At 53.3% G+C, this 139,271-nt stretch overlaps 4 protein-coding genes across 7 annotated transcripts; 1 reads left to right on the top strand and 3 right to left on the bottom strand.

Moving 5' to 3' along the window:
- Nucleotides 1-19,121: 19,121 nt before the first annotated feature.
- On the top strand, nt 19,122-29,644 carry DRD2 (dopamine receptor D2). Of its 2 annotated transcripts, XM_048513488.1 has the most exons (5): nt 19,122-19,256; nt 20,599-20,795; nt 23,631-23,717; nt 25,379-25,715; nt 27,725-29,644. In XM_048513488.1, the coding sequence occupies exons 1-5, from the start codon at nt 19,136-19,138 to the stop codon at nt 27,916-27,918; spliced, it is 936 nt and encodes a 311-aa protein (XP_048369445.1). In that variant the 5' UTR covers nt 19,122-19,135; the 3' UTR covers nt 27,919-29,644. The 2 variants fall into 2 exon arrangements, with proteins under 2 accessions (XP_048369445.1, XP_048369446.1); XM_048513489.1 differs by lacking the exon at nt 23,631-23,717.
- Nucleotides 29,645-46,189: 16,545 nt separating this feature from the next.
- Nucleotides 46,190-57,033, bottom strand: ANKK1 (ankyrin repeat and kinase domain containing 1). The gene is made up of 8 exons (XM_048513064.1): nt 56,815-57,033; nt 55,360-55,654; nt 53,685-53,836; nt 52,465-52,514; nt 51,160-51,315; nt 50,002-50,120; nt 49,387-49,432; nt 46,190-48,236 (listed from the first exon to the last, which is right to left on the bottom strand). The coding sequence occupies exons 1-8, from the start codon at nt 56,979-56,981 to the stop codon at nt 46,945-46,947; spliced, it is 2,277 nt and encodes a 758-aa protein (XP_048369021.1). The 5' UTR covers nt 56,982-57,033; the 3' UTR covers nt 46,190-46,944.
- Nucleotides 57,034-60,863: 3,830 nt separating this feature from the next.
- LOC125441494 (mucin-17-like) lies at nt 60,864-80,339 on the bottom strand. The gene is made up of 6 exons (XM_048512105.1): nt 80,262-80,339; nt 70,754-76,268; nt 69,696-69,917; nt 67,977-68,133; nt 63,338-63,476; nt 60,864-62,108 (listed from the first exon to the last, which is right to left on the bottom strand). The coding sequence occupies exons 1-6, from the start codon at nt 80,317-80,319 to the stop codon at nt 61,957-61,959; spliced, it is 6,243 nt and encodes a 2,080-aa protein (XP_048368062.1). The 5' UTR covers nt 80,320-80,339; the 3' UTR covers nt 60,864-61,956.
- Nucleotides 80,340-85,780: 5,441 nt separating this feature from the next.
- On the bottom strand, nt 85,781-131,137 carry TTC12 (tetratricopeptide repeat domain 12). 3 transcript variants are annotated; one of them, XM_048511950.1, is made up of 22 exons: nt 131,003-131,137; nt 129,473-129,558; nt 120,960-121,117; nt 118,595-118,628; nt 117,440-117,517; nt 116,124-116,245; nt 113,339-113,398; nt 110,871-110,942; nt 110,252-110,312; nt 109,863-110,051; nt 108,991-109,060; nt 105,274-105,362; nt 103,341-103,509; nt 100,996-101,088; nt 99,826-99,889; nt 96,645-96,779; nt 95,012-95,116; nt 94,240-94,308; nt 92,236-92,337; nt 89,641-89,740; nt 88,322-88,547; nt 85,781-85,961 (listed from the first exon to the last, which is right to left on the bottom strand). In XM_048511950.1, exons 2-22 carry the CDS (start codon nt 129,531-129,533, stop codon nt 85,886-85,888), a joined length of 2,133 nt encoding a protein of 710 aa, XP_048367907.1. In that variant the 5' UTR covers nt 129,534-129,558; nt 131,003-131,137; the 3' UTR covers nt 85,781-85,885. The 3 variants fall into 3 exon arrangements, with proteins under 3 accessions (XP_048367907.1, XP_048367908.1, XP_048367909.1); XM_048511951.1 differs by lacking the exons at nt 88,322-88,547; nt 89,641-89,740; XM_048511952.1 differs by lacking the exons at nt 85,781-85,961; nt 89,641-89,740 and having other exon boundaries at nt 88,389-88,547.
- Nucleotides 131,138-139,271: the final 8,134 nt, after the last annotated feature.

Below are 139,271 nucleotides of genomic sequence, written 5' to 3'. Positions count from 1 at the left end.
GTGGGGGGGGGGGGGGGTGGGGGGGGGGGGGGGTGGGGGGGGGGGGGGGTGGGGGGGGGGGGGGGTGGGGGGGGGGGGGGGTGGGGGGGGGGGGGGGTGGGGGGGGGGGGGGGTGGGGGGGGGGGGGGGTGGGGGGGGGGGGGGGTGGGGGGGGGGGGGGGTGGGGGGGGGGGGGGGTGGGGGGGGGGGGGGGTGGGGGGGGGGGGGGGTGGGGGGGGGGGGGGGTGGGGGGGGGGGGGGGTGGGGGGGGGGGGGGGTGGGGGGGGGGGGGGGTGGGGGGGGGGGGGGGTGGGGGGGGGGGGGGGTGGGGGGGGGGGGGGGTGGGGGGGGGGGGGGGTGGGGGGGGGGGGGGGTGGGGGGGGGGGGGGGTGGGGGGGGGGGGGGGTGGGGGGGGGGGGGGGTGGGGGGGGGGGGGGGTGGGGGGGGGGGGGGGTGGGGGGGGGGGGGGGTGGGGGGGGGGGGGGGTGGGGGGGGGGGGGGGTGGGGGGGGGGGGGGGTGGGGGGGGGGGGGGGTGGGGGGGGGGGGGGGTGGGGGGGGGGGGGGGTGGGGGGGGGGGGGGGTGGGGGGGGGGGGGGGTGGGGGGGGGGGGGGGTGGGGGGGGGGGGGGGTGGGGGGGGGGGGGGGTGGGGGGGGGGGGGGGTGGGGGGGGGGGGGGGTGGGGGGGGGGGGGGGTGGGGGGGGGGGGGGGTGGGGGGGGGGGGGGGTGGGGGGGGGGGGGGGTGGGGGGGGGGGGGGGTGGGGGGGGGGGGGGGTGGGGGGGGGGGGGGGTGGGGGGGGGGGGGGGTGGGGGGGGGGGGGGGTGGGGGGGGGGGGGGGTGGGGGGGGGGGGGGGTGGGGGGGGGGGGGGGTGGGGGGGGGGGGGGGTGGGGGGGGGGGGGGGTGGGGGGGGGGGGGGGTGGGGGGGGGGGGGGGTGGGGGGGGGGGGGGGTGGGGGGGGGGGGGGGTGGGGGGGGGGGGGGGTGGGGGGGGGGGGGGGTGGGGGGGGGGGGGGGTGGGGGGGGGGGGGGGTGGGGGGGGGGGGGGGTGGGGGGGGGGGGGGGTGGGGGGGGGGGGGGGTGGGGGGGGGGGGGGGTGGGGGGGGGGGGGGGTGGGGGGGGGGGGGGGTGGGGGGGGGGGGGGGTGGGGGGGGGGGGGGGTGGGGGGGGGGGGGGGTGGGGGGGGGGGGGGGTGGGGGGGGGGGGGGGTGGGGGGGGGGGGGGGTGGGGGGGGGGGGGGGTGGGGGGGGGGGGGGGTGGGGGGGGGGGGGGGTGGGGGGGGGGGGGGGTGGGGGGGGGGGGGGGTGGGGGGGGGGGGGGGTGGGGGGGGGGGGGGGTGGGGGGGGGGGGGGGTGGGGGGGGGGGGGGGTGGGGGGGGGGGGGGGTGGGGGGGGGGGGGGGTGGGGGGGGGGGGGGGTGGGGGGGGGGGGGGGTGGGGGGGGGGGGGGGTGGGGGGGGGGGGGGGTGGGGGGGGGGGGGGGTGGGGGGGGGGGGGGGTGGGGGGGGGGGGGGGTGGGGGGGGGGGGGGGTGGGGGGGGGGGGGGGTGGGGGGGGGGGGGGGTGGGGGGGGGGGGGGGTGGGGGGGGGGGGGGGTGGGGGGGGGGGGGGGTGGGGGGGGGGGGGGGTGGGGGGGGGGGGGGGTGGGGGGGGGGGGGGGTGGGGGGGGGGGGGGGTGGGGGGGGGGGGGGGTGGGGGGGGGGGGGGGTGGGGGGGGGGGGGGGTGGGGGGGGGGGGGGGTGGGGGGGGGGGGGGGTGGGGGGGGGGGGGGGTGGGGGGGGGGGGGGGTGGGGGGGGGGGGGGGTGGGGGGGGGGGGGGGTGGGGGGGGGGGGGGGTGGGGGGGGGGGGGGGTGGGGGGGGGGGGGGGTGGGGGGGGGGGGGGGTGGGGGGGGGGGGGGGTGGGGGGGGGGGGGGGTGGGGGGGGGGGGGGGTGGGGGGGGGGGGGGGTGGGGGGGGGGGGGGGTGGGGGGGGGGGGGGGTGGGGGGGGGGGGGGGTGGGGGGGGGGGGGGGTGGGGGGGGGGGGGGGTGGGGGGGGGGGGGGGTGGGGGGGGGGGGGGGTGGGGGGGGGGGGGGGTGGGGGGGGGGGGGGGTGGGGGGGGGGGGGGGTGGGGGGGGGGGGGGGTGGGGGGGGGGGGGGGTGGGGGGGGGGGGGGGTGGGGGGGGGGGGGGGTGGGGGGGGGGGGGGGTGGGGGGGGGGGGGGGTGGGGGGGGGGGGGGGTGGGGGGGGGGGGGGGTGGGGGGGGGGGGGGGTGGGGGGGGGGGGGGGTGGGGGGGGGGGGGGGTGGGGGGGGGGGGGGGTGGGGGGGGGGGGGGGTGGGGGGGGGGGGGGGTGGGGGGGGGGGGGGGTGGGGGGGGGGGGGGGTGGGGGGGGGGGGGGGTGGGGGGGGGGGGGGGTGGGGGGGGGGGGGGGTGGGGGGGGGGGGGGGTGGGGGGGGGGGGGGGTGGGGGGGGGGGGGGGTGGGGGGGGGGGGGGGTGGGGGGGGGGGGGGGTGGGGGGGGGGGGGGGTGGGGGGGGGGGGGGGTGGGGGGGGGGGGGGGTGGGGGGGGGGGGGGGTGGGGGGGGGGGGGGGTGGGGGGGGGGGGGGGTGGGGGGGGGGGGGGGTGGGGGGGGGGGGGGGTGGGGGGGGGGGGGGGTGGGGGGGGGGGGGGGTGGGGGGGGGGGGGGGTGGGGGGGGGGGGGGGTGGGGGGGGGGGGGGGTGGGGGGGGGGGGGGGTGGGGGGGGGGGGGGGTGGGGGGGGGGGGGGGTGGGGGGGGGGGGGGGTGGGGGGGGGGGGGGGTGGGGGGGGGGGGGGGTGGGGGGGGGGGGGGGTGGGGGGGGGGGGGGGTGGGGGGGGGGGGGGGTGGGGGGGGGGGGGGGTGGGGGGGGGGGGGGGTGGGGGGGGGGGGGGGTGGGGGGGGGGGGGGGTGGGGGGGGGGGGGGGTGGGGGGGGGGGGGGGTGGGGGGGGGGGGGGGTGGGGGGGGGGGGGGGTGGGGGGGGGGGGGGGTGGGGGGGGGGGGGGGTGGGGGGGGGGGGGGGTGGGGGGGGGGGGGGGTGGGGGGGGGGGGGGGTGGGGGGGGGGGGGGGTGGGGGGGGGGGGGGGTGGGGGGGGGGGGGGGTGGGGGGGGGGGGGGGTGGGGGGGGGGGGGGGTGGGGGGGGGGGGGGGTGGGGGGGGGGGGGGGTGGGGGGGGGGGGGGGTGGGGGGGGGGGGGGGTGGGGGGGGGGGGGGGTGGGGGGGGGGGGGGGTGGGGGGGGGGGGGGGTGGGGGGGGGGGGGGGTGGGGGGGGGGGGGGGTGGGGGGGGGGGGGGGTGGGGGGGGGGGGGGGTGGGGGGGGGGGGGGGTGGGGGGGGGGGGGGGTGGGGGGGGGGGGGGGTGGGGGGGGGGGGGGGTGGGGGGGGGGGGGGGTGGGGGGGGGGGGGGGTGGGGGGGGGGGGGGGTGGGGGGGGGGGGGGGTGGGGGGGGGGGGGGGTGGGGGGGGGGGGGGGTGGGGGGGGGGGGGGGTGGGGGGGGGGGGGGGTGGGGGGGGGGGGGGGTGGGGGGGGGGGGGGGTGGGGGGGGGGGGGGGTGGGGGGGGGGGGGGGTGGGGGGGGGGGGGGGTGGGGGGGGGGGGGGGTGGGGGGGGGGGGGGGTGGGGGGGGGGGGGGGTGGGGGGGGGGGGGGGTGGGGGGGGGGGGGGGTGGGGGGGGGGGGGGGTGGGGGGGGGGGGGGGTGGGGGGGGGGGGGGGTGGGGGGGGGGGGGGGTGGGGGGGGGGGGGGGTGGGGGGGGGGGGGGGTGGGGGGGGGGGGGGGTGGGGGGGGGGGGGGGTGGGGGGGGGGGGGGGTGGGGGGGGGGGGGGGTGGGGGGGGGGGGGGGTGGGGGGGGGGGGGGGTGGGGGGGGGGGGGGGTGGGGGGGGGGGGGGGTGGGGGGGGGGGGGGGTGGGGGGGGGGGGGGGTGGGGGGGGGGGGGGGTGGGGGGGGGGGGGGGTGGGGGGGGGGGGGGGTGGGGGGGGGGGGGGGTGGGGGGGGGGGGGGGTGGGGGGGGGGGGGGGTGGGGGGGGGGGGGGGTGGGGGGGGGGGGGGGTGGGGGGGGGGGGGGGTGGGGGGGGGGGGGGGTGGGGGGGGGGGGGGGTGGGGGGGGGGGGGGGTGGGGGGGGGGGGGGGTGGGGGGGGGGGGGGGTGGGGGGGGGGGGGGGTGGGGGGGGGGGGGGGTGGGGGGGGGGGGGGGTGGGGGGGGGGGGGGGTGGGGGGGGGGGGGGGTGGGGGGGGGGGGGGGTGGGGGGGGGGGGGGGTGGGGGGGGGGGGGGGTGGGGGGGGGGGGGGGTGGGGGGGGGGGGGGGTGGGGGGGGGGGGGGGTGGGGGGGGGGGGGGGTGGGGGGGGGGGGGGGTGGGGGGGGGGGGGGGTGGGGGGGGGGGGGGGTGGGGGGGGGGGGGGGTGGGGGGGGGGGGGGGTGGGGGGGGGGGGGGGTGGGGGGGGGGGGGGGTGGGGGGGGGGGGGGGTGGGGGGGGGGGGGGGTGGGGGGGGGGGGGGGTGGGGGGGGGGGGGGGTGGGGGGGGGGGGGGGTGGGGGGGGGGGGGGGTGGGGGGGGGGGGGGGTGGGGGGGGGGGGGGGTGGGGGGGGGGGGGGGTGGGGGGGGGGGGGGGTGGGGGGGGGGGGGGGTGGGGGGGGGGGGGGGTGGGGGGGGGGGGGGGTGGGGGGGGGGGGGGGTGGGGGGGGGGGGGGGTGGGGGGGGGGGGGGGTGGGGGGGGGGGGGGGTGGGGGGGGGGGGGGGTGGGGGGGGGGGGGGGTGGGGGGGGGGGGGGGTGGGGGGGGGGGGGGGTGGGGGGGGGGGGGGGTGGGGGGGGGGGGGGGTGGGGGGGGGGGGGGGTGGGGGGGGGGGGGGGTGGGGGGGGGGGGGGGTGGGGGGGGGGGGGGGTGGGGGGGGGGGGGGGTGGGGGGGGGGGGGGGTGGGGGGGGGGGGGGGTGGGGGGGGGGGGGGGTGGGGGGGGGGGGGGGTGGGGGGGGGGGGGGGTGGGGGGGGGGGGGGGTGGGGGGGGGGGGGGGTGGGGGGGGGGGGGGGTGGGGGGGGGGGGGGGTGGGGGGGGGGGGGGGTGGGGGGGGGGGGGGGTGGGGGGGGGGGGGGGTGGGGGGGGGGGGGGGTGGGGGGGGGGGGGGGTGGGGGGGGGGGGGGGTGGGGGGGGGGGGGGGTGGGGGGGGGGGGGGGTGGGGGGGGGGGGGGGTGGGGGGGGGGGGGGGTGGGGGGGGGGGGGGGTGGGGGGGGGGGGGGGTGGGGGGGGGGGGGGGTGGGGGGGGGGGGGGGTGGGGGGGGGGGGGGGTGGGGGGGGGGGGGGGTGGGGGGGGGGGGGGGTGGGGGGGGGGGGGGGTGGGGGGGGGGGGGGGTGGGGGGGGGGGGGGGTGGGGGGGGGGGGGGGTGGGGGGGGGGGGGGGTGGGGGGGGGGGGGGGTGGGGGGGGGGGGGGGTGGGGGGGGGGGGGGGTGGGGGGGGGGGGGGGTGGGGGGGGGGGGGGGTGGGGGGGGGGGGGGGTGGGGGGGGGGGGGGGTGGGGGGGGGGGGGGGTGGGGGGGGGGGGGGGTGGGGGGGGGGGGGGGTGGGGGGGGGGGGGGGTGGGGGGGGGGGGGGGTGGGGGGGGGGGGGGGTGGGGGGGGGGGGGGGTGGGGGGGGGGGGGGGTGGGGGGGGGGGGGGGTGGGGGGGGGGGGGGGTGGGGGGGGGGGGGGGTGGGGGGGGGGGGGGGTGGGGGGGGGGGGGGGTGGGGGGGGGGGGGGGTGGGGGGGGGGGGGGGTGGGGGGGGGGGGGGGTGGGGGGGGGGGGGGGTGGGGGGGGGGGGGGGTGGGGGGGGGGGGGGGTGGGGGGGGGGGGGGGTGGGGGGGGGGGGGGGTGGGGGGGGGGGGGGGTGGGGGGGGGGGGGGGTGGGGGGGGGGGGGGGTGGGGGGGGGGGGGGGTGGGGGGGGGGGGGGGTGGGGGGGGGGGGGGGTGGGGGGGGGGGGGGGTGGGGGGGGGGGGGGGTGGGGGGGGGGGGGGGTGGGGGGGGGGGGGGGTGGGGGGGGGGGGGGGTGGGGGGGGGGGGGGGTGGGGGGGGGGGGGGGTGGGGGGGGGGGGGGGTGGGGGGGGGGGGGGGTGGGGGGGGGGGGGGGTGGGGGGGGGGGGGGGTGGGGGGGGGGGGGGGTGGGGGGGGGGGGGGGTGGGGGGGGGGGGGGGTGGGGGGGGGGGGGGGTGGGGGGGGGGGGGGGTGGGGGGGGGGGGGGGTGGGGGGGGGGGGGGGTGGGGGGGGGGGGGGGTGGGGGGGGGGGGGGGTGGGGGGGGGGGGGGGTGGGGGGGGGGGGGGGTGGGGGGGGGGGGGGGTGGGGGGGGGGGGGGGTGGGGGGGGGGGGGGGTGGGGGGGGGGGGGGGTGGGGGGGGGGGGGGGTGGGGGGGGGGGGGGGTGGGGGGGGGGGGGGGTGGGGGGGGGGGGGGGTGGGGGGGGGGGGGGGTGGGGGGGGGGGGGGGTGGGGGGGGGGGGGGGTGGGGGGGGGGGGGGGTGGGGGGGGGGGGGGGTGGGGGGGGGGGGGGGTGGGGGGGGGGGGGGGTGGGGGGGGGGGGGGGTGGGGGGGGGGGGGGGTGGGGGGGGGGGGGGGTGGGGGGGGGGGGGGGTGGGGGGGGGGGGGGGTGGGGGGGGGGGGGGGTGGGGGGGGGGGGGGGTGGGGGGGGGGGGGGGTGGGGGGGGGGGGGGGTGGGGGGGGGGGGGGGTGGGGGGGGGGGGGGGTGGGGGGGGGGGGGGGTGGGGGGGGGGGGGGGTGGGGGGGGGGGGGGGTGGGGGGGGGGGGGGGTGGGGGGGGGGGGGGGTGGGGGGGGGGGGGGGTGGGGGGGGGGGGGGGTGGGGGGGGGGGGGGGTGGGGGGGGGGGGGGGTGGGGGGGGGGGGGGGTGGGGGGGGGGGGGGGTGGGGGGGGGGGGGGGTGGGGGGGGGGGGGGGTGGGGGGGGGGGGGGGTGGGGGGGGGGGGGGGTGGGGGGGGGGGGGGGTGGGGGGGGGGGGGGGTGGGGGGGGGGGGGGGTGGGGGGGGGGGGGGGTGGGGGGGGGGGGGGGTGGGGGGGGGGGGGGGTGGGGGGGGGGGGGGGTGGGGGGGGGGGGGGGTGGGGGGGGGGGGGGGTGGGGGGGGGGGGGGGTGGGGGGGGGGGGGGGTGGGGGGGGGGGGGGGTGGGGGGGGGGGGGGGTGGGGGGGGGGGGGGGTGGGGGGGGGGGGGGGTGGGGGGGGGGGGGGGTGGGGGGGGGGGGGGGTGGGGGGGGGGGGGGGTGGGGGGGGGGGGGGGTGGGGGGGGGGGGGGGTGGGGGGGGGGGGGGGTGGGGGGGGGGGGGGGTGGGGGGGGGGGGGGGTGGGGGGGGGGGGGGGTGGGGGGGGGGGGGGGTGGGGGGGGGGGGGGGTGGGGGGGGGGGGGGGTGGGGGGGGGGGGGGGTGGGGGGGGGGGGGGGTGGGGGGGGGGGGGGGTGGGGGGGGGGGGGGGTGGGGGGGGGGGGGGGTGGGGGGGGGGGGGGGTGGGGGGGGGGGGGGGTGGGGGGGGGGGGGGGTGGGGGGGGGGGGGGGTGGGGGGGGGGGGGGGTGGGGGGGGGGGGGGGTGGGGGGGGGGGGGGGTGGGGGGGGGGGGGGGTGGGGGGGGGGGGGGGTGGGGGGGGGGGGGGGTGGGGGGGGGGGGGGGTGGGGGGGGGGGGGGGTGGGGGGGGGGGGGGGTGGGGGGGGGGGGGGGTGGGGGGGGGGGGGGGTGGGGGGGGGGGGGGGTGGGGGGGGGGGGGGGTGGGGGGGGGGGGGGGTGGGGGGGGGGGGGGGTGGGGGGGGGGGGGGGTGGGGGGGGGGGGGGGTGGGGGGGGGGGGGGGTGGGGGGGGGGGGGGGTGGGGGGGGGGGGGGGTGGGGGGGGGGGGGGGTGGGGGGGGGGGGGGGTGGGGGGGGGGGGGGGTGGGGGGGGGGGGGGGTGGGGGGGGGGGGGGGTGGGGGGGGGGGGGGGTGGGGGGGGGGGGGGGTGGGGGGGGGGGGGGGTGGGGGGGGGGGGGGGTGGGGGGGGGGGGGGGTGGGGGGGGGGGGGGGTGGGGGGGGGGGGGGGTGGGGGGGGGGGGGGGTGGGGGGGGGGGGGGGTGGGGGGGGGGGGGGGTGGGGGGGGGGGGGGGTGGGGGGGGGGGGGGGTGGGGGGGGGGGGGGGTGGGGGGGGGGGGGGGTGGGGGGGGGGGGGGGTGGGGGGGGGGGGGGGTGGGGGGGGGGGGGGGTGGGGGGGGGGGGGGGTGGGGGGGGGGGGGGGTGGGGGGGGGGGGGGGTGGGGGGGGGGGGGGGTGGGGGGGGGGGGGGGTGGGGGGGGGGGGGGGTGGGGGGGGGGGGGGGTGGGGGGGGGGGGGGGTGGGGGGGGGGGGGGGTGGGGGGGGGGGGGGGTGGGGGGGGGGGGGGGTGGGGGGGGGGGGGGGTGGGGGGGGGGGGGGGTGGGGGGGGGGGGGGGTGGGGGGGGGGGGGGGTGGGGGGGGGGGGGGGTGGGGGGGGGGGGGGGTGGGGGGGGGGGGGGGTGGGGGGGGGGGGGGGTGGGGGGGGGGGGGGGTGGGGGGGGGGGGGGGTGGGGGGGGGGGGGGGTGGGGGGGGGGGGGGGTGGGGGGGGGGGGGGGTGGGGGGGGGGGGGGGTGGGGGGGGGGGGGGGTGGGGGGGGGGGGGGGTGGGGGGGGGGGGGGGTGGGGGGGGGGGGGGGTGGGGGGGGGGGGGGGTGGGGGGGGGGGGGGGTGGGGGGGGGGGGGGGTGGGGGGGGGGGGGGGTGGGGGGGGGGGGGGGTGGGGGGGGGGGGGGGTGGGGGGGGGGGGGGGTGGGGGGGGGGGGGGGTGGGGGGGGGGGGGGGTGGGGGGGGGGGGGGGTGGGGGGGGGGGGGGGTGGGGGGGGGGGGGGGTGGGGGGGGGGGGGGGTGGGGGGGGGGGGGGGTGGGGGGGGGGGGGGGTGGGGGGGGGGGGGGGTGGGGGGGGGGGGGGGTGGGGGGGGGGGGGGGTGGGGGGGGGGGGGGGTGGGGGGGGGGGGGGGTGGGGGGGGGGGGGGGTGGGGGGGGGGGGGGGTGGGGGGGGGGGGGGGTGGGGGGGGGGGGGGGTGGGGGGGGGGGGGGGTGGGGGGGGGGGGGGGTGGGGGGGGGGGGGGGTGGGGGGGGGGGGGGGTGGGGGGGGGGGGGGGTGGGGGGGGGGGGGGGTGGGGGGGGGGGGGGGTGGGGGGGGGGGGGGGTGGGGGGGGGGGGGGGTGGGGGGGGGGGGGGGTGGGGGGGGGGGGGGGTGGGGGGGGGGGGGGGTGGGGGGGGGGGGGGGTGGGGGGGGGGGGGGGTGGGGGGGGGGGGGGGTGGGGGGGGGGGGGGGTGGGGGGGGGGGGGGGTGGGGGGGGGGGGGGGTGGGGGGGGGGGGGGGTGGGGGGGGGGGGGGGTGGGGGGGGGGGGGGGTGGGGGGGGGGGGGGGTGGGGGGGGGGGGGGGTGGGGGGGGGGGGGGGTGGGGGGGGGGGGGGGTGGGGGGGGGGGGGGGTGGGGGGGGGGGGGGGTGGGGGGGGGGGGGGGTGGGGGGGGGGGGGGGTGGGGGGGGGGGGGGGTGGGGGGGGGGGGGGGTGGGGGGGGGGGGGGGTGGGGGGGGGGGGGGGTGGGGGGGGGGGGGGGTGGGGGGGGGGGGGGGTGGGGGGGGGGGGGGGTGGGGGGGGGGGGGGGTGGGGGGGGGGGGGGGTGGGGGGGGGGGGGGGTGGGGGGGGGGGGGGGTGGGGGGGGGGGGGGGTGGGGGGGGGGGGGGGTGGGGGGGGGGGGGGGTGGGGGGGGGGGGGGGTGGGGGGGGGGGGGGGTGGGGGGGGGGGGGGGTGGGGGGGGGGGGGGGTGGGGGGGGGGGGGGGTGGGGGGGGGGGGGGGTGGGGGGGGGGGGGGGTGGGGGGGGGGGGGGGTGGGGGGGGGGGGGGGTGGGGGGGGGGGGGGGTGGGGGGGGGGGGGGGTGGGGGGGGGGGGGGGTGGGGGGGGGGGGGGGTGGGGGGGGGGGGGGGTGGGGGGGGGGGGGGGTGGGGGGGGGGGGGGGTGGGGGGGGGGGGGGGTGGGGGGGGGGGGGGGTGGGGGGGGGGGGGGGTGGGGGGGGGGGGGGGTGGGGGGGGGGGGGGGTGGGGGGGGGGGGGGGTGGGGGGGGGGGGGGGTGGGGGGGGGGGGGGGTGGGGGGGGGGGGGGGTGGGGGGGGGGGGGGGTGGGGGGGGGGGGGGGTGGGGGGGGGGGGGGGTGGGGGGGGGGGGGGGTGGGGGGGGGGGGGGGTGGGGGGGGGGGGGGGTGGGGGGGGGGGGGGGTGGGGGGGGGGGGGGGTGGGGGGGGGGGGGGGTGGGGGGGGGGGGGGGTGGGGGGGGGGGGGGGTGGGGGGGGGGGGGGGTGGGGGGGGGGGGGGGTGGGGGGGGGGGGGGGTGGGGGGGGGGGGGGGTGGGGGGGGGGGGGGGTGGGGGGGGGGGGGGGTGGGGGGGGGGGGGGGTGGGGGGGGGGGGGGGTGGGGGGGGGGGGGGGTGGGGGGGGGGGGGGGTGGGGGGGGGGGGGGGTGGGGGGGGGGGGGGGTGGGGGGGGGGGGGGGTGGGGGGGGGGGGGGGTGGGGGGGGGGGGGGGTGGGGGGGGGGGGGGGTGGGGGGGGGGGGGGGTGGGGGGGGGGGGGGGTGGGGGGGGGGGGGGGTGGGGGGGGGGGGGGGTGGGGGGGGGGGGGGGTGGGGGGGGGGGGGGGTGGGGGGGGGGGGGGGTGGGGGGGGGGGGGGGTGGGGGGGGGGGGGGGTGGGGGGGGGGGGGGGTGGGGGGGGGGGGGGGTGGGGGGGGGGGGGGGTGGGGGGGGGGGGGGGTGGGGGGGGGGGGGGGTGGGGGGGGGGGGGGGTGGGGGGGGGGGGGGGTGGGGGGGGGGGGGGGTGGGGGGGGGGGGGGGTGGGGGGGGGGGGGGGTGGGGGGGGGGGGGGGTGGGGGGGGGGGGGGGTGGGGGGGGGGGGGGGTGGGGGGGGGGGGGGGTGGGGGGGGGGGGGGGTGGGGGGGGGGGGGGGTGGGGGGGGGGGGGGGTGGGGGGGGGGGGGGGTGGGGGGGGGGGGGGGTGGGGGGGGGGGGGGGTGGGGGGGGGGGGGGGTGGGGGGGGGGGGGGGTGGGGGGGGGGGGGGGTGGGGGGGGGGGGGGGTGGGGGGGGGGGGGGGTGGGGGGGGGGGGGGGTGGGGGGGGGGGGGGGTGGGGGGGGGGGGGGGTGGGGGGGGGGGGGGGTGGGGGGGGGGGGGGGTGGGGGGGGGGGGGGGTGGGGGGGGGGGGGGGTGGGGGGGGGGGGGGGTGGGGGGGGGGGGGGGTGGGGGGGGGGGGGGGTGGGGGGGGGGGGGGGTGGGGGGGGGGGGGGGTGGGGGGGGGGGGGGGTGGGGGGGGGGGGGGGTGGGGGGGGGGGGGGGTGGGGGGGGGGGGGGGTGGGGGGGGGGGGGGGTGGGGGGGGGGGGGGGTGGGGGGGGGGGGGGGTGGGGGGGGGGGGGGGTGGGGGGGGGGGGGGGTGGGGGGGGGGGGGGGTGGGGGGGGGGGGGGGTGGGGGGGGGGGGGGGTGGGGGGGGGGGGGGGTGGGGGGGGGGGGGGGTGGGGGGGGGGGGGGGTGGGGGGGGGGGGGGGTGGGGGGGGGGGGGGGTGGGGGGGGGGGGGGGTGGGGGGGGGGGGGGGTGGGGGGGGGGGGGGGTGGGGGGGGGGGGGGGTGGGGGGGGGGGGGGGTGGGGGGGGGGGGGGGTGGGGGGGGGGGGGGGTGGGGGGGGGGGGGGGTGGGGGGGGGGGGGGGTGGGGGGGGGGGGGGGTGGGGGGGGGGGGGGGTGGGGGGGGGGGGGGGTGGGGGGGGGGGGGGGTGGGGGGGGGGGGGGGTGGGGGGGGGGGGGGGTGGGGGGGGGGGGGGGTGGGGGGGGGGGGGGGTGGGGGGGGGGGGGGGTGGGGGGGGGGGGGGGTGGGGGGGGGGGGGGGTGGGGGGGGGGGGGGGTGGGGGGGGGGGGGGGTGGGGGGGGGGGGGGGTGGGGGGGGGGGGGGGTGGGGGGGGGGGGGGGTGGGGGGGGGGGGGGGTGGGGGGGGGGGGGGGTGGGGGGGGGGGGGGGTGGGGGGGGGGGGGGGTGGGGGGGGGGGGGGGTGGGGGGGGGGGGGGGTGGGGGGGGGGGGGGGTGGGGGGGGGGGGGGGTGGGGGGGGGGGGGGGTGGGGGGGGGGGGGGGTGGGGGGGGGGGGGGGTGGGGGGGGGGGGGGGTGGGGGGGGGGGGGGGTGGGGGGGGGGGGGGGTGGGGGGGGGGGGGGGTGGGGGGGGGGGGGGGTGGGGGGGGGGGGGGGTGGGGGGGGGGGGGGGTGGGGGGGGGGGGGGGTGGGGGGGGGGGGGGGTGGGGGGGGGGGGGGGTGGGGGGGGGGGGGGGTGGGGGGGGGGGGGGGTGGGGGGGGGGGGGGGTGGGGGGGGGGGGGGGTGGGGGGGGGGGGGGGTGGGGGGGGGGGGGGGTGGGGGGGGGGGGGGGTGGGGGGGGGGGGGGGTGGGGGGGGGGGGGGGTGGGGGGGGGGGGGGGTGGGGGGGGGGGGGGGTGGGGGGGGGGGGGGGTGGGGGGGGGGGGGGGTGGGGGGGGGGGGGGGTGGGGGGGGGGGGGGGTGGGGGGGGGGGGGGGTGGGGGGGGGGGGGGGTGGGGGGGGGGGGGGGTGGGGGGGGGGGGGGGTGGGGGGGGGGGGGGGTGGGGGGGGGGGGGGGTGGGGGGGGGGGGGGGTGGGGGGGGGGGGGGGTGGGGGGGGGGGGGGGTGGGGGGGGGGGGGGGTGGGGGGGGGGGGGGGTGGGGGGGGGGGGGGGTGGGGGGGGGGGGGGGTGGGGGGGGGGGGGGGTGGGGGGGGGGGGGGGTGGGGGGGGGGGGGGGTGGGGGGGGGGGGGGGTGGGGGGGGGGGGGGGTGGGGGGGGGGGGGGGTGGGGGGGGGGGGGGGTGGGGGGGGGGGGGGGTGGGGGGGGGGGGGGGTGGGGGGGGGGGGGGGTGGGGGGGGGGGGGGGTGGGGGGGGGGGGGGGTGGGGGGGGGGGGGGGTGGGGGGGGGGGGGGGTGGGGGGGGGGGGGGGTGGGGGGGGGGGGGGGTGGGGGGGGGGGGGGGTGGGGGGGGGGGGGGGTGGGGGGGGGGGGGGGTGGGGGGGGGGGGGGGTGGGGGGGGGGGGGGGTGGGGGGGGGGGGGGGTGGGGGGGGGGGGGGGTGGGGGGGGGGGGGGGTGGGGGGGGGGGGGGGTGGGGGGGGGGGGGGGTGGGGGGGGGGGGGGGTGGGGGGGGGGGGGGGTGGGGGGGGGGGGGGGTGGGGGGGGGGGGGGGTGGGGGGGGGGGGGGGTGGGGGGGGGGGGGGGTGGGGGGGGGGGGGGGTGGGGGGGGGGGGGGGTGGGGGGGGGGGGGGGTGGGGGGGGGGGGGGGTGGGGGGGGGGGGGGGTGGGGGGGGGGGGGGGTGGGGGGGGGGGGGGGTGGGGGGGGGGGGGGGTGGGGGGGGGGGGGGGTGGGGGGGGGGGGGGGTGGGGGGGGGGGGGGGTGGGGGGGGGGGGGGGTGGGGGGGGGGGGGGGTGGGGGGGGGGGGGGGTGGGGGGGGGGGGGGGTGGGGGGGGGGGGGGGTGGGGGGGGGGGGGGGTGGGGGGGGGGGGGGGTGGGGGGGGGGGGGGGTGGGGGGGGGGGGGGGTGGGGGGGGGGGGGGGTGGGGGGGGGGGGGGGTGGGGGGGGGGGGGGGTGGGGGGGGGGGGGGGTGGGGGGGGGGGGGGGTGGGGGGGGGGGGGGGTGGGGGGGGGGGGGGGTGGGGGGGGGGGGGGGTGGGGGGGGGGGGGGGTGGGGGGGGGGGGGGGTGGGGGGGGGGGGGGGTGGGGGGGGGGGGGGGTGGGGGGGGGGGGGGGTGGGGGGGGGGGGGGGTGGGGGGGGGGGGGGGTGGGGGGGGGGGGGGGTGGGGGGGGGGGGGGGTGGGGGGGGGGGGGGGTGGGGGGGGGGGGGGGTGGGGGGGGGGGGGGGTGGGGGGGGGGGGGGGTGGGGGGGGGGGGGGGTGGGGGGGGGGGGGGGTGGGGGGGGGGGGGGGTGGGGGGGGGGGGGGGTGGGGGGGGGGGGGGGTGGGGGGGGGGGGGGGTGGGGGGGGGGGGGGGTGGGGGGGGGGGGGGGTGGGGGGGGGGGGGGGTGGGGGGGGGGGGGGGTGGGGGGGGGGGGGGGTGGGGGGGGGGGGGGGTGGGGGGGGGGGGGGGTGGGGGGGGGGGGGGGTGGGGGGGGGGGGGGGTGGGGGGGGGGGGGGGTGGGGGGGGGGGGGGGTGGGGGGGGGGGGGGGTGGGGGGGGGGGGGGGTGGGGGGGGGGGGGGGTGGGGGGGGGGGGGGGTGGGGGGGGGGGGGGGTGGGGGGGGGGGGGGGTGGGGGGGGGGGGGGGTGGGGGGGGGGGGGGGTGGGGGGGGGGGGGGGTGGGGGGGGGGGGGGGTGGGGGGGGGGGGGGGTGGGGGGGGGGGGGGGTGGGGGGGGGGGGGGGTGGGGGGGGGGGGGGGTGGGGGGGGGGGGGGGTGGGGGGGGGGGGGGGTGGGGGGGGGGGGGGGTGGGGGGGGGGGGGGGTGGGGGGGGGGGGGGGTGGGGGGGGGGGGGGGTGGGGGGGGGGGGGGGTGGGGGGGGGGGGGGGTGGGGGGGGGGGGGGGTGGGGGGGGGGGGGGGTGGGGGGGGGGGGGGGTGGGGGGGGGGGGGGGTGGGGGGGGGGGGGGGTGGGGGGGGGGGGGGGTGGGGGGGGGGGGGGGTGGGGGGGGGGGGGGGTGGGGGGGGGGGGGGGTGGGGGGGGGGGGGGGTGGGGGGGGGGGGGGGTGGGGGGGGGGGGGGGTGGGGGGGGGGGGGGGTGGGGGGGGGGGGGGGTGGGGGGGGGGGGGGGTGGGGGGGGGGGGGGGTGGGGGGGGGGGGGGGTGGGGGGGGGGGGGGGTGGGGGGGGGGGGGGGTGGGGGGGGGGGGGGGTGGGGGGGGGGGGGGGTGGGGGGGGGGGGGGGTGGGGGGGGGGGGGGGTGGGGGGGGGGGGGGGTGGGGGGGGGGGGGGGTGGGGGGGGGGGGGGGTGGGGGGGGGGGGGGGTGGGGGGGGGGGGGGGTGGGGGGGGGGGGGGGTGGGGGGGGGGGGGGGTGGGGGGGGGGGGGGGTGGGGGGGGGGGGGGGTGGGGGGGGGGGGGGGTGGGGGGGGGGGGGGGTGGGGGGGGGGGGGGGTGGGGGGGGGGGGGGGTGGGGGGGGGGGGGGGTGGGGGGGGGGGGGGGTGGGGGGGGGGGGGGGTGGGGGGGGGGGGGGGTGGGGGGGGGGGGGGGTGGGGGGGGGGGGGGGTGGGGGGGGGGGGGGGTGGGGGGGGGGGGGGGTGGGGGGGGGGGGGGGTGGGGGGGGGGGGGGGTGGGGGGGGGGGGGGGTGGGGGGGGGGGGGGGTGGGGGGGGGGGGGGGTGGGGGGGGGGGGGGGTGGGGGGGGGGGGGGGTGGGGGGGGGGGGGGGTGGGGGGGGGGGGGGGTGGGGGGGGGGGGGGGTGGGGGGGGGGGGGGGTGGGGGGGGGGGGGGGTGGGGGGGGGGGGGGGTGGGGGGGGGGGGGGGTGGGGGGGGGGGGGGGTGGGGGGGGGGGGGGGTGGGGGGGGGGGGGGGTGGGGGGGGGGGGGGGTGGGGGGGGGGGGGGGTGGGGGGGGGGGGGGGTGGGGGGGGGGGGGGGTGGGGGGGGGGGGGGGTGGGGGGGGGGGGGGGTGGGGGGGGGGGGGGGTGGGGGGGGGGGGGGGTGGGGGGGGGGGGGGGTGGGGGGGGGGGGGGGTGGGGGGGGGGGGGGGTGGGGGGGGGGGGGGGTGGGGGGGGGGGGGGGTGGGGGGGGGGGGGGGTGGGGGGGGGGGGGGGTGGGGGGGGGGGGGGGTGGGGGGGGGGGGGGGTGGGGGGGGGGGGGGGTGGGGGGGGGGGGGGGTGGGGGGGGGGGGGGGTGGGGGGGGGGGGGGGTGGGGGGGGGGGGGGGTGGGGGGGGGGGGGGGTGGGGGGGGGGGGGGGTGGGGGGGGGGGGGGGTGGGGGGGGGGGGGGGTGGGGGGGGGGGGGGGTGGGGGGGGGGGGGGGTGGGGGGGGGGGGGGGTGGGGGGGGGGGGGGGTGGGGGGGGGGGGGGGTGGGGGGGGGGGGGGGTGGGGGGGGGGGGGGGTGGGGGGGGGGGGGGGTGGGGGGGGGGGGGGGTGGGGGGGGGGGGGGGTGGGGGGGGGGGGGGGTGGGGGGGGGGGGGGGTGGGGGGGGGGGGGGGTGGGGGGGGGGGGGGGTGGGGGGGGGGGGGGGTGGGGGGGGGGGGGGGTGGGGGGGGGGGGGGGTGGGGGGGGGGGGGGGTGGGGGGGGGGGGGGGTGGGGGGGGGGGGGGGTGGGGGGGGGGGGGGGTGGGGGGGGGGGGGGGTGGGGGGGGGGGGGGGTGGGGGGGGGGGGGGGTGGGGGGGGGGGGGGGTGGGGGGGGGGGGGGGTGGGGGGGGGGGGGGGTGGGGGGGGGGGGGGGTGGGGGGGGGGGGGGGTGGGGGGGGGGGGGGGTGGGGGGGGGGGGGGGTGGGGGGGGGGGGGGGTGGGGGGGGGGGGGGGTGGGGGGGGGGGGGGGTGGGGGGGGGGGGGGGTGGGGGGGGGGGGGGGTGGGGGGGGGGGGGGGTGGGGGGGGGGGGGGGTGGGGGGGGGGGGGGGTGGGGGGGGGGGGGGGTGGGGGGGGGGGGGGGTGGGGGGGGGGGGGGGTGGGGGGGGGGGGGGGTGGGGGGGGGGGGGGGTGGGGGGGGGGGGGGGTGGGGGGGGGGGGGGGTGGGGGGGGGGGGGGGTGGGGGGGGGGGGGGGTGGGGGGGGGGGGGGGTGGGGGGGGGGGGGGGTGGGGGGGGGGGGGGGTGGGGGGGGGGGGGGGTGGGGGGGGGGGGGGGTGGGGGGGGGGGGGGGTGGGGGGGGGGGGGGGTGGGGGGGGGGGGGGGTGGGGGGGGGGGGGGGTGGGGGGGGGGGGGGGTGGGGGGGGGGGGGGGTGGGGGGGGGGGGGGGTGGGGGGGGGGGGGGGTGGGGGGGGGGGGGGGTGGGGGGGGGGGGGGGTGGGGGGGGGGGGGGGTGGGGGGGGGGGGGGGTGGGGGGGGGGGGGGGTGGGGGGGGGGGGGGGTGGGGGGGGGGGGGGGTGGGGGGGGGGGGGGGTGGGGGGGGGGGGGGGTGGGGGGGGGGGGGGGTGGGGGGGGGGGGGGGTGGGGGGGGGGGGGGGTGGGGGGGGGGGGGGGTGGGGGGGGGGGGGGGTGGGGGGGGGGGGGGGTGGGGGGGGGGGGGGGTGGGGGGGGGGGGGGGTGGGGGGGGGGGGGGGTGGGGGGGGGGGGGGGTGGGGGGGGGGGGGGGTGGGGGGGGGGGGGGGTGGGGGGGGGGGGGGGTGGGGGGGGGGGGGGGTGGGGGGGGGGGGGGGTGGGGGGGGGGGGGGGTGGGGGGGGGGGGGGGTGGGGGGGGGGGGGGGTGGGGGGGGGGGGGGGTGGGGGGGGGGGGGGGTGGGGGGGGGGGGGGGTGGGGGGGGGGGGGGGTGGGGGGGGGGGGGGGTGGGGGGGGGGGGGGGTGGGGGGGGGGGGGCGTGGGGGGGGGGGGGGGTGGGGCGGGGGGGGGGGGGGTGGGGGGTGGGGGGGTGGGGGGGGGGGGGGGGTGGGGGGGGGGGGGGTGGTGGGGGGGGGGGCGGGTGGGGGGGGGGGGGGGGGGGGGGGGGGGGGGGTGGGGGGGGGGGGGGGTGGGGGGGGGGGTGGGGGGGTGGGGGGGGGGTGGGGGTGGGTGTGGGGTGGGTGGGGGGGGGGGTGGGGGGGGGGGTGTGTGTGTGTGTGTGTGTGTGTGTGTGTGTGTGTGTGTATGTGTGTGATCATCCATTGGAGATTTGATTGGCTGTGCAGATTTGTAAAAATGTTGTTTTCACAGCAACTGCATCCACAGCACAAAGGTAAACACTGTGTGACTGCGGGGAAACTGTTGGCCCCATCCGGAGTGGAAGGGGGGGAGTCCACGGCTGCACCAGCAGATTTGCCCTCTTCTGGGCACTTGCTCTGGTGGAGGGGCAAACCTGCCAATAGGCAGCTCCTGTGGCCCTCTACAATGGTAGGGCATGGAGTTGAATGCCGCATCGGTTTCCCTGGGCCTCTACCATTGACGTAGCGGATGCCGTTCAGGGGTGTGGATGGAGGAGGAGCTGACACTAGTCACCTTCAACCCAACCAAGGCCCCTGTTGTGTTGGTGGGCAGGGCTTCAGACTTACTCTACATTTTCGGTGGCGTAAGACCATTAAGCCCAATGGGGGCTTTCCAGTGGTAGGGATGGTTTTTAGCTTCTCCACAGCACTGGAAAGCCTCCTTGGGAATGGCAGGCCGGAGCAGCTGTGGTTCTGTGGCCAAGCGCCTGGCCATTTGTATGGGGCTGCCCAGCAGCTATTTGTGGCAGCCATTATTGTGGCCACATCCACCATGCTCTGTGAGAAATCCAAAGGTTCCCACAGGCTGAAAAGGGTTGGGGACCCCTTGCCAACAAGAGGGAATCCAGCTGCCATCAGACCGCGTCCAAGCACCCAAAGCCGGATTCAGGGGCGCAAGGGGTGTGCCTTCCCTAGGCAGCACACAAAGGAGGGCAGCAGCAGATTGTGTAAATAAAAAATGCATATAATATATGGGGGGTGTCAATTTTTGCTTCAGTCATGCATGCATCCTGACAAAGCATTGCTGCCCTAGGGTGTTGTGGGTTTTCCAGGTTGTATGGCCGTGTTCCAGCAGCATTTTCTCCTGACATTTCACCTGTATCTGTGGCTGGCATCTTCAGAGGATCTGTTGGCAGTAAAGCAACTGGAGTATATATACCTGTGAAATGGAGAAAGACCATTTACAATGGTTAAAAGTGTTAAGGGTGCAATTTGCGAGTGTAATTTACATGTGTTAAGGTAGAATCCACCCATTTTAGCATACTTATGTAACACTGAAGTTGCATAATCAGTTAGTGAGGGCATCTGCATAGCAGTTGCCTGGCATTTTAATCCATTTCACTGCTTCCGGCAGAGAGACATCCTGTGTCTGGGTGGGGTTATATTTGGTCATTGACCGTAAATAAAGTATTCTATTCTTGTGTCTGGGTGGAGTTTACTAACCATAGTCTTGATTCTAGTGTTTTTAAGTACTGGTTGCCATTGCCGCCCTGCTGGGGTTCCACTGGTGCATATTCTGTCTTGCTTGGTTTTCACCTGCTCAGGTGAGCTGCAAAGCTGTACTGAAGAGTGCCTTTCTGTCTCCTGGCTCACAGGTACACAGCTGTGGCGATGCCCATGCTTTATAATACCCGCTACAGCTCTAAGCGCAGAGTCACCGTCATGATTGCGGTGGTTTGGGTCTTGTCATTCGCCGTCTCCTGCCCACTGCTTTTTGGGCTCAACAACCCAGGTGAGCACCACAGACTGGGTCGGTAGATAATGCGTTCTATGATGGATTAAAGTGTGCAGAAGCTGTACATGGAAGCTACACTTTCTCCATTCTTTATACTGTCCAAGTTTCTTTGCCCTAGTAAACACAGACACAGAAGTTGGTACTCTCCCTTCTCCTTGGGGCAATGGGACATTCAGTTGTCCCCCTGTATTTCTGTGGGTCACACTGGGCTTCTCATCTCCTGTAGGGGGTCACGGTCCCAGTTCCACAACTTACTGTCCTTCTCCCATAGATATGAACTGGCCTTCTCATCTCTGTTGGAGAATCATAGATGACCTTGGGCCAGTCACAGTTTTCTCAGAACTCTCTCAGCCCCACCTCCTTCACAAGGTGTCTGTTGTGGGGAGAGGGTAAGGGTTTTGTAAGATGCTTTGAGCCTCCTTATAGTTGCGAAAAGTGGGATATAAATCCAAACTTTTCTTCTTCCTCCTCATGAAGCTTGTTGGGTGACCTTGGGCTAGTCACAGTTCTCTCAGAACTCCCCCAGCCCCACCTACCTCACAAGGTGTCTGTTGTGGGGAGAGGAAGGGAAAGGAGCTTGTAAGATGCTTTGAGACACCTCATGGTTGAGAAAAGCAGGCTATAAGACTAAACCCTTCCTCTTCTTCTACAATGCAGCAGAGACGTTTCTAGGTTAAGGTGACCAGATGGTCACCTTTGTGAACCGGGACGGGCGGGCGGCCGCGCGTGCATGCGCGCGCAGCCGCAGGAGCGCACAGCCTTTTGGAGCGCTCCCGTTTCCTGCCCTGTGACAGGGCAGGAAACAGGAGCGCCCCAGAAGGCCGTGCTCCTGCGGCCACGTGCAGCAGGCTGCCGCACTGTCTTGCGCCCCAGAAGGCAGTGTAGCAGCCTTCAAAAAACCGGGACACTTGAAAAAACCCACGGGATGCAGGACAAATTGTTTTAAGGAGGGACTGTCCTGCCAAAAGCGGGACATCTGGTCAGCCTATTATAGGTCCCTGTACCTTTCAGCAGTCAGTTACTGTAGAACAACAAGGGAAGCAGCAAAATTGCCCCCACTGGGGTGAGTTGCATCTGAGGGATCCAATTTTACCTCCCCTTGGCTCTCGATACCGGGCTGTTGGGTGACCGGTGTGGAATTAGCTCTGCCATGGGACTTGCTGCTCCCAGGTCAAAGGCCTCATCCCTGGCTTGGAGTTAATTGGTTTGGACAGAGGCCAGTGAAAATCTTCCCATGCCCAAACTGTGGCCTCTTTGCTAGTAACACACATGCACACACAAGCTGGCAGTAGCTCCTAATGGCTAGGACGATGCTCCTGCAATCTCTTGTGTCTTCCAGAGAAGAATGAGTGTATCATTGCCAATCCTGCCTTTGTTGTGTATTCCTCTATCGTCTCCTTCTACGTTCCCTTCATTGTCACCCTGCTGGTGTACGTACAGATATACATAGTGCTGCGGAAACGCAGGAAGCGTGTCAACACCAAGCGCATCGCCACCCACGTGGGCCCGGACTCTGACACTCAGGCGCCACTGAAGGTAACAGCTTCCATGCTTCCTTCCTTGTTCCCCATCCCCTCTCCTCCTCTTTGGCCCTGAGGATTTTCCCCTTCCCCCTTTGCCTTCCCAGATCTGTGCAGCTTAGCATGAGTGAATCTGCAAATTACAGAGATGGCTGTTTACTTCTCCAACCCTTGCTCCCAGGTGTAAAGTTTCTCCAAGATGTTTCAGTTGTGGGGTCCTTTGATTACAGCAGAGGTCTTCAAATGTTCTGAGCTTGTGGACATTTTTAAGACAACCTAGCGGGTGCAGCCACAAAATGGCTGCCACAAAATGGCTGCAGCAGGAGGTGGAGTCAGCAACAAAATGGCTGCCCCAGCTTCCCTTCAGTCACACAGTGAAGATCCTTGCTCTGTGGTGGCAGCTGCAGCCAATGTAACATTTTTTAAAAAATCTGCAAAGTCAATCAAGTCTCCAGTGGCCAACCAGCAGCCTTGCTGGGCAAAAGTCCCACCTGATTCCTCCTGTTTTCTAAAAAAACTCAGGCATCAGGAAAGGTGCCAGCGGGTGCCACAGCGCCCAAGTTGGGGACCCCAGGATGACCGTCTTCTTTTGTCCTTAAGATATTGTTTTGAAGCTAGTTCTGCTGAACCAGGTCCACAGGTTACACCTTCCATTACCTGCTCCTACCATTTCTCTTGCTGGGTGAATTGCCAAGTCATGTCAGACCTGCAGATAGCAGAATTCCCTGACTGGGGCTAAGAATAAAAAGGAATAAAACAGGCAGGAAGGCTGTCATGGCAGCACATTTGGACGCCAGGCAATGAACAAAAGCAAGGAAACAATTTGGCACAGCATCTGCAGACAAGAGAGACGCGGGGTTAATTAGTTTTCTGTCTGTCTCCCCAGTGACACTTAAAGGAACAAGAGCTGGGCTCTCCCTGGCCCTTGTTCAATATTTTCAAAACAAAAACTGGGGGGAAGTGACAATTTATGAGCTCTTGTGCCAGCGTTTAAGGGCACTGTTTATCTTGTTATATTTACAGGGAGGATGTGAAAGAGATTTGTAAAATTATACATGAGGCGAAGAGCATTGACAGAGAGAACTTTTGCTCCCTCTCCCAAAATACTAGAATTAAAGGCGTTTAATGAAGATGCTGGGCAGTCGAATCAGGATGGACAAAAGTGATTGAAACATGGAATTTGCAGCCAGAGGATGTTATGATGGCCATAAGCACAGGCAACTTTGAAAGGGGGCCAGACAGATTCATGAAAGATAGGCCTACGAGAGGCTACTAGCTATAGTGAGGCAGTCAACCTTTGAACCTCAGCACCAGGAGGCAAAATCAGGGAAGTCCTCGCCCTCCATGTCCCGTTGCTGGACCTCAAGGGGAAATGTTTGGCTGCAGCACAAGAGAGGATGCTGCGCTAAATGGACTGCTGGTCTTATCCAGCACAGGGCTGTTCTTATGGCTTTCTGCAGCCCAGAAATCTCAGGGTGGATGACCCAGATCTCCAGTTGAGGAATTCCTCAAGAGAGAGTCAGCTGATCCCCCAAAAGGGTCGTTTCCGCACAGCAAAATTATACCACTTTTTTTTTTAAAAAAACAACAACCCTGGGTCTATTTTATCCTGCAGTGTCCATCCGCATGGCTTCCCACTTTTTGATGGAATCCATTGAAAATTGGGAGGAAATACTCCAATTTCTTTTGTATGAGCCCAGGACTTCTGTATTTACTTTGGAAGCATATCTGAGCATGTCAGGTGTCCTGTGTTCTGATTGGTTGTTGTTTTTTGAGTGGCAACTGCAAGCATCTCTGAGCATGCCCGGTGTCCCATGTTCTGATTGGCTATCGTTTTTGAGTGGCAGCTTGAATGAACGTCAGGCGGGGAGATCAGGTGGCTGGGTGGGAAAAATAAACTGGTCCTGCTCCCGATTGGTTTTTGCACAGTTGCAGGCACAAGCAGGGTCACACCGGGATTTTTAAAAAGAACCTCCTAACTGACAATTTTTAAAAATCCCGGGGCAAGGAAAATATCGCAGGGCAACACTGGGGCAGGCCCACTTTAGCGCTGGGAACTGTGCGAAACTCTTGGCTGCACATGGATAATTTTCTCACTCAACCCAGAATATTTTGACTGCAGAAGAGGCCAAGGACTCTTGCACTGTTCTGTGGGCACATGCACACAACATCTGAACAGATCAGAAAAGGCTGGTGGCAAACTGCTGTTGTGGGCTGGAACCTGCACCACTGAATTCATCTCACCCTCCATGTACAACAGGCCTTGCAGGGGCTTGGTAATCCTGGTAGATGGTGCTGCCTGAAAAGGAGAAGGATGCTTGATAACCCAGTTGAGCACAGTACGTGGACGGTTGGTGGGCAGCATTTGGGTGGGATTGTTTTGATTTTGTTCCTAAAAAAATGTCAGAGAGGCTTGATGAGTCATTAGGACCCACGGGAATGCCTGGACTGTTCTCCTGAATCCAGATTGATTGCTGGGATGGGTGCAGATAGGATAATTAACGGTCTGCTTGGAGCACTGATAAAATCACCTTAGGATGGCTCAATGGGGAGTAGCTGACCCCATTGTCCAGCCAAGTACACCTGAGGACCACAGGAAATTTCAGTGGCCAGCCGCCTTCCTGACCAAGCTCAACATACAAGATGGATCTCAAAACTCTTTGAGAGGCATCCATTGCTCCGATGCTGGTCTGTGGGCCCTGTGCCTTCGTGGCACCCCTCAGAGAGCGGAGGGGCCCGACTGCTTACACTTCCAGCCTTTTTGCTAGCTCCATGCTCCCAGATGTGATTTTCTTACGTAACCCAGGTCTCCCTCCTTGCCTTCTGTCTTGCACCCGACCCCTACCCTTAGGACAAATGCACTCATCCTGAAGACGTGAGGCTGTGCGCACTCATCGTGAAGTCCAATGGGAACTTCCCGGTGAATCAACGCAAAGTGGTGAGTGGCGTTTTCATGCACAGCCATCGCTCTTCTCTACCTAAGGGAGGAGAAAAGGAAGCTCTGAGGGTTTGATTTGCGCTCTGGGAAGCCAGAGAAGGGAGGCAGGAAACATCTTCCCCACAGTGCACCAAAGGATGGCTTTTCCATCCCTCCAGTCATGTAATACAGGCAGTGCAAGCATTCGTACAGGAAGATGCCTTCCCTTGAATCACACCCTAAAATCAGGTCCATAAAAGTCCGTGTTGCCAGACTGGTAGCAGCTTAGTACAATCTCACTGCCTGGCCACATGCAGGCAGCCACATGGGGCTGCACATGGGCCCACGGCAGTTGTGCAATCTCAATGGCACCTTTGAGCCTCACCTGTGCTTTAGAAAAGCCTGCATATGAGCTTGGTGGCCCCCAGATGTTCTCAGGCACTCACCTGGTGGGTCACAGATGGCTGCTCGACCAGACTTTAGTATAAAGAGGGAAAACCTAGTAGGATACTCATGGGGTAGGCTGCAGCTGTAATCCTTATGAGACTGTGTTTAAATAAGCAGCAGAACAGGGGGTGTTTGGGCCCAGTTGCTGAACCACACCTGGGGGAATCCTATCCTGAATCCACAAGCCAGTCTGCCAGTGTTGGTATAAAAATGCAGTCCCCGGTAATGTTTCTGTAACCTCAGCTTGTGGGTTCTGTGGGGCAATACTTGGAAGGAGTTGCAAAGAACCAAATTTAAACAAAACAGTTTACTTCTCTTTACAAATAACATTAACATAAACATTTAACATTTACAATTCAAGGTCCTGTTCAGGTTGCATTTCAAGTCCTTCTAGTTACAGTCTACTGATACTGCCAAGTCCAATTCTTCTTTGCAAGTGGGTTGGCTCCTGAAGACTCCAAGGGCTTGATGAACAGGATGCAACATGATGAAGGTTTCCAGGAGAACTCTCACCCATTACAAACATAAAAAACCCTGAAACAATAAACTCCAACATTTACAACATAGCAAGAACAACAACTACCTTCCCAGTAGTTCCCAACAATATTGCAATTACCTTAACAAGGTGTTAAGGGCTTATAGAAATCAAGGTCCGGGTCTGGTAGCCTTGTCTTCTCCAAAGAGCTCTGAGTTCTGCAGCATTCTGCTTCTTTTCAGACTCCACCCCTTTCTGGGTCAACCCATTCTGGGCCAACCCATTCTGGGCATGGGGGTTACATTTCCAGACCATTTATCAGATGAAATAGGTTGTGGGTTATAAACACTCATGCTGTACTAAATCCAAAATGCTCCAGATTCCAAGGTTACAAGATTCCAGTTGGGGCCCGGAGGGCTCCTGGAATGACAGCTGATCTGTGGAGTACAGAGATCAGTTACCCTGGAGAAAGCTGCAACTTTAGAGTGAGGACTCTGTGGCGTTCTATCCTGCTGAGGTCCTTCCCAGAATGCTCCACTAAATCTTCAGGAATTTCCCAACTCAGAGCTGGGAACTCTTCCAGGTTTTCTTGTGAATATGCTACTCGTGAAGTTCACTTGCAACCATTTTGCCCCACTCCCTGAGGGCCATTCTCGGTTCCCCTTTCTGTTTGGTCCGTGTAAGTGGTTGTGGGTTTGTTTTTCTTCTTGGTTTGTACATATCTGCTTTAAAAAAAATATATTGGGTGATCCTTCTCCAGGAAGCCGTGAATCACATTGAAGAGATGGAACTGGCGACCAGCACTAGCCCTCCAGAAAAAAGCAAACACAACAAAGCACCCACGCTTGGCCACAATGAATTAGTCCTGCCGGCCACCTCCAAACAGTGTGCCAATTCAGGTCTGCAGTCTCCAATGGACAGCCCATCACAAGTGGAGAAGAACGGGCACACAACCAACCACCCCAAGGCAGCCAAAGTCTTTGAGATCCAGACCATGTTTAATGGCAAGACAAGGACCTCCCTCAAGACCATGAGCAGGAGGAAATTTTCACAGCAGAAGGAGAAGAAAGCCACCCAGATGTTGGCCATTGTGCTTGGTAAGCCTCCTACCATAGTTCACAGAGGTCCACCCAAGTGCCTGTCTAGTATGGTTGAAGTCTAGTAGCACCTTTGAAGACCAACAAGATTTTCATGGTATACATTTTTGAGGACTAGCCTAGGGAGCTAGGTATGTTTAGTCTGGAGAAAAGAAGGTTAAGGGACGATATGATAGCAATGTTTCAATATTTGAAGGGACATCATGGTGAAGAGGGAGCAAGCTTGTTTTCTGCTGCTCCAGAGACTAGGACACAGGAAGGTTTATTCAAGGTACAGGAAAGGAGGTTCCACCTAAACATTAAGAAGAACTTCCTAACAGTAAGGGCTGTTTGACAGCTTCCTCCGGGGATGGTGGAGTCTCCTCTGGAGGTTTTTAGACATAGGCTGGAGGGTGATCTTTCAGGGGTGCTTTGATTGTGTGTTCCTGCATGGCAGGGGGTTGGACTTGATGGCCCTTGTAGTCTCTTCCGCCTCTGTGATTTTAAGAAGAGTCAAAGTTCCCTTCTTCAAATACCTTTCCTCAGAAATCATTGACTCCCGAAAACTTGTTCACTGGAAATCTTGTTCTTGTAAGGTGAAACGGGACTTGAGTCTTGCTCTTCTACTACAGACCAACATGTCAAAGCAACTGAAACTATCTATGTAGTCTGATTCAGTATAAGGCAACTTATGTGTGCTCAGTTGTGTTGTGTGGGTTCCATGCTTGTGGCTGATAATACTGGCATTGCCAAATGGTAAATTATAGAAGTTCTGAGGAAATGGCTCTGGAGCTGCCATAATGCAAACATCGCATTATGACTAACGTTCCTGTATTTACGGATTTCAGAACAGAAAACCTGCTTTTCTTTTCCCAAAGTGGGTAATGACAATTTTAATATCCACATAAAACCGCACGGTGCATAAAAATAATTACAAGCATTTGAACAGTCTTTGCACAACACAGTGAGACTGAAAGTTTCAATCATAGGAAATGAGGCTCCCAAACCCACTCCCATTCACAAGCTGCTTCGCTAACAGGGGAGTCATAATGAAAATGAAGGAGGGTGGAAGTACGGGTTGAAGCAGTCATAGACTGGGAAGATCTGGCTATTGAATCTCAAGCGTGCATTACATTTTACATAAAAGCTACAAGGAACGAGGCCATTAAGCAAGAGCTAGGCATGAGCACTGATGAAAAATATTTGCACATTATGGGTTCGGGGTTTTTTTAATCCTCAAATTATCAGTAAAGTTTAATGAAGTTGATATCTATTTGAGTATTACTAAACGTTTGGATAAAAATACCCCAAACCCAATTTTTTTCAGTTCTTCCCCTCTCCCACCAGTTTTGAAACTTCAGAAGCTTTTGGGAGTTATTTATTTGGATTATTATTTATTTGGAGAGGGTTAGGGTGGGTGCTGAGGAGGGTTTTTAAAGTGGATTTTATGATGGTTTTAATATTGTTTTATAACAGTACTCTGCCCAGGGACTTCGGTGATGGGCAGGAAACAAGTTCACAGAAAAATAAATGAATAAATAACAGAGTGGCGTGGTGATAGATATGACTTCTCCTGCCATTCATTTCTTTAGCTTGGTAAGCTATAGATGACAGAGAGCATATAACTATAGATGACAGAGAGCAGCAGTGGCACAGTGGTTAAGAGCAGGTGCACTCTGATCTGGAGGAACCGGGTTTGATTCCCCGCTCTGCCGCTTGAACTGTGGAGGCTTATCTGGTGAACCAGATTAGCTTGTGCACTCCCACACATGCCAGCTGGGTGACCTTGGGCTAGTCACAGTTCTTCGGAGCTCTCTCAGCCCCACCCACCTCACAGGGTGTTTGTTGTGGAAGGGGGGAAGGGAAAGGAGATTGTAAGCCCCTTTGAGTCTCCTACAGGAGAGAAAGGGGGGATATAAATCCAAACTCTTCTTCTTCTATCTATCTGATCCAGACCCATTTTGTGATGCTGCGATCTAATGCAAGATCAGTCCCTGACGAACCCATCTACTCCCACTTGTCCTCTGCAGGTGTCTTCATCATCTGTTGGCTCCCCTTCTTCATCACCCACATCTTGAACATGCACTGTGACTGCAACATCCCTCCAGTCATGTACAATGCCTTCACGTGGCTCGGCTACGTCAACAGTGCAGTGAACCCCATTATTTACACCACCTTCAATATTGAGTTCCGAAAGGCCTTCATGAAGATCCTCCACTGCTAACTCCCCTGGATGGCTGGATGTGTGAACAGCACGGGTCATACTGCAGGGGTATTGGATCTAGAGACAAGCTCACAGAATTACGTGCCATACCTTCATGTTTTGACAGCTGCGGTGGGTCAGCAGTCTTGGCCAAAGGCTGTCTCATGGGCGAGGTGACATTTGGACTCAGAGGAAATGGAGCAAAAGAGTTCATTTCAAATGCCACATTTTGCACTGGGTTTTTAAAAGAAAAATCTAAGTTAAACTCACACACACACACACACACACACACATCACTTGTGGCCAACAAGACATTCCAAGCGTTGGCCCCAAACAGACTTTGCTGACGGCTTCTGCGTTGCCATTTGCGATGCATTTCTCACCAAAGACACTGTCCCCCTGCCTGCTTGGCCCCTCCCAAAAGCCAACGTTCCTGGGAATCATGAGCATCCTCCAGCTGCCCACTTGGGATTTTATTGAACTGCTAAAGTCTGGCATGAGCAGCTCCTTAAAAGCAATCGTTTAGCCATCTATGAACCAGAGGGAAGGGAACCTTCGAAAAACAGAACTTCAGGGCCGAGCGGGAATACCATTTCGCCAATGTAGATATGGATAAATAGAATGAATTGAGCGGAAGCCCAAGACAAAAAAAATAAATAAACCAACAAGATATCAAAAATCTTGCTTTGTACAGTATGCGTTGTATTTAATCGGGTCATCAACAGTCAGAAGCAGCCATCCCTGGTCCTCTCGAACAGCATCTTCTCTGATGATGGGCCCTTGCGTACGAGTGAACCCAAAACTGGCAGGAGGGAGGGATGGGAGCCTGTGCAGGACAAAGACCCAGTCGGAGAATCACAGTTGAGGTCTGGAGAAAGCAGAATGGGGCTGAGATTCTAAGGTTGCCTTTGGCTGACGCATCTCTGCTAGCAAACACAGAAAGCAGCAGCAGGCAGAGATTTCTTTCAGAGGTGTACTGCCTTGGTATGCAGTAGAAGAGCCAGATTTACATCCAGTAGCACTTTGGAGAACCACAAGATTTTTGAGGAATGAGCTTTGAAGAGTCAGAGTTTTGATTCTGAAAAGCTCATACTCAAAATCTGATGGATCTCTAAGGTGCTGGGAAATGGGGTTGAGTTGCAGCCAACTTGTTATGACCCCAAAGGGTTTTCAAGGCAAGAGTCAATCAGAGCTGGCTTGCCGTTGCTTGCCTCTTCATGGCAGAAACTCCTATCCAAACACTAACCGGGGCTGCCCCTGCTTCTGAGTTCTGACGAGATTGGGCTAGCTTGTGCCATCCAGAGTTTTGACTCTTAAAAACTCATACTCAAAATCTTGTGGACTCTAAAGGTGCTGCTGGACTCTGGCGCTTATGAACTTGTGACTCGTCTTTGCTGAAGAACTCTGTGGAGCAGGCAGGCCTAAAGAGTGGATTTTATTATCAGCTGGGCTTCAACTATTCTCCCAGACTGGGAAGAGGATGAAGAGCGCCAAGGCAGCAAAAGTGATCCATGTTGGATAGTCATCTGATGTGTTTGCCTCATATGTGGAGTGCATGATGGACTGTGGAATGCACAATTCATTGGAAGATTAGTTTTGCTTGGGTATGTGGTGGAGGGACTGTGGCTCATAGTGACACAACCCTGCTTCATGTTCATAAGATCCCAAATTCAGCCTAGTTAGAGGATTTGGGCACCAGGTGATGAGAAAGACCTTCCTTTAGGGCACAGGTGTCAAACTTGCAGCCTTCCAGATGTCATGAACTACAGTTCCCATCATCCCCGGCCAGCATGATGCTGGCAGTGGATGATGGGAACTGTAGTCCATAACATCTGGAGGGCCACGAGTTTGACACCTATGCTTTAGGGAATCACTCCCAGTCCTGAATCAAAACAAGCTTAGACAAACTAGTGGCTTGAGGGGGCTTCATAAATTCCTGTGCTCCCAAGTGTCAGCAGCTCTAAGAGAAGGGGCAGCCCCTGTGCCAGAACTTTTGGTTTTGTGGTGAAGGGCAATCAGAGATGTTTTTTGTTCAGAAAGGGCTCAAACACTGTTATTTCTTCATGTGTACTTCTAGCCAGCCTCTCCATAGCCCCAGATCAAACAAAAAGGCAATAAAATAGTGCACTTTGAAACTATAAAACAACACACAGTAAACAGTTGCCCAAATTTAAAAGAGGTGGCCAGCAGACATTTTTTTTGAAATAGCACCAAGAGAATGCACCTATCTGCAATCCAGGACCTGGTGTAACCCTCAACAAACCCAAATGTGGCCAAGTAGAGAAAGTCTTTGCTTGGTGCCCACCTAGTGTGGAACAAACTTTGCATCAAGCTGTTTTCTGCAGAGAAGGAACTCCACAGTCCAGGTTCTGCAACAGAGAAGGGCCTGTAGCTGCCTCATTTCTACAAGTGATCGCCCACAGAGATGCTGGACTTCCAAAGTTTATCCAGAATGACAAGCAGGCTCATAGGACAACAAGACCTTGAAAAACACTGATTCTAGCAAAGAACTTACCACTACTGGGCGAGTGAATTGAATTGAATTGATTGCCTTCCATTCTGAGCAAAGGTCTGAGTCTCTGTTTCCAAACTGGGGTCAACCTGGTGCCAAATATTCTTATATCTTGCTAAACTTAATCTGGTATTTAGCGGTGAAGATTTTTCTTTTAATCTGCTGTTCAAATTTTGGAAGTTTGTCCCCTGGCTATGCCCAACACTCTCCACCAGCAAGTTCAGACTTTATCTTGGGGAAAAGGACAATTCCACATCAATTGGTGTTTCATTTGATTTCCAACTCTTTCCCACCCCTCTCCCATTCATTCGGACATTAGAGCTGCCGGGGTCAAGCCGCTGGTTAACGTCTCTTGCCTTGAAAACCCTACGGGGCCGCCATAATTCAGCTGCGTATTGATAGCACTTTTCACAGTCAGACCTGGAGGTCCATTTTACTGTCAGAAATACTTTCGTTATGGCCCATTCCACCAGAGGAAAGCACTGCCATTAGCAGAATGGATTTGCAGAATCCAGACCCACTCCCCTGGCCATACCTGCCATGATTCACCGGAAGCATCGTACTGGGTCTTTGAGAAAGCCAGTGTGGACAAGTCAGCGTTTTTTCTATGAAAATGTTTCCGAGTCACGTCTTGCTCATTGCAGCTCCAACCCTGGCCTGCGATCATCTCACCAAACGGGCTACAATTTTACTAGCTCTGTCAACTGCTAATCGTACCCAGTTCAGTACATTTTGTAAGATTGCTGCGGATATTATATAGCCGGTTAATAAAATGACATGGAAACAGGTCTCTCTGGAATTTCATTCACCGACTCCATCTGGTGTAAAGAAAGGGACATTCAGAGGTCAGGTCCGGAAGTGCTCATTTATGTGAAACTGCGCCGCATGCTGTGTAGACAGTTGCTCCAGGCAAATTAGCATCCCTCACAAAATTATCAAAGCTTCCACAAGCTTTTTCCTGAAAACAAAAAGCACACCTTATTCATTCATTAATTCATTTAAACATTTATGTAATGCTGAAAGCTTTCACAACTGGAATCAACTGGCAGTTGTGGGTTTTGTGTGCTATGTGACCATAGTCTGGCGGCCATGGTTAATAACTATAAACATTTAATTGGCTGTTGTGGGTTTTCTGGGGTGTGTGGTCATGGTCTGAAACACAGGTGAAACGTTAGGAGCTAAAACCACCAGACCACGACCACACACCCAAGAAAGCCCACAACAGCCAGGTAAACATTTATAGGGTGTTGTGGGTTTTCCGGGTTGTATGGCCATGTTCCAGTAGCATTTTCTCATGACGTTTCGCCTGCATCTGTGGCTGGCATCTTCAGAGGATATAAACATTTATATTTATTAAAACATTTATATCCCAGCTTCCCTCTTGGTTCAAGGTGACTTACAAGAATAGTCAAAACATCTCCAGCTAAAGCAAAAGGTAAAATAGCAAACTCCAAATCTCTTCCCCCACTTGAATGACATCTGCCATTCAAATCCCTCCAAAGCAGGCTGACCTTGCAGGACCTCCGAAAGATCTCCAAGGAAGGGATCCGTCCCACCTCGTTAGGGAGCCCATTCCTCAGAGCTGGAGTCACGGTAGAAAATGCCCAGGCTCTGGTTGATGGCAGAACGGCCACCTTTTGGTTGGAATAGTCAACAGATATACATAGAGCAGACTGGCCAGTTAGGAGAACTGCAGACTAACACCCTGTTCTTTAGCCTAGAGTCAGGGAGCACATCCGTGTGTCTGGACTGCACTGCTTCCGTTTCCACTGAAGAGAAGATGTCAAGGAGAAGGATTCTAGTCTGGTGCTGCCCTGACACACTAGTTTTCTATTTGCAGGGATTTCATGCATGGAGGAAAATTGGCCCCCATCAGCAGTCTGGCTGGAGGGAATTCCAGACTGGAGAGCAAACCTCCCCAGACAGATGCAGCAGGGGTCAGGACCCACTGACCTTGTGGCCTACCTGGAAACTGTTTGGTCTCCCCATAGGTTCCCACTCGGAGCACCACCTGAGCCCCAAACCTAAGGACTCCCTCCAGACTTCAATTCTAATTGGCAGATCTGCCATTTGACTTGCTTCCCAAAGTGATCTGGTTCTAATCCAAGACAATAATCCCCACCTCGCCTGGTCTCTCCTTGAGGCACATAAGAGAAGGAAGCATGGTGGACTGGAGGAGTCAGGCATGCACCAATGGTTGCCAAGCTCTAGGTTACAGCTGGTGATCTCACTGAATTGCAACTGATCTCCAGGCAACAGAGATCAGTTTCCCTGCAGAGAACGGAATGCTTTAGAAAATGGACTGTAGAGCATATTGCCCAGCTGAGGTTCCTCTCTTCTCCTCTCCAAACTCTGCCCTCCTCAGATCCCACCCCTCATTCTCCAGGGAAAGAGTTTGCAGCCCCAGAAGGCTGAAGTGCAACTCAGAGATTTCTCACACACACACACGCACGCACGCACGCACGCACACACCCCACCCAAATAAATAAAAATCCAGGAATACATTTTGTAGCTGCGTGATTTTCAAGTCCCTTCCTTTCGGTGCTGACAACAGGAATGGCAGTTTTGGGTGACGTGTCCCTGTTTTGATCTTGCCGGAAAATCGCGGCTCACGTTTTCTGAAAGCACAATGTGATGACGCTTGTAGCACTTGAATCTTTTAATTAAGAGGGTGGCCAATTGATTCTCAAGAGCAAAAAACTCTGGAACACAGGGTGGGGAGGGGGGAGGTTCGGTCCCCCCCCCCTTGAGCTCTCACTAAGTTTGGCATTTCCGCCTCCCCGATCGGGAAGGATTTGTTGCTGTCTTGTGTTTAATGGAAGAAATTAATCTTTTGCTTCAGGATAATCCTGTTAAGCTCCTGCAACAAGAAGCATGGCTAATGACCGTGGACTGCGCCACCCCACAGCATGATTAGCCATGTGCCAATTTTCAGCACCTCCTGGGCAACATGGTATAAAGATGAGGGTTGAGGCGGCTGGCTACTCCTGGGTGCTCTCACAGTAGCCTACTTGAGAGCCAGTGTGGTGTAGTGGTTAAGACCAGATGGATTATAATCTGGAGAACTGGGTTTGATTCCCCACTCCTCCACCTGAGTGGCAAAGGCTTATCTGGTGAATCAGATGTGTTTCCACACTCCTACATTCCTGCTGGGTGACCTTGGGCGAGTCACAGTTCTTCAGAACTCTCTCAGCCCCACCTATCTCACAGGGTGTCTGTTGTGGGGAGAGGAAAGGAAAGGAGCTTGTAAGCCCCCTTGAGTCTCCTTACAGAAGAGAAAGGTGGGGTATAAATCCAAACTCCTCCTCCTCCTCCTCCTCCTCCTCCTCTTCCTCCTCCTCCTCCTCCTGAGCCAGTTCTGTGGTTTATGCTCCTACAGATGAATAATCCAACTGAGTCATGAACCAACTAAATGGCATGGAATCATAAGATAACCACCAAGTAGGGTTGTCAATTCTGGCTTGAGAAATTCTGGAAATTTCCGGGTGGACTCTGAAGCAGGTAAAGTGGGAGGTGGGGGTAAGGTGCCATGCAGTCCCCTCTCCCAAATGGCCATTCCCCCTCCCTAAGGGAACAGATCTCTGTCATCTGGAGATCAATTCTCATTCCAGGAGATCACCAGGTTCCCCCTGGAGGCTGGCAACTCCATCACCACTGGTATCAGGTTCTCCAGCTGGGGACTGTGGCAACAGGTTCATTGGCATTTCACTGAACCATGGAGCTGGAAGGGGCCATACAGGCCATCTAAAAACCCTGCTCAGTGCAGGATCAACCCAGCAGACCCCTGGTAAGTTTATTTTTATTTATTTATTTATAATTTAGATTTACTAAACCACCCACCCCCGAAGGGCTCTGGACGGTATGCAATAAAATACTTCAGCTAAACTGCATCACAACATTTTAAAAGCCACAACAACCACCAACTTTAACACAAACATCAGATGGCAAACACTCTATATCCCAAGAGCAGTAGAAAGCATGGTCCCTATCGGTGCAGAGGATGGCACCCATCAGCGGCTGTCTCCCCCAAATACCCGGTGGAGCGACTCTGTTTTGCAGCCCCTGTGGAACCGTTCAAGGTCCTGCAGGGCCCGGATGGATGGAGGCAGAGTGTTCCACCAGGCTGGGGCCAGGGACTAAAGGCCCTGGCCCGGGTGGAGGCCAGCCGCATCATAGAGGGGCCAGGGACCACCAGCAAATTGTAGGGGAGGATATGTATTCATCTAACAGCTGCTTGAAGACCACCTCTCTGGGCAGCTGATCCCCCTACTAAAATACTCTTACTGTAAATTGTAAAAAAAATCCCCAATGTCCAGCTGGTACCTTTCCATGCGTAATTTAAACCCATTATTAAAAGTCCTGTCCTCCGTTGCCAAAGGATTAGCTCCCTGCCCTTCTCTAAGGGAAGGGGGCAGGGGGCTGTTCTGTGCAGATAATCATAACATTTCTGAATCTGTCTGTTGCAAGATGGTGAGAAGCTGTCAAAGAGCCGTGGGGACAGTGTGGCTGGTCTTGCCACCAAAGAACTTCCAGGAAGCTTCCAAGGAAAAAGCCCAAAGGTCTCTGAAGTCCAATCTGAAAAGCCCTTTTAACAACTTCCCCATCCAGCTCTGCAGCTTTCTTTGGATTTGTCTAGGAAGATTCCACAAACTGTCTATTTCTGGCTGCCTGTAAACACAGAAAGTAAAGCTAGAGACCTGTTTAGCAGAACAACATCTCATCTGCCGCTCCTTGTGAATAATGAAACTCAGGTCACCATGACCATTTCTGCCAACGGTTCGATGCTTTGTGTAGCCAGTGTGCCTTCCAGGGCAGACTGAGACCTGTCATTCCCCAGCCCCCTGCAATTGTTCTCTGGCAATTTTATTCCTCCCAATTTGAGTTAAATTGCAAAAGCGCAGACTGGCTGGCTCAGTTTTGGGTTTCAGGCTGGAAATAGACTAGAAGAGATTTTATTCCCAGTCAGTCAGAAGTGGTGGGCTGGGGCTGGGAGTTTTCTTTCTTTCTTTCTTTCTTTCTTTCTTTCTTTCTTTCTTTCTTTCTTTCTTTCTTTCTTTCTTTCTTTCTTTCTTTCTTTCTTTCTTTCTTTCTTTCTTCTTTCTTTCTTTCTTTCTTTCTCTCTTTTCCTTTGTTTCTCTTTCTCATCTACTCTCTCTTGCTTTCTCACTCTTTCCTTTGCTCTCTCTCTCTCTCTCTCTCTCTCTCTCTCTCTCTCTCTCTCTCTCTCCCTTCCTTTCTTTCTCACTTGAACTAAAATGAAAAAAGCCCCATTTGCTACATTCATCGACGTATTGCAAAGAAATGTGTGCAGAGCAGAGCGGAGCAGAGGAGAGCTCAGTTGCACTGCATGAGGCCTCGTACATTCACAAAAAGCCAACTGCCCTGTGCTGCTGTATCAGGAAGGAATGTCTGACCTGATAACCAGCCATGAATGGGGGTGATAAACAGGCAAACCATCCATCCAACAGCCAGCTTCCTGTTTGCAGCAGGTGGATGGTGTGTCAGCCAAGCCAACAGTCATTTGAGCAAACACCTAAATGCCCTAACCTGGATGGCCAAGTCACCCGGTTCTGGTCCAAGTCTGGCTGCAAAACAGGGTCAGCCATGGTTAGTGCTGGGGTGGGAGACCCCCAGGGAAGCCCAGGGTCCCTACGCAGAGGCAGACTAATTCTGTTTGTCTCTTACTAAGTTATTAATTAAAATATTTATATCCTTCTTTTAGTTTATTTCCCTGAGCCCAAAAGGGGAAGGGCAGTGTAGAAATCCCATAAACCCCATAAATTGGCTCAAGACAGCTTACAATAATAGCATCTTGGTCTGGAAATTCTACAGGGGGGGGGCCATGAGTCAGCTGCGACTTGCTGGCATTTTCCATCCACGGTCCTATGCAGCTGCCAGTGGAGTTCAGCTATGCTTCAGGTGCCGTGCTTGCCGATTGCAGAGGTGAGGTGGATTGTGCACCAGACACCAGGTGAACTTTTAGGTAAGAAAGTCAAATGCTGCGCCTGGCACTCCTGTGTGCCCTTGTCTTCACTCCTACGCCTACGCAGGCTGGCAGCCAAACAATTCTCCAAAGAGCAGCGCTGGTTTTCTCCCCTCTGAAACCCTTTTCCCAGTGCCCTGGTAGATGCCAGAAGACTAATGGCTGAAAGGCAGAGCTGAGGGAGGCCGCCTTGGACAGTTGTTTTAAGCTTTCAGGTGAACTTCTGAAAGCCTCTGGCCAAATCCCTGCCGAAAACCATAAAAGTGAAACGAACGTTGTTTCTCACTCTGGGGCTTCCCTTGTTAGAGTTGCACATACCAGAGAAGGGGCTCAGACTTTTCCATGTTTCCTGTCCGCTAGGAAAACAGAAGCAATTTATGCTCCCGTCAAGCCACGCTCTGCCCTGTTGGAAGCCAATGTTCTATCTTGTTCTGCACAACTGAAACAGAAAGGCTGCTCCGCCCCATCTCCGAGCTTGCAGGACAGGGGCTGCTGCACCCACCTCTTCAGCATCAAAGACCATCAGACCTGGAGACAAAGGGTCACTGAATTAAAAGCAATTGGTTTTCTTTGATTGCAGCTGCTTTTTATTATATAAAAGGCAGCATGAGAGGAGCAAGAGAGCGCAGGCGAAGACTGAATAGTACATCAATAGCGGATGAATGCGATCAGACAAATGAGAGGCCCTGCTCTATGGCTGCATTATGAAGACCGAGAAGAAAAGTGAACGCTATAAGAGGTATAATTGGAAAAAATGGAAATTGTGGCCACCTGAATCTTCAGAGGCAAGAGAAACTTCAAAAACCGTTTGTGGGGGAGCACACCTGCACATCAGAGCAGTTGCCAAGTGATGCTGGCCGTAAATGTCGGCAATTTGAAGGCTTACGGTAATATACATTCAGCTCTCGAAGCGCCTGTGTCAGCTTCCACGATCTTTTCTGGTTATCAAGTCCCAGCTGCGTGGAATCAAACTGTCCCATGTACACTTTGCAGGCCCTCTTTTACAAATCTGCGGCTTCCATTTAAAACGTGGTGTTGGAGGAGAGTTTTAGGGATACCGTGGACTAGCAAAAAGACAAATCAGGGGGTTCCAAATCAAATCAGGTATGAACGGTGTGTTGTCAAAGGCTTTCACGGCCAGAATCACTGGGGTGTTGCGTGGTCTCTGGGCTGTGTGGCCGAGTTCCAGTAGCATTTTCTCCTGACATTTCACCTGCACCTTTGGCTGGCACCATTGAGATCCTTTGAAGATGCCAGCCACAGATGCAGGCGAAACGTCAAGAGAAAATGCTACTGGAACTCAGCCGTACAGCCCGGAAACCCCACATATTGTTCATGTTAATTTGTTGCTGTGAGCCTTTTGAAGAGGGACTTTTTGGTTTAGGCATCTTTGTGTAGATTATCTCACAGTAATAAGCCTGTGTACATATTGTTTGTGTTGTTAAGTTTAACACTGTATAAAAGCTTACATTCCGATTGTTTTAGTGGTTTATTGACTATTAGAGATACGACAGTGCCATGAGCCACACAGGTTGCTAACCTTTGAGCAACCTACCCCACTTCCATTATAGATGGCGACCCCACTTCTGGGCTTCGTGGGACCTGTGGGTTCCACAGGTCAGGCAGTGAAGTACATGAATGAGTGGAGTCGTCCTCCCTTCTGCATCTCCTGCAGCTGTCAATGTGTCCTTCGTGCCTTAGAACCACTTGCCCTTCCGCCTGAGCAGCAGTCTGGAAAGAGGGACCACGAAGTAAGTAACTACCAACGCTGTGCTTCTGTGAGCCCAGAACCTGCAAAGAATTGACCTCCGCCGCAAGATCTGCCCTTGCTCTCTTTGTCCTCCCTTCCGGCTTTCCTCTCCATGATCCGAGAACATTTCTTCCTTGTAGGCCTCTTCAAAAGCACGGCCTTTGAGCCTCGCAATGGCCTGGACGAAGCAAAGCGAGGAAATCCACCCCCGCCCCATCCCTGCTGGGCAAATAAGAGGGAGGTTTGGTCCTAACAGTAGTTTAAATGCATGTTTAATGACGGTGCTATAAAGCCGATCTGACTGGCGCTGCCAGGTCTCTCCCAGTGCTGGCGTGGAATGCGTGCCAAGCAGAGTCTGTGTGTGTGTGTGTGTGTGTGTGTGTGTGTCTGTGTGACCAAGTGACCTCTTCAGTATTCAGGCAGCATTCACAGTGACAACTTCATAATAATCTTATTCAGATTCCTGTAGGTTTGTGGGCAAAATCTGGGAAGGGCAGAGGCTGGGGAGAGAGGAGAGTACAAGAGGGATGGGATGCCGTGGTATCCTTGGTCTGAAGCTACCATTTTCTCTAGGGCCGTGGTGGCGAACCTTTGGCACTCCAGATGTTATGGCCATGCTGGCAGGGGCTGATGGAAATTGTAGTCCATAACATCTGGAGTGCCAAAGGTTCGCCACCACTGGTCTAGGGGAATTGATCTGTGCAGTCTGCAGATCAGTCACAAATTTGGGAGAATTCACTACTGGGAGGCATCATCTGGGACATTAGATCGTAGGTCCGGCGCTGATGGTCGATGGGGCCTCAGTCCAATAAAGACTTCTAACCAAGCATCCAGAATCCCTGGGGTGTTGTGGGGTTTCCGGGCTCTATGACCGTGTTCCAGTAGCATTTTCTCCTGACATTTCTCTGAAGATGCCAGCCAGAGATGCAGGCGAAACGTCAGGAGAAAATGCTACTGGAACACGGCCATACAGCCTGGAAACCCCATAACACTCTAGTGATTCCTGCTGTGAAAGCCTTTGACAATATAAATCCAGAGTCCATTTATTGACTGCAGTCTGAAGACCTGACAGGCTGGCTATTCTACTACTAAGCCTTAAATATGGTTGTCTTCCTCCTGGTGGTGGCTGGAGATCACAGGAGAAAAAGACCACTTTTGAAGAGGGACTCCATAGCATTTAGTGGGAGGAGCCTGTTGAGGTCCCTCCCCTCCCCAAGCCCTACCCTCTTCAGGCTCCTCACATTACATCTCCAAATATTTCCCTGGCGACCCTACTTAAATGCCAGCGAAATACCTCTGAATTTTGCAGACTCCATCTCTGCTCTTATACCCCCTGAGGTTTCAGATCCTCGGAATGGCAGACCTGACCCTGAAAGCCCAGGTTTGCAACCTATGTCTTACTTAAAAGAGAGTCAACCCCTCTCCTCGCTTGTGCTGCTATTGCTAACTCTGGGTTTGGAAATTCTGGGATATTTGGGAGTGGAGACTGGAGAGGAGGCACTAAGGGGAGGCAAATAGTCTCAAAAGATCAGCAGAGCAGGGAATGAGAAGCAGAGGATCGGACAGAGGAATGTGGTCGTTCTCCTGTTTCTGGGCTTTTAGAGGAAGCTTTTCTGGCTCCACAAGAGACCCGTGTTTTCTAAGAGGAAATCAAGACTGGGGAACTCTGGGGAAAGTCATATTGCCTGCACAATCACATCTCTGTAAAGGCAAGGAAACAGCCTTGAATGAAAATAGGGTCTGGTCCCGTTGCACGGCTTTTTGGCATTCCTGAGGGATCCGGCAAAATATGCAGAATCCTGTCTGGGGAAAATGTTGCTCCCAGTTCTTCTTATGCAGGGTTATTCAATTAAATTCTTGGGCATCTATTCAGAAACTGCAGAGCTACATTCTGTTACCGTGAGGAGAATTTTGCTGCCACCGATGTGGCCTTTTCCGATAAGCAAGAGAAATGAATTGTGGGATTAAAGTGAAGTTTTCTGTCCTTGTCTTTGCGACTTCTCTTTACGCAACGGGAGGAGATGAAGGGGCCTCACACAGTTTCCCTTCCCATAGTCTTTGCTGTCAACCTGAGAGGCAGGTGTTTGCCACGCTGTGGCAGGCTGAGAGGGAAGGCACTCCGTTAATTCATGAATCATGTAATTAACAGGCAGCTTTAATGAACTGCCATTCATTTAATGAACACCCACTTCATTTTTTTAACATCAAAAAGTGCGTTTGGAGGAAAATGAATTGTCGCTGAAAAGCGAGTTTTAAAAACATCCGACAAACGCATCCATTTGCTCTGTAATCTGGAAAATAGGCTAATAATGGAGTGGTTCCATTTTCAATTAAGGAAAATTAACCAAGTACAGAGGAGGGATGTCAAAAGACTCTCTCTCTCTCTCTCTCTCTCTCTCTCCCCCCTATTCAGTTACAGCCTGAAATTTACTGATTCTGATCCAAACGGAATAATGCCCTATTTGGAAATGGTTTCGCATTTCCCAGGTATTAGGCAGGAACTCCTAGCCCAGTGGTGGTGAACCTATGGCACGGATGGCAGAGGTGGCACTCATAGCCTTCCCTGTGGGCACGCGCGCGATCATCATGTGGGCGGGGCAGAAAATCACCCCCACACACACACATCTAGGCTGGCCTGGGCACAATCCTTTACCTGGGAGTAAGCTCGGTTGCTGGCAATGGGGCTTGCTTTTGAGTAAACCCTCCTAGAGCCATGATTCACCCATTTGAAGCATTGCATGGTTGCTTCACCAAGCTTACTCCTGAGTAACATGCACCTCAGAGCCAACCGTTTTTTCTAAACTAAAACCTCAGTATTCAGGTTAAATTGCCGTGTTGGCACTTTGCGATAAATAAGTGGGTTTTGGGTTGCAATTTGGGCACTCAGTCTCAAAAAGGTTCGCCATCACTCTCCTAGCCTCAGGGATCCAACCTGCCTCTGTAGATGGACTGGAGTGACAGAGACCTTTTGTGCACTTAGTGGTTGCAGTGTGGCTGTTTACTTCTCAGAGTCATTTTCCCGTGGTTTTCCGTGGAGAAGTCACAAAGTGCTGGTTTGGGTCTCTCAGTAATTAAATAGATCATGTCAACTTCATTGGTCTATTGCTCCATTGATAGACCTGCAGCACATACATTTTTTAAAAAACAGCCCTTCTGATCCTGGCCAGAAGAGGTGATGTGTGGGTTGGGGAAGGTGGGGAGGAGCTGGCAAATTGAAAGGAAGTGTAACACACTCATTCCCTTCGCCTTCCCTGCAAAGAGAAGGAAAAGTTGCGTTCCTTTTTGGAGACCACAGGACTTTTCAGATCTGAGAGCGCAGTGACTTCCAGAAACCAAAATGAGGGCATCCTTGAGAGTCCAACCTGGAGGGGATGTGAGCTTAATGTGAGACAGACCATGAGTGCAGAAAATAGCTAGAGATGGGAGCTTCTGTTATGCACCTGAATGATGCCAGGTCAGCAAAGACGCAAGAGACTGGATCTTTCCTGCATGAGAAAGAGGCTGAGGTCTTCCCATGTCTGGAATTTTCTGTGAACATCTGAACTTAGCAGGTACACCTTTCCTTGGGCACCACACATTCCACCACCTCATGCCTTCACTCTCCAAGGATGCCAAAGAAATGTGGAATGAAAATAAGCAGAGAGACTTAGGTCTATTTTTAAAGAAAATGGGAGCCAGAGGAGAAAAATCCTGCCCACCCCCCTGCTGGTGCTCCTGGCCTGATTTCTGCCTTTCTTCCCTGCCTGGCTGTCTTCTGATACTGGCAGCAGATTGAGAGAAGATACATCAAGGTTTTTTTATCGACTTCTAGGAGTCTAAATGGAAGACCTCCCACCCCAACATTTTGGTAGCCACAATCGACATTTGACAGCGCAAATCAACTTAATTACCAAAGTAGCAACCTTGAAAGGGGAGGGGGGATTTGCAGCTGTGAGGTCCTTTGAGAAAGCAGAACAGATGAGACACTAACTGACTAACAGATTAACTAAGTGGATTTGGCTCAGTTTTAATACATGGATGTATGCAATAGGGGTAAAATCTTCCTTCCAAATTCTGCTTGTCTTAGCAAAATTATTTAGGTTATGAATTAAAATAAGGCAGATATTTGTCAAGAATATAACCCCCCCACACACACACACACACATAAACACACAATGATGTTTTAGGTGAATACACAATGGATACACAAAAGACTAAGCAGGATGCAGAGGAGGAGGAGGAGGAGGAGGAGAAGAAGAAGAAGAAGAAGAAGAAGAAGAAGAAGAAGAAGAAGAAGAAGAAGAAGAAGAAGAAGAAGAAGAAGAAGAAGAAGAAGAAGAAGAAGAAGAAGAAGAAGAAGAAGAAGAAGAAGAAGAAGAGAGGTAGGTGGGCCTGAGAGAGCTCCAAAGAACTATGGCTAAAAGCCCAAAAAGGGAGTCACCCAGCTGACAATGTTGGTTTTTTAAGCCCCAATCCTAGTTCCCCAGATAAGCCCTCACATTTCATGTGGCGGAAGCCGAGGGAATCAAACCAGGTTCCTGATTCAAATTTTGCTCTTAACCACTGCACCACAATGGCTGGGAGAGATGGCAGAGATCTACGCACTCATACCCCCCCTCCCCATACTCCCCCGTCCTCTGGAGAAGGGTATTTGTCCAACCCTTCATCTTGCAATGAATTTAATCTCGGATTTTGTTTGAAGTCGCCCCCTGTTTTCTTCTGTAAGGTCAAAAGACTCAGCTGTTAATGCAAACTGCACATATTTTATATTACAGAGAAAAGATAAAATGAGAAAGGGGAAGGAGGGGGGAGGAGAGCCTCCGGGAGGTGTCTTGCCTGTTTGTTGCTTTTTGCAGCTGAAAAGCAGCTGAGAAAGGACACTGATTGGAACGTCTGGGTCTTTTGTTCTTGCACTGTCTGGTTCCCTAAATGGTAATCAGAGAACTTCAAAGATGATCTGGGACTAAATGAATACCCACTGCTTTCCCTTTCTGTCTGGGCAGAATTTAAGACTGGCTCTTATCCTCAGGATGCCCTGGTCAAAGGCACAGGCCTCCCTAAAACAAGCGTGGGGGGGGGGGGTCGTCTTGCCCACCCCCTTAGACACAGGAAATATTTGGTGGCTGCCCCAAACCCTAAGATGCCTTTGGAGCCCAGCCTCCATCACCTTTATGGGGCTGCCTTACTCTGCAGGTACCCACTCTTCCAGAAGAGGGAGCTGCTGGTGTGCATTTCTGGCAAACCAAAGCAGCCCCATCAGCACAGAGGCTTAGGAGACCAAGCAAGTCTGCTCTCGTCAGACCTGGGGTGCTGAGCATGACCAGCCTTGGTCGTTTTGTTGTTTTATTCAGAGACCTCCAAGGAAATCCAGGGTCACTACACAGAAGCAGATAATATTGCTGTAAGTGATGGCACCAGCAACAATGCTCTACAACTTTCCCCAGTTTCTATGGTAAATACCATAGAGTTGCCACTGTGACATCACTTCTGCACTGTGACATCACTTGTGTTTGTAACATTTCCCCTTGACAGGCTCCTCCCCAATTGCGAAGAGAGGGCTGTCAATGATTGTGGCAGTGATTGATGCAGCCTTTCACCTAATTCTTACTACCAAAGATAATACAGTGAATAGTAACCATTCTCCACATCCCCCATCAAATCCATTTGTTAGAAAATCCATTTTCTAACAGAAAGAAGTGAAAGAGGAGCATATACAATTCACACCTCTTTTGAAAGAGGTTCCAAAGGTTTTCCAAAGCCCCTTTCCTTTCATCTCTAATCTTGTCACTGGCTCTCAGACTTTCATGTCTTTGGCCAGATGAGATACGCACCACGCAGAATCCGAGACCTCTCTTCCCATGGAGAGCTGCCCCACCTGGCAATTGGAAGTGGATTATCCATAGGTGCCCCTGATCCATTCGAGGCGACAGCCAGCCAAAGCATTACCAGGGCAATGAACTGGGCTGCGTTTATTTCATAGTATCCCTTTTGACAAGCTCAATTTCCGCTCGCTAGCCCAAAAGCGCAAAGTGCCGTGCCCTCCTCCCGCCAGCCGGGTGAAAGGGCTGCCTCGCTTGCTGACACCCTCACAAGCAAAACATGACATTTTCTTCAGTACCACCCATCAAAGAAACACTTTGCCACTCTGGAATGTCAGAGTCACTTTGTAGGAGTCACTTTGACCCGACATTTCATCTCTTGGTTACAGAAAGCATTTTCAAACATCTCAAAGGGCAGAGTGTTTCATCTTTTGGAGAGGCTGAGTTCCAGCCTAGAAGAAAAGTCTCTCCCCGTACACACAACATGCTGCGGTTCTATTGGGACCCCCATCAAGGGAAGCTTTAGGCCATGAGCTCAGAAAGGGCGCATTTGCTGGAACAAAACCTTAATCCCGTTTGTCTTTCTGTCCTCTGGCTGCAATCCTGCACGCAGCCGGAATTGAAGAAATGAAACAGGACTTCAAGGGCACAATCCAGCAGAACCGATGGGAGACAGCTGCTGTAGTCCTGGGCATGTCCATGTGCCTCTAAAGACCCTTGAACAGTAATAGGATAATTTGCTTCTGAGTAAAAAAGCAGGCGAGCATCCTGCGGTTCTGCTGAACTCGCTTCTTCATTTTCAAATAAAGGATCCCTGCTTTAGCCAAACTGCAAACTGACTCAGTTCGCAATTTCAAAAACTAGAGGGACGCCTATTTTTCATGTTTTAGAAAGAAACTGGGGGAAAATCCACTGGAAATTGGAAAAGTGGAGAAAAACAGATGTTGACTGAGGGTGGGTACATTTCAAGAGATTCACAGTCCATGAGGGGACGGGCAGTATAGAAATCTAATGATTGAAATGAGAACGGAAATTAAATGGGATCAGTTTCAGCTTCAAAGTAATGGCACATTAATTAGGGGAAGGCTGCCGTGTTTTGTCTCCAGTTCGAATTGGGACACGGGAACTGCAGATCACACTTCACGATGTGCCAATAATTCCCCCTCGCCTGCTCCCTCTGGCCACATCTGCACCTCCTCTGAAATCCATGGAAAGGAGGTCACCAGGCAGAATGGTGCAGCAGACCGGCTGACCGACAAGACGTCACATACCAGAGCAACACGTTCCTCATCGATAAACAATAATCAGGCATTCTTTGCTTTGCTGAAGCACAGACGGTTTACTAGATCAGAAAGGGAGTTGGGAATCAGCAGTCTCTGGTACAAAACTTCTCTCTGGCAAGCACTTGGCAAATACTTGGAGATAAGAAGCAGCTATTTATTTGACTTCATCCCACAGGCTGCAGCAGCCCCATCAGTGCCAGGGGTCTGCGTGACTTTTTAAAAACAATGTTATTAAAACTTTTAAAAAGACAACTACACAAAAACTATACAATATCAAGGAAAGGGGGGGGGCTCCCGATTTCCTTTGCACTAAATATAAACACAGTGAAAGAATTATCACTTGCTCCCTCATTCTTAATTAATTCTTAATTATTATTCCAATTAAAAAGGGTTCACACTTTTCTGGATGATATCCATTTTCTTATTCTCCTAGTTCTTATTCTCCTAGAGCAGTGATGGTGAACCTTTTTAAGACCGAGTGCCCAAATTGCAACCCAAACCCCACTTATTTATCGCAAAGTGCCAACCTGGCAATTTAACGTGAAGGCTGAGGTTTTCATTTAGAAAAAAATGTTTGGCTCCCTCTTCCTCCCCCCCAACTCGCTCGAGCAGGGGCCAGTCTGCTCTAGCCTCCAGCAAGTCCTGCATGCACCGCTCTGTGCCTCTGTAGTATCTCTGCCTACTCTGCACACACACACACACCCCGGGCAGTAGCTGCTAGGAGCACAGGCACCAGGCCCGCCAGCCAAGTCCTCCCTGCCCACCGCGGTGTGCGCATGTTGTGCTCAGTGGCCCAGGCCAGCCTAGATGTGTGTGGGGGGGGGCGTGATTTTCCACCCCCCACATGATGAACACTGTGTGTGCGTGCCCACAGAGAGGGCTCCGAGTGCCACCTCTGGCACCCGTGCCATAGGTTAGCCATCACTGTCCTAGAGAGTCTCTAAGTCAGGAAGGTATAACAGTCCCAAATGCGCTGTGCAAAAAAAAAAAATCCAATCCAGACAAGAGACCCACTCCTGGCAATGCTCTTGTTCGGTTTGGATTCTTTTGCATGACACCCTTTGGACTGCTGTACCTTCCTGACTTCGAGACTCTCTGGTTGCATATTGGGAATTTATGCTTATTGCCAGTTTCACCATGCCTCTGTTTACTTTAAATGTTCATATGATTTAATAGATACTCATGTCTGTTCACTGTTTGGCATCATTGTACAGGCGGGGTTTAGGGCGTTGTGTTTAGTTGATTGTGATGTTTTTGCACTTTAACCAGTTTTTTGGGGGTTGACTGCTTTGCTGCTTCCAGTCACCAGAACAGGTCAAAGGGAGCAACTGAATGCTTTACTGTATATAAAAACCTCATTTGTTCATCCAGAACACGGGGGGATAATAATACTGACCTATTGTCACTGATGTAAAGGTTCCTGGAACTTTTGATTCTTGTTCCTTCTGCCACCCAAAATGTTCCTTTTACCACCCCTCACAAAGGCACTCACTCAGCCAACCAGGGGTTGTCTCCCCCTCTTCCCGCCCTCCTCTCCATTACGCCTATGAATGAAGGACCAATGGCTCTGTTCCTAGCTTGGTCATGTGGAGGAACTGGGACAGGACATGAAATGGCCGCCTGTGTGAATTCTCATGGGCTGAGCCCCCCCATCCCACACGAAGCCATGTCCTGGATGAGGCAACCAACGCCTTACTAGTTTGTTTCTCAAGGTCTTCTGTTCACACCTCAGGGCTCATTGAATCAGCTTCTGAAGATTTCTGGCCTTGCAGAAAGTCCACAATGTTTTGCTTCTGACTCCTCATGGCAAGTTGGAGGAGCGTACAACCTGTGTCGTCCTCCATCTCCAGGAGAGCACCAGCTTGGAGCAAAGTCTGTATCATAGGCAGGTTCCCTTTGAGGACTGCAAGGTGGGCGGGCGTCCAACCCGACTTGTTCTTGCTGTTGACGTCTGCCTTGTACTCCAGGAGACTCACAGTGCCGGGCAAGGAGCCGCGCTGCACCGCCAAATGCAGAGGAGTCCAGGCTGAGTTCTCAGCAGCATTTGGGTCCGCTCCTTGCCTCAACAGCTCAGAGGCAACGTGCTCTTCGCTATAGCGCATTGCCAAGTGCAGAGGCGTCCAACCCAGGCTGCCCCGGGCATTCACCTGGGCATAGTTGCCAACCAGGAGGCTGATGATTTCCACATGACCCTTCAAGGATGCCAGATGCAAAGGGGTCCATCCCTTGTCTGTTGAGAGATCCACATTGGCTCCGTATCGTATCAGCATTTCACAGGTGAGGTATTTCCCTTTTAATACAGCCAGATGCAAAGGGGTGCAAAGATTTTGGTCCAGGCAGTTAACTGCAGCTCTGTTCTTCAGGAGGCTCTGGACCACCCTGAACTTCCCTTTCTCTACAGCAACGTGAAGTGCGGTTCGGTGGTTCTTCTGCCTCTTTTCCACATCTGCCCCTTGACTGGTCAGCATCTTAGCAAGCTTGACTTGCCCGTAATAAGCAGCTACATGCAAAGCCGTCCGTCCTTCGCTCTCCTGGATGTTTGGGTCAGCTTGGCGTGAGAGGAGGAGGCGGACTACACTTTCAAAGTTGTTCTGGGACGCCAAGTGCAGGGGCGTCCACCCATCCAGTTCTTGGGCATCCACCTCAGCCTTGTGGTCAAGCAGCAGGCGGGCGATTCTGTCATCCCCGTTCTGAGTGACAAAGTGAAGAGGCGTCCAGCCATCGTTGTCAGGCGTGCTGGGATCTGCACCATGCTGAAGGAGGAGAGAGACCATCTCCAGAGACCTCTTCTGGACAGCCAAGATGAGAGCAGTGTACCCGCAGGGGGTTTTCCCGTTCACATCAGCTCCCTGCCTCAAAAGGACGGCCACTTGCTCCAGATTCCCGTCAGCCACCAGGCAGTGAAGGAAATCTGGCCTGTTCTCAGTGGCTTCTTCAGATATGACGAAGGATTCCAGGTTTTCAACCACATTCTGAAGGGAGCTGTGGAAGAGATCCTTGTCCTTTTCACCAGCTGGGGGGAAAAAAGCAAAGGGTCTGTGCTGAACAAGTGCGGCAAGGAGGTTTGGGGGACTTGACAGAATTGGCTGGCCAACGGTTCTCCTTTCATCTGCGCCATATATTATTGCTGCTGCTGTGTTTTATGGTTATAAATTTGTAAATTGTTTTAAATTACCTTTGTTTTTATGTGTACAATGTTGTTTTAGCCTGCTGTGTTTAATGTTATTATGTATTGTTGTTGCAGGCCTCCTGTACACCACCCAGAGCCCTTCGGGGATGGGCGGTTTAAAATCTAATGAATGAATGAATGAATGAATGAATGAATGAATGAATGAATGAATGAATGAATGAATGAATGAATGAATGAATGAATGAATGAATGAATGAATGAATGAATGAATGAATGAATGAATGAATGAATGAATGAATGAATGAATGAAGCAAGCAAGCAAGCAAGCAAGCAAGCAAGCAAGCAAGCAAGCAAGCAAGCAAGCAAGCAAGCAAGCAAGCAAGCAAGCAAGCTAGTTCTCTCTGGCACTTCAGGGCCTCCCCCTTCTCCAATCCAGAGAGTTACGCTGCTGACCTGGTCAGCAATGAAGATCCCTTCCCTTGGCTCTTCCGTCATACAAATACAGCTGCCCCCAAAGGTCAACCTGTTTGTACAGCCGTCCTGTTAAAAGGTGGTAACCACATCCCCAATTCATCTGAGATTGCTAGTTCTGGGCTTTGAGCACTCCGCTCTGAACCTTCTCTCACCAGAACTGTGCTTCACGCTTTGCCCACTCTCTGGTCAGCTCCAGCTTCCTCTCTGCAAATGCTTCCTCTCCTTGTGGGTCACCATTCCGACCATAGATGGACTTCTGGACCCTTGCCAGTTGATGCCACCCCACCCACCTCCACGCACAGAACCTGATTCTGTCAAGGTATCCTGTCCATTTCAGTCAACTAACAGGTGATGGAGGAATTCCTTTTAATTGGCCCCGCCTTCTTTTAGTGAGCCCAGTTTTCAAGTTTTGTTTGGGCTGAGGAAGATGCCAATTAAATTCTTCTGCCCACCTGCTGTGTCTCCAAACAGTCAACTGTCCAACATGGCCCAATCCCTTCCCCAACACCTTTTAAGTCTGCTGAATGGCCTGAGATGGTTCAAAAATAATGGCACTCACCAAGGCTGCTCATTCCCTGAGAGAGGGGACATCCATCTTTGTTGCTCTGAACAGGCAAAAGAACATGGATACTGTCAGCAGTAATAAATGAATTGTGTGCATAATGCTCTCCCAAGGCAGATGCCCCTCAGAAAAGCGGTCCCCACCTTTTGAGCTTGTGTGCACTTTTGAAATCTTGACATGGCAGCCACAAACTGGCTGCCACAAAATAGCTACCACAGGAGGCAGAGGAAGGCACATAATGGCTGCTGCAGCTAACGTTCAGTCACACGGTGAAGATCCTCGCACTGTGGAGGCAGCTGCTGCCAAAGCAATGTCCTTAAAAAATCTACACAGCCAATCAAACTTCCAATGGCCAATCAGAAGCTGTGCTTGGCAAAAGCCCCACCCACTTTCTAAAAGCACTTGGCGTGTGCCAGCAAAAGGGTTGCTGTGGGCCAAGGCTCCCAAGAGCACCAAGTTGGGCATCTTTGTCTTAGAACCTTGAATCTCACAGCTGACCTTGCAGTGCTGGTCTTCTGAATGGGTAATGCCAATGGCTGGCATTCAGATCCTAAGGGGAAGAAGTTCTTGAGCTCATTTCAGGATGTCTAAAACAGTGTGGCTTCTTCTTACCTCTCCACTTCCAGAGAAGCTGGGCCTTAGTGACGTCTTTCTGGAGAGGTGCTCCTTCTTCAAGTTCACCACAGGGCTTTGGATTAAGGACAGTAATATGTCCAGCTCTGCTGAGATATCTAAGCAAGTAGGAAACACTGTTACAACAGAGAGGTTTACAAGATCCATTCCTACATCCTTCTGAACAACATTTAAAGGGCAGTAGCACCTAAGAGACCAAGAAGATGTTGGGGGTGTCAACTTCTGACAAAGGAAGCTTTGAGTCTTGAAATCTCATACCCTGAGAGTCAGCTGGACAGCCAGTGTGGTGTAGTGGTGGTGGTGGTCTCTAATCTGGTGGTATGTAGTGGAAGTGGTGGACTTTAAAGTGGTGGACTCTAATCTGGGGAACCAGGTTTGATTCCCCACTCCTCCACATGATTATCTGGTGGATTGGATTCGTTTCCTCACTTCTACACATGAAGCCTGCTGGGTGACCTTGGGCCAGTCACAGTTCTTTGGAACTCTCTCAGCCCCACCCACCTCACAGGGTGTCTGTTGTGGGGAGAGGAAGGGAAAGGAGTTTGGAAGCCACCTTGAGTCTCCTCACAGGAGAAAAAGGCGGGGTGTAAATCCGAACTCTTCATGATCTTCTTGATCTCCAAGGTGTTACTGGACTGGATTCTAATTCCTCTAAAGCAGACCAACATGGCTCCCCTGAAATGATTTAAAGGACAATTATCTTAACTGAATTACCTGGACCACCACAGATGACCAAATCCAGGTTTCTGGCTGATGGTAATACACATTTGGGGTTGATAATAAGCCTGAGCACCGATATAAAATCTCAAGCCCTGGGGGGGGGGGGGGGCATTTCTGAAGCCCCCTAAAATTGGAAAACAGGATGACGAATTTCAGGTTTGTTTTTTAACTCAAATAGTTTTGGTAATAGCCGAATAAAGTTGATTCTTATCTGCTTTGTTCAGGTTTACTGAAAAATTCCCAATTAAAAATACCTGAACCTGAAACTTACTGATATTTTGTATCAGTGCTCAAGTTTATTATCCAACCCAAAATGTGTATTTCCTTCATTTCTGGGGCGTTCAGTGTTTCAGCTTTACTAAATCACCAACCCTAGTGGAGGACAACTTTCCAAAGAAATCTCTTAGGGTACCAAACCTGTGAAATTTGGCCTCCTCTTGGGCTGCTGGTCCCAGCATCTCTTCATCACATTGACCATTTGGAGGCACTCTCCTGGGCAGTCATCCCCAATGAGATCCAGGCAGGGATGCTTACCTGCGGCCACGCCCACAATAACAGTTTCCATGCTAACCCCTGTAAAAGAGACTCCACTTTGAATAGCTGCAATATGTTTTCATTTGCAAACCTGCAAGACCGCAAAGGTTTCTCAAATGGGGCTCTAGAATAGTCCCTGATTCTCATTTTCTATTTTCTTAATGTCATAAAAGCCAGCCCCCCCCCCCCTTTTCTTGCTGGAATAGAAAAAAATGAAAGTCATTCTACTCACAAAAGGCTAAAATCATACAAACAAAATGCAAATGCTAAAATGGATGGATTCCACTTGACACAGGCAAATCACACTGCACCCTTAACACTTTTAACCAGTGCAAATGGTTCTTTCTCCCACAGGTATATTCCACTTGCTGTACTACCATCAGATCCTCTGAAGATGCCAGCCACAGATGCAGGTGAAACATCAGGAGAAAATGCTACTGGAACACAGCCATACAACCCAGAAAACCCACAACACCCTAGTGATTCCGGCCGTGAAAGCTTTCGACAATAAATTCAAAATAAACGTTAAAGCACCGAATGCCAGTTTGTAGTGCCAAGACTGCAAACTAGTCCCCTATCAGTGTCAGCTGAGACAAGCTGCTTTCCTGTACATGGGACTGTTCTTTCTACTGGAACGAACACAGTTATCACACACACTCTGGACAACTATGGTCACACCTGCGCACTTTCATTCTACAGACTGTAATGGGGAGATGTCCTGTGATTCCTAAGAAGTGTCCAGGTTTGGACTCTGTGAAGCTCCTAAGTGAAGGAACGGCAGGAATGCCTCGTGTGTGTGTGTGTGTGTGTGTGTGTGTGTGTGTGTGTGTGTGTGTGTGTGTGTGTGTGTGTGAGAGAGAGAGAGAGAGAGAGAGAGAGAGAGAGAGAGAGAGAGAGAGAGAGAGAGAGATTCCACTTAGCTTCAGAGGATCAGTCTGGCCCGGGAAAAGCAGGGTAGGGCATCGACTTCAGTAAGCACAGGTGAATATTTAGTCACTAGCCTGGAGTCATTCTTTGATTGGTTCCTGATATTTATAAATACACACAAAATGTACCAGCATTGGGGAGAACCCCGGCAACTTTTTCTTCTCGCTGCCCATGACTAGGTTAGCCTCGGCTGCCAAATTCCTCCCTCCTTAAAAGCTTGATCTGTATTTTGGAACGAGGAGGCGTTTGTGGCGGCATTACCTGCGAAGGCTCTCTTCTGCGTTAGAACCTCCCACATGACAATCCCAAAGCTTGAAGAGAAAAACAAAAGCCTGAATGTTTACATACTCAGTACTCAAAGGATTTCAAGCAGGCTGGAGTTTGGAAAGCGTAAAATGCGATCCTACGAATGCAAGCAAGGAATTGCAAGCAGGGCAGGGTAACTGCAGAGAAGCTGATCAGCCCCCTGTGGACGTCTGCTGCCCAGTCAGAGGAGGAGGAGGAGGAGGAGGAGGAGGATTTTGCATTTATACCCCACCTTTCTCTCTTGTAAGGAGACTCAAGATGACTTAAAAGCTCCTTTCCCTTCCTCTCCCCACAACAGACACCTTGTGAGGTAGGTGGGACTCTGAAGAGAGAGCTCTGAAGAACTGTGACTAGCCCAAGGTCACCCAGCTGGCATGTAGGAGTGCGGAAACACATCTGGTTCACCAGTTAAACTGAGAATCAAACCCGATTCTCCAGATTAGAATCCACCTACTCTTAACCACTACATCACGCTGGTTCTCAGCAGGGGCGTAATGCCCATTGGGCAAGGTGGGCATCACCTTGTGGGGGGCATCACCTTGTGGGGGGCATCAAAATGCAGGGTTCGTTTTGGGGTATTTTTAGTGGTTTTCCATTTTTGGCCTGCAGGGGGCGCAGTTTTTAGGCTAGCAGCACCAAAATTTCAGAGTATCATCAGGAGACTGTCCTTATGCTACCCCCCCAAGCTTCGTGAGGTTTGGGTTTGGGAGTCCATAACTTTGGACTCCTTGAACCAAACCTCACCAAACTTGGGGGGTAGCATAAGGACAGTCTCCTGATGATACGCTGAAATTTTGGTGCTGATATGTCTAAAAAAACACCCCCTGCAAGCACCAATATCCTGGTGCAAAAAAAATTGCTCGTGGTGGAGTGGCCGCCCATGCGGGGGGGCGGGGGGATCCAACTCAGGTTTTGCCCAGGGCTACAGTTTGCCTCGTTACACCCCTGGTTCTCAGAGTCATCTAGCAAGATGATCTCATGCAGCTGCTATATACTGAACTGGGCCATTGGTCCATCAAGGCCTGCTGAGACTGGCAGCAGCTCTCCAGCGTCTCTGGCAAAGACCTCTCACGGTTTGATCTTTGCAACTGGAGATACTGGGATTGGACTTGGGACCCTCTGCATATCAAGCAAATGCTCCGCCCCTGAACCTTGACCCCTCCTAGGGTCCTTACCTGTAGACATCACACTTGATTCCCGGTGGTGCAGAGCTTTGCAGAAGCATCTCAGGGGCAACGTAGCCCAAGGAGTTGCTCAGGGCTGACCTCTCGATGTACGGCAACCCGCTGGATACCTCCATCCACTTGAACAAGCCAAAATCTGAAATCTGAGGTCAGGAAGAAATCACAGCTTTAATTCCCAAACTTCTCCTGACAGCCCCATTGCTGTGTTTTCATTGAGCACCTGACCCAAATGCATCTTCAGGGCCAGGGGGCTGGGCTGCTGTCTTTTTCTGCATTTGGGGGTGTCCTTTGTTTTGAGCCAAGGAATATGTGGGCCAGGAGGATGCTCCGTATGAAACTGGTTCTGCTGCATCCTGGAGGCAGAAGAGGATTTTGTAGAATCCGGCTATATTGTCAACATTAGAAGAAGAAAAAGATTAGGATTTTGGATTTACACCCTGTTTTTTTCTACCGTAAGGAGCCTCAAAGAGACTTTCAAGCTCCTTCCCTTCCTCTCCCCTTACAGACATGCTGAGAGGTAGGTGGGGCTGAGAGAGTTTGGCGAGAACTCTGACTGGCCCAAGGTCACCCAGCAGGCTTCATGTGCAGGAGCAGGGAAACAAATCTGATTCTATACATAATATAAACAATTGCACATTAGTGTTTATATTCAAGGAATAAAATATTTCAAAACTTTTTTGTTAAATTTTAAATCAATAAAGTCAAATACTGATGTGCATGATCAAATCTTGGACATGCATATTGAAATGAAAATCATTTGTAAAACGTAATTTTAAAAAAAATCAGAAATGAATGGAGGTTTTTCTCTGCTTATAAACTTCACTTGGACATTTCTCACATTGAAGTATAATAGTCATAGTGTCAGGTCAGCCACGGCAGAAGAGACCTGGGTTCAGATCCTCTCTCAGCCATGATGTTCCTTGGGCCGTAACGTAACCAGATACTCTTTCCCAGCTAAGTTGCCAACCTCCAGGTGGTGTCTGGAAATTACCCTGGAATTACAACAGTAATCAGCTCCTCTGGAGAAAATGGCGGCTCCAGAGTTGGACTCTACCGCATTCAACACTTCTAAGCTCTCCCCCTTTCCCAAACCACACTTTCCCCATCTCCACCCCATAAATCTCCAGGAATTTATTTATTTATTAAATGTAATATACTGCCCACCCCTGAAGGGCTCTGGATGGTGTACAAAAAGTAAAATATATTAAAATTAAATATATTAACTGACATTAAGAACATAACATTGTAACAACAGAAGCCTAACAACAGGTGGCAGCTCAGAGGAAAAAAGACCTCCTGTTCTCCTGGGAGGGGGCTAAGAAACGAGTAAAGACAACCAATTATGATGCTATGCAGGGGGTCACGGGGGATGGCAAATCAGTGGCCAGCCTCCCCAAAAGCCCGGTGCAACAACTCCGCTTTACAGGCCCTGCGGAGCTGTCCAAGGTCCCACAGGGCCCTGATGGCCGAAGGAAGAGTTCTCCACCAGGCAGGGGCCAAGGCAGTAACTTCCCAATTTCCCAACTCAGGGTTGGCAACTTTATTCTTCGCTGGTTTATTTGAAATCCTTTCACTAAAATCCTTTCAGTGGGATGTTGGGCTTGCAAAACCAGCGTTCTGCCACTGAGCTAAGGCACATCCCTCTTGCTGTTCAAGCAGCCCTCACCTTGACGTGCATGTGGGTATCCAGGAGGATATTTCCTGGCTTTAAGTTCAGGTGGAGCAAAGGAGGGTTCAGGCCGTGCAGGAAATTCATGCCCAAGCTTGTCTCCTGGATGATGCGGGATTTCAGCTGCCACGTCATTCGGTGGGTGGGAAGAGCCTTCTCCAAGGAGCCCCCAGCCATGTGCTCCATCACGATCCCCGCAGGGCTGTCGCAGAGGCCGTAGACGGACACAACGTGCTGGAATTTGACTTTCTCCATCTTACCCGCCTCCTCATTGAGAAAGTCTAGGGTGGCTCTGCAAGGGGAAATTTGAGGGGATGAAACGTCGCCAGCCCCAAACCAACGTCCTTGACCAGATCTTCCCTGAGACTTTTGCCAGCAACCTCTTTGATGACTTCAGGGCCCCCTAAGCATTTGGTGATTATGTTGGCTGGTGATTCTGTATTCAACTTTGGGGCAAACCAAAAAGCACTGGAACATATTTGCATCCCTGGCCTTCTCCTTTTCCCCACCGGATTGGTTTGGGCACCTTATATCAAAAACAGACACCCAAAATATGTGTATTGCTGACTGAGTCGAAGAAGAGTTTGGATTTAAACCCTACGTTTCTCTCCTGGAAGGAGTTTCAAGGCAGCTTTCAAACTCCTTTTCCTTCCCCTCCCCACAACAGACACCTTGTGAGGCAGGTGGGGCTGAGAGAGCTTGGAGAGAACTGTGACTAGCCCAAGGTCACCCAGCAGGAATGTAGGAGTGCGGAAACACATCAGGATCACCAGGTAAGAGTCTGCCACTCATGTGGAGGAGTGGGGAATCCAACCTGGTTGTGCAGATTAGAGTCCACCACTCTTAACCACGACGCCCTGTTGTCTCTCCAACTGTCTCTCAGGATGAGGAACTATGTGTGGAGTGTAGGAAACCGTGTGTTTGTGTTGTTTGGATCCTCTGTTGTTCTGGTTTCCCTGAAGGCTGCTAGTTCAGCTTTCTGTTTCATAACCTGCCCAACCAGTTGGAGCAGCCAAATTCATGCCAGGTTGCCAAGGGATTTGGCTTCAGGCATCACACTTCCCAGCCTTGAAGGTGGGCCTGCTCTGATGCATCTACTTACTGCTGAAGATCTTTCCTTCAGCCACACTCAGCCGTCAATCAGTTCAGCTCACCCAAGGAAGTGCTGGAAAGGGACACTAGAGTTGCCAACCTCCAGGGGAGGTCTGGCATTCTCCCACAATCATAACTTATCTCCAGACTTCAGAGATCAGTTCCTGAATCCTGAAGGAAATGGCAGCTTCGGAGCGCAAACACTTCACCACCCCTAGGTGATACCATTCCCCACATTCCTCCCTCCACAGGCACTGCCCCAAAATCTCCAGGAATTTCCTAGGCTGGAGTTGGTAACCGTGCGTTTGACACAAGTCCCCTTCCTGAAGGTATGATCTACAGCAACCAAGTAGAAATTACCTGTCCAAGGTGGGAGCTTGTTGAAGGCCAGGGAAGCATTTCACCACGTAGACTGTTCTCCATCTTTTGTGCCTCACTTGGAAGACCTGGCTGAAACCTCCACTGGCCAGCAGAAGCCAGTCCTCTTCAAAATCTCCCTTGCTAAACCTGGTTAACGTGCCCATCATGTCCCAAACCACCCACCGGGCTGCCCCCTCTCTGCCTCCTGCTCCTCCCCATCTGGCGAGGCGAAGACAGGACCAGGCGGGAAAGAGTTCCTGATTCTCAAACAGAAAGGGCGGGTCAGCTGATCAACCGGTTGCTCTGTGGGGCATCTTGCCAAGGGGCAGGGCTCAAAAGTAGCTATTAGCTGTCTGCCAAAGGAGTCTGTTAACTGTCTGCCAAAGGAGTCTGAGGATCACCTTAGAGCAGAGGTGGGATCCAACCAGTTCTCACCACTTCTCTAGAAGTGGTTACTAATTTTTTCTGAGTGCCAAGAAGGGGTTACTAAAGCAACCTCCCTGCCCAATAGGGACTGGAGGTGCGTGTGTGCGGCGGCGCCACTGTTTGAATCCCACCACCATCGGAACCTGATTAAAATTTTTGGATCCCACCACTGCCTTAGAGCAGTCACGGTGCCACCCAGGCAGGGCCAGTCTTGGGGACAGAAGGCCAGGTCTCCAAGAGACATTCCTTTGCTGTGGTCACATCAGATTCGGGGTGGGGGGAGAGGAGGGGAGTCGTGTTGGTCTGAAGCAGCAGAAAAATGTTTTGAGTCCAGAGACACCTTTCAGACCAACTAAGTTTTATTCTTGATCTAAGCATTTGGGTGCATGCACACTTCTTCAGATACAGTGTGTGTGCACACCAAAGCTTATACCAAGAACAAAATGTTGTTGGTCTTAAAAGGGGCCACCGAACTCAAACGCTTTTTTCCGCCCCATCAGTGCATTCTAAGAACTACAGTTCCGCAAGGGTATTTCTTGACAGGGGAGCTTTCTGCGAGCAGGAGAGACAATTATGCTCATGCAAAGACCCAGATATAAAGCGGGGTGGGTGGGATTGAATTTGCTTGCATTCCACTTTTGCGGTCCCTTTTTCCCTGCTGCAATTTAAACGGTACATACCTGAGGACTAAAATCAGGGCCTCCCTTTAGTTGTTCTGTGAAGCAGTTTGTGCATCAGAATTGCCAATTCCAAGTTGGGAAATGGCTGGAAGTGGCTATAATGGCAAGGGTATAATGCCAGCAAGCCTCCAAAGCAGCCGTTTTCTCCAGGGGACCGGCTCTCTGTCGTCTAGACATCGGTTGTAAAAGCAAGAGATCTGCAGGCCCCACCTGGAAGCTGGCAACCACAGGAATCTGGACGGTGTGGCCTTTGGTCACAGCAGGGGGGTTTCAGCCTCTACCACATTCACAGTAACACTGGGATATGGGTTGGTCACGTGTCTATTGCAAGGCAGAGGTACTTTCATTTGTTTTCATTACCTTTCTGAGGTTAACAATGAGGGCATGTTTGGATCAGATAGATTTTGACTAATTTGGCTAGCAATGCACATCTCCAGCAAACACCATATGTCTCCCTGTCTGTTTTCCCTCGGAGGTTCAGAACCAGTGAAGTATAGCAGTAAAAATGGCATGCAGAGCCAGCTAATGCCTACCTCCCTACCCCAGCCTGTATCCCACCCACCCACCCACCCACAAACACACAAACACAACACATTTTTTAAATCTACAGGAGAGTCTGACCATAGGTCCCCTGCTGAGCCATATATAGGGGTACCAGCTCTGGGTTGGGAAATACCTAGAGATTTTGGTGGAGGGCGGGGTTTACACCTCAGCAGATATAATGCCAGAGAGTCCACCGTCCAAAGCAGCCATTTTCTTCAGGGAAACTGATTTGGGTCCCCTGAAGATCAGTTGTAATCAAGGGCGGTCTCCAGGTGCCAACTGGGGGTTGGCAACCCTAGGCATGTATAGCGTTGTTTTCAGATGCCGTACAAGAGATTTCTCCGTTTGTGCACACAGATGTTTGCCCCTCTTCATTACGGGGTCTTGTTGAGAGCTTTTTGCTCAGCTGCTCCCAATTCAATGTCAGCCTCGCAATAGAGCGTGATTGGAAAATGCGGAGGAGGCTACGAGGACTTGGAAGGTCAGGCTGAAGAGCTGGGAGGTATTTGCAGAAGTCAAAGGAACCTGCCCCCACCCACTCACCTGCAACTTTCCCCCAAACTTTTATGCAGAAGGAGGAGGTGACTTCATCTGCCAGCTCCATTTGCCCGGCATGCAGGGGTGGAGCGCTCATGGGGACGTGTGGGGTTACATGTTCCCAGGTACATGCCAGCTGGTCATGTGGGGGGGGGGAGGAGAATCATCCCCCACACCCCTCCCCTCAGCCCCACCAGGCTGCAGCCAGGCACCCCTCAGTCCAGCCCTGCCAGGTTGCTCCTTCAGGCTCCTGCAAGCTAAGGTAAATGGGGCACAGGGGGGTGCAGGGGGGGTGTCAGGAGCAGGTGTTTCCCTGGGTGCCATCCCCCCCCCCAGACCTCTGTCGCTGTTCCACAACCAGCCAGGCGAGGAATGTGGTTGTTCTCTGCTGAGAAGGGAGCAGTTGCAAAGCAAACATAGAAACAAGGTGTTTATCAACCAGGTCTTGGCTGTGGGACTTGGCCCCACCCAGAGTCACGTTGGCTGTGCCCCAATCTGGGGAGTTTCCTTCGTTTAAAAAAAATCCCAAATTGCATGGAATGGGGAAACCCCTTTTCCAATAGAGAGGAATGAGGTAGCTGACTGCAGAAAGAAAACCAGCTCCACAGACTGGGCAACAGCTAGGTTTCTTCACTGTAAGCCGAGTTCTGGCCTGTGTGCTGTGTGGGAAATCCCAGGAGCGTTATATAACTTTTGTTCTGACAGCCACACCCTCTCATGCCACATTTTTTTCCACCCTGGCTCTTCCTTGCAGAAAAGAAAAGCAATCATACAGGAAGACGATCCCACAGTTGTTCAAGAATGACTCAAGAGTAGGGGCTTCTGCAGGTGCCAACCTGCCAATGAGCAAAATCAGTAACTGTCCCTTTAATGGGCCTTCTCCGTTGTGGCCTCCCCACCTATTGGAATGGCCTGCCTGAGGCAGTCCAGACGGTTTCCCTTCTCCTGGCTTCCAGCACACTGTGCAAAACGGAATTATTCAAGAGGGCTCTTCTGTGCAGGCGACAGAGTTGTGCGGTACTGCTTGATTCACAGAGTTGCTTGGATAAATGATAAGGGGTTGTGTCTATACTACGGTGTCCGGCTCACCGAAACTTGGATCCTGCTATGTACTTTCTGCATCATTTAATATGTCGTGTTAAGACTTATGCTTTGCTTCAGCTGTCGTTAGGCTTCTGCTTGGTTCTACTGCCCTGATTCCAGTTCATTGTTCATTGAATGCCCACCTGTCACTTGTATTGACCTGCTAAGTTGTCATTCGCCTTGAGCCCAAGAGAAATGCTCCCTACAAGGATGGGTCAGGAATTTTGGCAGCAATTGCGGCCTTCGCACACCCTATTAAGGGCTTGGGCACCCAGCTTCTAACAGCAACAATGGCTCCTACTTGCCTCACATTGCCTGGAACCCAATGGCAGGGAGGCAGTAGGGTGTAACAGTGATTATAGGACCTCCCCTTCCAAACTGTTTGTCCAGGGTTCCAAAATCACTGCTTCTGTTGCCCCCCCCCCCTCCGATCTTAGTTAGACATACTTGCCAGCATGGTGTAGTAGTTAAGAGTAGGTAGATTCTAATCTGCAGAACCAGTCACAGTTCTCTCTGAACTCTCTCAGCCCCACCTGCCTCACAAGGTGTCTGTTGTGGAGAGAGGAAGGGAAAAGGAGTTTGTAAACCACCTTGAGTCTCCTTAGGGAGAGAAAGGTGGGGTATGAATCCAAACTCCTCCTCCTCTTCTTCTTCTTCTTCTATTTAAATCCAAAACAGAACTGGAACTGCCCCATTCTCAGTGTCCCCCTTGGTTTGCCTCCAGCTGCCAATATGTTGTGGAAAAGAGGTATTCTGCAGGCACACAGAGACACCTTACATCATCTGTTGCCAAGAAAACAGGCTCCACAGCTCACATCTGCTGTATCTTCTGCTTTGAGGGATGACCATGAAAAACTTGGCGCCTTCCCCTTTCTCTGCAGGGAACCCCAAACTACCATCCAACAAAGCCCCAAGTGCCAAAAAAGGAGATGGAATCAAACTTTATTGCAGATCTCAGTGGCTGTCATGTTAGCCACTGGATTAGATTTCTACGTGATAACCAATCAAGTTAAGAAGCATCCGCAAAGGGCAGAGAAGGCCAACCTGGCCAGGTGGGAAACCAAGGGCAAGCCTGGAAGCTGGACACCCAGATGATAGAAGTATGGCAAATCAGAGGGCCAAAGACCACCTAGTGGCTGGTAAGAAAGATGCTCAGTCTTTACCTCCCATGTTACTAGCTTGTGACTCTCAGGGGAACCAAAAGAAAGCTACATCTGCTCCTCTTTCTCTTAACTACCCCTTGATCTCATCCTTTCAGATCTTCCTTTCTAACTATCTTGGGAATGTATTTCAATATGGATATATCATCCAACTCTTCAGGCATCTGACAGTGTGGGCTCTGCCCCTTGGATGCTTCTGCAACAAATATATCTGTGAGTCTTTTAAGGTGCCATTCATTTTCATTTCACCTCTCCTGTAACTTCCGTGGAGGAATCGGAAACCGTCCTCACACCTGGTCCCATCTGAACATGAGCCAGCAGTTACAACCCTGCAGCAGAAAAGGCCAACACAATCTTAGGAAGAGAAACACTGCAGATATTCCACACTCAAGAGGATTTCTATCCTTGCCTGCAGCCATCATTCCATGATGCCACCCATCTTCCTCCACCGAAGGGCCTGAAAAATGCCCTCCTTCCCTGCCTCTAGTCCTGAATTTTTGATCCTCTGCAGCCACAAGCCGTCTGTTTGCTCTCCTTTGATGCCTGCTGCTTTTCAGCTCTGTCATGATAAAGGAAGGAAAAGAGCAAAGCAGAGATGGACACGCCCCCTGCCCCCAGGACAGAAAGCAATGCAGGCTAAGCCAACCCCGTGTTCCTGATTTGCACCATCATCCCAAGATGGTTCGGCTACTGGAGTCTGCTGGTTCTGAGCTTCAAGGGGTGCAGAGTCCTTCCCCTTCCAGCTTTTCTGCCATCCTGATCTTGTGTCTCTGATAGAACCAGATAAATACAGAGATGCCCAGTAAGATGACAACGCCAGCTAAGGAGCCCAGGAGGACGGGGCACAGCATGGCCAGCTCAGACTCTGCAAAAAGAAAGAGAACCAGAGTTGAGCTCAGTGCGGGGTTGTCTGGCGGGGCCTGGTTCCCAGCCCGGCTGTCCTACCTTGGCCTGGTTCCCAGCCCCACTAGGCTGCTCCTACAACCGGTGGAGCCTCCTCTAGCTGAAGGAGCAGCTGCTGCTGGGCACCCCTCGACCCTTCTGCTCCTTCAGCTGGTGAAGCTCCAGCCGGCTAAGGTAAATGGGGCAGGGGGGAAGCGGGGGCGTGGGGAATGGGGCGGGAGTCTTCCAGGTACATCGTACCTTAAAAATTCCCTACAAGCAATAACCTGGTGGTGGCGACTCAGCAATCCCAAGATGTGGGCTTCAGCAGAAGCCAGGAACTCAGCCAGGAGAAAAGTTGGAATCCAGGAAATGTGGCTCATGTGAGGAATAAACACTTTCTCTGCAGCTAAGTTGTGTGTGTGTGCATTTGTGTGTGTGCGCATTTGTGTGTGTGTGTGTGTGTGTGTGCATTTTTGTGTGCCACTGCCTGCAGTAAGATAAGAGCTTTTTCTTTCACTTCCAAAAGCTATGCTGAGCTATATGCCAAGAGCCAGTGTGGTTAAGAGCAGGTGGATTCTAATCTGGAGAACCGGGTTTGATTCACCACTCCTCCCCCTGAGTGGCAGAGGCTTATCTGGTGAACCAGATGTGTTTCTGTACTCCTGCATTCCTGCTGGTTGATCTTAGGCTACCCACAGTTCTCTCTGGACTCTCTCAGCCCCACCTGCCTCACAAGATGTCTGTTGTGGGGAGAGGAAGGGAGAGGAGCTTGTAAACCACTTCGAGTCTCCTAACAGGAGATAAATGTGGGGTATAAATCCAAACTCTTCTTCTTATAGTATATGGCAAATCCCCTATCCTACCAAGTTCAGTTCCTGTCTGGTGAGCTGAAGGTGAAGGAATGAACAGCAGTGGCTTACTCACTGTCTGGACAACTTGATCTACGGTTGCCAACCTCCAGGTGGTCACTGGAGATCTCCTGGGATTAAAAGTGATCAGGCAACAGATATCAGTTCCCCTGGAGAAAAGGGGGTGGGTTCTATGGCAGTATACCCCACTGAAGCCCCTCCCCAAACCCCCCACACCTCCGGCTCCTCCCCCACCCATCCCCACATATTTCCCAACCTGGAGCTGGCAACCCTAAATAAAACCCTTGGGTCTACTGGAGCAGCTTGGTGAGATGAGCCAAGGACAGAGATGGAGATGTACCAGCGGCCGCCTCTGATGGGAACTCAGGCTGGGCCTTCTGAATTGGCCCAAAGGAGATCAGGTTGTGGAGGGTCTGATAGGTGCTCTGGCCACTGGGCTGGCCTGCCTGGGAGCGGGTCTCCCTGTCTTCAGAGCAGCTCTGGGAAGCAAATGGAAAGATTGTGGTTCAATGCAATGCGAAAAACTTATTTTTTTCTGTAGTAGACCATTTATCTTAGGCATTTCAGATTCAGTTCAAAGCACTCCATTAAATCAGTTGTACTAAATGGATATGATGAAAACTCGTCTTTTCATTGGAGGGTTCCTGCAACTGTTTCCCAGACCCAGATCCTCCCCCCAATCAAAGATCTTTATTTCACAGTTTTCCACCTGCCCCACTGCAGTGGGGCTCCCAGTGGGAATTAGAAAGGCTTGGGGGGTGAAATGAACCTAAGTTTTTTTGCGGTTAACTGAGATTAACTGACAGGTACAAGATGATTTCAAAAGAACGAGAATGAAGTTGCTTTACAAGAAAAACATGAACAGGGGTAAATATTCGTTGAAATCAAGGAGGCAAAGAGAGTCTAGCTTCAAATACTAAGTCCCCACCCCTTCATATGCAGACTCGTCTTACTGTGCTATACCCAGGCTGAAAGACTGCAGTTAATTCCCAGGAGAACAGAAGGTCCTGTCTGTATTTGTTCATTTAGAGAGCTTCCTCCTTTTTTGATCCCCCCATTACAGCAGTTAGGATTAAGGGAGTCCAGTCTTTTTGAAGAATAAATATTAGAACATCAGCCACAGTCAAAAGACATTAACCCTCAATTAACCTACCGGCACTTTGCAATAGCATCGTGATGCAAGCCCTGTTGAAGCAGCACGCACCGAAAGCATGAAAATTACAAATTCAGAAAAGTTTTTATTGATTGAAAGCCTTGTATGGGCACCTTGTGTGTTTCTACACTTTTAAGAGCTATATGTATTTACCATGTAATGTTATTTCTTTGTATATTTGTTAGCTTATTGACTATATATTTGTATGATATTATTTATTGAGCACAATTTTAAGTGGCATGTGCAAGGATATAAAATTGTAGATATAATTATATGCTATTTTTTAATTTTTAAAAATAGTACAATTTAAGATGTTTAGTTTATGTATTGCCTTGTGGTTAATATTCCGGCACAGAGATGCCCACTTGCTAAAGAAGTGGAGTTTGGCTTCAAGGAAACCAAAATGTACCCAGGAACTCATTCTGGATTCTGTTGCATTGGATTGCCTTGTAACAATACACTTCAAACTACTGTGCCTTCCCTATATAGAGACTTTCTTATTGTTTATTGGGAAAGGCTTGTGTTGTCGGCTGGCTTTACTGTGGCTGTATACACTTTATTGATTCACATAAATATTGCATTTGTTCACAGTTGTACTTCGTTATACAGTGAAGGGCTTGTGTTTTGTGCTATGTATTCTGTTGATGGTTGCCAATTTTTATTTGGCAGGGGGGAAGCGTTGAAACAGTACAAGTCTTCTGGCAAGAAGATTTGTGCAGAACGAACCGACGAGGCTGCTGATTAGCTGGAATCTGTATGAACGCCGTGAATCAGGCCAACGGTCTGCCGGATCAGGCCAACGGTCAATCTCGTCTGTTTGCCCAGTGGCCAACCGGCTGCCTCTAGGAAGCTCACAAGGCTGCAACAGCATCGCCCTCCCCGCCTGCGCGCCTCAAAAACTGATTAAAAGCACAGTTCTCAGGAGTCTTGGAGAATTCCGCAGGGCCTGTAAAACGGTTTTGTTCCACCGGGCTTTTGGTGAGGCCGGCCGCGAACCCCCCTTCCAGGATGCCCCAATGCTACGTGCCATTTTACCATCAGCACGTCCAATATAATATCTGACTGACACTGCTACCCCCGCCTGGCCTTGGGATCGGGCGCCGCACACACTTTTATAATCTTGCTGCTATGTATATTGTATTGATGCTGCTAGTTTTATGAATTTTTGTATATTATTTTAACGTTTTCATTTATTTTATTTGGTGTATGTTGTTTTGGCCATTGTATGTTTGGCCCAGTGTACACCGCCCAGAGCCCTTCGGGGGTGGGCGGTTTATAAATTTGATATATAAAATAAATAAATAAATAAATTTGTTCAATGGGCTCAAACTGGAGTAACTCTGCCTAGGATTGTGCTTTTAAACTGGCATACAGCCCCTGGTAATGGAGGGATATCTATTATGAGCCCCTGTCTTCCAAGAATTTGTCCCTTTTCAAGCCTTCCAGGTTCTGCCACATCCTGTGGCAGTGAGTTCCACAGTTTGGCTATCTGTTCTGTGAAGAAACACTTGCTTCTGTCTGCCCTGAATCTCCCACCCTTCCTCTTCAGTGGATGGCCACAGGTTCTAGCGTTTCGGGAGGAGAAGAAAAGCTCCTTCGCCCTGCCCCCTCCCCACACACCATGTATGATTTTATAAACCTCTCACATGTCCCCCCTTACCCAGCCCTAAGCATTTTACAGCGCAGTTCTGTGAAGAGTTCCACCAGTCTGAAGTCATTGAATTCAGTGGCCTTAGACTGGGGCATCTCTAGAAGAGATGAAGAAAAAGAGTTTGGATTTATACCTCACCTTTCACTCCTGTAAGGAGACTCTCCTCAGAACAGACACCTTGTGAGGCAGGTGGAACGGAGAGAGTTTTGAGATAACTGTGACTAGCCCAAGGTCACCCAGCAGGAATGTAGAAAACACATCTGGGAAACACATCTGGAAACACCCAGCAGGAATGTAGGGAAACACATCTGGTTCACCAGATAAGCCTCTGCCACTCAGGTGGAGGAGTGGTGAATCAAACCTGGTTCTCCAAATTAGAATCCACCTGCTCTTAACCACGCTGGCTCTCTACACAGGACTGCGCTGTTAAACACTTCTCAAAGGACAGCTGCTCTAGATGTCTAATTCTTTTAGTTGCTCTTTTCCGCACCTTTTCAGGCTCTGAAATATCCTTTTTCAGGGAACCAGAAATGCACAAAGTATCCAAGTGTGGTCTCACCATAGATTTGTACAAGGGTAGCATGATATCCACAGCTTTATACTCTATTTCTGTTTTAATGATCGCCTGCATGGAATATATGTATGTATTTATTTATTTATGCCAGGGGTAGGGAACCTGCGGCTCTCCAGATGTTCAGGAACTACAATTCCCATCAGCCCCTACCAGCATGGCCAATTGGCCATGCTGGTAGGGGCTGATGGAAATTGTAGTTCCTGAACATCTGGAGAGCCGCAGGTTCCCTACCCCTGATTTATGCAAATTTGCTGCCTGTTCAACCCACCCTGTCTCCTGGCTTTCCCTTTGCATTTTAGATTGTGCATTCTTCAGGGCAGTGTTCTGCTTTTTTTGTAATCTACACAGTGCCAGGAACATGATGATAGACTTAGCACAGTCCTAATAACTGTGTCTCCCAAGAGAATCCTGGATAATTTTGCTACCTCTCTGGCTTGCAAGCACAAGTATCAGCTTGGCCAATAAGTCGGAGGTTGACTCTTGTCTTTCCTCGGCTAAAGTTTGCGCTATATTTTTATGGAGAAATAGGACCATCCCTGTTTCATAAGCCAGAGTCCTTTAAGGGTTTTTAGTTGCCACTTATCACTCATGTAGAATAATATCGTTCCTTCTGTCTTTATTGATTGCTGACTATATTGGAATAATCTTTTGTGCTAACGTGCTAATTAAATCTCTTAATTTCCCTCATAAAAGCCTCTATTGGGTTTTTTTGTCATTGGATTCATATATGGAGAAAATAGTAACTGAGGAGTTTATGGATATTCCTTTCTCTTTCTTTTTCAAATGACTGCTGTTGCAGCTGGCTTCTCATAGCTCTGTAGGGTTTGGAAACCCAGAGATGGTTTGCTGTTGCCTGTCTCTGCATAGCAACTCTTGGGCCCTTTCCCCACTCACTGTTTGCTGCACGCTACTCTCGCCGAGTAGCGCAGGGTCCAACTGCACTCCCCACTACAGGGGCGGCTACAACGCAGCCGCCCCGACTCTGCTGCTCTTGCACCCCCTCAGCACGGGTCATTCTGGCGCTGCTCAAAATGGCGCCTGTTGATGACCCCACGCAGGGCACGGGGCAGTGGGGAAGCCCGGGGAACACGACCCTCATGCTAAAAAGGTCCTGGACCAGACAGGTTGAATGTCATTTTAAAAGTGGGGAAACGGCCTTGGACTTTCTTGGTGGTCTCCCATCCAAGGGCCAATCAGGACCCACTCTGCTTAGTTCCTGAGATCTGATACGATTTGACTTTGCAGAGCTATCCTGGTCATGGTTCACCCCAACACACCTAACTGAAGCTCAGCTGATTAGGCAAGAAGCAGAACATGGCACAGAGATGTCAGCTGCTCAGGGTCACCTTTGCCTTGTCAGCTGGAGAGGCTGGAGCAGTTAAAGGCTGACAGTCATAAAACAACTCAACCGCTTGATAAGACACCTGTTGGGAAACTCGAGCAGCTAGACAGCTCAAATGCCTCGAGACCACCTTCCCCCCGCCACAGAGGTAGGAAATCTGCATTCAGTCCTACAAAGGGAGGCGTGTTTGAAACCTACTTGTCAGCATCTCTCAAGCTTCATGCAGCCCTCTGGGCTTCTCTGCTGTGATGAGTCTCACCTGGTCACAGCTGGCGTGGTTGCTCAGGCAGACGCTGAGTTCACAGTGCAGGTACGCCATGGAGCAGTTGAGCAGTTGAAAGGGCTGAATGGTGAGGCTGGCTGCTTGGGGGTTGCTGTTCTGGTGCAGCTGCATGTATTTGCATCCCAGCGGGGTCCTAATAGAGAGAAAGATAAACGTGACACGCACCTGGGGGAGACCTTCCAGACACAATGCGCCGGAGAAAACCCATGGCCCATGATGCGTGGAGCGCTTTCGGAGATGCTCCGAGCCCCGCAGTGTCTTTGTGGTGGGGTCTTCTTGCATTTCCTTGTTTAAATACGAGGAGGTGTGCCCCCCCCCCCCCCGCCTGCGGCTTGACTTGCCTGCCCCCACTTCTGGGTCACTCCCTGTCAAAAGCCTTAAGAGCAAAAGCTGCCTTTTGGGGGGAGGGAGTTAAGCCCTGAAAACTTGATATTGATATCGCTTGTATCGCTATTATGCAAACTGCTTTCAACGCGTTTGTATTTTTAGGGAAATGGCCGTTGTTGATCTCTGCGAGGAGTCCTCTGAATAGCCTGTGAATAGCTGGGGTTGGAGAGGGCTACAGCTTCATACTCTGCTGGTCGGCTCTGTGGAGGATTTGGTTGACCGTGGTTGAAAACAGGATGCTGGACTAGATGGACCTCTGGTCTGATTCACCAGGACTTTGCTGATGTCAGTCAGTCAGTCTGGCCTGGCCTCAGGCAGGTTCAAACAAGAGGGACCTCCCTCAACCTCAGATACTAGTTACTATGACTTGAGGGTGGGAGAGATTTCTTCCCCACCTTAGCTGTGGTGATCACTTAAGTCCAGAAAATGTGGACATGCGTTTCCATCCCTTCTGAACCAGATTAGCTTGTGCACTCAAACACCTTGGGCTAATCACAGTTCTCTGGAGCTCTCTCAGCCCCATCCACCTCACAGGGTGTTTGTTGGGGGGGGGGGGAAGGAAAAGGAGATTGTAAGCCCCTTTGAGTCTCCTTGCAGGAGAGAAAGGGGGGATATAAATCCAAACTCTTCTTCTTCTTCTACTTCTCTCCCCCCGCCGACAACTGTTTCTCGCTAATTGTATCAAGGAAGGGAAGGCCGCATGGTATAGCCCAACCTTGGAAGCTGAGCAGAGTTGCTACTTGGATGGGAGACCACCAAGGAAGTTCTGCAAAGGAAGGCCATGGAAAAACCCCTCTGCTTCTCACTGGCCTTGAAAGTCCCTTGCTGGGGACACCTTAAGTCAGTTGAGACTTCATTGCACCTACGCCAGGCTGACCAGACGTCCCGCTTTTGGTGGGACAGTTCCGCCTTCAAACAATTTGTCCCGCGTCCCGCGGGTTATTTAAATTGTCCCAGTTTTGGGGAGGCTGCCGCACTGCCTTCTGGGGCGCAAGGCAGTGCGGCAGCCTCCCGCGCACGTGGCCTCAGGAGCACGGCCTTCTGGGGCTTGCCGTTTCCCACCCTGTGACAGCAAGACAGAAACGGCAAGCCCCAGAAGGCCGTGCGCTCCTGCGGCTTCGCGCACGCGGCAGCCTACCCCCATCCCGGTTTACAAAGGTGACCATCTGGTCACCTTACGCACAAATGTAATTGGTTAATGAAACTCAAGAGGAGCGGGGGTGGGAAATGAGCCTTTGGCTTGCTATGTCCAAATACCCTTCAAGTCTCAAATGGCATCCAGCGGATCTTGATTGTTTTCAGTCTGACCTGGAGAAGAGGCAGCAGGCAGCATCGGGTCCAATGGGCCAGGCAGTGTGAGTGACACAGCACGACTGGACCATCAGGGTGGGACGGCTGCAGTTGCTCTGAAGCACGATCCGGGCCAGGAAACTCTCGGTGCGAGATGGTGGCCGGCCTGTGGTGCGGTAGAGGTTCATCTCCGTGGTATAGTTGCCAGAACCGCAGGCATCATCAGACACGATGGCAAAGCTGTATGGAAAGAAGGGGGTCAGGGGTTCCCAAAACCGAAGCAAAACCGGGAAGATGCGGTAATGGCTGGGAAGGCAGAGGTGCATGCAATCAAGAAAATGCGCACCACATTTGGAATATCATCTGTGGGAACATGCAGGATCCATGTGATAAATGAAGAGAAAGCAGCGATGAATCGAAAGGGTGCAAGAAAGACTTCCCCAGTTTGCTCCATCTCATCCCCTTCCCTGGCCAACATGCGTGGTCATCATCCCTCTCAAAATCCAGAATAACTCAGAGAACAAGAATCCACATTCTTGGCCCTTTTGCATTAAAATGCCAGCACTCCAACTCAGCTCCATGATGCAATATCGATGCAATTCTTATACTGATAATATTTCTTTGGCCCCTTCTCTGGCCCCTGACATCTGGGCCAACTATCATCTAGAGACTCGCCATTCCTCCCTTTGGGGGGTGGGGGAGGGAACTTTAAAATCCGAATGTTGGACGCCACATCCTCCCTTTTGGGGGAGAAGAGGGAATTTTATAAATAGACTGCTGAACGCCATTTATTTTATTGAGATTTATTGTATACTTATTAGAAATAGTTTTTCACGGTTTTATCGCTGCTTTTAAATGTTTTCGTTATTTTACATTGTCATTCTTTGTGTTGTACACTGCCCAGAGCCCTTCGGGGATGGGGTGGTATAAAAGTTGAAGAAAATAAATAAATAAATTTCTAATTAACCCTACAAATGACTATTTTACTCTAGCACGTTTAGAACTGCCAAAGTACATTTACACTGATTTCTGCACAGAGACCCACAGCCAAATGCACCCTTTCCCCAAATAATTACCCATCCAGAAGAACAAAGTCGGAGCGTGTTGGTCTCCGGTGATGTACCTTCCGATCTAATAAACTGGAATTGGAGCCTGACTGCTGTAAAACAGCCAGAGGGTCTTTTTCTGTTTCTTCAGTAATGTCCATCACTTTGGTAGCATTCATCACAACAGTAGCCGGCTCTCCCACTGTGTGTAAATAAGATTCAGCAAATTCTGCAGTGCTGGTAGTTTCCAGCACAAAATCTCCCTCAGCGGTACCTTCTGATGTATCTAAAAGGCCCTCCAAAGTCAGCAGAACTTGGGTGTGAAGACTACGTGTTGTCTCACTGAGGTCCAGAGGCAAACTTTGTAAATGAGATGTCTGGTTTGGAACTTTGTCCACAGGGCCATCAGATGGAACCCCTGAAGGTAATGTGGTGACTTGGGAGGCTGGTATCTTTGCAACTGCAGAAGACCCCAAGGAGGAGAATGTAGTACCTGATCTAGGTATGAAAGAACCAGAGTCCCGTATCTGTCCATAATTCAACAGTCGAGTTCTGTCCTGATGGTCCCCTTCTATGTTTGTTGGCTGCGGATGTAGGCGAGATGATGTAGAAAATGGAGGAGCAGCTCCTGCCTTCTGCCATCGGCCATGTTGAATAACCTCCTCCTTGGCAATTAATGGTGAGAAAAATATCGCTTGATCATTTGCTCCAATTTCACTCAGGCTTTGCAGATCTGAGTGTGGCATTTCCAAAGGAGGGGCCGTTCCACCTATTGGTGAAGCAGTCATGTCTTTACGAGTAGCACTCGGTGGAAGTGGGTGAGGGGTGGTCAGGGGAAACTTAGGGATCTCTTTCTGGAAACCTGTAGATCCCACATTGCCCCCTGAGGATGCTGAGGCTGAGATGAACTTCGGGGAAACCAGGAAAGCAGGATCAGTGCCCAGCATGGTTGGCATGAAATGAGTTGCTTCTTCTAGATGGTGAGTTTCAGGGTGTCTCACATTCTTGCCAGTTTCTCGATCGCTGATTTTTGCATTTGTCTGTTCTTCGGTACTTGTCAGAGGGCCTCTTCCAATGAGAGCTTGACTGTCCTTCAGAGCTGAAGTTGCAAAATAGGAATTTGTAAACCCCTGAGAAGACACAGAGACAGGTGGCCTGGAACGTACCTGAAGATTTATACCTTCAAGTTGTTTTTTCGACAGAGTGGTGTGTGCTTGAATGTATTCCAAGAACGGAGTGGGTGAGGTTGATGTTCTTGGTGTCTCACTTGCCCTCAGGGGGATGGGTGAGGAGCGATGAGACTGGGAAACGTTGGCCAAGGCAGAAGCCATGAAGTACGAAGACGTTTCTGCTGGGTGAGGAAGTGCAGGGGCTGCTTCTGAATAGGCATAAGAGACAGCTGCATGTTTTGTGAGGTTTTTCACAGTCGAGAATGTCAGAAAACCTGACACTGTGCCGGGTGGGTATTGAATTTCTGAAGGATGCTTTCGAAACACTTTAGAGGTTAAGAAGCTACGCAACGCAACCCTCAAAGGTGTGAGATGTTTGACTACCTCTAATGGCCGATCCATGTTCCCAGCTGAGGATGCTCTCAAGGGCTCTTCAAAGTTCTTACTGCTGGAGGTGATGGGAGTCATTGAACCAGGATGACTGTCTTCAACGTGGCCCGCTGGAGTGGTGCTCAGCTGAGGCTCTGACCTTGACATTCTTGCCAGCATTGGAGAAGCAGAATGTTCCATCACAGAGTGCAAAGAGGTAGCCCTGGGAGGAGAATTCAGCACTTTCATTGTGGATGGGGACATTTTGTGCCTCTGATGGACAGGCGCCATCATTGGTAGCATGGCTGGGCCGTGGTGCTCAACAGATAATGAGATCCTATGATTTGTTTCAGACTTTGAAGGATCAAGAGTAGATGACAAGAACCCTTCTCCTTGATCCCTGCTCCCTATGGGCTCCGTTCTGGGGGTGGCAACTTGCCTCAGCTCATCCCGAAATAAGTTGGCTTTCAAAGAGGTAGATGTCACTCCGCTGGCTCCTGTGGTGAACTCTGGAAGAGAACCGAGGACTGACTCAGAACTACCCTTCCCATCAGTGGGAAGAACGTTTGCCCTTGTTGAGTGTTTGCTGGTGGAATGGCTTTCTGCCCGTGGCCCATAGCCGCTTGCGACCAAGCGCAGAACAGCCGCCTTGGTGAACGAATGCCTATCAGGGTGTTCCTTTTTCTCCTCAGCAGAACGTAGCACAAGGTCTTCTGGGTCATCAGCTGGCAGAAACACAAATGTAGGTTTGACCAGAACAATGCTAGACGGACTCATGTGTATCAGATGCGAAGCACCTGGGTGGGAAAGGCCAAGGAAAGCAGATGGAATCAGCATTCCCGGAAAGGAAGGCACTCCTAGCCCAGTGACATTTGGTTCTCCAGACGGTGGAGTGGTATTTTGCATAGGCTGCAGACAGATCATGTTTTCAGCACTCTGGATCAAGAAGGAAAAGGACTGGAGAGAAGAAGAGATTCCAAGGTAACTACTGGCCACAGCAGAGTCCAGGTTTCCATCCACTGCAACGTCTGATTGGTTGAGGAGGTTCCGAATGTAACCTTGGGAGTCTTGCATGAGATCCTGAACCTCAGCTCCCACCAGCATGGGAGTTGTCCCCAAGCCAGGGAAGGGGTGTGCCAGGCGCATGGGGCTCGGAATAGGAAGATCGACATTTTTGTGATGGATGGTTTGGGAAGACGGACTGACCAAACTGGGAGCAGCTGATCTCTGACCTCTGCCCTCTCGTCTCTGTGGGGCCCTCGCAGCAAAGACGCCTGGCCAAGGAGGGCTGTCCCTTGAGGCTGCTTTGGGGCTGCTTTGGGGAGAGCTCTGCCCTGCCCCCTCTTTCGCAGTGGTGTGATGCGTTCCAGGAAGAACAAGAGTGACCGGAAGCTGCTGCGATGGCTGGACAGGAGTTGGGGCTTTTGAATTTGGTGCAGCAGCCTCAGCAGAGAGAGGCACAGCTTCTGGCCAGAGTTCTGTCTGGACAAAGACGGACGTGCTTGACGGCTGCATCCCGAGATTGCCAAGCAATTGCACTGAGGAAGAGGGAGGAGTGTTTGGCGTCTGTGTCCCAACATGGGCAAGGAGTGTGGTCCCAAGCTGGGCAGATACATGAGGCAGGTGGTGCAGTGGCTGGGCATGAACAGGCAAGACCCATGGGGCTCTGGCACGAGGAGGAATGGAAAAGCTTGCCTCGGTAGAGACTGGCAGACTTCCTTCTGCTGGCGCTTCCTTTTTGTTGAGGTTGGCCTGGGCATAAACTGGCAGGACCGAAAAGTGGGAATCCTTAACAGAAGAGGCAGAATCACACGGCTTTTGTGATTTGAAATGTGTTGGCAGAGTCCCCTCTAAGACAGGCACCTGTGGGCCAGGAGGATGCCCGTAGGGTGTGGCTGGTTGCAACTTGGTGGAGTCTCCAGTAGGCAGTGGTTGTGTCTTAGCATAAAAAGGCCTGGAGACGTCTGCTGACAGATTTGGTGTGGGGTGGGCACAGGCAGCCGTGGCCGGGACATTCAAGCCAGCAGCAGGTGCTCCTGTCTCCAGAGGCGAAGGAACATTTCTCTCTGCAACTGTCGGTCTGTCACGAGCAGAGAATGTTTGATGCTCAGTTTGGAGGATCACGCCAAATGCTCTCCCCTGCCGTTCGCTGAGCACAAGAGTTGACAGCCCCGCCGGTCGGGGTGTGGAGGGGGTAGGCTCAGTTGCATCTGACAAGCGAGGCCCAGCGTATGAAGAAGCCGAACTGCCTCGTGCTGGCAGCTCGGTGGGAACAGAAGTGGCCGTCCCAGTTGACAGGTGTTCTGATTCACGTTGCGGCAAAGCGTGAAAAGATGCATGCGTGCCCAGCCTGACAGAGGCAGAGAGGCCAGGTGTGGGTGGCTGGGTGGGAACAGGAGCAGATGCTGACACAGAGGAAGCTGACTCGGCAAGAGGCAGAACAGATGTGCGGAGAGATGCTCGCAGTCCGTGGACCAGCGGGGAAAATGTGCTGGGCAACAGAATCTCGGATATGGCTTGTGTGACATGTCTAGCAGCACCAGGTGTGACTGGCAACAGTGGCTGAATGTGGGAAGAAGCAACCCCATGTGGCATTGTAGAATCAGCATGAGGAGATGTTGCCTCGCCTAATGGAGATGTGCGGAGTGCAATTCCTTGCGCCTCGCCCTCCACAGTGGCAATCAAAGTGGGTAGCTGTGGCTGTTCTTGGGTTGGAACAGACATCTCCGGAGTGGTTTCTTGCCCTTTGGACACAGATGGTGGATCTCCTAAAGCAGCAGCGATTTGGGACACCTTGAAACTGGAGGGCTGGATTCTTACTTGGAGACCGTTCCCCCGTTGCAAAGCGAAGTGCATGCTCTCTTGAAGACGTTTATCAGCTTCATCAGACAAGACAGGTTGGCTGGACGGGGCAAACCAAGATAGAAAAGCAGGCCTGGGCTGGTCTCCTTGGCTGGCATCCCCCGGCACGGCAGACTGTGGCGGGGTCCCTGAAGAAAGAGTATCTGAAGACAGTAGGAACTGGGAAGATGTAGCGTGGCTTTGGGGAGGAGTCAGAAGTGCAGGGCCCTCAGCTCTTGGCAGGCCAACTGCTTTGTGTCCTGCAGCCTCCCCGTGAGGAGAGGAAGCAAAGTCAGGCTGCTGTGTGGTCACAGGCTCTTCTGAAAGAGGCTGCTGCTGGGAGGAAACCAAGTAGCTGGCCTGTGCCTCCCTCAAGAGCCCAAGAGCCCTGGGAATCTCAGAAGTCCTAGGACCTTGCAGTGTTAGTCCGCCATCAACCAGCCTCCGTTGGCTTCCAGTGGGGAGAAACGTTGATGATTTCCCCAGTCCGTGCTTAACAGGAGTCAAGGAGTCCTCCAGAAGGGCTTGTGGTTGTGTCATGTTCTTGTCCAAGGTGGACACATCAGGGGACCCAGGGCTTGTGGCTAGAGAAGGGCTGATGTCCATTCTCATCTTCTGCCCAGCACTCTTGGAGGGTTCTAGGTGGAAGGTTGTAGGGAGATCTATCTCTGCTGGTTCCGTGGGGACAAAGGGGGGTTGCATGGCACTTATGCTGAGTTCATACCCAACATTTTTTGTTGCATCTTCCCTTGGCAGGAATGTAGCCAGAGGTTCTGTCCGGCTGGTAGCTTCTGCTACGGTCCTTGACAAGGCGCTGAGCATGTTTTTGCTCTTCAGAGCCCTGCTGGTGGGGGGAACTTTGCTCTGGTGACCTAAAACAGCCCCCTCCAAGAAGGGCAGTTGAGCCCTGCTAGGATGTCTGTCTGGAAATGTCAGCTGCTGACCTCCACCTTTCAAGATTTGCTCCACCTCAGTTCTAATGATTTCATGCGGGTGAGAGGTACCATCATTAAGGAAATCAGATGTGAAACTGTTGAACTGGAGGGTCACTTGGGAGACCTCATCTTCCCTGATTGGAACTGGGTGGCCTGTGGCTGCCCCCCAGCCTCCTTCCAGAGAGCTTGGGTCTGTCGCGTGACGGGACCAAGGTTCACTCGTGGAAGCACCTGAAACAAAAAAACCCCAAAGCCAATAGATATATGCAGCTCATTAAATGTGCTTATAATAGCCAAGAAAATACCAGGATGAGTTCAAGGTATTTAGTCACCACTAGTACATGCAGTACATGCAGCACCTCCTGGGCTGGGCCAGCCACCAGTGAGGTCCAAGACAGAAACACTAGAGTGCCACCCCAGAAGATTTTGAAGTATCCTAACTGGAGAATTGGCACTGGAAGAGACTATTTGCACCCTCGACAATGGCACGGTCTATAAAGGTTGCCTTGATTTCCTTCTTTCTGAGAAGTTGCTGAGAATGCAGCTCACCCCCTCCCCTTGCTTGGAAATGGTGGGGGCTGAAATTATTCCCCAACACTGATTCTTTTGTGCCAGTTTTATTTGAGGGGGTTCCTGCTTTTTAAAGGTTTTCAGTGAACCTGGGCAGAGTCCTTGGTATTTTTTTTTCAATTGGTTGTTTTAGTTGATGTTTCGGTTCAATTGATTTTAATTTTACGCAAATATCCCGAGGATGTATTTATTGTAAGCTGACCTGACCTATGTTTATTGTAAGCTTTGAGTAGAAGATTGGGGTATAAATCCCATAAATAAAAACCCTGTGTTGAAAGCAGGGAGCAGTTGCAGTGAGCTGAAACCCTAGCACTCTTTGAGGAGATGAATCAGAACATTTGCACATGCGGTACATGTCCTGAATGAAAAGTCCAGATGTCTGCTTCATCTGCTCACCTGGCTGCCTGCTGCCAGAGTCCCAAGCACCACAGGGGTGATCCAAAAGGTCAGAGGAAAAGATTTTTGTTCCTGGTGCCACGGAATCTCTTCCCTCTCCACGTCTGCACAGGCAGAATAAGGCACTTTCAATCCACTTTGCAGCTATGCAGAGTAGCAAAATCCACTTGCAAACAATTGTGAAAGCGGATTGAAAGTGCATCATTCTGCATGTGCGGAAAGGGAAGAAGCAATTTCAGAGAAGCCGTTTCATACAACTGAGCCCCACTGAATTGGGGGGCGGGGGAATGGATTTCCTGTGACGATTGCTGGTGGCAGGGCAGGCAGCACCAATCCTGCTTCCAGCGTCCCAGTATTTACCAGCTTTTGATCTTTGCCTCAAACTTTTCATTTTGCCATTCAGCTTTTAAAGATGAACGTTTACAATCAAAATCCGAATGCTGAATCTAAAAGGGTACTTCAGTGTTTGGATTCTGAGTACTTTAAATCTGTCGGCAGCTTCTAGCGGCTTCGATTTTTGGAAGGTGTCAAATCGGAAATCTCTGAGGCTAGCCAGTGACGAATGCCTTTGCCTGCCTGCCTGCCTGCCTGCCAATAGTGAACAATCTGCCAAATGCAGCCAAACAGTAGGATATTTAATGCATTGTCGAAGGCTTTCACAGCCAGAGTGAACAGGTTGCTGTGGGTTTTCTGGGCTGTGTGGCCGTGGTCTGGTAGATTTTGGTCCTAACGTTTCGCCTGCATCTGTGGCTGGCATCTTCAGAGGCATATCACAGAGAGAAGTTTGTGTAACAGACTTCTCTCTGCGTGCAGTGTGTAACAGACTTCTCTCTCTGTGTAAGTGTGTAACAGACTTCTCTCTGTGATACACCTCTGAAGATGCCAGCCACAGATGCAGGTGAAACATTAGGAGCAAAATCTACCAGACCACGGCCACACAGCCCGGAAAACCCACAACAACCAGTAGTATATTTATTTGTATATTTACATTATTTATATCCCACCTTTCTCTCTAGCTGGGACCAAAAGCAAGTTAAAACCATTATCTTCCACTCCATTATCCTCAGAACACCCTGTGAGGTAGGCTGGGCTGAGAGTGGGTGATTATCACAATCAAGGTAAGATAGCCATGGGTGTTGTCTGTTACTTGGTAATCATCTGAGAGAATCTGTCACTGAGTAGAGAGGCTCCATACGGGGGTTCCTAATTCCACAAATTAATTGAATCCTTTTAAAAGGAAATTATGCTGAACCAAAGCAGTCCGACCCTCTTAATAAAGCCAACAGATTCACTAGTTTGCGCTTCCTCTTTCCAGCCGTCCTATATATTTTTTCATTGCAACTCCTTGATCAAAGGATTGGCTCCCTTACTTCAAACTTATCTGGTTTAAACTACCCCAATAAATCCCTATGAAAGTCACATTTCCTGTTGCTAGCGATGATCAGATTTCTGGGTACTATTGAGGAGGCCCACAGTGAGAGTAAATCTGGTTTAAGAGGGCACTTAATCTAAAGCGAGTTTAGACCTGCTTTTCACTGTCAGAGTGGCCACAGCCCATTACCACATAACACTAAGTGGCCCCTCTGAGATCTTCAAATCAAACCCAGACAGATTTTGTTTCTGGATTTAAAAAGAGGATCTTTTAAAAGAAACATTATTCCTTTCTCTTACCATCCTCGGGGTCTTCCTTGGACTCTAGATTAGAAGGTTAAACTTTGCCGCAAGGAAAAGCGTATCAATTCCTTTTGCCAAGGGGCTGCTCTGTTTGTTTTCCCCCAAATTCAGGTGAATGCAGCTAAAAGGGGCCGCTGGGATTTGTGCATTTACCAGAAGAGTAAACAGGGTTTAGGCAGCCTCTTTTAGAGCTCAGCAGATCTACAAATCAGCCGTTCCGCTCAGAGAACTGGAGTTCAAGTCCGATGGGGAAGGCCTGGCTTCCCTTTGGGATTCGGATAGTCACTGACAAAAATAAGCATTACATCTGCTGATAAGAGACTAGAGAAGAAGAAGACAAAGAAGAAGAGGAGGAGTTTGGATTTATACCCCTCCTTTCTCCCTTGTAAGAAGACTCAAGGTGGCTTACAAACTCCTTTCCCTTCCTCTCCCCACAACAGACCCCTTGTGAGGTAGGTAGGGCTGGGAGAATGGAGAGAGAACTGTGACTAGCCCAAGGTCACCCAGCAGGAATGTAGAAGTCCGGAAACACATCTGGTTCACCAGATAAGCCTCCGCCACTCAGGCGAAGGAGTGGGGAATCAAACCTGGTTCTCCAGATTAGAACCTGCTCTTAACCATTACACCACACTGGCTCTAGTAACACAGAGCTGATGGATGCACATTTATTCAAGCGTGCCAATTTTAGAGATCAGAAAATGAGCTATCCAAACGCTTTGACAGGAGTGTGACCTGGGCCACAAACCACTGTGTGTCTTTCCCAGCTTTCAGAAACCACATGTAAGAGATGCTTCCGTATTTCCTGGCCACAGGTTAATTTTTGCCTGCTGCTCATAGAAAGTGCTGTCAAGTCACATCTAACTTACGGTGGCCTGGCAGGGTTTTCAAGGCAAGGACGTTCAGAGGAACTTTGCAATGGCCTGCATCGACATCATGTCCGTAGAGATCTCCCATGCAAATCATAATCAGTGCTTTGTGTAAATGTCCTCCAAAGTGAGATTCTCTTTCCCCTCTCCAAGGCCCTGCTCAGTGGTCCTCAAAGTCTCCTGTGCTTCATCCTTCTAGCGCAGGGCTGATAAGAATCCTAGTCCATCAACATCTGGAGGGCCAGGGTTGAACACCCATGCGCATGAAGCTTTCACGTTGTCCCTAGATTCAAGTCCGGCAGCACCCTACCTAGAGACCAACAAGATTTTAATCATAGGCTCATTCCGCACATGCAGAATAATGCACTTTCAAACTGCTTTCAGTGCTCTTTGAAGCTGTGCGTAATAGCAAAATCCACTTGCAAACAGTTGTGAAAGTGGTTTGAAAACGCATTATTTTGCGTGTGCAGAAGGGGCCATAATCTTTTGAGAACCAAAGCTTTCTCTGTCTCATACTTAAGTCCAGCTGTTTTACTGCAGACCCATGTGACAACTAAAAACTAACAAGAAGAAGAAGCAGGACCTAGCAGAAGGCATAGAGGCCCTGGGCAGTCTCTACCAGGGCCCCCCAAATCCCAAAACCAAGCCCTGTCCCAGGAAACCTTCCTTTTTGTTCGATGGCTCGTGCAGAGGCAAAGAGGGAAAAGGAGACACTCACCTGCTACTCTCAGGAGCCCAGCGACCACGAGCATGGACGCAGGGAAGCCTTCCTCCATGCCGCTGCTCTCTGCAGCAGCCCCTGGTCAGCTGGCGATGCTCTGATCCTGCAGGCAGCCAAAAGGGCTGCAGCCTCCTTGCGACGCCTCCCTTTGCAGGAGGGAAGTATTGGGTTACTTTATAAGCACCTGTTGGCTTGAGAGCAACTAGCCAGGCAGCATGTCGCAGGAGGGGGGGGGAGGAGCTCGGCCAACAGGGAGGGGCTGATTTGCGAGGGCCGGAGGTGATGATACGGGAGGAAGCAGGCGCCACTCATCTTCCTCAGCTTTGAAATCCAAGTTGGCTTGAATTGCGGAGAGGCGGCTGGCAGAGGGAGCTTGGCGCCTTCTCTTTTGACGGGACTGAAAAGTCCTGTCAAGAGACGGCCAACTTATGACAACCCATGAGGTTTTCAGGGCAAGGGACATGCAGGGGCGGTTGGTTGGGCATCGCCTGCCTCTGCGTAGCAACCCTTGGTGGTCTCCCATCCGACTACTAACCAGGGCCAAGGCTGCTTAACTTCTGGGCTATGAGGAGACTGGGCTGGCCTGAGCCCTCTGGCTGTTCTGCTCCAGACCAACGTGGCTACGCTCTAAAACTGTCTACACAGGATGGCACTATGAGCCCTGTTGAGTTAATGACAGCTCAGTTGTGGTGTAGGAGGTTAAGAGCTCATGTATCTAATCTGGAGGAACCAGGTTTGATTCCCAGCTCTGCCACCTGAGCTGTGGAGGCTTATCTGGGGTATTCAGATTCGCCTGTACACTCCCACACATGCCAGCTGGGTGACCTTGGGCTAGTCACAGCTTCTCGGAGCTCTCTCAGCCCCACCCACCTCACAGGGTGTTTGTTGTGAGGGGGGAAGGGCAAGGAGATTGTCAGCCCTTTTGAGTCTCCTGCAAGAGAGAAAGGGGGGATATAAATCCAAACTCTTCTTCTTCTTCTTAACCAATTGTGTAGAAATTGGCTAAGCACACAGTCACAATGTGGAGTGCAGAGGTGTACCGGGGGGAAATAACACCCAGGGCAACACCTGCTCTACCTCCCCCATGCCACACTTAGCCAGCATCGGTGGGCCTAGGCAGCCTGGCGGGGCTGGGCCTAGGGGTGCCCAGTGGGCCTGCAGCAGGCTCCTGGCCTGGCTGCTCCTTCAGGAGCAGTTGGGCCAGGAGCCTGCCACAGGTCTGCCAAGCGCCCCCCTTGTGATCCAATCGAGGTGCCCACGGTCAACTACCCCCCATGTTCCTCTGGCAGATACGCCACTGGTGGAGTGTGTGAGCTGCTGAGCATGCAAAGAGGTCTGAGTTTGAGAACCACTGTTGTAGATGCTAATGCCATAAAGTCATTTATCTCTCCCCAATCTGTCTTAAGCACTTAAGTCGCAGGGAAAACAGCAGCTAAAACAAAATCTATTTGGTCTGTAAATAACACCATCCTTTTTCTGGTGATGCCGAGAAGGAGGCGGGGTGGGGGGAGGGAAGCCTCCTCCCAGGTAAAATGTCAGGCAAGCCCTAAACAAGGGAGTTTCATCCTCACTTCCCGGTTTCTGGTGGTCCACAAGCGATAGTCCAGAAGTCACTGTCGTATGACGTTATTACAGAAAAGCCCTACTGCACATTTCTTACTTCATCATGCAACCTGGTGCCTAATTTTTTTTTAAACAAAGCCCTTGGGGGGGGGAAAGGGGGGGTATTCAGGTAAAAATAAATAAATGCAGGCATGCAATTTAAATTAGGGGTGGGGTAAAAGATACCCTCCCAGTTGCTTCCTCAGTCTGATCAGCAGCCTTGTGGAAGTCTTTGACATAAAAAGAGGAACATAAGAACATAAGAACAAGCCAGCTGGATCACACCAGAGTCCATCTAGTCCAGCTCTCTGCTACTCGCAGTGGCCCACCAGGTGCCTTTGGGAGCTCACATGCAGGAGGTGAAAGCAATGGCCTTCTGCGGCTGTTGCTCCCGATCACCTGGTCTGTTAAGGCATTTGCAATCTCAGATCAAAGATTGCAACACACTATGAGATTCGACCTCCCCCTCCCCCCATTTCCCTTCATACTTGCTGAGACCTTGACTTGCAATTTATATGAATGGACTTTTTCATTTGGCATCTGGAGCCATTTCTGAGCAATCTCCACCCTCCCAGACCAAACAAAATGGTTTCAGCGAGAGGCATCCTTGAATGCGTTAATTTGAAATCTGAACAAATACTTGTTACATTTTGCAAAATGGCCCTTTTTTTTTTAAAGAATCCTGAAAGCCTCAGCCAGCTCCACAAAATTGAAGAGTAATGCTTGATCACCTTGGACATGTTTGTTTAATACGATTTGAAATAGTGTCCAGAGAGGATTATTTTCTTACACAGTGAGCGCGAAGCTGTTTTCTTCTCCAGCAGACTGTAGCTGGATTAAGGCGGCCCCCTAATGAAAACTGCAAAATACTGTTTGGGGTCTCTTAACACCAGCTCTCAGATAAGGATTAACAATTGGCTGGGAAGGTGCCTTTGAACTGACATCTGCTTCTCTGGACTGCGTGTGGGGAGGGGGGAGGTCACAAAGATACATCTCTCTCTCTCTCTCTCTCTCTCTCTCACACACACACACACACACACACACACACACACACACACACACACACAAACACACAGGCTGTTGGCTAACATTAGCAAGGAAACCACTGCATCAGCTTCCTGATTCCAGTCCAGATGAAAGACTCTGGGGCTTTGCAATCCAGTAAGTTCTGCCATCATGGTGTAGCAGACTCATATTATTAGAAGAATTTGGATTTATATCCCCCCTTTCTCTCCTGTAAGGAGACTCAAAGGGGCTTACAATCTCCTTTCTGGTGGTGGGATTCAAATAATTTAACAACTGGTTGTTTACAAGCACCATTTTAACAACCGGTTCTGCCGAAGTGGTGCGAACCTGCTGAATCCCACCACTGCTCCTTTCCCTTCCCCGCCCCCCACAACAAACACCCTGTGAGGTGGGTGGAGCTGAGAGAGCTCTGAAAAGCTGTGACTAGCCCAGGGTCACCCAGCTGGCGTGTGTGGGAGTGCACAAGCTAATCTAGTTCCCCAGATAAGCCTCCACAGCTCAAGTGTCAGAGTGGGGAATCAAACCCGGTTCTCCAGATTAGAGTGCACCTGCTCTTAACCGCTACGCCACTGATAGTGGGGGAGGATGGAGAACACACATATGAACACATGAAGCTGCCCAATACTGGACCAGGCCAGCAACAGCAGTGTTGTCTACTCAGGCTGGCAGCTGCTCTCCAGGGTCTGGGGCAGAAGCCTTTCTCATCAGTGTCTGCCTTCTCCTTCCAACTGGAGAGGCTGGAGATCGAAGATGGGAGCTTCTGCAAGCCAAGCTGATGCTCGGCCTTTGAGCCTCGGGCCCCCACTCTCGCCCACATCAGCAGGGCCAAAGAGGAATCTTGCATTTGTCCACCAACACAGCCTGACGAGGCCCCCACCGGAAAGAGAGGTGCCAGCCATCTGGAGGCACCTGGAACACATAGCCCATCAGAGCAGAAGAAGACAGCCCCGATGGTCTGAACATTTCCTCTCCCTGAAGTGGGGAAGGTTAATGCACTCATCAGCTGCTCCCGTGAGGAGATAATGATATATAATTTTAAACCTGTTACTCTCCAGGGAAAGAGGCAGTGCACATAATAGCCTGCTAAAAGGGACGGTTCTGTTTGACATCAAATAAATCGATCCCTGGCTTTTCTCCTCTGTGCAAGCTGACCGCCCGTTTGTTTTCTATCACTGGAACTCTATTAAGCAGCAGGTAGGGGAGTTGAACCTGTCAGTTTAGGGGCGGACGCTCAGTTCTGCAACAGAGCTATGCTGCTAGATCCTTTGGAAACCATGACAGTGCTTAGCTGTTAACTACCAGCCACACGTTTCTCCGACTCTCTTTACAAGGAGCTGAGGGCAGCATGCATTGTTCCTCCCTCCTCCACTTTATCTTCAGCAACCCTGTAAGGTAGGCCAGGCTCAAAGAGAGTGACTGGCCCAACTATTTCACTAACTTATTTAAAGCGTTGGTTAGCCTCACAGAGCTCAATGCTACTTAAAACTCAGATAAAATACACAAAGTGAAATACATTAAAACCACAAAACCCAAAGTTACAAAATCAGAACTGGTTGTAAACTTAATCCAATGCTGTGCTGAATAAAATCATCTTCAACTGCCTCCTAAAGATCGAAAATGAAGGAGTCAGGCAAACTGCGGTGTGTGTGTGTGTGTGTGTGTGTGCCATAGGCCTGCCGCTAAACAGGACCTCCCTCAGGTATCACCATTGAGCGTTAAGCTTCCTAGATGGATGGAACAATCAGGAAGGCCTCTCCCTGCGTTCTTAATTCCCAAGCAGGAACATTTGGGTGAAGATGCTCCTTCAGATACCCCAGTCCCAAGCCATGTAGAAGAGAAGAAGAAGAAGAGTTTGGATTTATATCCCCCCTTTCTCTCCTGCAGGAGACTCAAAGGGGCTTACAATCTCCTTGCCCTTCCCCCCTCACAACAAACACCCTGGGAGGTGGGTGGGGCTGAGAGAGCTCCGAGAAGCTGTAACTAGCCCAAGGTCACCCAGCTGGCGTGTGTGGGAGTGTACAGGCTAATCTGAATTCCCCAGATAAGCCTCCACAACTCAGGCGGCAGAGCTGGGAATCAAACCCGGTTCCTCCAGATTAGATACATGAGCTCTTAACACCTTGAACTGGGCTTAGAGGTGGATCAGTGGGCACTATAATTGTGGTAACATCCAGGTCAGCATGGGGTTAAGAGAAGCAGACTCTAGTCTGATGAACAGTTTTTCCCAGTCCTCCGAATGAAGTTGGGTGACCTTGGGCCAGTCACAGTTCTCTCTGAACTCTCTCAGCCCCACCTGCCTCAAGTGTCTGTTGTGAGGAGAGGAAGGGAAGGTGTTTGTAAGTCCCTTTGAGACTCCTTACAGGAGAGGAAGGGGACGGGGATATAAATCCAAACTGTTCTTCTTCTTCTGTGTAGGTGGCCCCAGTCAGCAGTCTAGTTGTATCTTCATGGCAGAGAAGGAAACTGAACCCAGGTCACCCCCGCCCCTCACCCACTACCAGACCCCTACTCCATCTCTGGTCCCATGCTGCTACTGCATGGGATCAGGGCTCAAAACAAAGACAGCTGACCCCCGTCCTCTTCAGCTGCCACTAGGAAGCCTGCTGAACAGCCCTAACGCATTGTAAGAGGGGTGGACTTGATGGGGTCTCTTCCAACGCTTATGATTCTATGATTCTAACAGTTACTTCTTGGCAAACAACAGTAGCTATGAAGAATCCAAAGGCTATTCCAGAGATAAATATGCAACTACCTATCATCAAAGGTTCGTGGCCAGGAAAGGTGCAAAGCTACCCCACCCCAGGCTCTGCTCCTGGCTTGTGATTCTCCCTCAGTTCTTCTCTCAAGACTTTTATCACCCATCTACAAAGCGCCAAGCAGGGGGCTGATTTCCATCAATTCTCTTTTATTGGAGAGGAAAAAAAGACGGGGGCAGTTCTGGCCAGAGATATAGCAGGCATCGTGGGCCTATTTCAGAGTACTGTTAGAAGAGTTTAAAATCCTTGCATGTGCTTCGTGGCGGAGGCCAGGACGGCCATTCCATTGAGCTCCCGCAACCGGTTGGTGTGCCTGCAAAGACAGAAGGCAACCCCAAGATTACACAGGGAAGGATTGCTGGGCATGAGATGGATTTCGGCTTCACTTGCTGGGCGGAATCTCAGGTGGCGGCTGGCAAGGAGCCAAAGTTCGTTGTAGCCAATATTTATCGATTGATTTGATTTATTTTTAGTTGCCACTCACCCAAGGAGCTAAAAACAACATAAAAGCTGATAACAGAGATAAAATATTGACATTAAAATGTTAAACTATGAAACCATGTGGCTAGAAGAAGAGGAGGAGATGGGATTGATACCCCGCCTTTCTCTACCTGAAAGAGTCTCAAAACAGCTTGCAAACTCTTTTTTTCTTACTCTCCCCACAGCAGACACCTTGTGAGGCAGGTGGGGCTGAGAGAGTTCAAAGAGAATTGGGACTGGCCCAAGGCCACTCGGCAGGAATGCAGGAGTGCGGAGACACATCTGGTTCACCAGACAAGAGTGGGGAATCAAGTCCGGTTCTCCCCAGATTTGAGGCCATAGCTCTTAACCACAACACCACGCTGGCACTCACAACATCACACACAAAAAAAAGAGAATAGATTTCCCAGCAAACAAAACAGCCCCACACCATTCCATTATCTGCACAGGATTCCTCATCCCCACACAACAGAAGGATGACTCTGCAGAAATAAGCAGGGAGTACACTTGGCCCACACGTGCGGAAGGGAGATGGGCATCATACTTCCCATCCCAGTTGTAAGGGTCCAAGGAAGAGAGTTCCCACATTTCCTGGCAACTGGTCATAGATCTTAGGATACCTTCTGCATGCTCAGACAGCTCAGAGTTTGGGGCACGCTGCAATCTAATCCCATTCCAGCTGCAGATCCTTGCATAGAACTGGCATAAATCAGCTCAGACGCACAACTTTACAGCTGGAAAACCTGCCCTGTGTTAAAGAGGTACGATCTGGCACCAGAACTATGCAGCACTAAAACGCCTCTACTGGCTCTGGCTTCTGAAGCTAAAAACCCCAAAGCAAAACACAAATTAATGCTACTGCAATAGAAATCGCATCCAAATTGATTTCCAAAACCAACATTAAGCAGATTTCTACTACCTATAGATATTTACATTAATTTCCATAATTCATGTTCCACACATCAAAATTGGTTTCCTTGAGCAAGTCATTTAGGACTGGGATAGATATCCAGGAGGACTGACCACAGGGAAAGCCCTGGAAGCCCCCTGGCCTCCTCCTGTGTCAGACAGAGAAGCCGCCCGTCCCACATGCCGCTCTGGTGGCAGCCAAAGAGCTGCTCTACTCAAGAATACTCTGGGGTAAATCAGAAACACTGGGCCTTTCCCCACTTACCTTAATCCCCCCTATGCCGCACGCTGCTCTGCGTGGGGTCATCACAAGGAGCCGTTTAAAAGAGCACCAGGGATGCCACGCGCTGATGAGGTGCAACAGCGGCAGCGTCGGGGCGGCTGCGCTGTCGCCGCCCCTGCCGTGGGGAGTGCCGAGAGACCCCTGACTACTTTCGGAGAGTAGCGCGGGGCTTAAGGTAAGTGGGGAAAGGCCCACTGTGGGGTGTTTTTCCACTTGGACCTTTCACTCACTAAAATGTTTATCATGCGAGCCCTCCTAATATCTCTGACATGTCCCACACAGTGCATGCACCCAGGCAGCCAGCTAAATCCACATTTTAAAAGAAGCTCCAGGAGATCACAGACTAAGATTCCGCCACTTGGCTGTGCTGTGTTCACTGTGCTGTGTCCACTAACTAATGCTACCGATGAGAAAAATGACCCCTCCTCCCAGCACAGTGCAATGAAACTGGCTAGCAGGAGTTACACACACTGGGTCCTTCGCTTGATATTTGTCAGGCTGGAGTCTGGCAACCAGCAGAAGAGCATGGGGGGGGGGCAGCGCAGCCGCCCCAACGCTGCCGCTGTTGCGCCTCATCAGCACGCGGCATCCCTGGCGCTCTTTTAAACGGCACAGAGTTAAACGGCACAGAGTCCACAGAGTTAAAATACTTTCGTTTTCCTGACAAGAGGTTCTCACAGCTGAAGACTTTATGTCAGTCTTCTGATCTTGGGTTCATCTTGCATTCCTGCTTGTCACACCTTCTGCGGTGTGGGATAGTATTACGGGTTGGGGAGGGAGGAGGAGGAACGGGGCTTGATATACTGGGGTGGTTTGAAGGTTCTGGCAGAACCAGCTTTTCCCCTCTTACCCAGGGATCTGCCAATAAAGGGTACTTAACCTTCAAGTTACAGAGTCTGACTTAGATCATAGATGCAGGTTTTGACAGTATCAACATAACCTCTCAGCTGTTCCCACCACTCTGCTGTTCTCACAAAAGGTGAGTCTGCTCCCAAGGATACCTTGCATCCGCCATGCAGAGCTTCCCCAGAGTGATCGCTGCGTTCTCTTGCACCGAGACCTTTCGAGCATTGCCACCGGCAAGTTTCAATAAGATCCTCACAACATTAGTGCTTAACAAATCCGTGGCAGTCCCAGGCACCTCAAGGCATCTCCCGAGGCAGAAAGCAGCGTTTCCTGCCACCGTCTCGTCCTCAGAGAGCAAAAGTTTCAGCAGCATGCTACATTCTGGAAAACAACCAAGCAAAGCGAAAGGGCATGCCACCTTAAACGTCAGGGAAAGAAGGCACGGGCTGGGTACTGCGTGACTCCACACTTCCACTCCATATTTATTTATTTTATTTATTACTTGGTTTTCTATACCGCCCTGTCCCCAGGGGGCTCTGGGAGGGGTACAGCATAAAATTCCACCACAATACAACCAGACAAGGGAGCAAAAACTAACTACACGTAAATAAATTACCAATTACACAGGCTCCATCTATTTTAAAAATGATTACTAAAATCCCTTTAAAAACAGTGGTTAGTACAATAAAAGGCATCCAGTGAAAACGCATATTTAAAACCCTCCCCAAGAGGGGGGGAACGGCGGGTCCCATCGATATGAAGGGAACCCTGATGTAGAAGGAGTAGGAGGGGGAACTTCACTCAGCAGCTGGTCTCTCCAAAGGCCCGGTTGAACAGCTCAGTCTTACAGGCCCTGCGGAATTCGCCAAGATCCCACAGGGCCCGGACAACTGGAGGGAGAGTGTTCCAGCAGGCCGGGGCCAGAGCCATAAAGGCCCTGGCCCGTGTGGAGGCCAGCCGCATCATTGAGGGGGCGGTCATCTTTTCAGTCATCTGAAAAGGCAACTAGAAAGAAGAGAGGCCAGGCTTCTGCTCTAGGTGGGGAGATTAACAGTAGAGTGATGAACTTCCTAGGCACATATTGGCAATAACTTCCCAGAACCGCCCCTCCTGATCCTTTCTCTGTTGGCACCTACGAAGGTTAACTCAATAGTAGTTAGCTTCATGTGTTCATAGGAGTCAGCAGTAATCATGGAGGAGATCTTTGGTCTTTCCAGAAGAAGCTGAGGTTTGAGACAGCTTCCTAACAGTGCTTTGGGAGAAACGGAGAGCCTACTGTCTTCAAGGAGTGTACAGACTGCCCACTTGAGAAGGTGGGACTTTGCTCATTGAAGCATGGCTGGAAATCAGAGGGCAAAGAGGGCAAACTGTCCGGTAAACGTGCCTAGATCCTCTTGGCCATAAAACGGGAGGTGCCTGCCTGTGGTCCCTGTCCCAGGTGAACTATTTGCAGAGGAAGGAAGTCAGTGCTTACTCTTGTCCAGCTTCACAATCTCCTCCTGAGCCTGCCGGCTACTCTTAGCGCAAACAGCGAGGGTCTTTATCGCATAGCCAGATGTGACCTGCCCACCTACCTAGATTGGAGTAAGAAACGCACACATATGCATTCAATTATGCTTCCTGGGACTTGCAAGTACAGCAACAACCCCCTAAAAACAGACAGACAGACAGGCCCAGGCAAATAGTTGCTTATGAGAATGCTTTAGAACAGTGATGGCGAACCTATGGCACGGGTGCCAGAGGTGGCACTCGGAGCTCCCTCTGTGGGCACGCGCCCACAGAGTTCGTTATGTGGGGGCGGAAAATCAACCCACACACACACACACACATATCTAGGCTGGCCTGAGCCACTGAGCATGATGTGCACGCACTGCTGTGAGAAGGGAGGACTCGGCTGGTGGGTCTGGTGCCTGTGCTCCGGGTGGCTGCTGCCCGAGGGCGGGGCGCAGAGGAGGCAGAGATGCTAGAGAGGCACAGAGTAGTGCATGCAGGACTTGCTGGAGGCTAGAGCAGGCTGGCCCCTGCTCGAGCGGGTGGGGCAGAGGAAGAGGGAGCCAACTGTTTTTTTTTCTAAACGAAAACCTCAGCATTCAGGTTAAATTGCCGGGTTGGCACTTTGCGATAAATAAGTGGGGTTTGGGTTGCAGTTTGGGCACTCGGTCTCAAAAAGGTTCGCCATCACTGCTTTAAAATAAGACCCGTCAGTGTGGTGAGGGGCTTGCTTTGTATTCCTCTTCCTGTTAAATGTATTACTGCATAATTGTACCCCAGTGAAGCATCATAATGGGAATCTACTGCTAACACGGCAGGAGTATCTGACCTTTAACAGGGGCACAGGCATGCCCAAGAATAAATCTGCAAGGCAAACGCTGCTTCTTAAGGGGCCTTTCTGTATATGAATTGCTGAGAAGGGAGTAAATCTCTCAAACGCTGGCTCGGCTGCACACTCAATGGCTGTAAAAAGGTCTCTTGGTGCCTTCCATGTACACTGTGAGCATTTTCATTTCGTCACAAACACGTAAACTGTGTGGTGGCAGAATCATCAAACGGTCTGGGAATATTTGTTTTTCTTTCCTTTTCTTTCTGGCTCTAAAACGTTTTAAGACTTGTACTGACACCGTGAAGCCCCAGAACACGTTGCACAAACACACAGCTGGTGCTCAAATCACAATGGAACTGGGCATTCGCTTCACTGCTGCACACGGGAGGCCAAAGCCAAGCCCAGAAGGGATGTGATTTTACTTCTTTAAACCACTGCAACTTGAAATAGCATCAGGATGGGGTAGAGTCTACACTGAAATTAAATCAGTCTTTTTTTAAAAAAAAAAAATTACTCAATATATACAAGATTACATTCTAGCACAACAACAGGTCTAGTACGGTGGAAACCTGAAGGTGAAGCAATGGTATTGGACATAGCAAGCAAGAAACCTGCCAGGGCTTGTAGGGGGCACCTCCTTTTCCCCTGCAACCCCTTCCCCAAACTTTTTCCTTTATCCCTCCTCCTGGCAGTCCCCAAATCTTCTCTCCCCGCCCCCCACCCCAGCTTCTTTCTCTCCTTCCCATCCACCCGCCCACCTTCCCCCTTCTCCACGGCAGGAAGGAGAGAAGGAAAGTTAGACTGGGAGGCCGAAGAAGAAGAAGAAGAAGAAGAGGAAGAAGAGGAAGAAGAGGAAGAAGAGGAAGAAGAAGAGGAAGAAGAAGAGGAAGAGGAAGAAGAGGAAGAAGAGGAAGAAGAGGAAGAAGAGGAAGAAGAAGAAGAAGAAGAAGAAGAAGAAGAAGAAGAAGAAGAAGAAGAAGAAGAAGAAGAAGAAGAAGAAGAAGAAGAAGAAGAAGAATTTGGATTTATATCCCCCTTTCTCTCCCGAAGGAGACTCAAAGGGGCTTACAATCTCATCCCCCACCCCCCCCAACAAATACCCTGTGAGGTGGGTGGGGTTGAGAGAGCTCTGAAGAACTGTGACTAGCTCAAGATCACCCAGCTGGCATGTGTTGGAGTGCACAAGCTAATCTGGTTCACCAGATAAGCCTCCAAAACTCAAGTGGCAGAACGGGGAATCACACCCAGTTTACCAGGTTAGAGTGCACCTGCTCTTAACCACTACACCACGCTGGCTCTCTAAGCCCAGAAAGAAGCCCTCCGCCTGCCTTTCACTGAGAGAAATGAAGGTCTGAAGGCCCAGCAGCTCACGCAGTAGCCACAGGTATCAGTGAGCATCCATTTCTTCCAGCTACATCCAATGCTTCTATCATTTGGGGGTGTAGCTAAGCACCTAATCTATTTTCCCCCACATTTCAGACTTTTGCAACTATGGGGCTTTCCTCGGATTTGTAGAAACGTCAGGCTTGGAGGGCCATGGAAATGAGCACACAAGAGTTACCAGAGGTTTCACTGGGTCAAGTTCAGATTCAAGGGCAAACGCTTCCAGAGACGAGTCCCATGAAATCCAGTGATGTCCATATGTCCATGTGCTGCTTAATGACTTCTGGCAGCGTAGCAGAGACATATGCTTTGGCCACTGGAAAAGTCAACCATCCCTCTGCGCAAAACTGGGGGGGGGGGAAATACCTTCAGAAAGCGGATCATTTTCATCACCAGGCCCTGCTTCACCCTCCCTTCCACAGCGGCTGGACTCGCAGGCAGGATGCGGCTCAACAGCCCAACCGCTCGCTTTAATGAAAAGAAAATGGGAGGAAATGAAAAAAGGGAATTGTGTTTCTCTGAAAGAAAATTATGATATTTGTTTCCCTGCTCGCTTGAGCTGACCGCGCTCGTTGTCTCAGTAGGGAGGCTGGTGGCAGCAAAAAGGGAGAAAGAAAGTGGCAGGCAGATGTCGAATATTAATGATCTGGAAAGACAGGACAGCGCGACTGAACCGCCTCTGCTTTTTTTAAAGAATTCATCCAATGTGGAGCAGAGCCCGTTCCTCCGGTGTCTCAGCCAGTAAGATTTATTATTTACTGATTTAGTTAGTGGATTTCTATCCTCTTCTTCAAATACATCCCAGCATGGGTTACATAGTCTAAAAACTTACTCAATATTACAATAAAAATATCATAGACCTATCATAAAAGCAAGCCTGGGAGAGCCAATGCTTGTTTCATTAAAACCTGGGTTCTTTTCTCCAATAACTCCAACCAGCTGAGGTCTCAACGATTTTTATTGAAAAACAGAAATCAAAGAAATAAAACTTAGATTGCGGTTAAGGAATTGCTTAGGTAATTATGTCCCTTTTCGTTCTTTGTCCCCATTCCGGGAACCCATGGCCCAGAGATGCTTCTCTGACCAGGTCTCAAGATGGAATTCCAAAACCTTTGTTTTCCCCTTCCCAGGAAAACTCTGTTCAGGCCATGAGGTAACTTAGGCCTTTGAAGTTTCATCCTAGCACCTCTGCATAGTTTCCTGTCCTCCCTCCAGGAGATCAAAAGGCAAAGATGCTTTTCACAGTCATGTGTGATTTTGCTAGTTTTACAGTACTGTTCCATCACAAGACCAGATTTAAAAACTACTAAAATGTATCTAAAAACAATTACCCAGTACTCCAAAACCCACTCCTTCCCCAGCTCTCCCCAGGTGCAGATGGAGGCCAAGAAAGCTAATGGCTGGAGGGTAGATGTCATTGATCAGTCAAACACCCGGATGAAAATGATGGTCTTCACCAGGTGCCAACAGGTGTATAATGTCAGCACCTGTCGGACCTCTAAAGTGAGGGCATAAGAAACATAAGAACACAAGAACAAGCCAGCTGGATCAGACCAGAGTCCATCTAGTCCAGCTCTCTGCTACTTGCAGTGGCCCACCAGGTGCCTTTGGGAGCTCACATGCAGGAGGTGAAAGCAATGGCCTTCTGCGGCTGTTGCTCCCGAGCACCTGGACTGTTAAGGTATTTGCAATCTCAGATCAAAGAGGATCAAGATTGGTAGCCATAAATCGACTTCTCCTCCATCAATCTGTCCAAGCCCCCTTTAAAGCTATCCAGGTTAGTGGCCATCACCACCTCCTGTGGCAGCATATTCCAAACACCGATCACACGTTGCGTGAAGTGTTTCCTTTTATTATTATTTTATTCCATAAAGTGGGGGTTATTGCAGAGAAAGCCCCCCACGCAGCCGCCCGACCTCAACACTGGGGCGGTCTATATGGCAGAAGGCAGAAGATGGTGCCTCCTTAACAGTGACAGAATGCCCTTCCACCTCAGCGAGTGCTGGGGATGACTGATGTAGAAATGTAATTCAGAGCCTCTCAGCAGGCAATGGGTGGATGTTTCCAGCCCAACCTTCCCTTCTTGCTGCCTCCAGCATTGGCAGCAGTTGCTGCCAGCAACCTACTCTTAGCCCAGAGATTCCCTTAAGACACTCTGAGCAAGAAAATGTGGCGGGGAACTCACTTTCCACAAGAAACGTGGAGAGGAGAAAGGATGATAGTTGGAAGGGAGATAGACCCAGGGCAGAGAGGCATGCCAAACAACTCAGCTGAGTAGGTTGGCTTGGTGGGTGGAAGTGAAGCAGGTCAGGGCCAAAGGAAGCTGCACTTTTGGGACTGGTGGTCTTCTGCTAACTCGGGGCTACTTACAGTCACGACAGTTCCATCCTGACTGCTGAGGAGAGACATGCACCTCTGGGAGATCTCTTCTGCAAGCTCCTAAAACGAGATCAGGATTAGACCACCGGGTGACCATGAGGGAAGCCAGAGCGGGTGCCAAGTTTTGGAGGCCCTGGTTGAAGAGTGCACAGAAGGTCCGTCTCCTCTTCGGCAGGCCATCCCCCCCGCTTGTGTGCCCCCTGGTGCTCCCTTCTCATGCCCACTCCCCCATCTCCCATGCACACACTTGCCTGCGTGCCCTTTCTGCAACTGAGCTGGACACTCTGTGGGGAGGGGCACTCCCACCAAAGCAACAGCTGGGCAGCACATGCAGCCAGGAGCATCGGTGACAAAGAACTCCCAAGCATGGGGGCTGGGCAGGGGCAGAGGGCCCCATCTGTAGCCCTGGCAGTTGCCCCACCTTTGGGAATGTTGATGAGCAAAACAGCCCCGTCTTTAATGTGGCACAAGGCAGTCACCATTCCAGGAAGGCTCCTCTTTAGTGCAGCCTGTGATGCTCTGTGTCACAGGATAACGGGCCAGTAGAAAACAGAGACAAGCTCTGCACAGAGAGGCACCGACTGGCCGGGTGCATTTGGCAGCCAGAAAGGAGCCCTGGCAACAACCCACAGGGAAAGGAAGGCCCAGCAGAGCCTCACAGATTGTATAATGCAGACAGGAAGCCTCACAAAAGGTTTTAACATGCAGGTCTGGCCTGTCAGAGAACAGAGTCCCTCCTCCCCTCCCCCCCACCTCACTGTACCTGAATGGCCAGGCTCGACTCCAGACAGAGGTTCATCATCAGGCCGAGGATTGCCTGGAGGCACGCTGGGTATCTGCTGCCTCTGCTTTCAGACCAGCACTCGTCCTGTGCAAGCAGAAGAAGACAAAAGAGGCCTTCTTCTTAACAATGAAGCCAACAGGCCTACGAAATGGCCACAGATCACAGCCTCCTGCCTGGCCCGTTCTCCTGCTCACCCTGTCATCAATCTGATCATTTCTCGTCAAAAGTGAGATGGTAGACCCCAGGGGTCCCCAGCCTTTTGAGCCCGTGGGGAACCACTGGAAGGATGACACAGCATGGTGGGCACAGTCACAAAATGGCTACCACAGCTTACTTTCGGTCGCCCAGTGAAGACCCTGGAGGGCTCAGGGCGGTGAACAGCAAAAACATAAATAGAGCACATGAGACCAAGACTAAAATCCTTTAAATTAGTTTTCTGGCTCTATATAAAATAAAACCCCATCCCATTAAAACGCAGCATACTAAAATCAATATGATAGATGGCACCTACTATCAAATCCCCTGAAGAAAAGAGGGAAGGGGACGGCAGGGTCCACTGGTGTTATAAAAAGGAAGTTCTTCTGCTGTACTGGCAGCTGCGGCCAAAGCAACTTTTTTAAAAAAAATCTGCACTGCCAAGCAAGTCATCAGCAGCCAATCAAAAGGCTTGCTGGGCAAAAGCCCCACCAGGCCTCACCCACTTTCTAAAAACACTTGGTACTAGGAAAGGTGTCAATGAGAGCCATGGAGCCCTCAAGCACCGCATTGGAGACCTGTTTATTTTTTATGGAAGAAAACAGTTAAAGGAAATGTATTGTCGAAGGCTTTCACGGCCGGAATCACTTGGGTGCTGTGTGGTTTCCGGGCTGTATGGCCGTGATCTGGCATCTTCAGAGGATCCTCTGCAGATGCCAGCCACAGATGCAGGCGAAACGTCAGGAGAGAATGCTGCTAGAACACGGCCATACAGCCCGGAAACCACACAGCACCCAAGTTAAAAGAAACTTAATCCGTAAGTGCTTTGTACGGTCATTTGAACGGTTATTTTTCCCACCTGGGAAGTTAAGGTAGATTTCCCCTTATTTGTTTAATTAAAAGATTTTAACTCTTACTCTTTCCACTGCATATGACCTTCGTGTGGGCTAACGAAATAAATAGAAACAATTAAATAAATTAGCCACACACAAAAAAGGCAAAATCTCTGGTAACCTCCATCAATGGCAAATGCAGGATAAATTCTCCTGGCCACACCCAGAAATTGGCAGCTGAGTTTGTGCGGCAGCTGGAGGTTGTAGCTGTGCTAATGGGAAAGGCGACACCTCTGCCTTAAACCACATGGAAATGTTTTAATTAGTGAAAATTAACATAAACTTAGTGGGGGAGCGCTGGCTTCGCAGGCCAGATCAGTGACTAGGTACTGCTCAAGCTGTTCCAATTTGTTCCAATTTGCATTTTTAAAAAAAATTAAAATAATAATAATAATAAAAAAGTAACTCTTGAGAAGGGACCTTCACCAAAAGAGGCAGCAGCAGCAGCAGCACGGCAGAATGGAGCGGGCAAAGGGCCCTGCCCAAGACAGGCTGGGCCAATGCAAGGGACCGCGCCAACTCACCACAAGGTTTAAGCAGGCCAGCCAGCATTCCTGGCTTTCAGCCATCTGCATCCGGATAACCGTGTCAGAACAGATGTCGCCCATGATGGAAATGCACTGTACGAGGGCTGCCTGGTTCACTGTCTTGAGAGAATTCTTTGGAAACAAGAAGAACAGAAGACTTTGGATATATACCCACCCCCCTTTCTCTCCCGTAAGGAGACTCAAGGTGGCTTATAAGCTCCCTTCCCTTCCTCTCCCCACAACATAAGAACATAAGAACAAGCCAGCTGAATCAGACCAGAGTCCATCTAGTCCAGCACTCTGCTACTCGCAGTGGCCCACCAGGTGCCTTTGGGAGCTCACATGCAGGATGTGAAAGCAATGGCCTTCTGCTGCTGCTGCTCCTGAGCACCTGGTCTGCTAAGGCATTTGCAATCTGAGATCAAGGAGGATCAAGATTGGTAGCCATAGACCGACTTCTCCTCCATAAATCTGTCCAAGCCCCTTTTAAAGCTATCCAGGTTAGTAGCCATCACCCCCTCCTGTGGCAGCATATTCCAAACACCAACCACACGTTGCGTGAAGAAGTGTTTCCTTTTATTAGTCCTAATTCTTCCCCCCAGCATTTTCAATGAATGCCCCCTGGTTCTAGTATTGTGAGAAAGAGAGAAAAATTTCTCTCTGTCAACATTTTCTACCCCGTGCATAATTTTATAGACTTCAATCATATCCCCCCTCAGACGTCTCCTCTCCAAACTAAAGAGTCCCAAACGCTGCAGTCTCTCCTCACAACAGACACCTTGTCAGGTAGGTGGGGCTGAGAGAGTTCTGAGAAAACTGTGACTAGCCCAAGGGCATGTGTTGGAGTGCGGGAAAACATCTGGTTCACTCCGCCACTCAGGTGGAGGAGTGGGGAATAAAACCCTGTTCTCCAGATTAGAATTCACCTGCTCTTGACACCTAACTGGCTCTCACAAGAGTGAGAAATAGGTGTTTCTTTGGCCATCACGAATACTGAACCCTGGGCCAAACATCCCCAAACATTACAGCGAAACCGCACCAAAAAATCATGATCTGATGTGGCGCTTGGAGGCTTCCCTTGACCCCGTGTCATTGTTTTTTAAAACCAGCATTCTAGGGAGATGCCCACTCTCTGATAACGAGCCCAGGAGCACCAGCAGGCAAAACAGCAGCATTTCAGAACATACTTTACTTTCATGATATAGCTCTATCGGCCTGGAGACCATAATAAAATCCCCCGAGATAAAATAAATCATTCCTTTTCTACTTATCGTTTCCCCGGGAAAGAACTTCAAAATTGATACGGTTATGTGGATCTGACCCAGCAAGCAAATGTTTCAATTCGTCGTCTATAGGTGCATCACTAATTCGTTGCAAACAGCGAGAAAACTTTTTCTTCCTTATGTGCGTGAACAGACTGCGTTCTGTCATGATGCACAAAGGCACATCCTATCAGAGTAAGGTTTAAATGTGAGAATTTAAAGTTGCCAGGAGGCGAGGGAGAGGCTCCCTCCTGTTACGATGGGGATTTTGTGCCACATCCTTGTGTGTGTGGATGTGAGGAGGTGATTTCTGCCCCGGTCTGAGACATTTCTCACAACAGCAGTCATAGATTTGCCTCCCATCAGTGCCACAGACAGCCAAGGCTAAACAGAGATGACAGAAAGGTAAGAATATGGTTGACTGCTTCTGGCTATGGAGGTTCACTGACTAGTGGCCACTGACAGAACAAATCTCCTGGACTTTGTCTCTTCGCCTTAAAGGCACCAGCGTGCATGGCCATCACGATATTCACCAGCACTGACTTCTACAATTCATCTGCTTGTGGAAAAAAATAAGTGCTACCTTTTTTCATTAACTTTGTTGGTTAAGAGGAAGCCACGGGCGGATGGATGCACGGCAAGAGCTTAGCCCACTCTTGACCACTGGCATGGACGTAGGTAAGGGGGGGGTTTCTCGGGTTTGAACCCCCCCCATTCATGTCCGAAGCTCCGCCCCTCCGTTTGTGGGTTTTAAAAACATTTTAGTATCTTTAGGTTTTTGGCCTGCAGGGGGCGCATTGTTTGGGCTAGCAGCACCAAACTTTCAGGGATTGTTTGGGGGACTCTCCTGATGATACTACCCGGGTTTGGTGAGGTTTGGTTCAGGGGGTCCAAAGATATGGACTCCCAAAGGGAGTGACCCCATCCTCCATTGTTTCCAATGGGAGCTAATAGAAGATGGGGGCTACACCTTTGAGGGTCCATAACTTTGTACCCCCTGAACCAAACTTCGCCAAACCTGGGGGGGGGTATCATCAGGAGAGTCTCTTATTGATACCACCTAGGTTATGTGAAGTTTGGTCCAGGGAGTCTAAAGCTATGGATTCCCAAATGGGGTGCCCCATCCCCCATTGTTTCCAATGGGAGCTGATAGGAGATGGGGAAGGCGTGGCCATGCCCTAGGGGCGAGTAGGGGTGTGGCCCCACCCCCGAACCCCCCCTAAAAAATCTATACCTACGTCCCTGACCACTGGTGATCAGCAGCAGCAGCAGCCCCTGGGGCTCAGGAGGGGACCTGCTGTGATAAAATGCCTTGAACTTACCCAGCCTTAAGCAGCGAGCGAGCAAGGACACCCGCACACCCAGCTGCCTACAAAGTGGCCAGATAAATCCAGGAAATTAGTTAAGAAAAGCCAGAGGGGAGACCAAACCAAAAGGCAACCAAATGGCCAACTCAAGGCTCCCCCACGGCAGCACTGACGAGGGCCAGATCACGTGCTCAGGTTTCCATTTTCCGGCACTAAAAGAGTGATGGGGGAGCCCTTTCCCCATTTTTTTGCTGTTCCATGTGGAGTATTCCATGCACACGAAGTAGCAACAGAGGGGAAACAACCCCCCCCCTCCAGCCCCTTTTTCTCCCATGAGAATGGGTCCCCTCTCCTTCAGTGGTATTCTGAGCCCACTGGGGTGCTCCTTTTTTTAACTTCTGGAGACATCCGAGCTGCACAAGCTGAGAGGAGACTTTGCTAGGATTTAGTTTCCACCTTTTCGCTCCTGGATTTTGCCAGTCAGTTCCCGGAACTGCATTTTATTGTTTCAATTTTAGCCAAGAGCAGAAAGCGCAGAGACAGAATCTGAACAAAAATAATGCTTTCTGCAACAAAATATGCGAAGGGTGAGTCAGAGATCTTTCCTACCAGCAACTGTGCAAACAGAGGAAGTACTTCAGTGGAGAGTTTGATACGGCACTGGATTTTGAACCTGTTAGCAAAAGCAGGAGTGATTTTAACTTTAGGCTCTTGAGATACAACACACAGACAGCTTCACGAACACAGTAATACTGACAAGCCTCTCTAATCTGCTCCTCAAGTAGCAGAGTTTTTTCATGCGCTCTTTAAACCTGACATCAAATTATAGGAATCAATAAGGAACTGAAGGGGGCTAATATACAATGCACTTCACAACTACCATGTCTTTTGACAAACTGACAAAAATGATTCTGGTAGTTTTCCGGGCTATGTGGCCGTGGTCTGGTGGATTTTGTTCCAAACGTTTTGCCTGTCATCTGTGGCTGGCATCTTCAGAGGTGTATCACAGAGAAAAGTCTGTTTCTCTGCGATACATCTCTGAAGATGCCAGCCACAGATGCAGGCGAAACATTAGGAACAAAATCCACCAGACCATGGCCACACAGCCTGGAAAACCCACCAGAACCAGTTGAATCCGGCTGTGAAAGTCTTCGACAATACATTGACAAAAATGACATTTGTTAGGCAGCCTTAGGGGATAGCGAAAAGGGGAGACACACCTTTCTACCATTCACTTAGAAGGCAATAGGCTTTTCCATAGTCTTATTTTCCTTGCTTGTAAGTTCCTGTTTCTTAGGAGATTCTTATCTGCAGATGTTTTGCTCCCTCTAGCGGTCAATCCAATATTACATCAGTATATGTCTGGAATATCTCCCTGCAGATTTAAATTGAAGTTGTTCATGCTGGACACAAAGCAGCAGAATACTGAATTGACCACTCAAGGGAGCAAAACACATGCAGAACAGAAACACACATACCACACCCAAAGAACCAAGAATGTATACGTGAGGAAAATGAGAAAAGCCCACGGTTAGAGAGTTGCCTTGGGAGAAAATAAAATTCCACTGCAAAAGTCAAGGAAGCCTGGAAAAGACTGGTTGCCTTATGGGTCCAACACCTTTTCTATGAGCATTAACTTATTTGCTACTGTCACTAAAGCAAGGTGGAAGTCCTGCTTTACTGAAAGTATATTTGTCGCAATTGCCAGGGGGTCACCAGTTAACTTCCAAAGACATAATTCTGGATTAGTATGAAATTGAAAAAAAAAAACACCCTTACTTCTCATCCATGTTAAGACTGGTTAGCAGGTTCATCGCACAACTAGCTCGGCTGTCAGAAACAGTAACAAAGGACATCAAGATCTGCAGCCATCTGGAAAAGAAGGTGATGTACTTTGGCTCAGAGAGGCAAGAAAGATCATCATCAGCTAAAGTTCTGAGGCAGTGACATGATCAAACCTAAATATCTACAGCTGTACATAACAGGTGCAGAGATGTCTCAAGAGCAAAAGCTACTGGTAGTAACCAGGGGACATGCATTGCTGTGCATAGGACAACATGAACCCAAGACGGACAGCTTGAGACTTGGAGCGAACCTGGCATGGGAGATTAAAAGTTAGTCAGCTCTAGCTCTGAAGGACCACCGAGCCCAATTCAGCAATGCATTCAAGGCAATCATTTTGCCACACACAAAATGACCATCCAGGTAACTCGCAGACCCCTCTCATCACTTAAGAAAGGGCGGCTGAACAGCCCTTCAGGCGTGTCACAAAGAAAGTTACTGTTCCACACAGACAATGCTGGAAAGGTAAGTGGCCACACTAGGAAGGAGGCGGCAGGGCTTTTCTGCAAAAGTGGACAAAAGAGGATGACTCACTAAAATGTTCACTTGCTGCCGGAATAATATCTTTTTTGTGGAAAAAATGTAGGAGGTGTTGGAGCATAATTTACAAAGTGTCACTACAAGCGTTGGTTTCTTTGACAGTTGTTTCAAAGGGCTGTACTGAAATGTGGCATTCTTCAAGTTCCAAGCTGCAAGGTTAGGCGGGACATATCTTCCTTTATTAATTCTCTCCAGTGACTTACGGAAATTCAAGAATTATCATAAATTCCATTTACTAAGTAAATCTGCACTGGCGTGAAATTCAAGGTGTAGAAAAAGGGAAGTGATAGATGCTGCAAATGAAGAGCCAGACGGATGCAACTGTCTTTTCTCACCAACTCATGTTAATGATTAAAATTAGTCCGGGATGTGCATTCACGTTGAAAGTTTTTGAGAGTGTAGCTGCAAAAAATGTGTTTGGGAAAGATCTTCTACCTCTTCTGCTTGACTTATTCACATGGAAAAAGAAGAAGAGGAGCTTGGATTTGTATCCCCCCCCCCCCACCTTTCTCTCCTATAAGGCAACTCAAAGGTGCTTACAATCTCCTTTCCCTTTCCCTCCTCCCCCCATAACAAACACCCTGTGAGGTGGGTGGGGCTGAGAGAGCACAGAAGAACTGTGACTAGCCCAAGGTCACCTAGGTGGCATGTGTTAGAGTGCACAAGCTGATCTGGTTCACCAGATAAGCCTCCACAGCTCAAGTGGCAGAGCGGGGAATCAAACCCAGATCAGAGTGCACCTGCTCTTAAGCACTACACCACACTGGAGTCAGTAGGAGACACTTCAACATTTCCTTTTCCTCTTCCCTTCCTTCTGGACCTTGCCATCCTCAGAGAGACCCCACCAGGGTCTCCTCCCTCTTGCTGCCAAAGGGCGGGAGGTTTTCTTTTCCTGCCTTTAGGAGTGCATTCATGGCTGCTCTTAAAACAGAAGCCCGGAGGCAAAGGAGGGCTGTGGCTTTTGCCTGCAGAATTTGGGATAAGGGAAAACAAGACTCCACAAAGACTGGTCTGATTTCACCTCCAAAGGCAAACTCTTGGAGGGGCTGACTTCTCCATGAGAAACAAGGCCACCCCAAACACCCTCATCGTTTGCCACTGAGTCTGGGGATACGTGCCACGCTGGATTGCTAGTTCTTTCAGCCCCAAGAGGCTGCAACCAGAAATGGTGTTGGTATTTGCAAGCATCAGTCACAACTCAGTTGTAAAAGGGTTGACTGTTTGTATGTAGACAAGTTGCTGAGGTCACTGTTTATGACCTGGTCTATAGGTTAAGCTATTGGCCAGTCAGACAGCCATTGCTTACATGTTAGTGAGCACGAACATCAGAAGATATAAAGTCAACTTGTTTTCTTTGTTTCAAAGGAGAAGACCACACGAACAGAGAGAAGCCGGAAGGAAGAGCAAGATGTAGTCTTAAGTGCATAGTTAGTACTGTAAATATGTAGCAAAGCAGTACAGCATTTATTTGTTTTAGTCCATGTAACCCTACCCCGTTTAAATTAGTAAACTTTTACATAAAGCAACTCAAGGTATCTCTGGCACTTTTCTTTCCCGCTGGATGCTGCTTCCGCATCTCTGCTAATAAGCACCTCTTTTTATCGAACACCCTTCAAATTGCCAGCGGGTTCAGATTCTCAGTTGTGGCTATTTTTCCACAGAGGCTGGTGGCTGCTCCACCCGCCTGCTGACTCCTCGGCTGTAAGCACACAACAGATTCTGGACTCAAATATGATAAATACTTGGTTAGGTCCAGGTGTCGGATCAGCAGGCTCCTTCCGTGCTCCGTCTGGGCATAGAGAGACAGCAGGGCCAAACTCTGCTCTTGGATTGTAGTCACCTCTGAGAGCAGCAGGGTGGGAAGCTGCGAGTTCACGTAGGGATGAGTTAGAAGCAGCCGCTGGTTCTCCTCTGGAAAGGGGGAAAAAGACCTAAAGTTTGGCCTGCTGTTCCCCCTGCTCTAAGAGGCTCCACCAGCATTTACATCTGCTGTCCAGGAAATCACTCAGGTGAGAGAACATTGTTCTGTTTCGTCTCAGAGGACTGACCCACTGGAGTGACGGGAAGACACTTTCTACGGCTCACCTTCCCTTCCCTCCCCTCTCCCATTTCTAAAGGGCAGATTATATAACTTAATACATGCATGGCAAGCAACTCTCATCTCATTTAGTTCCACCTTTCAAGCACCATTTGCGGACCCAAGAAGTGTGAACTAAAGCAGGTTTTGGCAACTTCACGCCCCAGAACTTAATATATTCTGTTTTTTTCTCTCCTCCCATTCCCCCTCCCCACCTCCTTTTATGAAGCAGAGAGAAATACCACTTGCTCTGCTTGTGTCCTGCATCCCGTTCACTCTGGTGAATTTGACAGACACTTTAAACCAGCCAGACCTGAATCTCAAAGGCGACACAGGCATGGAACTGGCAGACCCACCCCTGCAAGATGGATCTTAAAACGAGGGACTTCAGATCTGGCTGGATACAAAGGACAGTGGGCGTTAGAGAGGCTGCGTAAACTCTGAGGCTGAACTTCCTTTTTATCATTATCTTATTCAATTTAATATCCTGCTCTCCCCGGCCAAAGCCAGGCTCAGCTTTGAGGGAGGAGGGAGGAAAGGTTCCATGAAAGTCCAACTTGCATGCTGCTTCTCCAGCCGTTTTTGTGGTCCCGGCAATGATGGCGATTGCGGAGGGGCTGTGGGCTCAGTGGAAGAGCCTCTGCTTTGTGCACAGGAGGTCCCAGGTTCAATCCCCAGCACCCCCAGTTAAATGGACCAGGCAGTAGGTAGTGGGAAAGACCAGCTCCTAAGACCCTGGAGAGCCACTGCCAGTCTAAGCAGACAACTCAAATGGCCCCATGAAGTAGGGGGCAGCTTCTTGTGTGCCCCCCTCCGCCTCCAAGCACTCTCTTTTCCCAATATTTTAACAAGATGTGGTACTGAAGGCAAGAAACACTGATGTAGCTCCAGACATAACCAAGTGTCAGTGCTTCCTGTCTTCATTCCAGTTTGGAGGTGACCTCATGCAATCCCAAGTTTGTATTTGACGGTGTGATCACACTGGATGCCGGAACACCACAACAGCCCTGCTTCCTGCCTTTGCACTGCAGTCCTTTGGCTAAAAGGGAGCAGAAAAAATGTGCCCAAGAGAATGGCAGCTGCTGCCAATTGCTCCCCACCCCAAGTTTCCAAAAGGGAGACCCCAGTTTGCAGCCTGTGAACATGGTGGCAAAGTTGGACGGGATTATTTTGTTTTCGCTCTGGCAAAACCCACCTCCAGCGGTAATCCTGTCTGACACGGATTACTTTGCTGCACTGCTGGCATTAGCTGAAAAGGACTTGAACTTCCAACAATCAGCTGAGAAAATGCGTCTGTCATCCAAGCATACTCGCAGAACAGACCGAAGAGGAAGAGATAATCTCCGTGGCGGAATCTCCCTCTAAGCCACTTGCTGCAAAGGTTTAATAGACATGACTGGGGCTGGGGAGCAGCACCCCTGGGATCACTGTTAAGGCTGTAAACTTGCTGTCATTGTAGTTGACCTGCCAATCTTCAGCGTGGAGCAAGGTCTAGGCATCATGGCCACCCACGGGAGCAAAACTCATCGAGAAGAACACGCTCCAACATAAGCCAGTGTCATATTAGCAATATATTAAAGGCGATTCATGTTGATTACCATTCCCTTTGCAGACTGCTTGCCACAGGAGGAGGAGGGAAAGAGACAGTTCCACTTCGGCAGGGGATGTCGTCTCAGGATGGAATGCACTGGAAAATGAACAGGTTTTGTAAACCTCAAAGGAAGGGGGGCAAGTCACAGGAGAAGTCAGGCATTGCCTTGTATGCATGAAATCAGCGAGTACAAGTACTGGGATCATGCAGGATTTTTCCTCAACCCAGAGGAAAGATCAGACATTGTTATGTCAGGCAAGTTATTTATTTACTTAAATCCCACTTTTTTTGGGTACCCCCCTTTTGACACACATCTTAATATGGGGAGGGGGTTTATGAGTGTCAGAGAAGCCGACAGCAACACCATACAGAGTTTAATCTCCAGCAAGAGGCTAAACTTGAGCAGAGTCACATGGATTAGTGATTAAGAGCAGAGGACTCTCATCTGGTGAACTGGGTTTGATTCCCTGGTCCTCCACATGAGCAGCAGACTCTAGTCAAGAAAACTGGGTTCCACTCCCCACTCCTCTGCCTGGGTGACCTTGGGCTGGTCACCGATCTCTGGGAATTCTCTCAACTCATCATCACAGAGTGCTTGCTGTGGAGGCAGGGGGGAAGGCAATTGTAAAACACTTTAAAACTCCTTATGGTAGAGAAACGCAGGCAAAAAACCCAACATTTCTTCTTAGAATGGGGACAGCTGAGACATCAGACTAAGATGGATCCACCCCATTCATGGATCAACAGCCATATGTGTAGAAGAGTATGGACAGTTCCAATGGGGGCAGAAGAATCTTTGAAGAGTAGCTACAGGGCAGCAGTGGAAGTTGGCACTGGCTGAGGATCTTTCATAGACAACACCAGGACCACTACAGCTAACCCTGGTTAGTACTGTGCTGGAGAAGACAAGGGTTCAAGACTTGTGATCACCTCTTACTTTGAAAACCCTACAATGAGACAATTCAAAACAATCTCTCTATATATATACTGCTGGAAAATGGAACCTCAGGTCGGATGGCACTCAATGAGCTACTGGACTAGAACAGCGGACAAATAACACTTTTCTTAATGATGCTACTGGACTAAAGCCAAAAGGACGTTCAATTGCTGACATGAATGGATGCAAAAAGAAAATTCAAAACTATCTGGTGCCTATAATAGAAATATAAAATATGAAAAATATGAATCAAAGTAAGCCTGAATTCACAAAACAAGAAATGGAACATTTAAACATTGCAATCCTGGGAGTGAGTGGGCTGATTGGGGCATTTTCAGTCAGAACATTACAAAGTGTTTTACTTGGGAAATGACAAGCACAGAAGAAATTGTGTTGCTCCAGTAGTGAGGCAAGATTTAGAACAAGCAGTTAGGGGCTATAATGCAAAGTCTGAGCAAACAGCATCAATCATACTTCATGGAAAGCCCATCAACATAACCATCACTCAAGTTTACGTCCCAATTGCACATGCTGAGCAGGAAGAAACGGAAAGCTTTTATCCAGGCTTCCAGGAAGAAACTGATAACACATCTAAACAAGATGGGCTTATCACCATGACTGGAATGTAAAAGTAGCAAACAAAGACTCAATTGGGCTGGGAGCATGAAACAAAGCAGCTAAGTAACTAATAGAACTCTGTAAAGACAACCATTTGTTCATTGTGAACACATTTTTAAGGCAACTGAACATACGACTGGATTCATCACCCCAGGGCCAATATAGAAATAAAATAGATTCCAGATGTAGAAGCAGAAAATGGAGTGGCTCTATTCTCATTGCTAAAACAAGGCGAGGAGCCAACTGGTACAAACCATGAATTTTTAATACTGAAAATTAGAATAAAGCTGAAAAAAACAATTAAGCATTCATTGTGCCACAATACAATCTCAACAACATCCTTGAAGAGACCATGAAGAACAGATTTGTATTACTAAGATCAAGTGAAGAGGAATCAGAAGAACTATGGTTTGAAACCAACGATAATATCAAGAATGAAAGTGAAAAGATTATTCCTGAAGCCAAAAAGAAAGCCTTGATGGATGACTGATGGACCTTTCCTAAAGATAGACAACAAACAAAAGTAAAAGATGACGGAAACAGAATCAGAAGTCTAAATGAAGCATTCCAGCGAATTGCACCTAGAGAAAAAGAGAACTATTGTAATAACCAGTATAAAGAAATAGAAGTAACAACAAACAAAGAAGAACAAGAGATCTTTTCTACAAGATCCAAGAAATCAAAAGGAAATTTAAAGCATGGCTAGACAGGCTGAAAAGATCTGTCTGTCTGTCTACACAGAGACATACACAATAACTGGACAGGACTAAATGAAGAAAAGATGGGAATACAGAATACACTGCAGAATTATATAGAAGAGAAGAAAAAGATATTCTGTGGGTGCTACAAAGCCTGAAGCCCTGTTCACCAGGGCTTTTGAGGAGGTTTGAAAGGTAGGCATCTTATAAAATGGAGAAGGCTTGGGGGCTTGGAGTTTTATCTTTATCTGAGGATGTTTCTCATATTATTGTAAGTTGCTTTGAACCAAGAGGAAAGGCAGGAGGTTCTTTTAATGAACAAATTAATAAACAATCCTCACAACAGTGCTGTGAGAGAGGCTAGGCTGGGAGGCATAAGTTCATGGCCACCCAGTGAACTTCCATGACAGTGGGAATTTGAACCTGGGTCTCACCGGCTGCAATTCCACGGAGTTTCTTTCTTGTAAGTCCCATTGAATAACATGGGCCTTCCTTCCAAGAAGTAAAATCTATCACAAATCGAAATTGCCACAACCAATAAGGAGCAAAGATAGTAGCTTGCAGGAACATACCCTCCACTGAGCTGGAAAAAAAATGCCCAGAAAAACTTCCAGCAGTTTAGTCAAAGATTTATAAGAGCCAAAGCAGTTGATGAAGTTGCCCTGCTGTTGGTCCAGCAACTAGGCTTGGTAAATCCCCTAACAAATTGGTAAAATTCGGATTTGGATTTATTCGGGCATAAAATTATCTGTATGCCCGAATAAGACAAATAACATATTCGGATATACCCGAATATTCAGGTATATCTGAAAAATTCAGGTCCATTTGAATTTTGTAGGGTTTTTTTTTGCATTTCAGCCTGCAGGAGGTGCACTTTTAAAACTAGCAGCACCAAAATTTCAGAGTATGATTCAGGGACTGTCCTGATGAGACTCTGAAATTTTGGTGCCAGAAGATTTAAAAAGGCACCCCTGACAGTCACCCCCAAAATTTTCCCCAGGTTCTGTGATCTAAAGAGCCTTGACTCCATTGTAGTCAATGGGGAATTTCTTGGGGAAGGGCTGTGGGGTGCACAAATTTGCCCAGATTCGGCCCAAATCTGGTATTGGTTGCACCCAAATCTCCAACCCTAACAGCAATGGCTGATGCTGTTTGTTTTGGGTGAATGCTGCACTTTGGAGCACTTTGGTCTGGTACCTTTAGATACTGTGTTCACCTATGCTGCTTTTGCCTTCGGGTCCAAGAATTGTAAAAGAGTGATTCTTCAGAAGCAGCATGAAGGAAACACTGAAGCAGATTTTCCTGTGATGCCTCTGACAGAGCACTATTTAGCCCAAAAGGACATCTAGAAGCCAGAACGGGTTGTGGCGTTATCTGCTGATCGGCCCATCTGAATTTCATACAGCGATTGTGTTTCTTGCAAGCAGCCTTTCTCTTTGCTCCTACTGTTCCTCCAAAAGACAGGCCTTACCATCTGATGACCTCGTTGTCATTGATGATACTGAATCCATTGTTTGTCCTGAACAAGGTCTGTTCAGTGCCTGAAACAAGTTCACAGATAAAAAGTCAGATTTGTGGCCCTTGAGACTTAAGTACTTCATATAAGGGCAGACCAATCTTCTCCTTCCCCCCCCCCCCACCCCACAAGCTCAGCGTTAAGTGACAAGGTCACCAAAGCAATGGTCTTGACAGAGGAAAATGATGGCCAGCAAGAAGTACACAGGGCTCCTTTCATTTATTACAATCCGAGATCAGTCAACATTAACAGAACAGTATACACTGAACACAGATAAAACATATAAAAAGCAACTTAAAATCTTAACTTTGTTAAGCACTAGGGGTAATATACAGGAAATGAATGCTTTTATAAAATGAATACTCAATTAATAAGTGCTTCCACAGCATTTAGTTAACAAAAACACCAACTGTGGGAATAAGGGATGCCTAAATATTCGTCTTGAAGCAGAGCAGAAGGAAGAATGCTGAAGAGGGGTGAAGTAAATGCTCTGCAGTATTTAGGACATTCTAAGGCATAGAATAACTCTCTGGAAGAAAATTTCAACACTCCCTACCACCAGGTAAGAGTGGATCCAGGTTCTATCAACGTGTAAGGTACAGCCTTTCTTCCTTGTTTTGTTTCTTCAGCTCCCAAGATGGCATAGAGCTGGAGGGGTAAGCCTATCAGGTTCCAATTTCTTCTTAACGGCCATAACAGTACCACTGGGGATTTCAGCGAACAGCACTCTACAGCCAACTACTGAGAACAACTCAGACTTGAGATCTCTTGTTTGCAAGTGGCAAAGCCGTTGCCTCTAGCATCCAAAGGGAAAAAGGAATACTCACAGTCTTTTATTGTATCAGTCAAAAGCTGGATCCCACCCACATAAAAAAGGGCATTTTCATTAGGCCTGTTGAGTTTCTGGAGCAACTTGATCACAGACACGGCTGTGCACTTTCCAGATTCCAACTCCTTGGTGGTTTCCTCTTCCTCACGCTGTCTTTTTTCTTCCAAGTCTACTTCGTTCAAGCAATCTGGAAGTTTCCAAGGCAAAACATTAAAACGAGCAGGAGGCAGAACTGATAGCAAAAAACTAGTGGAATGAGAATGAATAAGGATACATAGAAGAACCTGGCCAAAGACAGCCAAAGGCAGAAACAAAAGCAATACACGTAAGCATGATTCTCAGCTGATAGAAGGATGATGGTAACAGAAAGATTAACAATCTCCTTACCTTTGCACAGCTTTCCTTTTTGGGGATCAATTTCTAATACCTTCATGAAGCAATCTCTGGACTTAAGGAACAAAAGCAGGATTTTAGGTTTAGGGCCAATTAAAGGACAGAGGATGTTAATGAAACAAACACACAATGCAAAAAGTGAACCAATGGCTATTACCAAACAGAGAAATGTCCCATGTGATTTAAATCAGAACTTTTATCTTTCTTGGCTTCTTATTTTTCTTACAAGGTAACCACAGGAACTAAAAAAGTCGATTTCTCTTGGACGCCCCAAATTCAGACCCAGATTCCTCTTCTTCAGCTTTTAACTTAACAGCCAAAATAATTTAACACACAGCTTCTTAAAGATGCTATCTTACATTTTAGTCAGCAAGCTAACTGCAAAAGCCGTGTGCTTACGGATTTTGAATGTGACTGCATAAAAAGGCACCTTGGCATAGTTGTCTTGTTTTCATGGTTTTTTTTTTGTTTTTAAATAAAAGGTGCTTCACAATAAGATACTAATGCTAACTGAAACTTGCAAACTGTGCAGCCTTCTAAACAGATGGTGATATTCCATGTTTACAGAAAAATAATAGGAAGCCCTGTTGAAAGCTCACAGGCTTGGCCTTACCTTACTGTACTGCTTCAATGCCAAGCACGCTTTTCCCATGTGGAAGAAAGCTTTGAGGTATTTTTCGTCACACTGTATTGAACAGAATCATTTAGCAAAACTTGTAAAACCAAGAGGCTTTTTGCCAGTGAGCCAGCACTATTACAAGACCAGTTTCATAATCTCAAAGGACTATTCCTAGGCTTCCATGTTAGAATAAACTCTTCACTGGGCCAGAACAAAGTGTAGAAGTTTGTCAAGTGCCTCCCGTTAGTGGAAGGATTCTAACTTTCACACAGAACAGCTCACCCAACACTGCTTTTTTCAGAAAGAGCCCTTAGCCATTTGGAAAGGTCTGTGGGTAGACTGACACCCAAGTGACAGCCACGCTCTACTGTTGTGCTGGTGACACTTATCACGGTACACAAAACTTTTCAAACTCCTGTCCAATTAGAAGCCAGCAATGCTTCTACTGTGTGAGTTACACGCAGCAGTCTTAGAAAAAGCTCTCGTCTCTTCAGGTGGCTTGTATCCAGCTGGCCCACCCACCCTGGGGGAGTGTTAGGGAGGGTTCAGTCACCCTGACTCTCCAACTAAAGGATACTGAAATGTGGCCATTGTTTGTGTTGACAATTCCTGTCAAACATTTGGAAAGTGACATTTTTTTGCTTCACTGTAGCTGACCTGCTGTCTAGAAAGACTCCCTAAATCAATGGCACTGACAGCATTCAAAGTGCCAAGGGAAAAGATCTTTCAGAAAGCTTTCAAGATATCAGCATCCGAATGGGCATCAGTCTTCCTTCTCAACTGAAAGGAAAAGAGCTGGGGGGCGGGGGGAGGGGCAGTGAAAGGTGCTCTTGGCCAGAGGTGCTCAGAGGAGGACAGCTGGGGGAGGCGTTTGTCCAGCATTTGTTGCGGGGGAGGGCAATGAGCAACCAGAACTGGGGCCACTGCTGATGACAAACTTGGGACAGTGCGTGAAGTTCTTTGCAGCACTACCTTGTTTGTATAACCGTGTCACACACAAGGCATCAGAAGGAGCTAAAAGGTAAATGAGAAGTTACAGGCGGCTGCCACACTTCCTGCTCCCAGCTGTGTAGCAGACCCAAAGAACTCTGAGAGGAGTCCGAGGTGGGGCATGGCTGGTACCAGCATGCCCTGAAGTGAGGTCGCTGCCAGGGCCTGGGGCTTCTTGTGGGGCCCATTGCCTCAGACCTCACCCATGCACCCCCATAGCACCTGTCTGCAACTGCGTTCCCAACTGCCCAAGGGCATGGGGTGGGGCACTGTGGTGGCACCATCTGGAGGCAATGGAAGCAACACACGCAGCAGTATATGCTGGCCTTGCTGCAGAGAAGCAGCTGTGCAGGTGGGGCAGGAAACTGAACTTGTGCTGTGGGAGGGCTTGCAAGTAGGAGATAGATACATAGGCAGGTGGGGGCAGCCAGGTGTAGGTGTGGAAAAGAAGGCATGGGGGGTCTGGGGGAGGGGGGCAGATGAAGGCCTGGGCCACTGTCTCTCCAGCCCCCACCAAAAAAACCTAGTCTTCTGTGTAAGTGGGCAGCCATTTTTAAAACAAACAAACCAAGAAGGGAGAAACGGGAAGCTCTAAATGCTAGCAGACTGGGCTCTTCTAATCACAAATGAATACCACAAAAAAAAAATACCCTGATGCATCTGAGGTTACATAATTAAAAGACATCTAGCCGTAGAAATCCAGAGTTTTTTTTTAAATCACTTAGCATGCAACCTCACCAAGCTGAGAGAACTGAATTAGCACATTATGTTTACATTTTTGAACAGATCTCAAGGGATCCTGCCAGACAAATTAATTTACTGTTAATTACATCAATCTTTAATAAAACATTTTTGAGTTTAAACAAAGGGCTTGTAGAGTGGTTCTGCAAAGCAGGAATATAAATGTCTGAATCTGCTCCATGATATCAAGCATCTCATTTACATTTTTATTGGGAAGATGAAAATTGCACCCCACAAGACAAGGAAGACCCCCAGCAGCACCTTAGAGACTCACAAGATTTCAAGGGGACAAGCTTTTGAAAGCAAGGCTACCTTCTGGCGGCCAAAAGCTCATACCCAAACAACCCTTGGAAAAGACAGCTTTACATTTCATTATAGTAAAAATAGCTTTTGTTACTGCATGTATTGAGATTGCATTAGAACATAAAAATACAAACACGTGTTACTTTTGATACTGTAATACTGCTTTATTTGAATATATACAGTACCCTGCAACTCCTGGCAGTTTCTAAAATGCTCCTTGAGTTGAATCTAACTGTTCTTCTGTAGACCGACACAGCTACCTTCTGAAACTATCTTCTCAGTTGAGAGGACAGATGTGTGCATGTTAAGTAACAGGAGGGCTTTGAAATAGCTGCTCAAAGCCATCTATACTTCAAAGCCCAGTTCACCTGGCTACCTGTTTTCCCTCTCTACCACAGGTTAGCTGAGAAAACATAAGACAGTCTTACCCTTAAAGCCCATTCACAGTCAAGGACAGCTTTTTCATACTCCTGCAACTTGATGTACGCCTGAAACAAAATGAGTCAGAAGAGGTGGGATAGTTTAAGTTTATCTATTATATTCTTTATTGTCTACTTTTCTCATTCAAGGCAGATTACATAGAATAAATCAGTATAATCAACAGAGCGGGACATCCAAAAGGCAAAGCAATAGGATTTTACTTGTAGCGATCTGGAAATCAACTAGACATGCAGCGCAGAATAAGTATCAACATGATAAGAACTAGTTTACCAGAAAGTACCTTCCTAGGTCCTGCCTAGGTCCTTTTGCTTACAATAGAGTCCTTCCCTGAGTCCTGCCACTTACAATAGAGTCCTGCCGCATTGGTCGCCAAAACTGTGAGGCCAGAACTCAAATCCGGCCTGCTCAGCTGGTTTGAGAAAGATAGGTTAGAAATAAAAGCAAAAGACATCTGACATCAGAAACAAACAAACAGACAGTTTTTACTTAGCAGAATATAGATAAGAACATAAGATCTCTGACAGAAGGTAGCCCCTTCTGGGTGCTCTCAACAGAGAGACACGCCCACCATACGAAAGACCGTAGTCTTTATAGATACAAAGAATACAGACGTCACAGTTCATCCCCTTACTCACGTACATGATCCATAACTTTCATGTGCTATAAGCATGAACCTTAAAAATCCCATTGGATGATTCTGTCTCCTTGTCACATTAAGACAGCCTCTATTCTACGCGTCACATTCCTTCTGTTATTCAAACACTGCATGCTGTTAGCTCGTGGAACGTCTCTTGCCTTGAAACCCTTACGGGGTTTCTTTAAGTCAGCTGTGACTTGACAACACACATACACACAAACACACAGGGGCCTACTCACAGTAACAGATAGTACGAACAATACACAGTGCTATAGCCTATGGTCTCTTACTCTTTACTCCACGCATCTTTCTGAACCATATTGCTACCATGCAGCCCTATTTCCTGTGCAAAAAGCCCTCTGGGATCATTCAGGTTTGCCTGGCCTGAGAAGGCCAGAAGGGTGGGAGCTTTTCAGAACTAAAAGGCAGGTATGGGAGGACTCCCTGCACAAGATCTTCCAGTGACAGGAAGTGGCGCATCTCAACTTGCAGGAAGGAAGGCCCAAAAGCTGAACTGGCAACTGCTCACCACTCTCTGGGGCTCACTTGCATGCTTGTGTGTCATAAGTTCACGTGATTGGTGTTTGGAATATGCTGCCACAGGAGGTGGTGATGGCCACTAACCTGGATAGCTTTAAAAGGGGCTTGGACAGATTGATGGAGGAGAAGTCGATCTATGGCTACCAATCTTGATCCTCCTTGATCTCAGATTGCAAATGCCTTAGCAGACCAGGTGCTCAGGAGCAGCAGCGGAAGGCCATTGCTTTCACAACCTGCACGTGAGCTCCCAAAGGCACCTGGTGGGCCACTGCGAGTAGCAGAGAGCTGGACTAGATGGACTCTGGTCTGATCCAGCTGGCTAGTTCTTATGTTCTTATAAGACTACAGAGAAATGAGATGCCAGAGAACTGACAAGGAAACATCATGGAGTCTTCTCTATGTCAGAGGGCAAAACGCACAAAGCTCAATCCTTTTATAAATTACTGTCAAAAGTACCGTTCAATGGGATAGAGAATATGCTGAGAATATAGCGCAAAAGACTATCAAATGCTCTTTATGAGGCAAGCACAGGCTGAGGGAAAGGCTTTGAACAATTCCTGCTCAGCTGAGACATGTCCAGACTTCAGAAAAGCCCTGGAACCTAAAATCTGTGCTTGCATTCCAAGCTGCTAAAACATTGTTTTCACTCTTAAGAAGCAGTGATTAAAAAAAATAAAATTGGATTTTTTAATAAAACGATTTTGAGGGGAAAAAACCAATCTAAAGATAGTTTTCTATTTAAAATACATCATAGACCAAAATGTTACTCATCATGAAATAAGGATTAATGTTTAATTATATGGCATGAAGCTATGTATTCAATGTTTTTAAAAAAATTGGTAAATGAATCCCATTAATGCATTCACAATGCATTCCAGAGATTTCTGTAAAATTATTTGGGGCAGTTTCTTCTATGTATTGTCAAAGGCTTTCACGGCCAGAATGACTGGAGTGTTGTGGGGTTTCCGGGCTGTATGGCCGTGTTCCAGTAGCACTTTCTCCTGACGGTAATGCTACTGGAACAAGGCCATACAGCCCGGAAAACTGACAAACACCAGTTTTTTTCTATCTTCATTCAAAATATCTGAATGCTGCCTTTCTGTTCCAGCAGGACCAGCTTCTAGGATGGCTACTGTGCAAAACAGGCAGTCTGGCTAGATGAACCACAGGTTCCCATCATTTCGGGAGTGCAGCCTGTTATTTCCCTTACCACCAACTGTGTCTATGAAAAGAAGTGACACACAAAACACAAAAGATTCCTGGGAACACAACACGTGAAGTGCAACTTTGCAATTCTCCCCAGTGGAGGGGTGGGGGGCCTCAATTCATCTCGAGCCAACAGGAAAGGTGGGGTATTAAATATTTTAATTAATAAATAGGAGGGTGAAGTTAACTGAACCAAGGCAACATTGTACTGCAATATATGAAAACAAGGGATTGCATTTTCTTACTCAGGTCATCCGTCAGGAGCAGAGAACCGAATACAGATGTCATGAAAGGAAAGCAAATGAAGGTTATGCTGACCAGAAGGCTGCCCGGATTAATTTATGCTGAGAAGCCCACGAGCGCTACAGCTGCTTGCCTGCTACACTGACCTGTGCTCTGTTGGTATACAGCACCGGCATATCCTTCTGCTTCCTCAGTCCTTCCGTGTATTTCTGGATGGCAGCCGCATAGTCCCCTTTGCCAAAAGCGTCATTCCCCTGTTCTTTTAGTGCTGCAGTGGGAACAGCCATAAACAAGACTCTGCTTCTGCTGGTCACACTGTAAAGAAGCTCAGAAGTTCACAAGAATTGCCTTGACCCTTTAAGAGGGCAGAAGTGTCGGTCCAGGGCTGAATAGGTATTGGGATAACAACAGCAATGGGCCTACACACTGCAGAAGCAGGGAGGTGGTTGGAGGGTTGCAGAGTTAGATAGAGTGGGGTAATGTTGCCTAGTTACTCACTGGGGCCCAGAAACTTCTTCTTTCTGTTTTGCTTACTCCTTTCTTTCGTGCTGGCCAGATCAGACAAGGAGAGAGCTCTGCACTATACCTACCTGGTTAGCTGTTCTGTGTGTTTCAAAGTTAAGTCAAGGTTTTACTTCTTGAAAGAATCTTCATCCCGGACTCGTATTTACTTGCACAACTGCAACATCTCTCAGTAGGGCCATAGGACTCTTATCTCGCCACAGCTGCTATTTTTCTGATCTAATCATTTCTCCCCTGCTTTTATCAGACTGATTACATTGCGCACGATACCTACGCATCCTGAGTCCTTCTTTCCTCCCACCTTCCGACTGGGAAATCAGGATGCAGGGATCTCCATTCTGACTTGTGATCGACCAATGGGAGCTCTGTCTCTTGCAAGTCTCTGTCTCCTGAAAACCCTGATGGTCTCTCGGGTTCTACAACACCGAGATCTTTGGCTCCAACCTGTTCCTTACGAGTCACAATAATCACAAATTCTGAAGGGCTGTGTCACAAACTCTCTTTCAATTACAAATTCACTACGTTTACGCAGTGTTGCTATGAACACCATTTGGCCATTTTAAGCTATGTTTGAGGACAGATGATAAGCCAAATGAAAAATTATCCCTAGACTGAAGAGATGACTTATCACAGCTAGACATCAGAATGCTGGTGGTAAGGAATGAAGATGGTTTTTCCCCTTGGAGCCATGTAAGAGCGCAAGAGATGGTGTCTGAACTCTAGCAGCCATCCTGTACGCCAAAATGTCCTCTCTCCCCTCGCATCTCCCCAAAATGTCTACGTCAGGGGTGTCCAATTCTGGCGCCCTGGATGTTCATGGACTATGATTCCCATCAGTCCCTGCCAATTGGCCATGCTGGCAGGGGACTGATGGGAATCATAGTCCATGAACATCTGGGGCGCCAGAGTTGGACACCCCTTGTCTACATCCAGTTATTACCATTTGCAAGGGCCTCATTCTTTTTTCTTCTCCTGGCTCGTTCTTTGGCATCCTTTTCTAAAGCAGCCATAAAACCCTCTGAAAAAAAGGAGAGAGAAGTTTAATTTTTTTAAAAAACCTTGATCTTTCAAGAAAGCTAAATTGCAGAAGGGAGCAAGGCCATTTCTGAGATGTGGCACAAAAATCCGAAGAAGCCTTTTAATGAATGTGACACCGAATCAGAATTGCATATTTACACTCACAGCTCCTGCCTAGGAAAAGACTGATGGGATTTTTTTTTATCCCTGCCTTTGAAAGAAGCAACATCTCTAAGAAGACGGGGGCTTCTAATCTCTGGATAATGTAGCAACAGGATAACATTTGCTGGACGTCGCCTTAAAGTATTGAAGGTGCCAGCCGTTTAGGCTTGCTATGTAGACGTCTCTCATCACACTCAGATCAGTGTGGATCATATTAGTTCTTTATTTTGGAACTGAAAAGGAAAAACTGTTTTCTGAACCTACAGAATTCTGGTTAAGTTACCAAATCAAGAGCAACATGCAAATTTATTCCGTCAAATCGATTCAGAACCAGAGAGTTGATGGGGAGGGAAAGGGCAGGTCCTGACACATATGTACACTCACCACCTCCAGCCTAGCTATTGTCGAAAGCAGTATGGCTGTTTATTTATAAAGCAAAAATAAATTCAGCAATGGAAATCCAGTCAGTACAAAGAGAGAGAGAGAGAGAGAGAGAGAGAGAGAGAGAGAGAGAGAGAGAGAGCATAAAACACTGAGCAGCCCCAAATGGGCCTTGTAAAATGGTTCTTGGGACAGAAGCTGACTTTAAAATGATGTTAAAAGATCAACCATTTAATTAAAAGCCTGAACAGAAAGAAAATGTGTTGTCCTGGCACCTAAGACCAAGGAAAGGCTGGAAGAGGATGGCAGCAAACTAATGGCAAAGTATCTGTCCCTGCCCCACATGCCACCTCCTAGCCCTGCACACACACCCAACCTGGAAACAGCAAGGGACTCTTGTGGGTTTTAGATATCATTCCTATTCTTCTGGAATGTTGCAAACTCTCCTGGAACCAACCGTCTGGGACGCTGTCAACTCAGAGCGATAGAGCTTCCCGTGCTATTTTAATGCAAAATACACATTTATTTATCTTACCAGGATTTGTCAGCCCCTCCTGATCTGGCAAATCCTACAAGAGACAGGGGGAAGCAAAACATCAGCTCTAAGGTCTGGGGGAAAGAGGAAAAGGCAAAGGTTTGCTGTAACAGATTGCTTGGTGATGATCCTTAACTTTCATCTGTTCGAAGGTACCCACAGCATGAAAAAATATGAGAAGCAACAAAAGCAGATCAGCCTCATTTTTCAAAGTCACTTAAAGTACCACTCCACTAACCTACACCTCAAAATTGCAGTAGCGTTTCCAAAGCTGTCGGAGTTAATTCCATCAGGAGCATTCAAAAGTCACAGGAAGGAAGCAAAACAAACAATAAAAAGATAACTGAGGGCACAGGATAGAAAATCAATTTGGCAAAAGATTTCAGAGACACCTCAATTTGGCAAATTGCAGTTGTGTGTTGACACAGTAAAGTGTAATAATAGAACACTGCTGTACATGCCACAATTTAAGCTCCTTTTCGGAATAAAAGACCCCGGCTTGCAGCAGTGAAATGTTGAGGAGGGGGTCCTGATAAGGTTTGCACTCGTGCAGGAAAAACATCCTGATCAGCATACTTAGAAGAGATGCAATTTAGGGATGTCTAATTGGAAAATCTGTCTGCCTGGACACAGCCATGAATTTGTTTTATTTATTTATTTATATTTATTTATTTATATATTAAATTTGTTAAACCGCCCACCCCCGAAAGGCTCTGGGCTGTGTACCGTAGGCCAAGGACCACATTGCATCCAACAGGCCAACAACAACATGACAACAATAAATTAAGGCCCTTTCCGCACACGCAAAATAATGCGTTTTCAAACCACTTTCACAACTGTTTGCAAGTGAATTTTGCCATTCCACACAGCTTCAAAGAGCACTGAAAGCAGTTTGAAAGTGCATTATTCTGCATGTGCGGAATGAGCCTAAGTTAAATTAAAACAATGTACAGAATCTATAAAAACATAAACCATAGCAGCATTAAACAAAATGACAATAGTGCAAAAGCAAGAATATCCCAAAGCCGGGAGGGGATGTTATTTGATGTTATATTGGGCGTGCTAATGATGGAATAGCACGCCGTACAGGGGTATCCTGGAGGGGGAACCTGCGGCCGGCCTCACCAAAGGTCCCGTGGAACAAAACTGTTTTGCAGACCCTGCAAAATATTTTAAAATATTTTATGCCACAAATCTCTCTGGGGATGTTTTGGTGCCATGCCAGGCTGTTTCTCAGGTTGCCACCCACCCAGCTTCAGATGGAAGAGGAAATCAAATCAGAGCATTCGAGGATGACCAGAGTGAGGTGGTAGGTTGACACTATAGTGAGCGGGTTGTCCTTAGTTATGTTGGTTCCAGGCCATGCAGGGCTTTGAAGGTTAACAGTGGGCCTTTCCCCACTTTCGTCCTTCCCCTCTACACTGCGCGCTGCTCTCAGCACGCAGCATCCCAGGCACGCGCCCGGCCGTCCCCACGACCCCGCGCTCTGCGCGGGGCCATCAAAAGGCGCTGTTGAGAAGAGCGCCCGGGATGCTGCGCGCTGAGGGGCGCGACAGCAGCAGCTTTGGGGCGGCTGCGCTGTCGCCACCCCTCTCAGTGGGGAGTGCCGGGGGACCCCGCGCTACTCTCCTCGAGTAGCGCAGGGCTTAAGGGAAGTTGGGAAAGGCCCAGTAACACCTTGAAGCAAACTGGAAGCCAGCATGAAGGAAGAAGACTGGAGTGATACGATTCCGACGACCCCCGCTACCCCCTCCCCAGCAAGATGTGGTGGGAAAGAGGAAGTGACAGAATGCTGAATTGGCAGAATGCACAGTGCCAGACGACAGGTGAGAAAGTCACATTTTTGTATTCTACACTCTAGTTTTTTTTTTAAAAAAAACTTAGAAGCCCCTCACTGCAAAATACAAAGCTAGCAGCATAGTGAGCAGTGTTGGCTAAATCCCGGACTGATTATTTTTCTACTGCGCAGGAAGGTTTTTTAATGTGAAGCAGGGAAAAAAAACCCTGACAGACACCTTCTGTAATAGCTCAGGGCCATTTTCTGTTGGCTACAGTAGAGTTGCAGCTGCAAAAACTGGTATCACCAACAGTGACCTAATGAAGCAAAATGGAACGGGGGTACAACAGCAGACAGAACACAACAGTTTCATATAACAGTAATTGGTTTTGCAACCTTCTGGGAATTGTAACTCATGCTGGAAAGGAAAATAGCAATGACCAATATGCTGCAAAATCATATAGATGATTTTCTGTGCAGACTCTTCCAGAACTGAAAAACTGAACAAGGGCAAAAGCCCCCGGTCTGTCACCCTGGCTGAACAGGTCATTGTCTGACACTCCAGAAGTCTTTTAAAAAAGAAAGAACCTTGACAGATGGACGTGTATTGACGAGACTTCTGTCCACCCTGCGGCTGGAGTCATTCTCTTCTTTCTCCTTAATGGAGCTGAATCTTTTCTCTGTATCTGCGATGGCTTTCTCCTGAACACCTGGGTCTGTGGAATTCAGGCCTTGAATCAAGGTGGCTGAAAAGAATGATAAAGAGAAGTAGGTATGTACGTCTAAGGCAAAGTGCAACAATCCAGAGATACTTCCCCATTTCTGTAAAGATTTGGAAGCTAAGAAGAAGAGTTGGGTTTATATCCCCTCTTTCTCTCCTGTAAGGAGACTCAAAGGGGCTGACAATCTGCTTTCCCTGCCCTTCCCACACACAACAAACACCCTGTGAGGTAGGTGGGGCTGAGAGAACTCCGAAGAACTGTGACTAGCCCAAGGTCACCCAGCTGGCATGTGTCGGAGTGCACAAGCTAATCTAGTTCCCCAGATAAGCCTCCACAGCTCAAGTGGCAGAGCGGGGAATCAAACACAGTTCCCCAGATTAGAGTGCACGTGTTCTTAACCACTACACCACGCTGGCTCTCCTGGTTGGTCCTGGTTAGTACTTTGATGGGAGAACACCAAGGAAGTCGAGGATTGCTATACAGAAGCAGGCAAAGGCCTTGGGCCAGTCACAGTCCTCTCAGGACTCTCTCAGCCCCACCTACCTCATAAGGTGTCTGTTGTGAGGAGAGGAAGGGAAAGGAGCTTGTAAGCCACCTTGCGTCTCCTTACAGGAGAGAACGGTGGGGTATAAATCCAAACTCTTCTTCTTCTTCTAAAGCTAATGGTGTACTCTGGCCTCAGTAGTGCGATTAGAAGGGCATAACTCTTGTTTGAGATGGCACTACTGCTGGTTTAATTGCCTTAAATGGTATTTTATTTAATGTAATCATTTATTCAGACTGGTATGTAGGCCATTTTAGATCCCCTTCGGGTAGAAAAGTGCGTGTTGAGGGGAAGTGCCTAAAAAAACTATAATAGATAGACAGATGTGTTAGGTAAATTCCAGGATTCCTATTAGGATTAGATATTGGTCACATACTGAGTAACCCATAGAGCTAGAAGGAACGAGAAAAGAGAAATTGTATTTCATTCCTCTGAGCAATCTCAGTATTACTGCATTTGGAAAAGAGTCTGTATTCTCTAGCACCTGTTTGTTTTCTCTGCTGCCCTGGTGCTGTAAACTTGTTTCCTCGGCAGTCTGCTTTACTTGCATTGCACAGACTGCGGTGGGGAGGGGGGCATTTGGGAAGAAGAAGTAATGAAAAGATGATTGTCATTGGGCAAGTGCAAAAGGAAGCAGAAATGGAATAACCACCTTTCCTTTCTTTATTCGTATCCCATGGCAGTTTAAATTGATTTTCTAATTCACCTCGGAGAAATTTCAATTATGGCTTGGGTTATCGGGTTTTCTACAAACATGAGCTCAACAAAGGCAGAACTTCAATGGCAGAAGGCATCCAAAACAGTTAATCTGTTCAGCAGAGATAAAATGCTGACTTGGGAATAGTTAGATAGTCTCATAAAAATGTTCTGTCTTTCAAATCTTTCGGAATGCTCAGAGGCGCAGTGCGTCAAGGCGTTCGCCGGCCAAGTCCTCCAATTAAGTCTGTGCCGGTCAATTTGTCCGGCATTGAAGTCCACATCAAAAAGTTGTTTAGAGCCTGGGGGAAGCAATTGCATTGCATATTTGAAAAATCTGCAGAGGGTGTTGTTTGCATCTTGTTGTCTGAAGATTTGGGCTGCCAAAACATAACTGATGGACGGATTGGATGCATTTCTCCAACACTCCTGGTGCCAGAATCTGTACCATCAAAAGCAAAAAATATGCACCGGTCTTTCAACAGACCTGAGGCTTGATTTCTAAGTCCTCACAAAGAGCACTCCTGTGCAGAATTACCTCCGTCTAAGCCCACTGAAAGCAGCAGTCTTAAACTGGAGCAACCCTGCACAGAATTGTCCTGATAGAATCTCAGATTCTATTCCAAGTCTCTGTACAATGCAGGAAATCCAAAACTACAGCAATCTCGGCAGATGACTGGGAGCCTATACCTGAAGCTTCCACCAACTCAATTGGGTAAATGATTCCACTGTCTTACTGTAGGCCCTCTAGAGCTAGCCTTGTCTGCTGTAGCAGCACAGAACAAGTCTTTGCCATTTTTTTATTTAATGTATATCCTACTCCCTCACAAAGAGGCCCCAAAGTGACATGTATAATTCTGTATAATTCTCTCTGTGAGGAAAATTGGGATGAGAGCACGTGACTGGCCAAGGCCACCTGGCAAGTTTCTGAGGCAGAGTGCTGATTTGGGCCCTTTCCACACAGACACTTTAAAACGTTTTGACGCAGGAAATACAACATTTCCTCCATTTCTGCATGGGGTTTTTTTACCCCAAAATGTTTTATTTGCGGCCTCAAAACGTTTAAATGAATGCCCTTTTAAAATGATTCTTTTAAACATTTTCCAAACGGCTTCATTTGCCCATGCAGTCCAATTCCAATTCCAAAGCCTTTATTGGCATTATAAATTACAGAGTTAGTAGAAAAGGGGCATTTATCTACTAACTGAGACATTAAAACATTAAAATACATTAAAACATTAAATACATTAAAACCATGTTGAACATTCACAACCATGCCTTGTAAACCACACATATAAATTAATTTAACCATTACTACTATGTAGGCAATGATTGCGCCTGACCAAATAGTGCCTCAAAAAACTTGCAACATTCTCACATACAAGATCACAGGACCCGTTGAGTAGAAAGTTCATCACAGATGGTAATCTGACAGCGTTTAAGCTCTCTACCAATGGACAGATGTACATGGAGCGTAACGACTCGTATATTGGACATTCCAATATTACATGTTGAACCGTCTCAGCAACGGCCATGTTACATTGACATAACCTGTTCTCATATGGAGTGTTATTATACCTGCCAAGAGTCATAGCGTTAGGTAGAGCATTAAAACGAGCCAAAGTGTACACTCTGCGTTGTTTGGGATTGCACAGAATGTACAGATAGTTGGCACAGTAATCTGATCGGACAATTCCCAAGGCCTGTGGGGAGCAGCTTCCCCCCCCCCCACCTGCAACATTCTCAGTTTCTCTCGTTCAACTAAAACAGATTTAATTTCATTATGAATTCTGATGGCAGACATAGTTTGGAACTGGTCAGCGGTTAAGCCCATGTTGTTAAGCCATGCAGTCCCTTTAAGACATTATCCACCCCACTCCGCTCTCCCTGTATTTCCTCCTTGGCCCCGTTTTCTCAGTTCACTCCCTGACCCTTGACTGTTTTTCCTGCAGGTTTCTTTATTTGGTGGGGTGCGGGGGACTTCAGAAGGTGCAGAGAATTGCAGCATTCTGCTGTGAAGCACAGAAGCAATGTTCTCAAACAAAAAGGGTTAAATCACAAAATGGCAACAAGAAATTGCTTGGAGGGGGTGAGTGCAAACATAAATTGGGGTAAGGGGGGAATGAAAATGTTTAAGAAACGTTTTGGGGGGTTTGTGCGGAAAGGGCCTCTGCCCTTTTTCACACACACGATTTGTTCCAGATTTAATATGTGAGGTCGTCACTGTTTCTGGCTTTTTTCGCACACACTTGAGCCGTAATGTGTGCCGACCCCCAATCTGTACCTCATTTCAGCCTTTGTCCCACATTTTTCCTGTCGCTCGATAACTGTGCAACTTTCTTGGATAAAACGGATTCCCCCCACAATCTGGTGCCTAGGTGCAAAACACAACTGGAGCAAGCGACTGCGAGGGGTCATGCCCACCGTGTGATGTGATTTTCTGCAACCAATCAGGATGTGATTGAGCTTGCCAGTTGGACCCTGGACGGCACAACAGTCAATTGGAATCGTCGTTTGCACCGCATTCCAGGGCGATGCAAAAAAACCGGAGTTGCGAAACAACCAGAAGATCCGTAACAACCTGGTGATGTGTGAATGCTATAGAGCGACGAAACAGCAACAAAAAGGTCAGGATGTCGATGCGGATTGCTTTAATTCTAGAACAAACTATGTGTGCAAAAAAGGCCTCTGTCTCCCAGACCCTAGTCCTACACTTGAGCCACAACACTCCACCCACCCACCCACCCACCCACCCCCATTTGCTGTCGATGTCTGCCCTTCAGGTACTTGAGCAGGGTGCTCCTGTCCTCCCTCCGATTTTTATTCTCCAGGCTAAACATTCCCAGTTCCTTCCATGTGTTTCCCAGACCCCTCACCACCACGGAAACCCATTCCAATGGCAATATGTCTGTCTGTCTCAAACTGCAGTGTCCGCAACTGGATTGTAGGGCTTCTACTGAGGCTGCCTTAAACTGTACGAGGCTTTGCTGCAGCTGCGTCACGAGGCCAGCTCTTGTTCCACTGCTGGTGGTGAAAAGTGCTGTCAAGTGGCAGGCAACTTGGGGTGACCCTGTAGAGTTTGCAAGGCAAGAGACAATCAGAGGTAGTTTGCCATTGCCTGCCTCTACATAGCAGCCCTGGTAGTCTCCCGTCTAAATACTAACTAGGGTCAAAACCTGCTTCATGTCCAAGATCTAATGTGCTTAGGCCAGCCTGGACCATCCAGGTCTGGGTACATATTGATGGAATTCATTTATTATTTTATTAGTAGGCTAAAGGTGGTTTCACTGGAGGTTTTCTTGCCCACATGTTATAACTTTTGTACTTTCATCTTGTGATGATTTAAACACAGGTTTTCCCTGGTCAAATCTAACTATTACAACATGCTACCTCTCAAGAAAGTCCAAAGCTCATTCTGTTGATGGAGGGGGGAACAGCCACCGCCCCTGCAGCTCTACAGCATTGTTTGGAGGCGGTCGCTGGTTGGTTGCGACAGAGCAGGTTAAAACTGAATCCATCGAAGACGGAGATCCGCTGGCTGGGCCGCGAGGGGGAGAGGGGGATGTTTCAGCCGCCAGTGTGGAAGGGGGCCACATTGACACCGGCCCCCTCCGTACGCAACCTGGGGGTCCACCTGGATTCGTCTCTATCAATGGAGACCCAGGTGGCCCATATAACCCGGGTTGCTTTTTTCCACCTTCGTCAGGCCCGGCGGTTGGCCCCCTTCCTCTCCCAGACCGACCTGGCCACAGTGATCCATGCAACGGTCATCTCCAGATTAGACTATTGTAACTCGCTCTACGCGGGCCTTCCCTTGCGTTTGATCCGGAGGTTAAAACTGGTCCAAAATGCAGCTGCGCGTTTGCTCACAGGTAATGCCATCTGGGATCATATCCAGCCTGTACTGCGGCAGCTGCATTGGCTCCCAGTAGAGTTCCGAATCATCTTCAAGGTGCTGGTGCTGATCTTTAAGGCCTTACGTGGCCTGGGACCTTCGTATCTTCGGGACCGCATCACCCCACATGTCCCAATGCGGCCTCTTCGTTCAGCAGAGGCCAATCTACTGGTGGTCCCTGGCCCCTCGATGATACGGCTGGCCTCCACGCGGGCCAGGGCCTTTACAGCCCTGGCCCCAGCCTGGTGGAATGCCCTTCCACCAGCTATCCGGGCCCTGCGGGACCTCATGGAGTTCCGCAGGGCCTGTAAGACGGAGCTGTTCCGCCGGGCCTTTGGAGGTACCAGCCGTTGATGGTGCCCCCCCGGCCGTAAATCTCGGCCTATCATCTTGGGACTTACTGTCCTCCCTTCAGCAAGAGGGTTTGAAATTGGGATTGCGGACGCCATTTTATAAATTAAGTTAACTATTGTATTTAGTCTCCTATTTTACCGCTGTTTTTAAAGGTTTTAATTGTTTTTAGCTGCATATGATGGTTACTGTGCTGTACACCGCCCAGAGCCCCTAGGGGATGGGGCGGTTTAAAAATCTAATAAATAAATAAATAAATAAATAAATAAATAAATAAATAAATAAATAAATAAATAAATAAAAGTACTGTGGGACTCCTGGGCTTATGCATTTGATGTGTATGAGTAATCCTGATCCACAAATAACTGGCAAAGTCCTTGTTCTGTGTATCCCTGGGAGCTACGTATTGTGATTTGTGGTTAAGGGATGTCACCGCACATCTCACTACCCACAAGCCATATCACTGTAGTAGTTAATGGAATGGAGTGTTGTCGGGTTTCCAGGCTGTATGGCCGTGTTCCAACAGCATTTTTTCCTGACTTTTCACCTGCATCTGCAGCTGGCATCTTCAGGGGATCTCTGAAGATGCCAGCCACAGATGCAGGCGAAACGTCAGGAAAAAATGCTATTGAAACACGGCCATACAGCCAGGAAACCCCACAACACTCCAATGTTTCCGGTCATGAAAGCCTTAGACAATAAGGGAATAATAATTAATTTCAGGACCGCTGAAAGTCCTGCTTCTTAACTTGGTGAAAGGTTAGGAAATTCTGAATTTCCTCTATGATATATTAGCTGGCAATATTTCCCTGCATATTTCCAGACTTGCTAAAGAAGTGCTTCTAACCACATGAACAGAAAATGTTTTCTACACTTTATTCCCAGGTCTGCAGACTTTTCAAGCGCAAAACGGAGCTGCAAGTTAGAGCAGACAATCAGGTCACAGGTGTCAATAAGGGGTTAATTTTACTTCCAGTTCCACTACTGCCAACACTGCCCAAACACACGGAAATTGAAAAATGTTCCTTAAGAACGAGTTTCAGGTCTCTTGGAGTCCAAAGAACAAGAAGCAGAACAAGACTGTCTTACAGAGCCAGAGAGTGAATCTGAAAAACGTGCTGGGTACAACTAATCAAAGGTTAGTTGAAGCAGATAGCACCACAGCAAGTGAGACAGGATGTATCTTTACATTTGTAATACCGGCACACAATGTTTTCAAATGAATGCAAGAGCATTTGCACTCCTATGTAAAAATGTCTAATACCCTGGAAGAATGATGATTTAGATCTACGTTTTTGCCGCAGTTCCATCAGGCAGTGCTGCCGGAGGAGGGGGGGGCACATTTTTTAGTACCGCCGTGCTGTTCTTATCCTCAGCTAGTATTTGCGATTCTCACATTTAGATTGCAGTGTTCTTGTTCTTGGCTAATCTCAGGAGCAAGACTGACTGCTTCAAAATGATTTTTGAGATTGCATAAATAAATTAATGTTTACAAAAGGGTTTCTAAATTGTCAGATGAAATTATCTGTCAAGATGCCAGGTCTTATCACCATTTTTAAAAATAGACTCTCACATGACAAAGTTTCAAAGTTTTTAAATTATTGATTGTCGTGAGAGCACCAGTTTTAAGAGAATCTTTTCAACCTAGAGAGCAAATAATTCAAAGGATTACTTGCAAGAAACTTGCCATAGATGCATAACTGTGCTTTCCATGATCAACTATGTGTCTATTTAGTACTATACCTTTGCAACTTTTTATTAGAAAAAGCTGCTCTAACTAATCATCTGTAGACTGTGCTTTCATGATATCCTCCCCAAAACATATTTTCTGCTGGAAATAATCTCAAGATGAAGCTTTTACATAATGTCTGAATGGTCAGACTAGGGACCAATAAATCCCAAACATCTAGAAATGTGTCAGTTTCATCTAGAAACCTGAAAATCTCAAATATGTTTCTGGGCAGAGTGTAGTTTGGGGAGCAGCAAATAACTGTTGAGTACTACATGCCTATATGCATTGTTTTTCAATGCTTCCAATGTACAATAATAAAAAAAGATTGTCCAATAATAATCCCAGGCAAATTGCATTTAATTTCATTATAGTGGTAATTCACCACATATGACAGAACTATGCAGCAGAAAAAATGCTGGACATTGACAAGGTGAAATCCACCTGACATAGCCACTATTTGCCTCAGGTATGGAATCCTTTGGGGTCATACTGATTAGTTTCACAAAGAGCAAGATAAAGTAGCATTTTGTACAGGACAACCAATGTTGTGTGTATAGCAGACAGCAGCCCCTTTCAGAGACAACCATTTAAAATAACATTTTTTACGCTCAGTCAAAAGTCACAAGTAGCTATGCCGGAACAAAACAAACCGGGGGGGGGGGGGGGGGGGGGAGGAGAGAGAGAATGACCAGATCCTAGTCTTCAGCTGTGAAACCTGTTTCACATCCAGCACTGTCTAGTCTAATTAAAGTTGCAGACCTGACGTTTTTCCATCGTGTTCAGAAACACCCTGGTTTTTTTTCTCCCCAACTGTTTGTTTTGTTTTGCACTAAATACAAAACACTGTGAAGAGTTCTGAGACACTCAAATGTTAGCTTGTTTATAAAAGGGTATTGTTTGTTTCTAGATGAAATCAGGTAATTTACAACCATAGTGACTAGAAATGCTTATGGGTGTCAGTTTCATCTAGAAACCTGGAAAGTGGCTCAGCAACTACCTCCATTATTCCCGTTTCTCTAATTCCCAGTGAAATGAAATACACCGCACTTCCCAAAACTGCAGCTGGGATTCTTAAAGCAACAATCCAGCACAAGTCTTTCGAACAGTGTTCAAACTCAACACTAGCATGATTTTCTCCAAACATTTTCACAGTCTACTCACTAATTTCATCCACATCACTAAGGAACCTCTGCAAATCCTGCTCCTCTTGTTGATTAGACATCTTGACCTCAAATCACAAAGGAAACCTGTAGGAAGAAGAGGCGGAGAGGAATTAGAAGCATAAAATCCCTCGAGATTCATTACCATGCTTAACGCTTGCCACCTTGTGGCTGTTCTGAGGGTTTATTGACACAGCTTCCCAGACTACCAACGAGGGTTTCTGCTGCCGCTGCTCTTCAGATGTGCTCGCAGTATATACTGAGCAGGCCATTTTCACTCCCATGGCCAGCCCTCAAGTAATTCTGGAGCAGCAGTGGCGTAGGAGGTTAAGAGCTGGTGTATCTAATCTGGAGGAACCGGGTTTGATTCCCAGCTCTGCCGCCTGAGCTGTGGAGGCTTATCTGGGGAATTCCGATTAGCCTGTGCACTCCCACACACGCCAGCTGGGTGACCTTGGGCTAGTCACAGCTTCTTGGAGCTCTCTCAGCCCCACCTACCTCACAGGGTGTTTGTTGTGAGGGGGGAAGGGCAAGGAGATTGTCAGCCCCTTTGAGTCTCCTGCAGGAGAGAAAGGGGGGATATAAATCCAAACTCTTCCAAACTCTACTGCAGTTCAGGGAGGGAGCTGACGCTTCTCTGCACTGCAAGAGGAGCCGCCCAACAGTTCTGCCCCTTATGGAAGAACAGAGCCCCTAGAGGATGGGGCGGTATAAAAGTTTAATAAATAAATAAATAAATAAATAAATAAATAAAACTGGTGAAGTGTGAGTTTGGGCCTTTCCCCACTTTCGTCCTTCTCCTCTATGCAGCAGCATTTTGTTCTCCAGTCGCGCCAGCATCCCAAGCGGCAGCGCCCGGCCGTCTGACCAGCGCTCTGCACGGGGCCATCAAAAGGCGTCCTTGGCCCTTTCCCCACTTACCCTTTTCCAAGGGTTGCTGCGCGCAATTCCCAGCGCGCGGCATCCCTGGCGCACGCCCGGGCATCCCCACGACCCCGCGCAGAGGGGTCATCAAAAGGCGCCCTTTGAAAGAGCGCCAGGAATGCCTCGCGCTGAGGGGCGCGAGAGCAGCAGCGTCGGGGCTGCTGCGCTGTCGCCGCCCCTCTCAGTGGGGAGTGCCGAGGGACCCCGCGCTACTCTCCTCGAGTAGCGCGGGGCTTAAGGGAAGTGGGGAAAGGCCCAGAGTTGTTTCCTACTGCTAAGAATCAAGCAATGTCCGAGACCTACAGGTGCCACCCTAAGACTTCCCTGAGAGTCAGCCCCACTGAATAGACCAAAGCTGGATACTGAGTAGAGAGATGCACTACAAAGGCTCTATAACATATATGTGCACTATACATGATTTATGATGTGAATCATGATGCGTGCATGACAACTACATCATTCGGGTGCAGGGTCGCTACGCCTCCCCGCAGTGGGATCGAAACCTACAACTGGGCTTTGGAGAAAAGTGGGGGGAAGAGGAAGACGCCCCCCCCCCCCCCCGCCGTACTGACTGCATCCTCTCTGCTCTCGCAAAAGCCGCCCGTACCGCAGTCCTGCGCGGCGCGGACGATGCGCGCGTTTCCACCGGCCCCTCCGCTCCCACTTTGCTCGCAGGTCGAGCAGCGTCCCGGCGGTCTCCATGGCAACCGCGGGGTCCAAAATGGCGGCCGGGAGTCAGGGCTGGGGGGCGTGGCGTATGCAAAAGAGGCGACCCGGAACGCAGCGGGGAGGGAGAGAGAGAGCCGAGCGGATGCCCCGCAAGGGATTCTGGGTGGGGCGTCCGTGCTTCTGTTTCACCTCAGCGCAGGGGGGCAAGACCTGGAGTTTTGAGGGTGGAGCCTGGAGGGGCGGGGTTTGAGGGGAGGAGCTTCAGAGGCGTCAGGATTCCAAGTGGCCTGGAGAGATTAGAAAACTGGAACAAAACAAACAAAATGACTTTCAACAGAGATAAGTGTACGATTCTGCACTTAGGCAGAAAAAAATGGGTGACACCTGGCTTGACAACACTACATGCGAAAGGGATCTGGGAGTCTTAGTAGACCACAAACTGAACATGAGTCAGCAGTGTGATGCAGCAGCCAAGAAAGCCAATGCAATTCTGGGATGCATCAATAAGAGTATAGTGTCTAGAATGGAGGGATGTAATTGTACCTATCTATTCTGCAGTGGTCAGCTCTCACCTGTAATACTGTGTTCAGTTCTGGGCATGATCATTCAAGAAGGATATTGACAATCTGGAACGGGTCCAGAGGAGGTTGACCAAAATGGTAGAAGGTCTGGAATCCATGCCCTACGAGGAGAGACTTGGGGAGCTGGATATGTTTAGTTTGGTGAAGAGAAGGTGAAGAGGTGACATGATAGCCCTGTTTAGATATTTGAAGGGATGTCATGTTGGTAAGGATAAGGCTTGTTTTCTGCAGCCTCAGAGACTAGGACCAGGAGTCATGGGTTCAAGGTGCAGGACAAGAGATTCCACCTAGACATTAGGAAGAACTTCCTGACAGTAAGGGCTGCTTGACAGTGAAATGCACTACTTCGGAGTGTGGTGGAGTCTCCTTTTTTGGAGGTTTTTAAAGAGAGGCTGGATGGCCATCTGTCAGGAGTGCTTTGACTGTGAGTTCCTGGATGGCAGGGGGTTGGACTTGATGGCCCTTGGGGTCCCTTCCAACACTATGATTCTAAGATTATTTAGGTACAAGCTTCATGAATTCATGTCCTAAAGCACATAGTCCAAGAAATTTTGTTGTCTTTAAGATGTTCCTGGACTTTAATCTGGCTGAAAAAAAGGGGGGAAAATAAATTTACTGTTCTCACACAACAATTATGTTTGGTAACGGAAATTCAAATTTGTTGAACAGTAATTCTGACTTACGGCCTTTTACTTGGATGTACAATACAGAGCCTACTGATCATAAACATGGTACAAAGCTGATCTTTGCTCATCTTCCCTTCTTGCCAACGGCACTAAAATGTCTGTACAGATTGTAACAAAACTATATCACCGCTAGTTGGAAAAATCCCCCCAGAACAGCACATATTTCTTCCTCATCTGTAAAGACAGTTATTTCTATTGACTGTTTTCAACTGCAAGGGCAGTAGTATAACTCTGGGGTTCCTCCACCCCCCCTCCCAGGCAAGTCATTAAACGACTGCCCTGAATTGTCTATCATGGTGATTATTTTTCAGTTTATTTTATGACCCCCCCAATAAAAATATACCACCCTATTCCCTATCCTTTAGATTTATTTACAAGGCAAAGGTAACACTTGCAAAATCTTCCGTAGTTCTCTAGGACTCTTCTTCGGGCTAGTTGTTGAGGAAAGGAAATAAAATAAATTGGGCAGCGGGAGAATCTTTAAGGCATGGTGGAAATGCTGAACAGCTTCCAGTTTGTAACAGTTGTTGAACATGCTATGCAGATTTATAGGCCAATCCTACGCTTTGTGAGATTGCGGTTCATAAAAGTTTTAAACAAACAAATGAATAAATAATTAGGTGAAAATGTGCAAATTGCAAAACAGACTACAGCCCTGAGACAAAGAAGCAAGCAAGGACTATTCTCCCCTTAAAAGTGTACAAGCCTGCAGCAGTTCAGATCTGCCTCGGTCACAGATTGGCTGCATGGTTAATGCTGGGGGCAGATATGAATTACTTGTGGGTTTTCCACTTGTAGAGGGAGAACAGCCATTGGATATACTTGCCCAGCGTCACTGAGTGCCAATTAAAAACCCTTGTGTTACACTCTGTAGCTTACCAGATTGTTTTTAAATTTAAAATGAATAACTTTTTAAAATGATGTTTTAAGACACAAGACTCTTTTCTTTAAAAGGTTTTAGTACTGATTAGGACATTGCCCAAGTATATGTTCCTATTACGCATTTCATTTGTACGATACAAGGAAGGCACAGTTATAAAAATGTAAGGCCCTTGACTTGTACGTGTGAGCTGATATTATGGTACAGTTATCTAAAAGACAGCTGTCAGTTGTGGGGGGGGGGGGGGCACTAATTGAGAGCTCGCCCCAGGAGCCATTTTCTGTAGATGCTCCCCTGCATTCCCCTTCAGTGTATTAGTAGAGAGATACCATCGAGTCTCTTTTCAAGAGAGGCTCTGCCCATGTGGAGAGAGCTCACCTGGTTCAGTCTAGCATATTGTCAACTTCATGAAGGACTTCGCAGAGAACTTTGGTTACCTTCACTCCAATTGAAAGGATTTGTTAATATAGAACTTGCAATTCAGTGCTGATTGAATGATCTTGTCTCCAAAATCTCACTGGGGGTAGCAAAACTGTTAGCAGACCTTTTTGAAGTCAAAACTTGAGTTCAGTTTTCTTAGTTTAGTTCAGTTTTCCGAAGAAGTTCAGTTTCCTTAATATTTCATTGTGTTCTCCTTTTTCTAACAATACTGTTTCCCATTTAATTTCTATTCCTGCTGACACTTGGTGGTGTTTGTTGTGCTTATTTTTCTTCATAGTATGCCAATAAAGATTGTGTATGTGTATATATATATATATAACTCTAAAGAACAATGTGATATTTTAGTTGGTCCTAACAAAAGCCATTATTTCACTGCTATTACTTTGGGATTTTTTTTTCTGAAGGACCAGCAGGTTACCTGTACTTGTTCTCCTAAAGAGTAAGGCCTGAAAATGGCTTCCCCTGAATGATAAAATATATACGATGTGACAACAGATGTGAGAAACCAGCAAATATCTGTCAGCTGGCCACAAAAGCCCTGCTATCATCAAATCAACAGTTTTCAACCGACTACAAGGCAGAATTCCTTCCCACAAGCATCCAATTGGTATTGCCGAGCAAAACTATCATTCTCTGACAATGGTAATGACTCACATTTACTGCCAGTTTACTGTGCATTTAATGGAGAAACTCAGGCAGGCATGAGAGTCACCAAACAGCACCCCCCCCTCCCCGCCCCCTGCCCGCCTTTCCACTTGGACACGCTGAACAGCAACTTAGACTCTAAACTATATTCAACTATATCCGTCCAAAGATTCACCCGAGAATTTGGAATGTCGGTTTTTCAGCATCATTGACCTTCCATGCAAGCAATAACAGTAAAAGAGGTCTCGAATGGAGGCAGATATGGGGCACTGCTGATTTTCTACAGTAACAACGCTCGTTTACCTTGGTTTTCCCATTTGCAAAACAGGCGTTTCACAGCACAGCCCTCAGAGAAAAAGCTGTTGAAGTGTAAAATATTGCTGCCACTGACAAGTTCTTCACATATAATTAAAGAGCAGTTTGAGAAAGGAGAATGTCGGCCTGCCTGTCTTGTTGGGACTCCTGGCGGGAAACGCCCTAAACATTCTCTGTGACTCTCAAGTGTGTGAAACTCACAGATGGTACCAAACTGTGACAGATCTCTCTGAAATCCCTTCTTGCCAGTTTTCTTCCCAGATCGGCCCTAGTACTCAAGAGCCTCACCGAGGAACAATCCTATTTGATTTATTGATATTTATGTGCCTACCTTCCCCTTGCAGGCTAAACTGCAGGCTAAATATTTAGTGTTTTCCCAAGCCAAATGCTAAAAGTGCTTCCCAGCCATTATCTCACGGTCGGCCACTGCCAGTGTGGAGCCAGCTTGGTGGAATTGGTTAAGAGCGGAAGATGCTCATCTGGAGAACCGTGATCGATTCCCCATTTCCCCACATGAAGCCTGCTGGGTGACAGTTCTCTCAGAACCCAGCTCCACCTACCTCACCAGGTGTGGGGAGGGGAAGGAGTTTATAAGCTGCTTTGAGACTCCTTATGGTTAAGAAAGGTGGGGTATAAATCCAAAGTCTTCTACTCTTCTTCAGTTGCAAATTAAGGCCGAGGGGCTGTGTCCCAGCGGAGAGAGTTGTGGCTAGCCTTTGCGAGTCCAGACAGCTTGAGCAGCAAATTTCAGCACGCCTGACCAGTTGGCTAACAGGAGTGAGAGGGCAGCATAATACAGGAGCTTCCTCTTGAGCAATATACTGCCCACCGATTAACCCTTGATCTTCAACATGTAAGGCAGATTCCGCATGGGCAAAAAACAGCGGTGCGAAAACAGCGTGAAAATGGTGTAAAATGGTTTAAAACAGTGTAAAAGGGTTTACACCATCTTCACACTGTTTTCACACTGCTGTTTTGGGCCCATGCGGAATCCACCTCTGTGTCTACATTGAGACAATTAAGATAACCCAGACTAGATACCCCCACGGGATAATGAAACAGCAAGCAACTTTGAACCAGTTTGATTGATTTACTTTATTTATTGTCTGCTTTTCTCACGGAAATTAAAAAAAGTACGTCTTGTCGAAGGCTTTCATGGCCAGAATCTGCTGGCTGTTGTGGGTTTTCCGGGCTGCACTGCTGTGGTCTGGTAGTTCTTGGTCCTAGTGCTTTGCCTGCATCTATGGTTGGCATCTTGAGAGGCCTGTCATGGTAAGATGTGAAGATGCCAGCCATAGATGATGGCAAAACATTACACTTCCAGACCAAGGCCAAACAGCCTGGAAAACCCACAATGCCATTCAAAAAGGATATGCCCAGTTTTGCTTAGGGATTGCAGAAGCTGAGCAGGGTCAGCTCTGGTTAGGACTTGGGTGGGAGACCACCAAGGAAGTCCAGGGCTGCTAAGCATATTGAATATCTCTTGCCTTGAAAATCCTACAAAATCACCATTAGTTGACTCTGATTGGTGGCACTTTGGAAAAGAAGAAGAAAAGTGTGGATTTATATCCTCCCCTTTCTCTCCTGCAAGGGGACTCAAAGGGGCTTACAATCTCCTTTCTCCCCCACACAACAAACACTCTGTGAGGTGGGTGGGGCTGGGAGAGCTCCGAAGAACTGTGACTATCCCAAGGTCACCCAGCTGGCATGTGCTGGAGTGCACAATCTAATCTGGTTCACCAGATAAGCCTCCATAACTGAAGTGGCAGAGCAGGGAGTCAAACCCGGTTCTCCAGATTAGAGTGCACCTGCTCTTAACCACTACGCCACTGCTGCTCCTACATGCACAATATTATTTACATGCTGGAAGAAACATGAAGAACTCGTGCCAGTGTGGTTGTTGCTTACATTGTGGCGTAATGCTGCCTTCCTTGACTTTGCAATGCTGATCTGCCGCTGATTCTTCCTTCCCTGTTATGCTCCTTGCAGGTGCCCAAGTACGGAATGAGACATTTAAAAACTGGCTTTCATGTTTTCTCTGTTCTCTGCCTTAAAGACGTTGAGCTCGGTGGAAAGACAGCCAAAGAACATTTTAAATAAAATTAAGTATCCATTTCTTATAAGCTGCCTCCAGCGGGTCTCTGAAGAGGTGCATTAGAATAGAATAGAATAGAATAGAATAGAATAGAATAGAATAGAATAGAATAGAATAGAATAGAATCTTTATTGGCCAAGTGTGATTGGACACACAAGGAATTTGTCTCCGGTGCATATGCTCTCAGTGTACATAAAAGAAAATACATTTGTCAAGAATCATAAGGTACAGCACTTAATGATTGTCATATAGGTCTAGTAAGCAATCAGGAAACAATCAATAGTAATAAAAAACATAAAATGTAAAATCATAAAATAAAATGAAATGTCAGCACAGGCTATAGTCGTACAGTCATAATTGGGAGGAGATGGGTAATATAGGAATGATGAAAAAAGTAGTGCAGTAATTATATAATAAATATATAATAAATAGTTTGACATTATCGAGGGAATTATTTGTTTAACAGAGTGATGGCATTCGGGAAAAAACTGTTCTTATGTCTAGTTGTCTTGGTGTGCAGTGCTCTGTAGCGACGTTTAGAGGGTAAGAGTTGAAACAGTTTATGTCCAGGATGCGAGGGGTCAGTAAATATTTTCACAGCCCTTTTTTATGCATTTTCCCCCTAAATAAATAAGCAGACCTGCAGGGAAGGCCACCTTGTGATTTGATTTTTAAACAGTCTCCTGAATCACAGCATTCCCACCTATGGCTGATAATCCAGAGATCAGAGGGAGAGTTTAGTACTGGGTTGCGTGTGAAAGATATTGGCTCCAGTCCCTATCATTCCCAGCCAAAAAGCCAGTCAAAAGCAATTTAGCATTACTCTAGAAAACTGGCTGACACTGGGATGCAATGGAGAGGTTCCTCAAAGAAGAACTTTCCTGGCCCCTGGTTTCATTCTCTGAAAAGAGTGCTAGTGTGGTGGAGTGGCTAGAACACAGGTGTCAGATTCGTGGCCCTCCAGATGTTATGGACTACAGTTCCCATAATCCCTTTGCCAGCATGATGCTGGCAGGGGATGATGGGAGCTGTAGTCCATAACATCTGGAGGGCCGCGAATTTGACACCTATGGGCTAGAGGATTAGGCTAGGGCAGTGGCGGTGAACCTTTGGCACTCCAGATGTTATGGACTACAATTCCCATCAGGGGCTGGCAGGGGCTGATGGGAATTGTAGTCCATGACATCTGGAGTGCCAAAGGTTCACCACCACGGGGCTTTAAAGGAAGTATGAGAGGCCCAGGTTTGAATCCCTGCTCTGCCATAGAAGTCAGCCAAAGGCGTAGCTCCAAGAGGGAGGGGTGCATGACGCACCGGGCACATGCCCCTGTGGGGGTGTGGTGGGGCGGGGGCATTCTGGGGCAGGACGGGGGCGGAGGACACACTAGTGCACCGGGTGCTTTTCCCCCTTGCTACACCTCTGAAGTCAGCTATACCCTTCTAAGCCTACCCATCTACTCTGAAAAACTGTGGGAAGGCACCTATCCAGTGCTCTGGTCATCCATGACGACCAAGTCCTTCCCCCCTGAACAGAAAGCATTTCTCTCTCCAAAGTGCCACCTCAGGACCCCAGAGATACAGAATTAAGTTGGCTCCCTCAAAAATACTCAAGACCTGCCCCAAACAGGGACATTCAACCTGCATTAAAAACCTATTGTTGGAAATGCGCCGCTTCCCCTCACTGTAGGGCTCAGCCAGGAGGGAAAGCAGTCGATATGTTTGTTTGTTTGCAGCCTTAGATGTTGTTGCAAAAGGTCTCCAGTAAAGAGAATCCCGGCTTCTGTCTCTGATGATTACTTGTCTCTGCAAAGACTACACAGGTTTTTTTTGGAGCGCAGTCACGTCACTTGATTTCCTTCAGCAGGCATTCCTGGGCTTCCTTGAACAGAAGAACGGGCAGGAAAAGCCCTGGTGTCTTCGTTGCCGCTCGTAGGAACTTATCTAAAGTGCTTTCTGAGGGTAGCCATGTTTGTCTTCAGTAGAAGATCCAGATTTGACTCCCATAGGATCTTGTAGGGGATGGGGGGAGAGGAATGGGTTGCCAGATACTGGTTGGGGGCCCCTGGAAATGGGGAGACGGAGCCTGTTGTAATGGGGGAGGGACAGGGACCTCGGGGGGGGGGGCGGGCACAGCCAGTGCCACAAAGTCCACCCATCAAAGCATCCATTTAGCAGAAGGAAGGGAAAATAGGAAAGTTCTACTCCTGAGAAACATTTACCGTATATACTCATGTATAATTCAAATATATGTGGGTCATTAAATTTTTTGTGTGTTTTTACTTTGCCGGCCAGCAGGGGGTGCAGTTTTTATGCTAGCAACACCAAATTTTCAGGGTACCCTCATAAGATACTCCTGATGATACCAGCCAAGTTTGGTAAAGTTTGGTTCAGGGGGTCCAAAGTTATGGCCCCCCAAAGGAGGTGCCCCCATTCACCATTGTTTTCAATGGGAGCTATTAGTAGATGAGGCTACCCTTTTGAGGATCCATAACTTTGGACCCTCTGAACCAAACTTCACCAAACCTGGCTGGTCTCATCAGGAGAGTCTCTTTATGATACCAGCCA

The sequence above is a fragment of the Sphaerodactylus townsendi genome, linkage group LG12, assembly GCF_021028975.2.
Source record: "Sphaerodactylus townsendi isolate TG3544 linkage group LG12, MPM_Stown_v2.3, whole genome shotgun sequence".
NCBI lineage: Eukaryota > Metazoa > Chordata > Lepidosauria > Squamata > Sphaerodactylidae > Sphaerodactylus > Sphaerodactylus townsendi.
This window is presented reverse-complemented; position numbering and strand designations above follow the sequence as displayed.

Coding starts and splice junctions, on each gene's coding strand:
- DRD2 (XM_048513488.1), top strand. CDS start 19,136: ATGCCCATGCTTTATAATACCCGCTACAGCTCTAAGCGCAGAGTCACC. Junction 19,257..20,598: donor TTTTGGGCTCAACAACCCAG/GTGAGCACCACA, acceptor TGTGTCTTCCAG/AGAAGAATGAGTGTATCATT. Junction 25,716..27,724: donor GATGTTGGCCATTGTGCTTG/GTAAGCCTCCTA, acceptor TGTCCTCTGCAG/GTGTCTTCATCATCTGTTGG.
- ANKK1 (XM_048513064.1), bottom strand. CDS start 56,981: ATGATGGGCACGTTAACCAGGTTTAGCAAGGGAGATTTTGAAGAGGAC. Junction 53,837..55,359: donor ATACCCACATGCACGTCAAG/GTGAGGGCTGCT, acceptor TCCTGACCTCAG/ATTTCAGATTTTGGCTTGTT. Junction 48,237..49,386: donor TCAGGGAATGAGCAGCCTTG/GTGAGTGCCATT, acceptor TTTTCCCCCCAG/CTGGTGAAAAGGACAAGGAT.
- LOC125441494 (XM_048512105.1), bottom strand. CDS start 80,319: ATGGAGGAAGGCTTCCCTGCGTCCATGCTCGTGGTCGCTGGGCTCCTG. Junction 63,477..67,976: donor ACCACGCCAGCTGTGACCAG/GTGAGACTCATC, acceptor TTTGCTTCCCAG/AGCTGCTCTGAAGACAGGGA. Junction 62,109..63,337: donor CCCATCAGAGGCGGCCGCTG/GTACATCTCCAT, acceptor TTCTTTTTGCAG/AGTCTGAGCTGGCCATGCTG.
- TTC12 (XM_048511950.1), bottom strand. CDS start 129,533: ATGTCTAATCAACAAGAGGAGCAGGATTTGCAGAGGTTCCTTAGTGAT. Junction 110,052..110,251: donor AAAAGGAAAGCTGTGCAAAG/GTAAGGAGATTG, acceptor GGAAACTTCCAG/ATTGCTTGAACGAAGTAGAC. Junction 95,117..96,644: donor TGGCCTGCTTAAACCTTGTG/GTGAGTTGGCGC, acceptor CTGCTTGCACAG/GACGAGTGCTGGTCTGAAAG.